Genomic DNA, 121,896 nt, shown 5'->3' with positions numbered 1-121,896 from the left:
TTTTCCCTTTCTTTTCTTTTCTCCCTCCCTTCCTTCTCTACTTCCTTCCTTCCTCGTCTCTGTCCCCTTCTTCCTTCCCTTATCTCTTCCCTACTCCTACCCTTTTTCTTCTCCTTCCTCCCTTCTCTCTCTCTTCCTCCCTCTTCTTCTTTTTCTCTCCCTTCTGCCCACCTTCCCTTACCTCTTTCTCCTCCACACTTCTTCTTCCTCTCCTACTTTCTCTCCTTCTCTTCCTCTCTCTTCTACCCTCCACTCCTTTCCTTTCCTTTGTCCCTCCATTCTCTACTTCCTTCCTCCCCTCCTTTCCTTCCTTCTTCCCTATCTTTCTTTTTCTATTGTTATAGGTGTCTCTTTCAGATCCCAGTTCATGTTTTCTTGGAGATGGTATTTCCACACACCCAACTTTGTTTCATATCCTTTCCTTTTTTCTTTAGGATTCTACAGTCTATTTTCCAGTTATCATCCTGATTTGAATTCACAAATCTTGGCCCCCTTGTTTTACTCATAATTATTATTTTTGAGTGTTATTCTATTTTTTCATTTTATTCCTTTGCTCCATCCAACTATACCAATTATCCCATATCCGATAAAATTCTGATTTTTCTTTTCCCTGTATTTCTTTCGTTAATTTATCCATTTCGGCACAGTCCATAATTTTTCTTATTATTTCATCTTCATTTGGGGTTAGTTTATTTTTCCACTTCTGGGCAAAAGCGATCCTTGCTGCTGTAAGTATATGTAATATTAGATACTGTATTTCTTTTTTGTATTTTGTTGGTATAATTCCTAATAGAAAGAGTTCAGGTTTCCAATCTAACTTAACCTTTGTTATTTCTTCCAACCAATTTTTGATCCTTTTCCAACTAAGTCTTTTTTCAATGTCTCTACATCATGTTGGATGGCAATTAATTGTTCGAATATTGCGTTTGCGTTGTGAGAAGGCATTGCTTTGCCATAAAGCAATGCCTTCTGTAGAATTTTCCCAAGGTAAATTCTCCGTACTCGGAATTATCTGGTTGTTGGTTGCCTTTTTAGCCTTTAACTCAGTCTCCAAATAGAAAGTTGTTGGACTAGTTGTTTGTGAGAAAAGCTGGCTTTCAGATCGTCCCCCCCCCCCCGCCAGATTGAGAAAGTCTAGTAAATGCTGTTTTGCCACATCTTTTTGCAAGTCCCGTTCTAATCTCTCCAGATTGTTGGAAATGGTGTGTGGAGGTTAGTTTTACTTACAGATCTCTTGCCAACAAAGTGCTCCTCAATCCTTGGTTGTTTTGCTGTTTTCACTGGAGGGAGATCCCCGGCTGGTGCTATGGCGGTTCTTTCTTTTTCCTGTGCTTTTTAAATTCTCGGCAGCAGCAAAGGTTTTTGTTTGTATTATGTTCTATGCTGTTATCGCCACCAAAAAATATTAATTAAATAAAAAAGGATCCAATGGGAATACTAAAAATTGATAAAATAAAACTGGGAGACACTACTGCAAATATGCTCCAGCTGCACCGGCTGCAGCTCCGCCCTCCGCACATCTTGTTTGCATCCTCAACATTCTTGTTGGTCAGTAAGCATATGATTGGAATTGATTCAATTTAAAATGTGCAGAAATTTAAATTACCTTTTAAATTACCATTACCATTAATCCCTTAATGGTATAGGTACAGGTTACCTGACAAACTGCCTTGCCCTACTAGGACAAGCCAATCCTACTCATGCCAGTAGAGAGGCCCTACTTCAGATTTCATCTGTTAAAATACTCCAACTATCAAGATCCAGAAAAAGAGCCTTCTCTGTGGCAGCACTCGCTTTGGAACATTTTAGCCTCTAGGTAAGATCTGTTCACTTCCTATCGTCTCATAAGTGCCTGAAGACCTGGCTCTGCTGTTGGTCTGACCAAATGCGGGATTCCACACTAGAGATGAGGTGGCTGTTAAAATGATGACAGATACCTCCCCACCTTGGCCTCTGCTCTCCATCCATCCATCTTTTTGGCTATAAACATAACCTAACTAAGCCTATGAAGCTAAAAGCTGTGACCCACACAGAAATGATTAACATATTTTTCAGACTCTAAGATGCACCTAGATTTAGAGGACGAAAACTAGAAAAAAAAGTTTTTGGCCTCTGCATGTTGCATTTTCACCCTTCCCAACCCCCAAAAGCACTTTGCAGGCCAAAATCAGGCCATTTTTAGCCTCCCGAATCCTTCGTGCATCCTGTTTTTGCCAAATATGCACTTATTTTTAGCCTGCAGTATGCTGCTGAGGGCAAAAATACGATGCATGGAAGGTTAGGGAGCCCAAAAGCAGGCCAATTTTTGGCAAGAACAGGCCCTGCGGAGCACTGCAAAGTGCTTCTGGGGACCGGCGAAGGCAAAAATGGGATGCACGGAGGTTTCAGGAGGCCAAAAACAGGCCCAATTTTGGCAAAAACAGGCCATACAGAGCACTGTAGAGTGCTTTTGGGGGCTGGGGAGAGTGAAAATGGGGTTCATGGAGGGTTTGGGAAGCCAAAAACATGCAGAGCACTGCAGAGTGCTTCTGGGGGCCAGGGAGGGTGAAAACACGTGGAAGGTTCAGGAGCCTAAAAATGGACCCATTTTTGGCAAAAACAGGCAGTGCAGAGCACTGCATAGTGCTTCTGGAGGCTAGGGAGGGCAAAATGCGCAGGTTTGGGAGGCCCAAAACAGGCCCATATTCAGTCTATAAGACACATTGAAATTTTCACCCACTTTTGGGGGGGGGTGGATAGTGTGTCTTATACTCCAAAAATATGGTAATTTATTTGGCCCTGGAGATTTCAGAGGCCATAGTCCTGGGCCTGGCATGGTGGAAAAATAGATCCCATCTGTCAATTGGGATAGAAACAAATGGCAGATGCAAAGGAAAATAGCCAACTCGTAAGAGTTAGGGAAAGTGCTAAGAAGCTGCCATGTGCCTGCAGATAAGCGAAAGCGGAATCTGACAATAAACTAGAGGGAAGTGGTATCTTAGAACCGCTGATTCCTAAAGAATATCATAATCTGGCCAAGGTCATTGGCGAGAAGGAATCCAACACTTCCACCTCACCCCATCGATTGTGATTGAGTTTGTGCCTGGGGGTAAACTGTATTTGAAGACAGCTAGGGAGATGAAAGATCTCCACATTCATAGATAAACCTGGGACTTCATTCAACTGGCTAAATTGTGGTGGCAACCCATTTTTCAAAGAAAATAGGTCCCCTAGGCTGTGCATAAACTATAGTATCCACTCCACCTGTGCCCCGGCTAAGCTCTTGGTATAGCACATTTACCAAGCATTTAGCATGGCATTTTAAAACACAAATTCAGATTGTGTGGTGCAATTCACTTCAAAATTTTGGCACAAATTCCAGAAGTTAGACTCTTCCCAGGTAGAAGCTCTGCCCATCATCTTCAGACAAATGGTGCTTGAACGTACAAATGCAGTCTTAGAACAGTATCTTCGATGCTATGTGACTTATCACCAAAACAATTGGGCTGAGTTCTTGCCTTTTGTTGAGATGGCCTAAATAACTCCGTGCACAGTAGTATCGTTTTTACTCCCTATAGAGTGGCCACTGGTGCAGAATTTGTACCAAGAGTGTCCTTCATCAACTTTATTGGCTGAGTACTCTGAAAGCCATCTGGCCGGTAGTGCGCAAAGCATTAGAAGTAGCAAGAGAAGCACAAGAAGCAGGCTCATGAGAACACCTCAGAGTGTGTTTAGGTGATGACGTATACCTGTCCATGAAGTTCTTGCAGTTGGGCCAACCCTGTAAGAAGTTGAGCTCCAGGTAAATAGGGCCTTTCGTTATCATCCAGATCAAAAATCCAGTGATGGTGGAATTAAAGTTATGCAAAAACTTTAGGCGTATTTACCCAGTGTTTCATTGTAGTTTGCTAAAGCCCTTCCTTAGCTCCCTGCCAAAGCTGGTCATTAAGCTGCTCACCCCCCCTCCCAATAGACAGAGTAAAGCACTTCAAGGTCAAGATCCTTGACTCTATACTACAAAGGGAAGTTGCAGTATTTAATCTTATGGAAGAGGTTTCCCTTGGCAGAGGCAGAGTGGGTGACAGCGAGGAATGTCTATGCCCCTAGGCTTATTCAGAGGTTCCACACCAGGTACCCAGACCGATCGCAATACTGTATTTGTGTGAAAAGAACATAGTGTAGAAATAATGTGTCTCTTTGTAGGTTTAATCATCTATCTGGAGTCAGCATGTCATGGTTGATTCATTACACAGCACTGCTGACCACCAGACAACAATAAGGGGAAGGCATTGGAATATAAGGTGTGGGCAGGAAATCTGGAATGCAAGTGTGCCCCCTAGAAGACTGGGGCAAGCCCACATCCCAAGGTCATCAGCTGGGAATGTCAGAGGCAGACAGGTCGCTTCCAAAATAAAGCAAGTGCAACTAATTGGTGAATACTTGACAATGGGAGGTACGAGGAAGTTTTCCTGTGCTGTTTGTGTATGAAAATGTCAGAGCTGGCTTTTCTATTTCTGTATCCATATTGCTTTTCAGTAAATTTACACCCTTGGAGAAAAATGTCCCAGGAATTTCTTTTGCTGTTTAATGTAGTGAGATGGTTGACAGCACCACAAAGATGACTTTGGGGGAAACTAAGTAGAAATGACAATTATATTAACAAAATCAGGCTTTAAACCCTGGAAACAGCAAGCATGAGAAAGAAGCTCAGACTGACACTATCCATCAGAATTTAAGGAGAGAAATAAAAACTTAGTGATGGATTTAAATTTCTGTTGTGTATACCAGGCCCATTTTGACCCCCTGAACCATCTGCGTGTCACGTTTTCATACTCCCCGGTCCCCAGAAGCATTCTGCAGTGCTCCACATGTCCCATTTTACCAAAACCAGGCCTGTTTTTTACCTCCTGAACCATCTGCGTGTCGCATTTTCACCCTTCCAGAAGCACTCTGCAGTGCTCCAAACATCCAATTTCTTTGCCAAAAATGGGCCTGTTTTTGGTCTGCAAAGTGCTTCTGGGGGCCAGGGAAGGGAAAATGGGATGCATGGAGGTCAAAAACTTTTTTATTGTTTTCCTCCTCTAAATCTAGGTGCATCTTATAATCTGAAAAATATGGTAATTGGTATCTATCAATCTCAAATGATTTATAAAATCATCTCTAAAACTCTACAATGCCACTGATTGAAAGTTAGATACAGGTTATTGAAATATGAGATAACGAAGAACCTTTCTAAAGCTGACTTTTCTGTTTAAAAAAATCACTCCAAAACCATAATATAATAAATGAAATAAGGCAGAAAGAATTCCAGAACAAAACACAGAGATCTGCAAGATTCTCTAACCTTACTTAAGTAATGATCCCGCCATCAGAAAAACATTAGGTAAAAATGGAAGTTATAGGAAAGAATGAAATGGAAGCTATTGGTTTCTAAAAGCAACATTGATGCTTGTCTCATGTTTGTCAAAAAGCTAGATTTTTGGAAAAATATATTTAAGAACAGATGAATTGAAAATGGAATATTTCAAACTATATGGTTGCTATGTCTGGCAGACATTAAACACACTTTGAATTCTAAAATAAGAGTATAGGAATTATTGTCAAGCAAGAAAGTAGCGTGAGATAGTCTAGGAATGCTTTGCAAGTCATTCAAAATCTGAATGATTTGCCATCACTGAAAGAAGAATGAATTCTACTTTATATTAGAGAATTTTAATCCATCCATCAACTAAAACAGGAGCACAAGCAGATTGTGCAGGAGGACAATGATTTCTAATATACAATCAAGTTTAGAAGAAAAAAGTTGGAGAATAAAATCAGTATTTTGGAATAGCTATTATTATCTCATCCCAGAAATATTGTGGCATGCCCTGAAACAAGTTTTGCTAGAAAACCCTTTGCTTTGCTGAAGCAGTTTATTATGGACAAATGGGCCAGAAATCCCATATACAACATGAGGGAGTGGTTAACTACTGCAGGAAGCATTTCTTTATTTAGTTACAGTTACTACAGCTAACACTGACACAGTTACAATAATCTAAGAGTCAATAATTTTTCACATTGGCACATCACATGCCAGATGATTTGGTTCAACAAATCAATGAGACAAGCAAAAAAACTGGAGATTGGTTCAAATTCTTATGTATCAGCAAGGGACCTGTATAAAATTCCAAAGATATTCAGTGGTGAAGATAGAATTCATAAGATCTGGAAGGAAGTAAATACTTTTTGACAACTGAGACTATATGGCATATCCCAGCACATTTTCATGTACAGTGCTGTTGGCACATCTCTTAAAATCAAAATCAAAATGTGCCTTTCTCATCAGAAAAAGATTAGCCCAAGCAAATATTTATGGACTAATTAAGAAAAGTTAGAAATAGAACAAAACTGAACAAGAACAGCTGGAAAAATAGTGGTCCCATTATTTTTAACCTATTATGTTGACTTATTAAAATCCTAACCTAAAAGTAGCAGAAAAAAAGGGAAAAACAAACATGAAAGATTGTAGAATATTTCAGCAACTGTTGAAAAATTTGAGTATTAATTTGTTTTATTCACTTTTTAAATATACTCCGGTACTTCTTTTAATAGATGAGTGAGTAAAATAGTTAAAATCAGTAATTCAGCCTGATATTGCCCAATGAATTCTGAACTCAGATTAAACATCTAAAAAATACCACAAGGGATCTTGAGGCATATTATACTGAGTAGGTAACCAGAACACTTCATTAGAGTTTTTAAATACAATACAGATAAGATAGAAGAAATCTAGTGTATATCAGTGTATCCTTTATAGGATAAAGGATAAAATTCATTAATATTAAAAGCAGATTGTAAATAGTGTAAAACATGTTCCAGTTTGTCCCAAATTATTAAATTTGTATCTAATTATAGTGTAGCATTAGCATCCTAAATTAGCTTATGTTTATGGAAGAAATTATAACAAGAGAAAATGTGTAAGCAAGTCATAATCCAACTGACAATTCTCAATGTAGAAAGGACAATATTTGCCAGAAATAGTTTTGAATGAATGGTGGTTCAGGTCCTTAACACAGCAACCTTTTGAAGCCACAAGGTAGTAAATAAAAAATAGCAGCCAGCCATTTAACACAAAAAACTTGATTTAACTTTATTTATCCCTATAGTCAACAATGGGTTTGCATTGAGTTGTAAAGCAACAAAATAATATAATCTCAGTGACAAAGGGTCAGAAATCCAGATTTTGTGAAAATGTTACTACTGCATTATTGATTATAATCTCTTTAATCCAAAAGGAAAAAAAAAATTATACATTTGTAATGTCAGCAGTAACTTTCTCACTGATCAAATGATATTTTTGGGAAGGTACATACTATTCTGCTTTACACCAACAAAGATGGCATAAGCTTTTTTATTTTATCAAAATTATATCCTGTGGCTGTCAATCAATCCTATCCCATATACATTTTTAATAAAATAACAAATAATGTTCAAGTTTGTATAGTTGGAAATTGAACATGTTCAGTCTCCATTTATGATTTAGTGCACTTGATAAAATCTTTTTCATAAACTATAAAAGATAGCGCATATGCAAAGCAGAAGTTCCATGAACTGAAGCACTAAATAAAAATATGGAGAAAAACAGTTATTTCCAGAAACCCAACCCCACGAAAAAGACAGGTAAGCAGGCAGACTTATAAACCTTTTGCCTGTAAATAGATGCAGGAAACAAGTTTGGATACTTGTCAATTTTTCTCCTATTAGGCCAAAGTATTGTATAATATAAACTTCTGGTTAAACAAGGAGGTTTTGAGAACACCAGATGCTGTGGTGCTCAATAGCATTCATTACTGTCGTGTCAGATATAAGGTTCAAATGTAGCCCTTGTATTTATCTTTTCTATGAAAGATCTACCACATACCCTTGAAGGGAAGCAAGACCACGTCTTCTCAAAATAAACAGCCTCATCCAAGCACATAATCTGTGCCATGATTAGTGAATTTGCAGTTAGATATATAGTCATGAACACAACATACTGCGACAATGACCATTGTCTCATAAAATAAATATCTCAAAGCTGTTCTATTGGCTGAAATGTCAAAATACCCACACTGTTGCAAGCATCACAATTAGGATAGCCAATTCACATTTTATCATTCCAGTTGAGATATTGCTGTTCAACAGAAGATTAAAAAAACTGACAAGTATGCATGTGCCAAGGACCGAATTAAAGGGCTCTTTGGTGCAATCGGTTTAAATTCAATTAATATGAAGGATAATATGTACCCATTATTTAAAAATCTGCTGTTAAGACCTGGACAGCAGTCCTGTCTTGCTCCACAATACAAATCTAAAACAGCTGTTCTCAATAAGCCAAAATTTAAGTCAGACATTGCCTGAAAGTTTTGTACAATAATCTGGACCAAAGATGGTTCTGTACCCTCATGTTGCTGTGAAACATGACTTGAGCTAAAGGCAAAGACTGGTTATCTCAAGGACAACTGCTTCAATATTAGCAATCAGTACATGTTTTTAAACTGTTTTCCTGTTGGGTCTCTTGCCTTTCTTTAAAATTAGTTTATTCTTAATGTAGCCACGCTTCCTTTTGGCAGTCTAAAAAGAAAAACAGAATAGTGTATTAGTTATTTATAATGCTCTAGTGACAATGCTCATGTTTTTGTATTCCTCAAGAATCCTTAATTATTATGTTTTAAGTCAAGGTTAGAAAGGTAAGAAGTAGCATATGCAGTTACTTTGGGATGTGATCTTTCCAGTTCTGACATGTAGCATGTTCCCCAAATCTATCACCATAAATTTGTGTTATTCTATGTGTGTTGTCCTTTAGTCATTGTTGCTGTTTTCAGTGAAACCCAAGCGTTTAGATTTCAGACTACACTTATTTGCAGCAAATACTATCAATTAATTTGAATGAGTTATTTAGCGTATTTCCCTGTAGCAAGGAAAAATATTTGATGCTGTTTGCTTTCTGCTAATGCCATTGTAATTTTTAGTGTTTAGAAGTATTATTCCAAAAACTGCAGTAATAAAATTCTGATTTCTTTAAAAGAGTTGTGGTATATATATATGTATATGTGTCTGTGTATACACACACACACACAAACTCAGAATTGCTGCTTGAATATTTATAGTAATTACTTTCTTATAAAAAAAATCAGGTAAAACTTTTCTGTTTGAAGAGAATTTTATTTTCATTCCTGAAGACTTGATTGTCCAATAGACTAGATGACCACACAATGGTGAAAAAATGTATTCAAATGAAATGATTTTAAAACAGGAAAAAAGCCAGACACTTGAGCTGTCAACAAGTTCAGGTTTAATTATTTTACAAAATAAGTCATTCTGAAATGTCTTAAGCATCATTTTTCAGAAAGACATTTTCACATTTATTAAGTGAACCAACAGAATAACTGGAATACTATTAATGTATTTTAGATAAGTCAATTTTATTACACTTCGCTGGGATTTTTGGGGCACAGTCTGCCTATGAGCACAAATGATAAATATAATCCTACATGCTTTATTAATCAAATGTTAACCATTATTATTCTGGCTGTTCTTTTATTAGAAACAAAAGTGTCCATTTATGTGGCTAATAGAAAGACCTAAAAGCATATCTGGTAAAACTAGCATAGTATTAAAAATTTCCTTTGAAAATTTCACTAAGAACCCACCTTTTTTGACAAATACTTCTGTTTTGGTAAAACGTTGGTTAACCTAGGCTTATGGTCCAGTGTTTCTCTGTTGTCTAACTTTTTCACTTTATATATTCTAACAAGCCAGTGCTCTGAAGTAAAGGCTTCTTCCAAATGTTTAAACTTAATGTCCTTGTTGCCAATTTCAGCATTGCGGGTTCGATCAAATCCTGGGGGAGTCCGAAAATCCAACTACAAAATTAATGCAATTCATTAGTTTGCAGGTATATTAAATTCTAGACAAACTATGAAGGTATAGACATTATCTTGAAAACATGGGTAACAGATTTGAAAATGTTATTTATAATTTGAAACAAATCATGATGAAAGAGGCCTTACTTTTACTCCACACAGTGTAGAAGTCCAGCATTAAACTATATAAATTAAATGTGAAATAAGCAAGCAGTTTCAGTACAGAAAAGAACAAAATATCAAGAATTTCAACAGAATCCCTCCCCTCTTAGAACGATCTTGATTTTCTATTTCAAATTTGGCCAAAAAACATCATAAACTAATAATCATAATATCATGCATTGCCACTAAGAATGCTTTTGAAATCAAGAAGAATGTTTTTGAAATAAAATTAAATGCTGTCCCTTTAAAAGATTCCAATGAGAGTTAAATGCCATTAGACTACCTTTTAACTAGAATCTATTTGCTATATCTTAGTTGACAAGGAAATATAAAGGCACAGTAGAATTTTGAAACTAATCTAACCTCAAATTTTGAGAGGTAAAAACCAAACTTTGAATTGCGTTCAATAACAAAATGGTAACTAGTACAGTTGGTAAAGGATATTTTGGTAGAGGTAAAGGATATGTTTGGTAAAAAAAAATATTGTGTCCCTGCTTGCTTATCCATTATTACAAGAAATAATTTCCTTTCTTTTCCTTTTTAGAATTAAAAAGAACTACCTCACTTTTATCATATTATAAGAAAGGCTTAATTCGTACCCTCACCACCGTCCAGACCTTCCGCACAGCCCTTAAGACCTGGCTAGCCCGTCAGGCCTGGGGACAAAGATAATTGCCCCCACCCGAATGATGAATGAATGTTGCTTACTATTTTACTTCTATGTATTGTTTGTGTCTATTGTCTGTATAACCCCCCCCCCCCCTCATTTTATGTAAGCCGCCCTGAGTCCCCTCAGGGAAAAGGGCGGCCTATAAGTATTAATAAATACTCAAATACTTAATAATGATGATTTTATCACAATAACTGTCAAATGTATTGTCAGGGATACACATAGAAATACAAAGAAGCATTACTACTATTAAGATGCACCAAAACACCTTAGGACTAACCTGCATTTCTCCAAATCTGTAATAAGACATTTTATACATAAGACAGTTCAGTAAGGTTGGAGATCCTGCTTTATCAACTCTAAACTCTCCTTGCGGAGTGAAATAGTCACTTTCCTTTAAGAAAAAGAAGGAAATGAAGAAGTCAGAATAGAAAAACAAGATAAAACAGAATTAAAAATACAATAATCAGTTATTGTAAACAAATAATTCCTAAAAATCCAGAGTAATTCAGAGTAGTTCTAATTTTTTTTCATAGAGATTGTATTTTTATTCTAAGAAGCATACAATGGTGAGGAATATAGAAGTAGTTTTTCCACTTAAAACCATAATGGAGCTATCCACCACAGTCCTAAGTCATGGCAATCATAAATTTAATCACTCATGTGACCAACTTGATTTTATGACTTTTTCCCCGTTAGTCATTAAATGAATGCAATGGTTGTTAAAAGAACCAATTGTTCGTTATGAACCAAAAACCAGAAGTAAATACCAATTTTTGGTAAAGATATCATAAGACATGATCATATTGCTCCTTGGACACTGCAAAGGACCATAAATGTGGCTGCTTGCTGAGCATCCAACATGTGGTCACATAAATACCCCCAGAGAAGTCTGTTGCAACTTTGAAAATTTGCTAAAATGGATTGACTATATAAAAAATAAATATGGGACCAAGAAATTCCAGTTAGCCTATGCTTAAGATCAGGAATGATTTAAATTTTTTTAAGTTAGTTCAGCAAGAAGAAGCTAAGATCAATGTAGAGATGTTATTAATTTCTTTATTTCTTTTTTCTCAATAGATTTTAGACTGTTTGTTAAAAATCTATACCGTGTACGGGTTCTGGGAAGTCGGGGGGGGAAGGAGGAGGGGGGTCGGGGGGGAGTGGAGGGAGGGAGGGATATATATTAGGCTAGACACGATGTGTTAGATCTCAATGCAATGTGACTTCACATGTATACTGTTTTTCTCTAATTTTTCTTTAAAAATAGGATAAGCCAAATACATTAACATATAGTAGGTAATACACCGAGGGGAGGAGGAGTAGAAAAGAAGAAAGATGGGTAGAGAGGGATGGGAGGGGGGGGGATGGCGAAAAGGAAGGGGGGGAGCGGATCTGGAGAGAGGAGTGGTAGAGAGCGAGGGGAAGTAGGGTAGAGGGGGATGATGGAGGGAAGATAGAAAGTTGGAGGGTGGTGGAAGAAAGAGGTATATGGAGAATGGAAGGGCTATATTGGGCTTTTATTTTCTGGGGCCTTGTCGACAATAGGAATTGATGCCATTATTGTTTAATACTGTATGGTGTATACATGTGAGTGTATGAAAATGAAAATAAAAATATAAATAAAAAAAATTGCTAAGTGACAGATTGTCAATCAAGGATGATATGTATAGTGCTTCAAGAATTCTTACAAAAAGATAGTGGGCAATTCAAGTGTAAAATGATTTGATTACTAATTCATTTTTAAATATTCATTTCATAATTCCTTGTTTTCCTTTTTGTCTTATTGCTAAGACTAAGTGACAATATGCTTTCATTTCATTGTCACTTTTGGCTATATTGTATCAAAACATCAAATGTGACAAATATACAGTAACTACTACTTAATATGCTAGTTGATTAGGACACTACGTAATTATAGCCAGTGTATATAAGTGTCCATAGAAATATCAAACAAATTTGGGATAATTTCTTTTACAGAAAGATGAAAGCATTACACACAAGATCTTGTCAGATTAAACAAAAAGCTAAGGCAGGAATACTGAATGTGCACATTTTAAAAGCTGTTTCGACTTACCCTAATATCTTTAGGATGTTCTCCTTCTGCTATCCTTACCATCCACAAAAATTTGTTGATGTCATCACCAGAATATCCAATTACACCTCCAAAGATTATTAAGACATAATCCACATCTAGACTTTTCATGATCTCATAGGCTGCTGTCTCATTTGATGACATAGCTTTTCCTACCTAGAATATTTTTTTAAAAAAAAAATATATATATTCTCCTTAAATTTACTTTAACTTTAGGTATTTTGAATTTGGTTAAGTCTGCATGTCTTTTAAATAAACCATTCTAGTATATTCAACTTTAATAGACACAGTTTAAACCTGTGAATTAGAAATTTAACAACTTGAGTTTCAATTCCAAAGTTGCATATAAATATGTACATCAGAAAAAGTACATGTATGGGTAGTTCTGGAGTTTCCACAGCAATGTGAGGCTGGATTGTCATTGCTAAGTGATGCAGTCATATCGTGCAATGTCACATGACTGCATCATTTAGCAATGGCAATCCAGTCATGGTTGTCATTGTAATTTAAGGTGTGAAGTTGAAGCAAGACTGGTGAGTTCTAGGTACGGAGTGCAGGAGTCCACATGGAGATGGAAAAGAACTAGTTCAGGTGATGCAGAAGTTGAAGGAGATAGTGCTGTGATGTGAGTGCAGGAGGCCAGGGAAGGTGTGGTGCAAATAGCATCAAGAAGAAGGCATGGCTAGCAGTTGCCTAGTATAGATTCAGGCCAAGCATGCCTTGTCAGCAGTGGGAAGAAGATAGTGAAGGTCAGCTAAAAGCAACAAGGTTTATGATGCACAGGAAGGTGCTTACAACTAGAATTTTGCACTGCAGCATTTAGCTAGCTGTACTGTGGAACTCGAAGCCACACTTCTTGACTGAGATTGCCCTGTGGCAGAAGTAGAGGACAGCCCAAATACTGCCACTTAGTGCACTGTGTAGGGTCACAAAACGGAAAGATTGGACAAGGGGGGGGGGGAGATATGTGGACCATAGGAATTGATTTGTAGCGTGGTCATAAATGCAGACAGGTTGCTAAACAGCCCAATTTTTATCACATGATCACAAGGGAGCTATTCTAGCCATAGTTTTAGGGACCAGATATAAAAGTCATTTGTTGAAGGCTACCATACTTGTGTTGTTGAATAAATGTTGTGACCTAAGGACTACATGTAAATAGAATATATGTAAAAGTGATATGAACAAGAAAATGTTTTATTTACTTCTCTTGAAAAAAAATCTTTATTATCAAAATAATATTATCAAATCACAAGATTAGCCCTGCATACCCAACAGGTTATTGATCTCTTATGAAATAAACCCAATGCAATTTAGAATCTTGTCTAACTAAAAGATAAATTCATTTAGTAGTCTTCTACGTCACATAACAATTATATCCAAATGCAAACTTTCTAAGAATCAACCCCATTCTTTTCAAAAAATACTATTTTCTATCCAATCCTCTGTTACCTGCCAAGATGACAATAGTTTGGAAAGAAGAAATTGTCACTACTCTTTAATAGATGCAAAAACTGTGGTGACTTATTTTGCAATTTATTGTTTAAAAACTACCCTTCCATAATATCCATGGCCATATTAATTCCAGAGAAATCTGTAAATAGTTCAAAGCCCATACCATGTCCTGTGCACTCCATGAAACACATTAAAACACAATCCTATATTAAAGTATTTAATATATGGGTAATCCTTGATTTATGACTATTAAAGGGGAAGCTGCCAGTGGCAAGTCACTGGGATAAGTCTTCCCCACCTTCTTTTCCAGCTCCTTCTGTGCACATACCATACCAGTCATTGGCATCACTCCCAACATGGGGTGCATTTTCTTGAATTTGTGTCACATCCCTGCATTTCTTCCCACTCATGTTGGGACTCTCATACATCTCTCCTGACCTTCATCTCTCATGCACCCTCCATGACCTGTGCCTCTTGTGCACTCCGTTATTACATTCCCAATCCTTATTGCACTTGTTGTACTCTCCCTTGCTGTATCTCCCTTGTGCCCCTCCCACTATCCTCTAACCAGTAGCAGGGACTTATCTGTCTGCTGGCCTGGAACTTACATCTTCTTGTCAGATGCAAGATTTATGTCATTGCAGTTATCAGTATAATGTAACTTCAGCATGTTTCTGAACTATTTTTTAAATTAGAGTATTCTTGTTACTAATATAAAAAAAATCTAGCAAAAGTGCAAAAATGTTATAAGATTAAAGTACCATAATAAAGCTGATATTACATTTTAAGCTAGTTCAACTAATACAATAAAGCAGGATCAGATCAGGGATTCACTTTTGGTAAGGATCATGATGATGATTTTCTTGTTAAAAACAAGAAAAAAAGTTAAGGAAACAATTGATCTATTGCTGGGGGAAAGTGTCAAGGTGGTGACAAGCAACAGGGAGAAAACAGAACTACTTAACTCATTTTTTTTGCATCTGTCTTTATACAAAGAGATAAAACAGCCCAACCTATCAAAAACAGTACCACAAAAACAGATTAGGAACACAAAATAGGGAAGAAAATGGTAAGTGAGAACCTATCTAGATGAGTCCAAATCACCAGGACCAGATGGATTACACCCCAAGGTTCTGAAGGAACTGGCAGATGTGATCAACTGAATTGTATCTTTCAAAGATCCTGGAGCACCAGGGAACTGCCAGAGAACTGAAAAATGTAGCTGATCGTTCCCATCTTCAAAAAAGGGGAAAAAATAGATCCAGGAAACTACAAACCCATCAGTCTGACCTCAATACCAGGGAAGATTCTGGAAAAGATAATCAAGCAACGAATCAGCGAACACCTAGAACAAACAAAGTAGTAACCAAAAACAAATATGGGTTTATCAAAAACAGATTGTCAACTTGCTAAGCATATCTAGTCATATCTTGACACAGATCATGCCAGACTAATCTTATTGCATTCTTTGACAAAGTGACAAAACTAGTGGACTAGAGGAATGCTATCAATATAATTTACTTGGACTTCAGTAAGGCATTTGGCAAAGTAGACCATAACTTACTACTTATAAAATAGAAAAATGTGGGTTAGACAACATCACCACCAGATGGATTCATAACTGGCTGACCAACCACACTCAACGTGTAGTTCTCAATGGAACTGCAAGTACATGGAGGAAGATATGCAGTGGGGTACCCCAGGGCTCTGTTTTAGACCCAGTACTCTTCAACATATTCATCAATGATTTGAACGAGAGGATAGATGGGGAACTCATCAAATTTGCAGACGACATCAAGCTAGCAGGAATAGCCAACACTCTAGAAGATAGGCTTAAGATACAAAAGGATCTTGACTGACTTGAACATTGGACGCTATCTAACAAAATGAAATTGAATGGTGAAAAAAGTAGGGTGCTACATTTAGGCAAGAAAAACAAAATGCACAGGTACAGTATATGTGATACTTTGCTCAATAAGGGTGACTGTGAGAGGGATCTTGGAATCCTAGTGGACAACCATTTAAATATGAACCAGCACTGCACTGCAGCTGCCAAAAAACCCAATACAATTCTAGTTTGTGTAAACAGAGGAATAGAATCAAGATCACGTGAAGTATTAATGCCACTTTATATTGCCTTGGCAATGCCACACTTGGAATACTGCATCCAATTTTGGTCACCACTATGTAAAAAAGATGTAGAGACTCTATAAAGAGTGCAGAGAAGAGCAACAAAGATGATTAGGGGACTCGAGGATAAAACATATAAAGAATGGTTGCTGGAAATGGGTATATGTAGTCCAATGAAAAGAAGGACTAGGGGTGACATGATAGCAGTGTTCTAATATCAGGGGTTGCCACAAAGAAGAGGGAGTCAAGTTATTCTCCAAAGCACCTGAGGGTAGGACAAGAAGCAATGGGTGGAAACTAATCAAGGAGAGAAGCTACTCAGAACTAAGGAGAAATTTAATGACAGTTAGAACAATTAATCAGTGGAACAACTTGCTTCCAGAAGTTGTAAATGCTCCAACACTGGAAGTTTTTAAGAAGAGATAAGATAATCATTTGTCTGAAGTGGTGTAGGGTTTCCTGCCTAAGCAGGAGGTTGGACTAGAAGACCTCCAAGGTCCCTTCCAATTCTGTTATTCTATTTTCTATTTTTTTTTTAGATGATGATGATTTACAAAATATATATATTAAGGGTATCAGCATTTTAACCCTTTCATGTTTAACCTTTGTTGCAGATTTAAAAACAAAAAGATTCTTAGGAGCTGCAAACAACACATATTGAGGACTGCAAGTGCAAATGGCTTACAGGATGTCCTCTTGGTGAATGAACAAGTTATATAACCAGTCTCATAAACATGAATTTTCTCCATCTCCTATCTAAAATTCAATTTTAATATCGGAGTATGTTATTTTATTGGGAGAAAAATAAACTCAGCTGAGATTTGTGAGGCAAAAACATTACTATTTGGATAAATAACCAGTTCTTATTATATGCTAGCTTCATTTGGGGTGCCTTGTAAAGTTCACATGCAAGAAAACATGCTGTTTAAAATAGCAATAACATTTTTTAAAATTTCAACCTTGGAAAAATAAGACACAGATACTGAAATCAGTCTACATATATCAATATATTTTCTTCATAAAACTTGAAAATTATATTAGCTGTGAACTGAATCCCATAAAAATCCTACTGTAATCTTGGCACATTCCAGTTTTATAATCTTTTTTTTTAGAATTAAGCTTTGATGATCATAACTGAATATAATGTTCAATATATTACAATGTAACCAATACGTACAGTGACAGCTGTGATCAATCACTACATACCAGAGCTATGTGGCTGTTATTCCAAGTGTTATTATCAACTAGTGTAGTTCGATTTGCCATTCCAGCAATTTGATAGCCATAATCCCACCAAGACATTACTCTTGCATGTTCATCTGTATTTTGTCTTAGCCAGTAATATGCTTCCCTAAAGTCATCCAAAATGTTCCTTGTGCTATTAGAAAAACAAGTTAAGATTGTGTCAAAATAATTGCTACATATTAGCAATATTTTAATTACAATGTATCATAAATAATGGATACATAAAAATAGTAAATCTTACCCATCATGATTGTAAGAGGCTAAGACAACACTTGGACTGGAATAGGCATTGCTGGTTACCCATGTACAGTGAACAGCAAACATCATCAATAGCATTAGCATTAACATTGTGACAATACTCTTTATATTGGGTCCAAGACCTTCTTCAATTTTCTCTTGCTCAGATATATGTTTCCTCACTTTACCTGCCTGAGCAAAGAAAACAAATCAAACCTTTCCTTTTAATCTATCAGATTTCAGAGTTTAAATATCCTGTTTTTAGTAATGAAAATCTCATCATTTCTGATTTTAAAAAGCACTTTACAAATTGAAATATTTCAGGTGAAAAGGGTTTTCAAAATGGAATGTATGAAGGGATACTAATAGTCTAAACCTACCCTCATTTAATATATTCAACCATATTTTGGATATTAAAATTATATAATAATAATAATAATAATGAAAGGAAAAAATGAAGAGTTTGATGAAGTATGCAGAGATCATAAACAATAGGAGGTCCCCAATCTACTGGGTCGTGGCCTGTTTGAAATCATGGCGCTTTATGTGCGAGCGCAAGAGCTCTGCACTCACACGAGTGCAAGGGCCTGCTGCTCCATTTCCATGAGGAAGGCACATGCATGCCCACAGTTCACACCAATGAAACTGTGTGCGCACGGGTGTCTGCCACTCCACACACACACACTTTGGCAGTGGGCTGCCAAGGTGAAAATGTTGGGGACAGCTGATAAACATTATTTCCACATATGATTTTCACCTACTTTAAATATATCTGTTTAAATTAATTTAGATTGATATCAAACTTTTTTCAAGGCTCACCTTATCATAAAGGTTTCCTGGATTTCTTTTATCATCTTCATCACTACTATCTTCTACTGGAGGATTTTCTCTCTTCATATCATCACCCAAATAATGTTCAAAAACATTTGAGAAAGCAATAGCTGACAACATACAAACCACTGGAGTCAAAGTTAGCATGAGGCGAACCATCACTCCAGCAAAATAAACAGCACTGATTGCATACAAAGCCACTGCAAAGAAAACCAGACATTCAGTTTTAAAATTAGGTTTCTCACGGATGCAATTTTTCAAGTGCACTATAAGTTTGAATTAAAGTTTGAATGTTTATTTCCCGGAAGTTTATATGAATGAAACTCTATCATCATTATCCTTAAAAAGAAGGGGCTATTTAATGATTGCTAATTTCTTGCCTCAGCTCATGCCCATCTAAAAGCCCGAAAGTATGCAAATGCAACTAAATTAATAGGTACTACTTTGGTGGGTGACAATGTTGGCTCCTTCAGCCAAGAAACTGAAACGAGCACTGTGCCTAGAGTTGGACACAACTGACAGGGAAACCTTTACCTTTTTAGTAAGTAGCTTTTGCTCTAGTAGTCAGCTTTTGTCATCATATCAGCCTCAAAATTCTCAATATGTTATGTTTTAACTGGAGTAATTTTTGCTGAATCCAGCATTACATTCAGTGAATTCAGAAAGTATTCAGACCCCTTCACTTTTGACAATTTTGTTATGCTGATCACGTTTCTAGAGTTGTTCAAAAAACTGAAATACAACATTGGCGTAAGTATTCAGACCATTTGCAACAACACTTGAAATTTAGCTCAGGTGCCTTCCATTTCTCTTGACAGCTGCTGACATGTTCCTACACCTTGATTGAGATCTACCTATGGTAAATTATATTGATTGGATGATTTGGAAATGAACACACCTCTCTATAGAAGGCCTCACAGCTGACAATGCATAATTTATTTATTTATTTGTCAAACATGTATAAGATAACAAGTATAGGTATGAACATAAACATGAACAAAGGAAGTAAATACAGATAAATGGGGACAATAAGACAGGGACAATAGGAACGTTGGTGTGCTTATGCACGCTCACTGGATAATGTGGCAGAGCAAAAGCCATGAGGTTAAAGGAACTGCCTGCAGAGCTCAGAGACAGGATTATTGCAAGCACAGATCTGGGGAAAGCTACAATAAGATTTCTGGTGCACTGAAAGTTCCTAAGAGCACAGTGGTCTCCATAATTCTCAAATGGAAGAAGTTTGGCACAACCAGGACTTGTCTAAGACCTGGATGCCCAGTCAAACTGAGCAACTGGGGGAGAAGGGCTTCAGTAAGAGAAGTGACCAAGAATCTAATGACCACTCTGACTGAACTCCAGAGATCCTATGTGGAGATGGGACAGAATTCCAGAAGAACAAACCACTGCAACCCTCCACTGATCTGGGCTTTAGGACAGAGTAGCTAGATGGAAGCTCTCCTCAGTGCAAAATACATGAAATCCCACTTGGAGTTTGCAAAAAAGCACCTGAAGGACCCTCAGGCTGTAACAAACAAGATTCTCTGGTCTGATGAAACCAAGATTGAATTGTTTGGCCTCAATTCTAAACATTATATTTGGAGGAAACCAGGCACCACTCATCATTTGCCCAATATCATCCCAACAGTGAAGCATAGGGGTTGACAACATTATGCTGTGAGGGTGTTTTCAGCAGCAGGTACTGGGAGACTGGTCAGGGTTGAGGGAAAGCTGAATGGAGCAAAGTTCAGGAATATCCTCAGTGAAAACCTGTTCCACAGTGTTCAGGACCCCCGACTGGGCTGAAGGTTAACTTTCCAACATGACAACGATCCTAAGCACACAATCAGGACAACACAGGTATGACTTAGGGACAACTCTCTGAAGGTCAAAGAGTGACCTACCCAGAGTCCTGACTTGAACTCTATTGAACATCTCTGGAGGAACCTGAAAATAGCAGTTGGTCTTACCTGAACTGCATGTTTAAGAGAAGGTGTGGGAGGAGTAACACATGGGTATTAACCCAGCCCTCTTGCCCTGGAGTCTGAGGATAATCTTTTGAGGCCACACCTCTGATCCTCCTTCTCTCCCAGATTAACCGATGGTCGTAGCAGAGCCCTGGAAGGAAAGAACAACAGAACAACGCAAGCACATATCCTTCCTATTGGCCCTGACTGACCACTGAGCTAACTCAGGCCCCTGGCGCAGGGCGCCCTAAACAAGGGAGGGAAGTGACTCCTCCCACACCTTCTCTTAAACATGCAGTTCAGGTAAGACCAACTGCCTGTTTCCAGAGTGAGGTGTGGTAGGAGTAACACATGGGACATACCAAAGCTAGATGTCCTAGGGAGGGATCAATGGGCCTGAGCCTCTTGAGAGTCTAGGACTCCCTGCAGAACCCTCCTACCAAAGGCTGCCTCTGCGGAGGCGGAGGCATCTAGACGGTAATGCCTAATGAATGGTGAAGGAGACGCCCAGGCGGCGGCCCGGCAGATCTCTTCTATGGGAGTCTGGGTGGCCCAGGCTGCTGAGGCAGCCGCACTTCTGGTGGAGTGCGCTGTGATGCCCTCTGGGACCTGAATTCCCTGTGCCTTGTAGGCCTGTGAGATGGCCGCCCTGATCCACCTGCTAATGGTGGCTGGAGAAACCTTGGCCCCTCTGGTGGACGGTTGATATGAAACGAAGAGGGCTTCTGAACGCCTGAATGGTGCCATTCGTTTCAGGTATATGCGTAAGGCTCTTCTGACATCCAACTTGTGCCACAATCTTTCCCTATCCCTGGAGGGCTGCCGACAGAAGTCCAGCAGAACAATCTCTAGAGCCCTGTGGAAGGGTAAGTTGACTTTGGGCATGAACGCGGGGTCCAATTTGAGGATGACCCGGTTCTCTAGAAAGGTGCAGAGGTCCACTCTGCTGGACAGAGTGTTGATCTTGGATACTCTCCTGGCTGAGGTGATGGAACTATACCCTTTGTCTGACATGGAAAATGACCTTAAGGGTTAGGAATTGTAGGGAAACTTCCCTCAAGGGTTCGAATGGTGCCTCCGTCAATGCTTGGAGGACCGTGGGCAGATCCTAGGTAGGGAATCGATGAACCACTGGGAGTTTCAGATTCGTTGCTCCTTTAAGGAAGCACCTGAGGACCGGATTTTGGGACAGAGGTGGTGCGTCCACCCCCAACCCCCAGGATCGTGGAGAGGGCAGAGACCTGTCTCCTAAGGGTGCTGGGGGCCAGACCTTTCTCCAGGCCTTCCTGTAGGAAGTCCAGAACTTGGGGAACAGAAGCCGAGGCTGGAACTATACCTTTGTCTGACACCAGTCAGCAAAAGCAATCCAGGAGGCGTTGTAAATGCGGGTGGTGGACTGCCTCCTGGACGCCTCGACGGTCCTAATGACCTTAGCGGAAAAATGGGCCCCTCTCAGTTGTACCCGCTCAATCGCCAGACAGTCAGATGGAGCCACTCCGGATTCGGATGCTCCAGCGATACCTGGTGAAGGGACACCTCCCCTGGGGGAATCCTCCAGTGAGGAGCCGAGGACAGCTCCACCGAGTCTGCTAGCCAGGGGTGGTGTGGCCAGAAGGGAGCCACTAGAATCATCTCTGTTCCCTCTGACACCAGCCTTCTCAGAACCCCGGGAATGAGAAGGGGGGGGGAGGTGTAGAATAGACCTGGTGGCCATCTGCAGCGAAGGGTGTCCATGTCCATGGCTCCTCTGGACGGGAACCTTGATATGAAGCTCGGCAGCTGGGCGTTTGCTGTGGTTGTGAAGAGATCCACCGTCGCGCGCCCAAACCTCTCGCAGATCCGCAGGAAGACGCTGGGATGGAGCTGCCACTCTCCGTTGTCGAACGATGTCCCTGCTGAGCCAATCCGCTTGCTGGTTCTCCGTCCCGGAGATGTGTTCTGCTCTGATGGACTGGAGATGTCTCTCTGCCCAGTTTACTAGTCGGAGGGCCTCGTCGTGGAGGGCCTTGGAGTGGGTGCCCCCCTGTCTGTTCACGTAGGCCTTGGTTGCCACGTTGTCCGTCAGGACCAGGACATGATGAAGGTCACCGTGGTCTTGAAATGGCGTAGGGCCAGGTGGATGGCCCTGAGCTCCAACCAGTTTATGTTGTTGCGCAGATCTGTCGGGGTCCAGCGGCCCTGGGCTATCTGAGACTCCAGATGTGCTCCCCAGCTCGCGTCTGTCGTGAGTATCTTCCTTGCTGGCTCCTTGAAGAAATATCCCTTGTCCAATGCTGGGGACAGCCACCAACGGAGCGAGAGCAGCACCTGGGGTGACACTCGAACCTTGAATGTGGCGTCACTCGTCCCGGCCTTCTGGTATGGAAGCAGGAACCACTGAAGCTCCCTGGTGTGTAGGCGAGCCCAAGGCATGATCCCTATACAAGAAATGAATTTCCCGAGGAGCCTGGAAAGAAGAACTACAGGAACAGAACGTAATTTGCGAACTTCATGAATCAGCTGTACAATATTGTCCTTTCAATCCTGGGGGAGGAAAACCTCCCCCGACACCGAATCTATAATAGATCCAAGATGGTGGAGCCTGGTAGATGGGACCAGGTGACTATTCTCCAGGTTGATGGAGAACCCCAGGGATCTGAGCGTGTTGATGGTCCTGCCTGTCCCTGTCTGGGGACCTGGCTAGGACGAGAATGTCATCTAGGTAACAAAAGTCTTACTGGGAAGGAGCGCAGGTGACCTGCGGCCGCAGCCAGCACCTTGGTAAAGGTCCTGGGTGCTGAAGCCAACCCGAAGGGGAGGGCCCTGTATTGGAAGTGGTTGCCTTTGTGGGAAAACCTAAGGAACCTGCGATGTTCCGGGCGATTCTGATGTGAAGGTAGGCCTCCGTGAGGTCAATGGAGGCCAAGAAGTCGCCCTGTCGGATGCCCTCTAAGATGGATTTTAGGGAAGCCATCTTAAACCTACGGTAGACCACCCTGGAATTGAGAAGTTTAAGATCCAGGATGGCTCTCCACCCCCCCTGAACTCTTGGGGACCAAGAACAGGTTAGAGTAGAACCCGGAGCCCTTCTCCCCTTCTGGGACCCTCTCAATGGCCTTGATATCTAACAGGTGTTTGATGGCCTTGGCCTTAAGGGCCCGCTTGGTGGGATCCCTGGAGGAGGTGAAGGTACGGAATCTATCAGGGGGTTGCGAGTGAAACTCCAGCTGTAACCTGAGCTTAACAGTCTGGAGAACCCACTCGTTGGAAGTGACGCGTTCCCAAGCATCCGCAAAAAGTGAGAGGTGACCGCCGATGGGGTGATTCGCGAACGAATCACTTGAATCTGCGGAAAGGACGGCGCTCCCTCCTCGAAAGGGCCGCTTGCTCTGCTGCTGGCCCCTGCACCTATCCCTAGGGAACTGCCTATCCTCTTGTCGATAGAATCTGGGGTTCTGGTACCTCTGGTTCTGGCCGTCGGACTCAGTCGGGCGGTAGAATGTTCTCCTGGGGTACGGAGCATGCCAGTGATCTGACCGTCTGGTTGGAGCCGGGAAGATCTTTCGCTTATTCTTGTCCTCCACTAGGATAGGGTCCAGCAAGGCGCCAAAAAGCTTGTCCCCGGAGTAGTCCTGCCAGGTGCCACTTAGTTCGGGATTCTGCCTGCCAGTGTCGCAACCACAGCAGGCGCCTGGATGATACAGAGGATGATAAAGCTCGAGAGGCATACTTAACTGAGTGTAAGGTGGCATCAGCTGAGAACTGTGTGGCTGCCAGCACCTTAGAGATGTCCTGCAGAAGTCGTACCTCCGTGGCCGGAGTCCTGTCTCTCAGCTGTTCTAGCCATAACACTGTAGACCTATGAAAGAAGGAAGCAGAAGCTGCTGCCCTAATGGCCCAGGTTATCGCTTTGAATGTTTTCCGCAGAACGATGTCTGCCTTCTTGTCCTCTGCTTTCAGGCAGTTGGCGATGTCTCCAGTGACCACGGCTGAAGCTGAAGCTAGGGTGGCAACCGGATTGTCCACCTCGGGGACCTGCAGAGCTTGGGCAAATGTATGATTAAGATCATAGAATCTCGGTTCATTGCCCCCCAGGTTGAGAAAGGAGCCTAGCTTAACCCACTGGGATTTAAGCACCTCCATGAACATCTCTGGAGTGGGAATCTCTTCCTTTTCCACTGGTGGCCTATGGAAAGGACCCTTCTTTTTCCTCCCGCTAGTGCTGGGTGTGGTAGTCGCAGGCCTGGGATCTGGCGGGGGATCCAGGTCTGCTGTGGCCCTGGCCTTGTGGAGTAAGGAACTAAATAAGGGGGGGGGGGAAGGCCAGCAATATTGGGGGCCTCAGTTGACTGGGCATCCTTATCTTCAGAGAGTCCCACCTCCTTCAACTCTCCCTCCTCCAATTCTGAGGCCCCACTGGCAGTGGAGGGGGAGGGAGACCTGGGTCCTCTGGTAGCAGAGGCCCTGGGGGGGATCCTGGTTACCCCTGGGCTGGTCCCGGGGAGGCCTACTCCTGGAACTCTGGGGTTGCTGATTCATTCCAGAGGTCATTATTTGGGCTATGGCCCTGGCTAACACCTCCTGGAAGCTTGCAGAAAGCTCAGGGAAGGTTGGAGTTCTGGAGGCTGTGGTGAGCCTTTGTGCTCAAGAGATTGAGGTGCCAATGGGTACCTGCCTGGACTGGGTGCCCTGCGCCCAAAGGAGCCGTTCCTCGCCTCAAATGGGAGTGCAGGCGAGAGAGGGGGCAATAATGAGCTGTGCCCTCTGCCTGAGCCCCTAGGGGACTCTGGGGACGCCCCCTGGGACTCTTACCAAGGCTGGGAGCCTGTGGGGGGAGCGAGATCTGGAAGGGGAAGGGCTGATAGTGGCCCTGAACCTTCTAGCAGAGGCCCTGGTGAACCGAACCTCCTTTCTCAAGGTTCCCTTCCTCTGGGGCCTGGGGGTGCCTCTCTTGGTAGGGGACCTCCCTCTGGTATCTGGGGATTCCTTCCTGGAGGCCCCTCGCCCGGATCCAACTCCACTTGGGCTTTGGGCCTGGCACCCCTGATCCTAGCCGCCACCGCCATTGTACTCACAGTTCTACCGTTTACCGCCTCCCCTTTCTCTGGCCAGCCTTGCTTGAGAAAAATCCCTGCCGCCGATCTGCGGCCCAGCTGCCGGCACACCGCTTGGATTGGGCCCTCCCCAGAGAACCAGCGGAGTTTGGGGCCTTGGAAGCCTCTTTCGGCTTCCGCGGTGCTGTTTTGAGCGCTCCCAGCGCCTGTAGAGGGAACGCTGGTCATGCGCTTGCCCACGTGCTCTGGTTGGAGGACCAAGATGGTGGCCGCCGAGCTGCGACCCGAATCCCTGCAGCTGGAGAGCGTTGGGGGAGGAATCCAATGGCTCCCCAGTCCTCAAATGGCCTCCTGGGTGCGTGGAGCCTCCAAACGCCCCATGCGGCCTTTCCTCCGCTTACGCTACCATCTGGTCGCTGGGAGTCGCGCTAGCCGGTGGCGCGGCTGGCTTGCGACGCTGAGCACACTAAGGAGGGGTGAGGTGCTCTTCAGTGCGCATTCTGTGAAGAAAAAGCCTTGAAGCCTGAAGAATCCGAAGGATGGTGGAAAAAGAAGTCTGGAAGAAAAAACCTGCAAAAAGAACCTCGTTTCCAAGGTGAGGGAGAGTAGGAAAAAAACACTCCTTCTGGGCTGGAGTCTGAGGTTAATCTGGGAGAGAGAAGGAGGATCAGAGGTGTGGCCTCAAAAGATTATCCTCAGACTCCAGGGCAAGAGGGCTGGATTAATACCCATGTGTTACTCCTCCCACACCTCACTCTGGAAACTGGCTGTACACTATTGATTGCCATCCAACCTGACTGAGCTCGAGAGGATTTGCAAGGAAGAATGGCAGAAATTCCCCAATCTGTGCAAAGTTTGTCCCATCATACCCTGAAAGATTTGAGGCTGTAATTGATGCCGAATGTGCTTCAACGAAGTACTGAGTGAAGGGTCTGAATACTTCTGCCAAAGTTTTAAAAATTTTTTTACAGACATTTCTAAAATTCAGTTTTCACTTTGTTACTGTAGAGTATTGAATATAGATTAATGAGAAAAAAATTAATTTCAACAACTGCAGCATACCAAAATTGACAAAAATGAAGGGGGTCTGAATACTTCCTGAATGGACTATAAATATCATAAGTAAATAAATAAAATAAACATATAATTGGGCCTAAATCAATGAAACACTGGAGACAAAAAGGGGTCTATCCTTCTTGTCCTGCATGTTCTCAATATTCTCAAGCCATTTTGAAAACGTTACAATAGGAAGATAAAACTTTGAGGAGGGGGAATAACTGAAAAATATATCAAATTTATCCCCACAATGGATTAGCCTGGATATCAGTCTAATATGCCAAACAAATTTAGGAATTTACAGGAATTATTTCTTGCCCAGCAAAAATGAAACAAGGACTGTGCCTGCTAATAGAAGATACCTGCTATAATTATTTCACTATTTACTGAATAGTATTTTGAGCATCATAAACTTCTAGGTAATGCAATAAAATACAAAAACACATTTTTTCACAACAGTGCAGAATGGAAAGAAATCAAATTAGAGGATGTGAGAGGGCAGGATGCCTAAGATTACCTAGCACTTGGGTTGATAATGGTAGGGCTGCCTGTGGGCACCAACAATGAAAGAGTGAACCCTCTTCCTCCTTAGAGAAGGCTAGGGAAATGAGGATGATTTTTTTCTCATGGTCCATAACTCCCTTGGTTTTCCCTTCTCCCCCCCCCCCCCCCCCAACAAAGTGGAAGGCAGTTCTGTGGGTCAGCCAAGGAGAAGGAGGAGGTAGCTTCATTGGGGCTTTCCTGAAGATAGCGACGAGAGGATAAACAACACAAGCCTATATGACTCAGCAGGTTATGGATTGTCTAATATAAAAATAAAAGTATAAAATGACATTAATCATAAAGAAATTAATGAACCTAATTAAAAATGCATTAAGTATCATTTTTAATTCCTCAGAGATATGTTCTAATAAACATAACAAGAATTCTAGCAATTCAAAGTAGTTTCATTTTTAAAAGTTCTTACCAAAGACTCTTTCATCATTGATATTTTTAATGCAGAACCACAGGCCTGCTGGGAAAGTACAGACGAGAATATGTAGATCAAAAAAGAAGGAAACCCAAGTTGTAGGCTGATGCTCTGATACCGAGGCAATGATCGGGATGTGAATTTTTGCATACCTTTTAAAAAAGAATCAAATTCAACAATATGTCCTACATATTTCAGTTAAATTACAGAAATTAAGAAAAAGTGGTTCTCAAACTTTCTTTGGCTCCTTGAATGATATGATCAAATGTAGCTATTTATTCAAAGAATAAAAAAATGGCATGTCATAAATATCAAAGTATTCTTTTGCATCTTAAAAATCACACTAACAAGGTAAGACATATTCATATTCTATTCAATGAAATAATGTTACCTTCTTCTTTAAAGTGTGTATATATTAATACAATGAATCACAAAAAGAAGACAATATAGAACAGTAAGTATAAATTCAATATTAATCATGAATAAATTATAGAAGATGAATCCAAAGATGAAATATAAGAAACTAAAATAAAAACCATTTTTAAAAAAGTAAAAGTTCTTGTACTGTAATATAAAAAAATTCTATTGACACTAATGGAAATTTTAAAGTATTTTAGTGTAGACAGTAAAAGCTGTTATGCTTGATTTTTTTTTTCTTGCTGGGAGAGAGATGGAGTGGTGTTTAGTGGCTAACTGTTTTCCATTAACAGGTCAAAGATTACGTAATTTTACCTTATATTCATACCTACCCAGTATCCCATAATGAGTAGAATCTGCCACTCCATGGTGCAATGTAACCTGAAAATATATATTCCGGTAACTTAGCAGCTACTGTGCAAATATATATTAATTTTCAAACCTTCAAAACAAACTGTTCTCTCAGTCTATATTAAAAAATATTTGTCTCCAACTTTACTTTTAAACTAATTTCCTTAGTCCCAACTATAAAGTAAATTGTTCCTTTTTCATGTATTGATACTTATTTTTACTGACTGTCTGTACCATTTTAGTTGTACAACAAACTACAGAGGTCTCTAACAATGAAAGATAGAACTTCCCTTAAGTTGCAGATTCTTTAATGGTCTCAAACAGGGATTAAAAAAAAAGATCAGAATGGAAACTTTAAAGTGTGCATTTCTGTTCTACTTGAACCTTTGTTTCAAATTCTTTAAAACATTTTAACATTCTACTTCTCTGCAATAAAATGTATGCTTCTTATGAAACGTCTACTAACAATTCCAAAGATACTACATTATCTGAAATTATTATTTTATGAACAGAGGTAGACATAAAATACCGTTTTGACTCCAGGCTAGATATAGTTTGGCAGAAATGAAACATTAACATTTATGTTAATTCTGAACAGAATAAAATCTTGGCAGAGTGAATAGGGCAAGGCTCATTCACACCATCCCTATCTCTCCCCGCATAAATTCCCAGTATAACATATCCACTGGCTGAACTGCTCTCCACATTCCCAGAGTCTTTCCCCCCCATCTTTCACCAACATTTCAGCACAATGTATCATAGATCTGACTGCCCTCACCTTCCCAGCACCTTCATTCCCTCCCCATGGCATAGGCTACTGGCTTGCCCAGAGCCATTTGTCATAAGCTGTTGATGTCCTTGCCTTTTCTCCTGCTACCCATAACCAATTTTACTCATCCATGTTATTCCATGCACAGAAAGAAAAAATATCCCAAAACAAATGTATTGTATCTGGGCACAGACTCCCAAGCTAGCTGCGATATGCATGGAAAAATTAATATGAGGAACATTTGCAGATCTCTACCCAATAATTATTTTGAGCTGTCAGAAAGTTTTCTATGACAACAGGAAACATTTATTGGATACCACTTACCTGTATATGTTAAGTAGATAACGCTCAGGAATACAATTCCAGCAGCCAAAGATATACCTAAGAAGAATAATGTCTGAAATTCTTGCTTTGTTAGTCTGTCCCTCATATACTGCAGGAAAGCATAGGCTTGCAGAAGAGCAAATACACCTATTAAAATGCAAAGAAACAGTTGTGTTTTGTTTAACAAACAGTCCTCGCTCTAAACAAATGCTAATCTTAAGTAATTTTGCTCACATTATGCATGTTTCTTTTACTGATTTTATGTATTTACATGGATTTCTTTATATGTTACCATATGTATGACCATTGTATTTTAAGATGTTCTTGTTTTGCTAATGTATGTTCATTACCTGTAATATTCTTTTATTTTTTTCTGCAGCTTATTCCCCCCCCCCATGTTCATTTTTTTTATTACTCACTGAAATATTTAAAATGTCAATTCATTTTTATTTTTATGCTTAATTTTATTTTTTTCAACTACTTATTTCTATGAAACAAGTTGAACTGAATCTGAAAAAGGAATTAATTAAAATGCTTTGGGACAAAATACAATCCTGAATTACAATAATGATAAAACATCAAATTGACACATTTCTATCATATTAGAACACAGGGGTTAAACTTTCAGCGGCACATTGCAGTCATGTGACATATTGCGATATTTTTCCCTTTGTGGAACTGGGGTGGGCACGGCCTATGTGTGATGCATCCAGCCTGGGGGCCACACCCCTGCATTACAACATATAACCTTTCTTGTAAAACTGCCTCTAACCTGATTGTTTTGATATTACCCCATTTTTGTATCTTTTCCAACTTTACAGTATCTTATTCAGATGTGATTATCATATCAGTACAGAATATTTCAAATAAAGCCTCATCATAGATTTATATAAATCCAGTGTACATTGACAAAGTTATTTTCAATCTCCTTAATGATCCCAATAGGCAGAAGGTATGCTTATAATAATCCTCAAGTTTACATTTTCATTCAGCTAAAATGTATCAACATTCTTTCCTGATCATTCTTGTCAGCTGAGAACCCATTAATATATATGTGAAGATTTGGGTTTTTTTTTTTTTGATCACTGCATATCATTTTATACTTACGCTGAAGTGCATTTTGTCATTTTAAGACCCACTCACCAATTTGTAGATATTCTTGTACATATTCTCCTTCATGGTTGCTTTTTGATCAGGAAATGTAATAGCTACTTGGAACATCTCTCCAAACAGAAAATTACTAATTTATTCCTACAACTGCTGTTTGTCCATTACTAATTAATAGAATATCTGCATTGTGGCACAGTAGTTAGAATGCAGTATTGCAGGCTAACTCTGCTCACTGCTAGGAGTTCAATTCCTTTGATCCTGACGAATCCTTCCATCCTTCCAAGGTCAATAAAATGGGAACCCAGATTGTTGGAAGCAATATGGTGACTGCTTAGAAAGGGCTGTAAAACACTATGAGATGGTATATAGGTCTAAGTGCTAATGGTAAACACTTTTATGCTGCTAAATTAGTTAACAAACTTTGAAGGGTGTCTTTGCATATTTTGCCATTCAAAATAACTACTGATAATCTTATATATAATTTTGCTGTCAACAAGGTTAATAAATGATGACACACATCAGCACAGGATTATTACTGGGAAAACTTGTGCAATATTTAAGAGGAATAAGGGTAAAATTAATCTGACTATAAATAAGTCTGACCATTTCTTCAGCAACTATTCAAAGCTTCAGTTGTTCTGCACTAGGGAATTTACAATCAGAATAAATAGTTCTCAACCTATGATGACAATTGCTAAGTGACAGTTGTTAAATGAGTTTTCCCCATTTTATGACCTTTCTTGCCACAGTTGTTAAATGAATCACTGCAGTTGTTAAGTTAGTAACATAGTTGTTAAGGGAATCTATTTTTTTCATTGATTTTACTTATGAGGTTGCAAAAAGTGATCACATGACCACCATAAATACGAACCAGTTACCAAGCACTCAAATTTTGATCATGTGACCATGAGGATGTTGTAATGGTCGTAAGTGTGAAAAGTGATCACATCATATTTTCAATGCCATTGTAACTTCGGTCATTAAACAAATGGTTGTAAGTCGAGTATTACCTGTACTGAAGTTCTGGCCCTTGCAGTGCCCCAGCAGTCATATAAATAAAATTTTGGTGTTTCGCAACCAGCTTTAATTGTGACCAATTTCAAGTCCCTGCTGTTATGAGATCACAATTTGCAACATTCCCTACTGGCTTTCTACAAGTAAAATCAATGGAGAAGCTGTCAAGGAAGGTTGTAAGTCAATAGGTGAGTCTTCATCCCATCTTCTCTCCACTTGCATGAACAGCACTGTCTTTCTCCTCTTCTCTCACACACCTTTTGCCCTATGATCTCCCTTATCTTACATCCTCCTTCCATGGGCTGAGGTGGATGCACCCCTTACCCTCTTTCCAAGCCTTCCTGCAATCACACACGTGAATTCTACACCCTCTTCATTGGTCTTCTTAAGCTTGTGCTCTACCACAGCACCCTTCTATTTCAATCTCAGTATGTTCTCCACTAGCCCTCCCTCACCTCAGTGCAGCACCTCCATGCTCTTTATCTGACACTCTCTCCAAATTATTTAACAAGTCTTGGGTTAGGACAATGGCCTGGATTGTAGCTAAGTGAAGCAGTCACCTGATGTTGTGCTTTATGACCAAATCATTTAGACATAGCAATCCCTGTCCCAATTACAGTTGTAGCTTGAGGACTACCTGTAAATATCTGTAATAATTAGGTAAAATTGTGCTATATAAGAACTTCCATTTTACAAGGCTTATTTTATTTTTGTTTATTTGATTTAGATTCTGCCTTTCTTTTAGAGTATTAAGGCAGCATATATACCAACCCAAATAGAAATTTCTGGATATCATGTTAGAAAATTAAAACTTCTAAACTATTTTATTCTAATCATTTTTATGCTATAACAATAGAATAAGAGATAAAATTACACAAGTATTATAACTTACTAACAAGTTATATTTTCTTTCTTCCTTTTCTACGCTTTTGGCTTTTTTTCTTTCCTCTTTTCTGTATTCTAAATATTCATTTTCATTAGTTTTTTGTTTTTTACAAAAATATTTATTAAAGAAATTAAAACTTAATTGTGTGTATTTTCAATACATTAAATTCTTTCTTACCTGCAGCTGCCATGTGCTCACTTGTCCTAATTGGCTGAAATCCAACAAAAGGTATCTGCATGGATAATATTAATCCAACAATGTAGAAAGTGCTATATGCTGTGAATAAAAAAAGTATCAGATTACTATAAAACAAAAAAGTTAATTTTTAAAATGATATATTTTTAGGATTTGTCACAATATTTGAAAGCCATTTTTGTAATATAAATTTATGTTATCAAATACTAACTGGTACACTGACATTTTGGTTCCTTAATTAATTCCATTATAGAAAAGGGATTTCTAAAAGTTTGAGGCAGCCTGAATATCATTGTAGCAACATATAGAGGTAGAAATGATTGGAGACAGAGAATTGGCAACTCTCAGGGAATGCGTCCTCAAGGTAGGTTGTTTCTGTGATGTGTTCCAGTCCCCTAATCTTAACCCAAGAGTCCCAAATAGCAAATCTTCAAGGGACCAAGCTTTTGCCTTCTGGTAGTAAATACAAAGTCTATCTGTAATATGGTCATCTTCAGCCATGAGTTGATCACTGATGAGAGGAATAAATAGGCATGTATATCTGAGTCTTGGGTTGGGATTGGGGTGGCAATGGTGCCTCTCTTGGAGATTTGTCCATTAAGATTCGGATATTTATCAGCCAAGAACCCTAAACTAGGACCAAATGGCAATGGTAGTCAGGACAAGTTAATATATGTATCAATTACAACTATTCCTAGATTGGGATGTTTTGTTTTAGTTTAGTTTAGTTTTTTTAGTTTTATTATTATTTATAGGCCGCCCTTTTCCCTGAGGGGACTCAGGGCGGCTTACAAAATATAGGGAAGGGGGTACAAAACAGTAAACATGAAACAATACATGAGTAAAAATAGTACTCAACATTCATTCATCATTCGGGTGGGGACAGATTATGATCTTTATCCCCAGGCCTGACGGGATAGCCAGGACTTGAGGGCTGTGCGGAAGGTCTGGACGGTGGTGAGGGTACGAATCTCCACGGGGAGATCGTTCCAAAGGGTCGGAGCTACTACTGAAAAGTCATAGTCAATTATGCTTTACTCATAACTGAATGGACTATAGGTAGTCTTGAACTTGATCATTATTACATTGAAGTTGAGCATTATCATATTCAAAAACAAACCTAGCCACTAATATATACAGCAAATTCAAATTCAAAATATTGATTACAGTCAAAGCCAGTACAATTAAAAATACTCTAAGTGTATCTAGTTAAAAGTTTTAGAATAAAATAATGTGAAATAGCAAATAAAATCTGTGTTAAAACATAATTTGTCAGCCTGTCAGTTGAACATAAACAAAAGCATGGCCTAAGCTATAATGTAATATTAAATTATAAAAGCCTATAATTATTATGTACTAAAATACAACAGAGCAAAAATATAAAAAGATTGCTGCATTAACTGTATAAAATGGTTATAATGGATTATTCATCAAGTTCTGCTGTGCAGTATTTGTATTTTTCGGAGTATAAGACGCTTCGAAGTAGGTTTAGGTTTATTGGACTTATATGCGGCCCCTTCTCACAAAGGACTCAGAGCGGTGTACAACATAAAACACATATTATATAAGTTAAAAGAAAGATGAAATAAAATATAAAAAAAACCCAATAGACATTTACAATGAGATTTAGAAATTAGATTAAAATTACTAATTAAAATTAATAATTTATTTTACTCAGGCCAGGCCGGCTTGCTGGAAAAGTCAACTTTTTAGGGTGTGCCAGAAGGACCAGAGGTCGGGAATTATGCGACGCTCTGGGGGCAGCTCATTCCAAAGGGAAGGCGCTCCCACAGAGAAGTCTCTCTCCCTGGGGGTCGCCAGCCGACACTGCCTGGCCAACAGCACCCTGAGGAGGCCAACTCTGTGGGATCGTACTGGACGGTGAGAGGCTACCGGTGGCAGTAGGTGGTTTCGCAAGTACCTTGGGCCTAAGCTATGGAGCGCTTTAAAGATCATAATTAACACCTTGAATCGCACCCGGAAAACAACCGGCAACCAGTGCAGGCCGCTTAAAAGGGGTGTAACATGGGAGCACCTAGGTACCCCCATGACAACCCGAGTGGCCGCATTCTGGACCAGCTGAAGCCTCCGGGTGTTCTTCAAGGGCAGCCCCATGTAGAGAGCGTTATAGTAGTCCAGGCGAGAAAGGATGAGGGCATGAGTAACTGTGCACAAGGCATCCCGATCCAGGAAGGGCACAACTGGCGTATCAGGCAAACCTGGTAAAGGGCCCCACTGGTCACGGCCGTCAGGTGTTCTTCTAAACTAAACCGCATATCCAGGAGGACACCCAGATTGCGAGCCTTCTCTGAGGGGGCTAAAATTTCTCCCCCTATCATCAAAGATGGCACAAGATGCATAAATTGGGATGATGGGAACCACAGCCACTCAGTCTTGGAGGGATTGAGCTTGAGCCTGTTCGTCCCCATCCAGATCCGTACAGCCTCCAGGCATCGGAACATCATGTTGAGAGCATCGTTTGGGTGGTTTGGGGTAGAGATGAAAAGTTGGGTGGCATCAGCGTATTGATGATACCGTACCCCAAAACTACGGATGATCTCGCCCAGCGGTTTCATATATATGTTGAACAGGAAAGGTGAGAACCGACCTCTGGGGCACCCCACAAGTGAGGCGCCTTGGGGTCGATCTCTGCCCTCCAGTCAACATGAACTGAGATTGATCCGACAGGTAGGAGAACCAACGCAAAATGGTGCCCCCACTCCCATCCCCACGAGTCGTCGCAGTAGGATACCATGGTCGATGGTATCGAAAGCCGCCGAGAGGTCTAATAGGACAGGACAGAGGAACAACCCCTCTCCCGGACCCGCCAGAGATCATCAACCAATGTGACCAATGCCGCCTCTGTGCTGTACCCGGGCCTGAAACCCGACTGAAACGGATCCAGATAGGCAGCTTCGTCCAGGTACTGGGGAAGCTGACGTGCTACCATACTCTCAACAACCTTCGCTACAAAGCAAAAAATGGAGACCGGATGATAGTTGGATAAGAGGCTGGGTCCAGGGAAGGCTTCTTAAGAAGGGGCCTCACCACCGCCTCCTTCAAGATGGTGGGAAAGAACCCCTCTCTCAATGAAACGTTGGTAATTGCCTGGAGCCAGCCTCGTGTCACCTCCCGGGAAGCTGAAACTAACCAAGAGGGACACGGGTCCAGCACACAAGTGGCAGCAGTCTCTCCATAATCCCGTCCATGCTCTCGGGAGTCACAGGGTCAAACTCATCCCAGATAGTTTTCACAAGATTCATCCCCGGCGACTCGCCCAAATCTACCGTCAGAGTCCAAGCCTGTCCGAATCTGAGCAATTTTATCCTGCACATACAGAACAAATTCCTCAGCCCTACCCTGCAAGGGGTCTTTGCCAGTTCCTTGATTAAGTAAGGAGCAGGTCACCCTAAACAGGGTGGCTGGGTAGTTTTCTGTGGATGCGATAAGAGCAGAAAAATGTTTCCGTTTTGCCAGTTTTATCACCAAGTAGGATTTAATATGAATTCTTACTAGTGTTCGGTCGGATTCAGACCGGCTGGCCCTCCAATCACTCTCTAGGCATCTTTTTTGGCGTTTCATCTTCCGGACTCCTCGGTAAACCAGGGAGCTACCCGGGATCGGCACTGGATCAGAGGCCGCAAAGACACAATGCACTCCAAGGCCCCAGTGGCCGCCCAAGCCCAGGCTTTCACTAGACCTTCGGTCGAACTGTGAACAAGGGATTCAGGAAAAGTCCCAAGCTCCATCAGGAACCTTTCAGGGTCCATCAGGCACCTGAGGCAGACCCATCTAATCAGTTCTGCCTCCATGCAGCGAGGGGTGGCAGTATGGAAGTCAAGTCTAAGGAGGAAATGATCCAACCATGACAAGGGTTGGATAGAAATATCCCCTAAATCTAGATCATTCATCCACTGTCCAGAGACGAAAATCAGGTTGAGCATGTGTCCCCTGTTATGAGTGGGGTCTTGAATTAACTGAGGTCCTTAGCTGTCATGCAAGCCATGAACTCCAGAGCTGACTCGGATGTCTTGCCAATGGAAGGCAGATTGAAATCCCCTCCAGGACTATAAACCTGGGGAAATCAACCGTCAATCCAGCTAACACATTCAGTAGCTCCGGCAGGGCTGATGAAACATAGCAGGGAGACAGGTACGTAACAAAAAGGCCCACCTGAACTCCAAGGCCCCAGTTCACAAAAAGGGACTCACAACTGCCTATCTAAGGAACAGTGACCTCCTGAGGTCCAAGACTTTCCCTAATAACCACGGCCACCTTCCCACTTCTGCCCTGGGCTCTCGGGCTGGTGAAACACCCGGAAGCCTGGTGGGCATAATTCAATGAGGGGAACACCCCCCTCATGGCCCAACCATGTCTCCGTAATGCACACCAGGTCTACTCTCCCCTCTTGTATGAGGTCGTAAATGAGGGGAGCCTTATGTACCACGGACCTGGCATTAAGCGATACCAGCCGAAGACCCGGGTCCTGTAATCCCGAGCACCATGGGGTGCGAGAGGGGCAATGAGGGTCAGAGTGCGCGATCGCTCTTAAATAGCCAACCTGCGTCCCCTGGACATAATTTGGCCCTAGGCCCTAGTATAAGATGCACCTAGATTTTGGGGAGGAAAATAATGGAAAAATATCTGTCTCTGCCTCCCAGCAATTTGCCTCCTTGCAACAAACAGTACAGACAATATACACTATTTGTGGTGTTATATTTCAGACTATACTTGTAGAGATGCAGTTAAAATTGATGTACTTTCTGGAAGAATAGTTATTCTCTGCTATTTGAAAGAATATCACTTTTTAAAACAATAGTACTGGGCCTCTTCAGATCAAGCATTTATTTTAAAAAGCTTCTTCGTTTTGTTAAGTTGTCTAGAATAATAATAAAGCAGTCTTTTAAAAATAAGTCTAATAATTTGAACATTCTATAGGCATTTATAGTTGTTGACTTACCTCCTTGCAGCAAACAGCCTGATTAGCACAAGAAGAAAAAATCTGCCTCTGCCTCGCAGCAATTTCCCTAGTAGAGCAAACTGCAAGTTTCACTTTCAATTTCTTCCGATCATCAGCTGTTTAAGGCTGCAGGGGTTGTTATATCTTATTGAAGCCTCCGCAAGCCCCCCCCCCTTGCTACAAAGAGGTAAATTGCTGGGAGGCAGAGGCCAAAGAGTTGGGGCCGGTGGAGCTAAATTCAGTGTATAAGACGCACCCACATTTTCACCCTCTTTTTTTGGGGGGGGGGGGGGAGAAAGATGCATCTTATAATCTGAAAAATACTATACCTGCACTGTGAGCATGGCCTGTTCATCTTTAAGCAACCATTGAATGGTATTGGAATGGCCACAACACCTATTAATTATCAGGAAAATGAATGTTGTTTGAATGTCTTTATAAAGAGAGCAGTGAAGAAGAACATGTCCAGAGGTTTCAATCTCTCCAGAATCACAAAAACAGAGTCTTTCAATTAATGTTATCCCTTTATATTTGCCGTCCAGGATGGCTGAGGGTTGCACATGACATCGTGGAAACAAAAAGGCTTTCTGAAGATTCACTATCTCTAATTGGCTAAGATAACTGGCACAGGTGAGAGTATATCTAATAGAATCTGGAATATATCTATTCTTATACCTACCTATTACCTAATTTTACCTAATTTCCAGTTTGAATAATGAGAATTATTTCATCTTAATTTAAAGTTTGACAATTAATGTAAAGTTTGCAATTAAAAATGCAAGAGAATATAGTAACTGCAACATTGCCATCTTGTGGTGTTTAATAGTAAAAGATTTCTATGACTACTTGAGTCCTAGTATGTATTTTAGTAATTAAAAAAACCCAAAGAATTTGCTATTTGAAAGATTAACCTTTGACTTTTACTCAAATTAGTGTTTCTTCATATTAAATACTAATAGATTTCTTGTTTCTCTAAAGGAAGTTGCAACTTATTCCATTTTATTTGTAAATAGTTCAAAATTCCCTTTAGTAATTATTTTTCATATGGTTCATTAAAAACTCCCATCATTTATAAGAAGTGATTACTTACAAAGGACATATCAAAACCTAACTTTAAAATCTGGGAAGTAAAGCAAAACCAGATTGTTTAATCACTGATCCTACTGTTACTTCTGTCTTCTAATTTGCACATACTGAGCTCTTTTTAAAACGCCCTTTTCTACTTGACCAAAATTTTGTTTCAGACATGCTAGAGGGGAAAAAAACCACAATATAAAGTGAGGAATCAACCTTTGTGGAGTCTCTGAATTTTTCTATCAAATGATAATTTAGTAATGCTGGGAAAAATATTTTTTTCAAATATGCTTAGAAGTGTACATGAAAAAAAATCAATTTTCTTAAAATAGTTTTAAGTTTTTGAAATATATGACATAGTTTTCCAAATAAATACTATTGGAAAAGTATATAGGTTATGTATGAATAAAAACAAAAACAAACACAAGAATTTTTTTAAAATTCACATAATGGAAAAAATTAGAATGTTTATCTGAAAAGCATAAATATTCATGCTAAGTTTTGCTCTAAATTCTCATAAATGGGTCTCAAACAATATCAGAAAAATTAAAAACTAAGCAAACAAATATTTCTTTTTAGGCATTTAATTAGATAAATTCTTATTTTGGTAACTCATTTAAGAAAAACATTAAACCCTTTTCATTATGTTGATATATGTAAAAATAATACTATTGTTTAGAATGAACAATGGACCGCAAGGATAGTTGACTAAACTGCAAAATGGGCAGTGAGTCTCTCTCTCAGATTTAATAATTTAAATTTTACAAAATTTTAATAGTACAAAAAGCATTTTATGAGTTACAAAGTTTAGTTAAAAATGAAAATTCCCCAGTAGAAAGTTTTGCATAATTAGCAGTACAGTCCCAAACCTTGGTTCACCAATTAATGGAGTCTTTACAGACAATACCTATATTTCTCTATGATTTTCTACACTCTATAACATGGGTATTAAACCCACAGTGTCATGTTGCCATCACATGATTTTTTTCCCATTCGCAGAGCTGAAGTGGCATGGCCTGTGTGTGACACTTCTAGCCCGAGGGCTACCAGTTTGACACCCCTGCTCTACAAGAAGGCACAGAACAAACTTCAGCTTAAAATTGTTTTGTCTGCATAACTGGAATCTCTCAATATTGAGAGCATCGAATATTATCAATTTAGTCTTTTCTGGGAGACTAGTTAAAGTGCAGGAAATTATATATTTCTCACCAAGCAGGAAAAACATGAAAAAACTGATTCCCCTAACTACGGACTAGAAGGGAAGCAAGTTTTGATGAATGGTTATAGTGGCGGGTTTAACTGTATATCAAAATCTTTAGTTTGTTTACAGTGAACCTGGTCTAAATCTTTCTGTAATGATCTTGATATTGCTGGAGAAAATGATAGACCATGATCTCTTATGTTTTTTTCTAGTGAAAGTTGCTCAAAAGAGTGTGGCAAACCAGGATCTTTTTTAAACAATTGTGGAACTTGATCTATATGCTTTGGAAATAGTAATACCTTCAGTCTTCATTAGCCTCACAATCGGTTTCTGCAGATTTCTTATACATTTCTACAAAAGTGTAATCCACCAAACAGTCTCATGATATATCCATATCCAGTAAGGAATGAGAGCTACAAGGAAAACAATGTTCTTTTTCTTGCACTTTTGTTGTGTTAATAGGTCACCATATGGTTCAATAATGTTATATATTCTCACACTTCAATATCCAAGGTTTCCCCATTTCTGTGAGTTTTTAAGTATGTAACATGGATGCATAATGATAATTGAATGTACCAAAATTATTGCCATATTGACAATGAAAGTATTGGGGCGGGGGGGGGGGTATATAAGGGCAAGCTAAAAATTAAGTCATTGGGAGTGTTCTCCTGAACTACACATACATAAAGGAAATAAAACTCATATGATTTTAATTTAACTACAACTTTCAATTTTTTCAAAAAAAAGTTAAACTATAAAGAAGTGAAAATTATAATTCCATTACAAAATGTAAGTATTTAATAGTATCTACTATTTCTTGGCAAAACTATTTCATTGTAATTACAGCCTCCTGATTTTATCTCTTCCTCAGCTCTACCTATATCCAAGTTTTATCCATCTTCTCTTTCTTTACAGTGCAGCTATCCCTTCCTTTCATCCTATTTTGAGATCGCCTGCTGCCAATTACCTCCCAAAGACCCGTCAGATCTCACAGGGTCGGTCTCCTCCGGGTTCCGTCCACCAGCCAATGCCATCTGGCTACTACCCAGGGGAGGGCCTTCTCTGTAGCAGCTCCGGCCCTTTGGAATGAACTCCCCGCAGAAATCCGGACCCTCACCTCTCTCCAGGCCTTCCGGAAAGCCGTCAAAATCTGGCTGTGCCGGCAGGCCTGGGGTTGATGAGTTCCCCTACCCTCTCGACTGGTATGGCTGTGTGATTTTCGTGTATTTTAATTATGTGTACTGTTGTTAATGTTCCCTTTCCCCTTTGAGTTGTTCGCCGCCCTGAGTCCCTCCTGGAGAAGGGCGGCATACAAATAAACCAAAACTAAACTAAACTAAACTATTTTGAAGCTGTTTTCTTTTTGGTTGTTTCTTCTATAAGGAGGAGATCATATTTAAAAGTCTTTGCCTCCATGTGCCCGTATGTTTGTTGAGAGAGCACATATTCATATATGTACTTAAGGAATTTATAAATTGAATTTTATTGGCAATTAATTTTAATCAGTAGTTACTTTTTAAAATGTTAATGCTCATTTTATTCTAACCTCTCTTTTTATTTTTAGTACGTGACTTATGACAGACACACAAACACATAACAATATTATATATACAAATTTCTATGGCATGTGTGAGTGGGAAAATTCCAGGATCAGTTTCGTCTGAGTTGGCCTTCTTAGATTGACAAAGTATGAAAGCTGGGTATTCTGCAGAAATTTTGTGTCAATTGTTTTCAATGGGTTTTGCAGGTGAATGTTTAACTTTAAATCGCCAATTATATTCCAATAGGCTAATGGAATACATCAACAATTTTTATATAAACACATTGCAAAGATTGTAGAAAAATTAGTTAGTCAGTCACTGATTCCAGCAAAACAAAGGGTACAGCCTCCTGGTTTCAATAACATAATACATATTACTGTATTATGTTACTGAATCCAATATTTAGAGTTAAATCCATGAAAATAATTGTTATATTTGGAAAAAAATAGCTAAGAAGTATAGAATAAAACAATTGTATAATTTTTCCTTTCAGTATGGAAATTTCCATGATTATATAACTAGAAAAGAATATTTCATTACTATCTGATACGACTGAATCTAAAATTATCTCTATGCGTGTAGCCCTGACAGACTATTTGCAGGATGGTATCTGTCGCTTTAGGAATCCATACTTTTTGTTATATATCTCATTTCGCTAAAAATAAGATATCCCAAAAATAAGCCCTACTTAAGAGTCTGCCCATTCTGACTTGTTGCTTGTGGTGTCATAGCTACGAGGCGAGGCAGGGGAACTATGGAGTTACCACACGTGTCCCGTATTGGCTTATCTTAGCAATAGCAGTTAGACTTATATACCGCTTCTTAGGGCTTTCAGCCCTCTCTAAGCATATTTACAGAGTCAGCATATTGCCCCCACAGTCTGGGTCCTCATTTCACCCACCTCGGAAGGATGGAAGGATGGAAGGCTGAGTCAACCTTGAGCCAGTGAGATTTGAACCGCTGAACTGCAGATAACAGTGGCCTGCAGTACTGCACCCTAACCACTGTGCCACCTCGGCTCTAGGGAACCACAGCCAGGCAGACACTTGTCTTATGGTGGCAGCACTAGCAGTCATGTGCAGGAACTCCCATGGCCGCTGACTCACTTCTTCTGCTCGCTCGGGACCACAATGGAACTGGAGGCCAAGTGGTGTGTTGGTGCTATGTCTGCAAAGTGACGCAGGTGTTGGGGTTTGGATGGCCTGGTTGTGGGGGCCCTGATGTAAGCCGGCCTGGTTGTGGGGGCCCTGATGTAAGCCGGATGTGGGACAGCTCCACTCACCGCTTCACAATAGCGGCACTGGCAAGCTGCATAGCCTCCTCCCCTGCTGTGAGCAAGCAGAAGAAGTGGGCCTCTCGTACATGGGAAGAAAAAAGGCACTCCTCAAAAATAAGCCCAAGTGCTTATTTAGGAGCTCAAAAGAAAATAAGACCCGGTCTTATTTTGGGGAAAATATGGGTACCATTAAGAAAACTTGAGCCAAATTGTAGAAATAATTGTTTAGATCTACTAGGACACTATCTGAGGTATTGATGGAATAAATTCATGTGGTATGATAAAAAAAAGTTAATGTAGATTTAAAAAAATATTATGGTATGTATGCCATATTAAGAATACGGGACAGAAATAAATCCAGACTGTGCCCCCATATATCCTTGTTGGTTCCAGCACATAAGACACTTTATAAAAAGGAAACAGGGAGCAAAGAGAAATGTTTAAAATATCAAGACCTGGTAGTAACAGAACATTGGGGATTTTAAGATGAAGTTGACTCCAAAGGGATTTAATTTTGAATGGTTTTCATATTCACAATTAAGAGAGAGAGAGTTAAGATGGATAAAAAGGTAACTGGAACAGGTAAATCAAAACTGAATCATGTACAAATGAAGAACGTGTGACTGCTAAAATGTATAAACTCTTGTTGATATTTGAAATGGGAAAGCTAAAGTTAAAAACTGCATGATAAAATGGGCTAAATGTTTTAGTTATAATATATAGGGAGACCAATCAGAGAAAATATGATTAATAGGACTAAAGTTATATTATGCTATAATTTAGGAAAGAGTTTCTATGGTATAAAATGAACTACCAATAAAATATATTGTTATATCACCAAAGATATCATTTAGGGGGTAAAAAGAAACTTTTAGTTAACTCTAAAAAGCAAAAAATACATATGATGACTTAATGAATTTGAAAAAAATAATAATATTCAGATGAAAGCAGAGATTTCTTTTATTGGGACTTATGAACAGCCAACTAGAAAAGATTTATGGAAGATTAGTTTGATATATGAAATTGTAGTGAGGTTTTATATGTAAAAAAATTGAAATATCCTCAATGGAAGAATGGCTTATAAAAATTGCAAAATTTGCAGCAATGGCAAAATATCTTCTTTTTCTAAATGGTCTTCATATATTTTTATGTTACTCTTTTATTTAATAAACATTTTATTTTAAAATATATTATCTAAAACAAAAACCAAAAGAAATTTCAAAATTGTTGTTCTGTCATTAATATATTCAAATGTGTTTAAATCATAGACATTTGAAACACTAGTAAAGCTGAAATGAAAAAGCACTTGTCACCCAATATCATATTGAAATACTTACCTATATAGACTCTCCTGCTGTATCTTTGCATTAACAATAACACAAATACATGCAGTGGAATAAGGTTGATGATGAAAACATAACCACCCCATGCAGAAACCTGTGAAAAATATAGTAAGCATTAAGATTTAGTTTATGTTTACAATGTTAGCTTGATAAACATGAGTCACTGACAATTGAGAATTCAAGCTACATATAATGAAAAGGTATTTTGAACCACAGGAAGAATTTATAAATTGAAGAACTTCCAGCAGAAAACAGATTAAGTAATATATAAAATAGGCTAGTATAAAAGTATTACATAAAATGATATATTTCAATCTTCTGCCACAGTTTTTATTCTATTCTGTGTGCAGTTTACAGCACTCTATAAATTCAAATAATACTGGTTCATCAAAAAATTCCGGATGTTATCATCTTTTATGTTTATCTTTCGTTTCCAAAATATTCTGGAATAAAATTCTCATTTTTACTACATTGCCAATTTTCTCTAAGATAGCAACAATATTATTACAACAGGATACAAAGAGATGGGATAAGCATGACTAGTTTGACTAAAGACATACCTTTTCAGACTGAGAAGTAACTCTAATTATTTATTCCAGTTCCTATAAGAACAAGTTTATACCTACTTGCTTTTATTTTATCTCTATTAGCATTCTTATGCCTTGTTACATTATATATTTCCTAGCATCTCCCATTATAGAAAAGCAGTGATCTCTTGCAACTGAAATTGCCAGCAAAGCAATTTTAAGAAAAAATAAATGCCAATATTTATTAGCATTTTTATTAAAATTATTTATTACCATAATTTTTATTTGAAATACTTCTGATGTGAAACAGTTTAACAGCAGCACGTATAACAATTCTCTGTAAGCTTGCTGTAAATCAGTGGTTCTCAACCAGTGGTCACAGTGGATCCACGAACACTTGAAGAATAGTTATCATTTAAATCTTAAGTTATATTTTAGGGGTCCATGACCATAAAAGGTATTTAAAAGGGATCTGTAGTGAAAAAAATTGATAACCACTTTTTAAAATATTTACAATGTTTCTAAAGTTCACTGAAGCTTTTTTACTATATCTTAATAGTGCAGGTTCAGTATTTCCTGTAATATAGAACAGTATGACTTTAATGAAATAGCTATGAAAAAAGAATTGAAATCTTTTTCTTTTAATAATTCAACAATAATTCAATAATTAACAAGTCAAAGGGAATGAAAGTGGTTAAAAATACTAAATTATTATCAATTCCTTGTTGACCCTTGTTTAATAATTTTCTAAAACTCCTGAAGAAAATCAGCTGTTATGAGTAAGAGCACCTCACTATTTGTTTTACTACTGGTCAACCCCACTACTGAGAGCTGTCACTAATTAATTTGTAGAGACCTTATTAAAACTTATTTCACATTTCTGCTGAGAATGCTAACTCAGATATACAAGAACAGTCACAATAACATAGAAGCATACCAATTTTCTAAACTGAAGTTTTTTAGAATGATGTGTCCATTTATGCTATCATTAGTCTACTTTATACCTTAAATACCTCTGCCCTCTACAAAGTGGAGTGGTGAAGAGGAAAAGAAGAAAATAGTATTGCTTGCTTTTTTATTTTTATCTTGCACAGAACCGTCATGCAGCTTCTAACATATGTTGGAAAGAACAAGGAAAAAAAAACCTAATCTCTGCATTATGTAGGCTTTTCTAACTTATCATAAAAAATGTTTAAAGCGGGGATGTCAAACTCAAGGCCTGCGACCCTGATCCCGCCCTCAGAGTGCTTAGATCTGGGCTGTGAGGCCAGTCTGGAAATAGCAAAGGACTGGCCTGTGGTGCCGCTGCTAGCTGCTCCCCGCTCCCCTAGTGGCCTGTTTTTTTTTACCTGGATGGCTTCCTGCAGCACTCTGCCAGCCAAAACACACTGCAGGGGCCACCTGAGATCTCCCCCGGCCCATTGCTGGCTGAAATGGAGTCTCCATAGCCTGGATCCAGCTCTTCGAGGCTCCGTTTGAGCCTCCGGAGGCCTATCCAGGCCTGCTACAGGCTGAAATGGAGCCTCCATGGGCCACATCCAGCCCTCCCCATCCTATTTCCCATGGCTTTACTATATTTACTTTTCAAAGAGCTCCAGAAGAGGCTGTCCCATGTGGCAGAGTAGCTAAAGTCTTTTATTCAGAAGCATGTGAAGCTGTAAGAACTTGAGCTGTAAGGAAAACAGCTTTCCCCATCTGAATAAAAGACCAGCTTCTCTGCCATGAGGGCCTGCAGGTTTAGTTTGGGCCCAGTCTGGCAGGCAACCAGCAGCCTCCTGCTTGCTGCTGACTGGCTAGTTCGAAAGAGCAGCTTCAGGAATTGGGGCGTAGCAACCAATCAACAAGGGGCTTGCATTTCAGCCTGACGAGACAAAGCTCCTTGTTGATTGGATGCTGTTGCTGCCTTAATCCCTGAAGCAGGAGACCTTTTCTACTGCCAGAGGCCTACTGGCCTCAACTCAAAATCTTTTACTCAGAAGCTGGCAAAAAATGTTTTCCTTAAGAGTTCATGTTCTTACAGCTTCACCATTATCTGAATAAAACAGCTTCTCTACCAGTGGGTCAGCGTCTTCTGGAGCTTTGGAGATCTTCAAAAAGTAAATAATCCGTGGGAAATGGGGTGGAGAAGAGTAAGTGGAATCTGGGACACTAGCAAAGCAGGCCCAATCTGTGAGGACTTGGAGGGGCAGGATGGGTGGGTGGGTGGGTGGAAGCTATTGTGGAGACCCCAGGAGAGCATGAGGTATCTCAGTGGATTGGGGAGGCCTTGGATGGCCTGCTGCAGCATTAGGGCCTATATGCTCTTCCCCACTCTGAGATACCTCATGTGCATTTGATTAACAAATGCATTAGGAAAAGCAGGGAGTGATCATGTTCATTTAACATGATTCAATCAAATGAATCATTGGGTTACAAATGTAATTGGCAGGCTCTATTATATTCATAAGTGGATTACCTGTATGAGAGTGATGGAAGGTCTCAGGGAAGTCCTGCCTTAGCACTTGGCCATCACAGATGCTTCCCCCCAAGTCCCGTGCTATGCCCACATCCCCTGCACATGCCCCACCCCCGGTCCTCTGAGGTCGATTGCAACCCTGATGCGGCCCTCAATTAAATCAAGTTTGACATCCCCGGTTTACAGCATTGTTTCAAATTAAATGAAATCTGAATTTTCAACAAATTAAAATACTTCTGTTAATACTTAATTTATTCATAAAAGTGTCCTAATTAAAATGTGACCATTATACAAGTGATACTCTACCACTTACCATGTAGAAGTAGGATAAACAGCAGCAAATGGTCCAGAAAACAGATCCAGTTTTCACTGACTTCACCTAAGAAAGTTGTCCGAGTTTTAATTATAACAGAAAAGACAAATCATGCAAATACAAAATATTCTATTTGAATGTTTTTTAGAATTTACCATTTTTGCTAGATCAGAAAAAGACCTTATAAAATCAACTGATCATGCAACAAAAATATTTGAACTGTATCTTAAAGATATGTATTCATTCATTTTATTTTGAAAGGAAAAGCAGTGGAATAGAAAACCTGTTATTAGCTATATTTATTTCTACTGACTATTAGAACAAATTGAAACTATTGTGCATATTCAAATTTTAAGAAGAGTAAGCAGAATGTATATAATAGTACTTACCCACAAATAATATGTGAACTGCAGTGCAAATATAGCTATCCCTTCATTGTCAAAAGATCCTGCAACTGATCGTGATATGTAACCTGGTACAATAGCAATGAAACAGGCAGCTAGAAGCCCTGCACCCTGGTTCCACAATTCTCTGGTAAGCAGGAAAGTAGAAATTGATGTAAGGCCACTAAAAACTGGTGCAAGGAACACACATACATCTCTTATGTGGACAGTTATATTCAGCATATTCAAAATCCAATGTATAAGGCCAGCTGTCACCATCAGTCCTGGGTACACCTATAAAAGGATGAAAAAACATTTAATTACTCTGTTTCCAAAAAATAAGACCTCTCCCAAAATAAGCTCTAGCACAATTTTTTGTGCCTAATATAAGTCCCACTCCCAAAATAAGCCCTACTTAAGTGCCTGCACAGCTGGCCACCTTCCCCTTCTGTCTGATTGCCGCCAACATGAGGTGAGATGAAGGGGGTGGAGCTGCCCCACATACCCCGTACTGGCTTACCTCAGGGTCCTCACATCCAGGCCATCCAAGCCCCAAAATCTGCCTTGCAGCGATACCACCCATGTGCAGTAGGAGCCCACGTGTCCACTGGCCCACTTCTGCTTGCTTGTGGCCGCAGTGGAGGGGGCTGAGTGTTTGGCTGCGGCCTTGAAGCAAGGCAGGTGTTGGGGTGTGGTTGGCCTGTCTATTGGGGCCCTGAGGTAAGCCAATGTGGGATGCGTGGGATAGCTCCACTCCTTCTGTCTTGTGGTAAAGGCACTGGCATGCTGCATGGCCTCCTGCCCCGCCATGAGCAAGCAGAAGTGGGACTGCTGTACATTGGGGGAGGGGGGAGAATAAGACAATCCCAAAAATAAGCCCTAGTGCTTATTTTGCCCCCCCAAAAAATAAGACCAGGTTTTATTTTCAGGGAAACACAGGTACATGCATAGTCACAATTGACAACAGGATTATACACATCATAAAAACATGAAACTCCTTTAAATAATTTTATCAACCCATGTATATAATTGAAATCAAACATATTGTTTAGAACTATAGCAAAATAATGTAAAGAGCATGACTCAATTTTTTTAAAGCTGTATTATTCTCAATATCAAGAACATAAGCCATGCTAACTTTATGTCTAGATTAAAGAAAATTGTCTATTAAGAAAACCTTTCCCCCAGTTTTTTCTATAAATATATTTAGAAATCCAAATGGGCATTAGCTAAATTCTAGATAAAAGTATACAGAAAAAACTTAGCTGACTCAGCAGCAAAGAAAAGGTTAAGGAACTATGGAAAGTTAGATATTTCAACTGGCTGATGAAAATATCTCTGAAGTAAGAAGAGATGAGAGGAGCGCCCATTTATGCTCTGGATAGCTGCTCCTCATAAGCAAAGTAGAGTAAATGAGCTTCTTGTGATTGAATGAGACCTGTGGAGCCATGGGAATTATCAATGTCCCCTAACTGTTGCTGTGCGGTCTTTATGGACATATGATGGCAAAAACCTTACTTTCTGAAACACATTTGCATATTTATTTTGCAATTGGAGAGAGAAATTGCAAAAGACAGAGAAGAACAAAGATTCTCAGTGAGTTGTGTTCTTTTTGAAATTAAAAAAGCTTCTTTAAACAATTTTAATTTAAAAGCAAAAAACAAGATTGTGATTCAAGAAAGTTTTAAATGAACAAGACAGTAATTTTACAAAACAAAATATTTTTTAATGAAAGTGCTTTTCAAAATCATAACATTAATCAGACAAAGAGATCAGGCCTTTATGTGAATGATTGTTTATTATTAAAGAAAGTAAATAATTGGTGGATTTCCCAAAATAAGATGACAAGGATAATAGGAGCCAAGCTGTATGAATAAAACTACAGAGAGATAACTGGGACAAAGTATTAAAAATAGAGAAAAGCAAAACGGACAAAAAGGAAAAGCCTTTCACTTTATTGTAGTAATTGACATATTTTCACTTTCTCATAATGGCAAACATAAGGAAAGCTGCAAGATTAGAAGGAGAAATTACAGGTAAGGGCATTTCACTAGATTTATTGCGGAGAATTTTTGAGGCATTTGGTTAAAAAATGACTGCACCAGTTGCCAAAAGTTTTAAAGCTTTTAAAAAGAAAGAAGGATGTGTCAGGGAAAAAAAAGAAAGGATATGAAAGAAGTGAAGACAGAAGAATCGGTAGAAAATTGGCTGAAGATCTAAAGCAAATTATTGACAAAGTACAAGTTTTGGAAAGTAAGTGAGAAGTTATAAATAGATGGAAAACAATTTAGATTACTTGGCATTACTGGAATTGAGAGAAAAAATTATTTAATATTTACAGCAATTCAGAAGTACATGGCGAATATATAAGAGAAAAGATTATTAAACTAATTTCCTAGATTGGAAAAAAATCAAGACAGAAATTGATACAGTTTATAGGATTGATACATGAGTTGCAAATTAAGAAATGTTCCAAGGAATGTTGTTGATCACTCTGTTAGGAAGAAGAGCATAGACCAAGCATTACAGCAGCATTTTAATATTAAATTTATTATTGACAATACAGACATAATTGGACTTAAAGAAATTCCAGTTCTTTGGGAAATTACTAATTTCAAAAATATAGAACAGTAGAGAAAGTAAATTTGCCGAGCTTGCAAAATTACTAAGTTTTGCAAGAAAGACCTACAATTCTCCGGGTCAACCCAAGAACAAGTGACATTTTAAGAGTTAAAACGGCTTTTTATTTCTCAATCCCTCCTCTATCATACTGACCCCCCACAGCTTTGGAATGCAAACAAATGCACCAAATATGGCAATTTAGAGAAAGAGGGAGTAGGCAGTTATGTCCATGTGCATTTTGCTTGAGACATTCGGAATGAAATTATGACATCTATATATTGTATTGTATTGTATTTCTCTCTCTTTCCCTCCCTCCGATATGTATGTATGTATGTATGTATGTATGTATGTATGTATGTATGTATGTATGTATGTATATAAAGTGCCTTTGTTGTGTGTGTGTGTGTATGTTCCAGCATAACTCTGGAGCAATTTCTACCAAACTTGATACACAGATGACTTACTCTCTGGAAAAAAATACTGCGGGGTGTCTGTTCTGTTAAGATACAGCCTGTTGTGACTTAAAATGGCTTCTACTGTACAGCAAGGTGGAATTGCCATGCTAATGGCTTTACAGTACAGGCTCACTCTGGTAAGGGGGAAAATACAACAGTAGAAATTACATTTGGTCCAGACATTTCCCTCCTATAAATAAATACTCAGGCAACGCTGGGTTATCAGCTAGTTATCAATAAAAAGCTTTTGGCAGTAAAATTGCCTTTCAACTATAAGGGCACCTGCCGGAAGCACCAGCCCATTCTAGGCAAATATGTATAGACCCATTTTTTCCTTTGCTTTGACTTTTACATCTCATATGTTCCAACCTCCCAAAATAAACTTCCATATGCCTTCTCACATAAACTGGAGAATGAGATTCCTCAGTCACATCTCCCTTCCCATCCCCATGCAACACAACTGCAGCCAAGCAACTTTGAATCCTATAAGATAAATCAATATGCCAGGCAGTGTTGGTGAACCTTTTTGGCACCAAGTGCTGAAACGGGAATGTACATGCACATGTGCGTGCAGGAAATCAGAAGAGCCGCCTGGTGTGCATGTGTGCATGGACACCAGCTGGACAATGTGCATGCACGACCGTAAATCAGAAGAGCAGCCATCCAGTGTGCATGTGTGTGCCGGAAAAACGATCTTCCGGTTTCTGGCATGTGCATGCGTATTGGCCACCTGGTCTTCTGTCTCACACGTGCATGTGAAAACCAGCTGGCTGATACACATGTGCACACAGAAACTGGAAGATCATCTTCCTGGTACACACATACTCCCCAAGTGGACTTTCAGTTTCTGGCGCTCCCACAAGTGTAAAGAAGCAGGGGAGTACAGGGGAGGTCTTGCATGGGCATGCCCAGACCCATAATGTTACGCGCGCAACCCTGCACGCATGACCAGCACCCTCCCTCCCACTTTTGGCATGCTTTTTTCGCCCTCCCCAGGCTCCAGAGGCTTTCTAGGAGCCTGGGGAGAGCGAAAACATCCCACCCGGAGGTTTAAGAATGTTTCCCTAAAGCCTCTGAAGGGTGAAAAACAGCCCTACGGGCAAACCAGAAGTTTGGGAACGGTGATGTCCAGTTTGCCCATAGTGCCGTTTTTCAACCTCCGGAGCACAAAAAAACGGCCTAATGTGCAAACCAGAAGTCCGTTCCCAAACTTCCAGTTTGTGCGTTGGGTGGTTTTTCGGCCTTCAGAGAAGCTTCCGGAGGGCGAAAAATGGGCAAAAAAAAAAAAAAGGCCGAAGTCAGCTGGCCATCGCACGCATGCACGGAGCTGACAAGGCAACTCTCCATTCCACTCCTTCCTGAGCCTACATGAAAGGGACTGCGATGACACTGAGCTGCCCACAAAGGATTCGGAACCACAAAAAGAAGCCAGTCACAGGCAGTGTGAAGAAAATGTTAAGGGGGCTTCAGCTGCACAGCTTTGTGGAGAGACTCATGTTTTCTTGGGGTGGAGAACAGGAAGCTGCCGTGGGTTGCCAATACCTGCCATATGGTAGTAGATTCATTGGCCAAACAAACCAATGCAATCCTAAACTGTATTAACAGAGGGATACAATCAAGTTTAACTGAGGTACTAATGTCACTCTACAAAGCCTTAGTAAGACCACACCTAGAATACTATATCCAGTTTTGGTCACCACACTATAAAAAAAAAGTTGAGACACTAGAAAGTGCCCGGAAGAGCAACAAAAATGATTAGGTGACTGGAGGCTGAAACATATAAAGAATGGTTACAGAAACTGGGAATGGCTAGTCCAGTAAAGAGAAGGACTAGGGGAGACATAATGGCAATGTTCCAATATTTGAGGGGCTGCCACAGAGAGGAGGGGGTCAAGCTATTTTCCAAAGCACGATAAGGCCAGACAAGGAATAATGGATGGAAATTGAACAAGGAGAGATTCCACCTAAAAATAAGGGGAAACTTTCTAACAGTGAAAGTTATCAACCAATGGAACAGCTTGCATTCAGAGATTGTGGGAACTTCATCACTGGAAGCTTTTAAGAAGAGACTGGATTGCCATCGATCAGAAATGGTGTAGGGTCTCCTGCTTGGGTGAGAGGTTGGATTAGATGACTTACAAGGTCCCTTCCAACTCTGTTAATTTGTATTTATCTGGCAAAGCTAACAATTGGTTTCTAGAAGACTCTTTTAAACTACAAAGGAACCTAGTTGTACCATAAACTTGATACCAATCATCTAAAATGCAATCATGTGACTATGGGGGATTGTAGGATGGTATTTTGTGATGGCTGTGGATATTTTATTGATTATCACTGTGAAACTGCAAATTTAGTTGATATATGAAATTCTGCTGCTTCAAAATGTCTTGTTGGCAATTAACATTAGTTCTAGTGTGAATAAAGGCTAAAATTCTAGAAAAAAAGGAAGACAATATAAATGATATGCTATAATATTGAAGAAGCAATTTGACATGAGCGAGTACTGGTATTATACAATTAATTATTCTATAAACTTGCCTCATGAAGGAAGACAGAAAGTTATAAAACTGTGTTGTCATGGCATTCTAAAACCATTGATTTGAGTCTTTGTAAAAATAAATAAATAAATCTGTAAACCTACTATTCAAGAAGCTAAAAAAAAATGACAAAACCAATTACAAACAGCAGATAATTATAAAAATTATATAGGTAGTCCTTGATTTACAACCATTCATTTAGCAACTGGTCAAAGTTATAACACATTGAAAAAAGTAACCATGATTGGTTCTCATACTTACAACTGTTGCAACATCCTCATGATCACATGATCAAAATTTGGGTGTTTGGCAAATGGCATGTTTTTATAAGAGTAGCAGAAGCCCAGGGTCATGTGATTGCCAACTGTGACCTTCCTAGCTGGCTTTTGGCAAGCAAGATCAAAGGAGAAAGCAGGATTTGCTTAATGATCACATGATTCACTTAACTACAGTGATTCATTTAACAACTATAGCAGAAAAATCAGGTTCAACTCACTTAATAACCACTTTGCTTAGCAAGGGAAACTCTGATCCCAACTGAGGTTGTAAGTTGAAGACTATCTATTGCAGTGGCAAGTGTTTTTAAAAAAAGAATAAATTTCATCACATTAATTTTCCAGAAAGAATATCCAATAATTGATTACTTTGTTCAAGGGCTTTACAGGAACTAGACTATCAAGTGCAGTAATAAACAATATTGGAGGTGAATATAATCCTGATATATTGGTAACTTGTAATTAGACAAATATATCTCCAAGAATCTTGCAAACTATTACTTCCTTGGTTACCAGAAAGCAGTCAAAGGTATGAAATGCAAGTTGACTACAGTTCCTGAAAGTTGCTTATTATAATGAGAGGTAATGGATAAAGTAGATTCTGAAGAAATGTTTCTTGACTGTAATAATAAACATCTGCTTTACGATAGCTTTTGATATGTTAAACATTAGATTGAAGTAAGCAGTTGTGGTAGTTTCTTCTACCATAGAAAAAAATATATGATGCTCTTGTTCAGAAAACATCCACTTATTATAGAAATATCAATAGCAACTAAAATAATTTTAGAAAAGGAATTATATTCCAGTGCCATCATTTCCATCCATGTTATTGTATTTTGGTAGGCACATATTCTGAAAAAGAGATGATAAAAAACCACAACTTGCTTGTATGTATGTATGTATGTATGTATGTATGTATGTATGCATGCATGCATGCATGCATGCATGTGCATATGTATATGTTTGCAGATATATCCTCTACTTCTACTGTGATTTGTACAAGAATTCTTGAATATAGGGGTTCAATGGCTGTGTTCATAAAAACTTAGAAAATCCAAGTAGTTTCAATGGTTATCTGTTCTAACCTGGACCAACGTTTGTGGTTCTGAAGCACTCTGCCCGCCAAAACAGGCCGCGAAAATTGATGTATCTTTTAATGAGTTTCTATTTAGAAAATAATTTGAAACTTGATATAGACAAGTGATGCCTTTTTGTAAACATGTGCCAAAATTGTGTGCATGAGCATGCTCCACTCAAAATTGTGTGCACGTACATGCTCCACACCCACAATGCAATGTGCCCCATCCACCTGTGCATGTGCGCATGACCCCCTCCCACATGCAGGAGGGGAGTTTTTGCCTTCCCCAGACTCTGGAGGCTTGGCTCTGTAGCCCCTCTGGAGGCCAGAAACATGCCTGTTTCCGAACTCCAGAGGCCCTCTGGAGGCCGGAAATACCTGCTGTTTTTTGCACCAGGAGGCGGAGTCCGGAGGAGGCCATTTTCCCTGTCCCAGAGGCTCAAGGAAAGCCTCTGAAGCCTGGGGAAGGCAAAAAATTGGACTTCCGGAAGTTTTGAAACTAGCATGTTTCCGGCTCCCGGAGGGCCAAGGGAGCCCTTTTTCACCGTCCCAGAAGCTCAAGGAAAGCCTCCAGAGCCTGGGGAGGGAGAAAAACAGGACTTCTGGAAGTTCGGAAAAGGGCATGTTTCTGGCCTCTGGAGCCCGGGAGGCCATTTTTGTCTTCCCAGAGGCTCAAGAAAAGCCTCCAGAGCCTGGGGAGGGTGAAAAATGGAACTTCCAGAACTCCCTTTCCAGGCTCCGGAGGCTTTCCTTGAGCCTCTGGGATGGCGAAAATGGCCTCTCCCGGGCTCCAGAGGCCCTCTTTCCTGAATCCTGGGGAGCGCAAAAAAGGCTTCTGGAAGGCCGAAAATCAGGTGGCCTACATGTGCCATCATGGATATAGACATTGTATTGGGTCCTGCTCAGTTTTGACACAACTGTATTTATGGCATTATGCTGCTGCCAAATGATTTAGACACTATCTTTGGAGAAGAAAAAAAGAACAAATGTTAAATGAATTAAATGTGAAAAATTCGGTCAGCTTCCCGAGGCAGTCTCAAGGATTAGATATAATACTTATTTCAGTAGTTCAAAGCTTAGCATCTGGTTCTCCTTATCTGGATTTAGAAGCTATGCAGAGTTAAGCCTGGTTAATATTTGGGTGGAAATATGGGGAGGGGGGGGATAACCCAATCTTGGAGGGTACCTAGTTCTGGTTGGGAGATGCTTCTAAAGAGAAGGTAAAGAAGGCAAAGTGGGTTGTGGGGCCCCCGAGTGGCCCATTTTCAGCCTCCATGGCTTCCTTCAGCACTCTGATAGCCAGAAATGGGTGGTGGGGGGCTCGCAAGGCCTGTTTTCAGCCAGCAATGCTGTAGAAGTCCATGGAGGTCGAAAATAGAACTCATGGAGGTGTACCTGGAGATCGACAGGTAGCCAGTGCAGCTCGCGGAGGATAGGTGTTATGTGGGTGAAGCAGGGTGCACCCACAATCGCTCGCGCGGCCGCATTCTGGACTAGCTGAAGTCGCCGAATACTCTTCAAGGGCAGCCCCATGTAGAGCACATTGCAGTACTCCAGCCTAGAGGTCACAAGGGCACGAGTGACTGTTGTGAGAGCCTCCCGGTTCAGGTAGGGGCGCAACTGGTGTACCAGGCGAACCTGGGCAAATGCCCCCCTGGTCACAGCTAACAAATGGTGTTCAAAAGTCAGCTGTGAGTCCAGGAGGACTCCCAAGTTGCGGACCCTGTCTGAGGGGCGTAGTGTTTGACCCCCCAGCCTGAGAGATGGAATACTTGCCGAATTAGTGGGAGGGAAACACAACAGCCACTCGGTCTTATCTGGGTTGAGCACGAGTTTGTTAGCCCTCATCCAGTCCCTAACAGCTTCAAGGCCCTGGTTCATCACGTCCATCGCTTCATTGAGTTGGCACGGGGCGGACAGATACAACTGAGTACCGTCCGCATACTGGTGGTATTTTATCCCGTGCCGCCGAATGATCTCGCCCAGCGGTTTCATGTAGATGTTGAAAAGTAGGGGGGACAAGACCGAACCCTGCGGCACCCCATATGTTAGGGGCCTAGGGGTCGATCTCTGCCCTCCAACTAACACCGTCTGCGACCTGTCCGAGAGGTAAGAGGAGAACCACCGCAAAACAGTGCCTCCCACCCCCACCTCCCGCAGTCGTCGCAGAAGGATACCATGGTCGATGGTATCGAAAGCCGCTGAGAGGTCAAGGAGAACCAGGATGGAGGCGTAGCCTCCGTCCCTGGCTCTCCAGAGGTCATAGGTCAATGCGACCAAAGCGGTTTCTGTGCTGTAGCCAGGCCTGAAGCCGGACTGGAATGGGTCAAGATAACTAGCTTCCTCCAAGGACTGTTGGAGCTGAAAGGCCACCACCTTCTCAACAACCTTCCCCACAAAGGGGAGGTTGGAGACTGGACGATAATTGTTAAGAACGGCTGGATCCAAAGATGGTTTGTTCAGGAGGGGTCTCACCACCGCCGCTTTAAGTGCGGGGGGAAAGACCCCCTCCTGAAGGGAGGCGGTAACAACCGCCTGGATCCAGCCCCGGGTCACCTCCCTGCTGTTAGCAACCAGCCAGGAGGGGCACGGGTCCAGTACACATGTGGAGGCACTCACAGCTCTCATGGCCTTGTCCATGTCCTCAGGGGCAACATCCTGAAACTCAACCCAGCGATGGTCTACCAGATTATCCCCTTGTGCCTCGGCTGGATCTACGGAATCGGAGTCCAAGTCCGACCGAAACCAAGCAACTTTGTCCGCTAGAAACTGGATGTAATCCTCAGCCCTACCCTGCAGGGGATCCCCCGTATCCCTCCTATTTAGGAGGGAACGGGTTATCCTGAACAGGGCGGCTGGGTGCGACTCAGCGGAGGCAATCAAGGTGGCAATATAAGTTCTTTTCGCCGTCCTGATTGCCCTGATGTATTCCTTGATGCAAGATGTTAGAAGTGCTCGGTTTGATTCGGATTTATTGGATCTCCATAAGTGCTCTAGGCGTCTCTTCTGGCGCTTCCTCTCCCGGAGTTCCTCAGTGAACCAAGGGGGCCTCCTGGATCCACTGCCTCGGAGCAGCCGTAGTGGCGCAATCCGGTTAAGGGACTCCGTCGCTGCCGAGTTCCAGGCAGCAACCAGAGTTCTCCATCGGACTGTGGGCGAGGGTATCAGGATTTTGGCTGGCAGAGGCACTGTGGTCCAATCCTTTGATATTTCAAGCCTGGCCCCATAGGCCAGATCTAAACAGCCTGCGGGCCTTGAGTTTCACACCGTTGACCTACATGATCTATCTACAGGTTGTCCGAGACTTACAACCAGAATTGAGCCCAAAATTTCTGCTGAGGTGGAACATGTGTTAAGTGAATTTTCCCCAATTTTACAACTTTCCTTGCCACAGTTGTTAAGTGAATCACTGAAATTGTTAAGTTGGTAACACAACTGTTAAGTGAATCTGGCTTCCCCACTGACTTTGTTTGTCAGAAGGTTGCAAAAACTATTTATGTGACTCCAGGACACTGCAACTGTCATAAATATGAGTCAATTTCCAAGCATCTGAATTTTGATCACGTGATCATGGGGATGCTGCAAGTCATAAGGATTTTCAATCTTGTTATAACATTGAACTCTCACTAAATAAACTGTTCTAAATGAAGGACTACCTGTATCCGTCAGATTATATTAAGATATTTATCTGAATTCTCTGCAAAAAAAAAATTCATAATATAAAAAATGAAGAAATTTTTGAATATCATGAAATCCATAAAAGGATTCCTTTTATAGTATTGGAATTTTGTGAAATATGTTAGTGAAGTAGTGATTACTATTAGTATATGTAGTTTTCATTTTATGAATGTTCATAGTGTGGTGATTTCTGTGCATTTCTGACCACATATCTACAGAAAACTGAAATAAGATCATAAGCGCAGTCACAATTTCACTTGGTAACCACTTTGCTTAGAGACTGAGTTGGAAATCCCAACTGTGGTTGCTAAACAAGGATTATTTCTATATTACTATTCACTCTGAAAAATAGTATATTTCTTCCATTTGATATGATTGCTCTTTTCCATAGAGTGTGCAACTTTAACAGAAATGTATACTTAGTGTAAGGGTGGAAGGAACTTTTGCCTAAGTAGCCTGATCAACCAAATTAATCAACTCTGCTGTTTAGTGAGAGATGTTATAGATTTTTATACCAATGTATGTATTTGACAGTAAATAAGAAATATCTACTATTCAAGCCTTTAAATGTTTGAAGTAATTTTATTATCCACATTGTAAGAATGTTGTACTATAAACTAATTTGATGTCTTAACAGATCTGATGGATAGTAACAAGAGAACTAGGAGGTGAGAGAATAATCTTTAACATTTTTATAATAAATTTAAAATTCATTTTAAAGGAATACTTGTTATGAAGAAATTTGAGTCCATATCTGATTTAATTTTTAAAAAAATCAAAACTGAGTATCATATAAAATTCTTGACTGCAAATTAGAAATTGAAATAGTAATATAAAAACAGTTTAAATAGAGTCCAGTTTGAAGAGATTTATGCCAAGAACTTGAATATTTTTTCTGATACTCACAGTTCCACCAACTATTCTTCCTAGTGGATACCATGCTCTTTCATCAAACCAATTTAAGAATTCATAAAATCCATGTGATGCAAGATGATGTGTTGATCTGTAGTTAAACCTAGAAAAAGTAGACCAGATGTTAAAAAACCCTACTAATTAACTGTCACTTCAGGTAAATGTTCAAATCTGTATAGTGCTTCTTTGAGGAACCAATGCTTAGAATTTCTAATATTAAAATAAAATATGGCCAGTTGCTTTTTTCCAAGACTAGAAAGCAGGCAATGGCAAACCATTTCCAAAATCTTATCAAGAAAGCTTAGAAATCTTGCTCAGGCAGTTACCAGGATCAATTCAATTCAGACCAGAATCAAAGGAAAAGAAAAGACAGTATTTATTAATATGAATCTCCCGAAACATACTCGGGCAGGATTTAACTGCCAAATTCCAAAGTGATTTCAACTGGAATTGTTCTAGAAGTTTGAAATACTGATTCTTATAGGACAAATGGACAGAAGATAATGAGCTTACAGAAATAATTTAATGGCCTGCAACTTTAATGGAACTGCAACTAGTTGTGCAAACAAGAAAGGAACATAGGTTATAACATTAATTGGGACAAAGATTTCTGTCACTAAGCAACACAATTATCATTACTTAGCAATGGCAACCCTGACAGTCCCAGTTTCTGTTCAACCCCAAAGCATATAAGTTATCTGGGAAGAGAAGAAAGTTGAAGGCAATGAAATGAGCAAGGGGTTGCCATGCAAATAAGATTTGGAGATCTTGGAAGGGCCATTGGAGGCCATATCTAGTTTGGCAGGTGGTGCTGCAAGCAGGTATGTTAGTGAAATCCTGGCCCAACAATAGCATAGTTCTGGCCTAATGACTGCAACTGAGACTACTGCAACCATCATCACTAAGTAATGCAGTCTTGTGAGGGCTCACAATGACCACTTTGCTTAGGAATAGAAATTCCAGTCCCAAGTAGGGTTGTTAAGTGAGGACCATCTATATAGCTTTTAAGAGAGAAGTGAAGACCACCTATATAGCTTTTAAGAGAGAATAAGTTCTACAACCCTGTATAAAACATCTATAACAACTTCAATATTTTTTCTCAAAATTACATCATACATGATCAAGAGGACAGTTTAATCTGGATATGGTTTTATATTATTATATCATCAAATTGGTCTTTGCATTCTTTCACTTTGAAATATATTTTATTCATTTTCACATTCCATTTGCAATCACTTATATACAGGGTATTTACTATAAAAAAAGAAAAAAAAAGAAATAAAACAAACAAAATAAAAAGGAACACAACTCATCATTCACAACCCCACCTAACACTTCCATCCTCCATACACCCCATCTACCTCCTCCAACTTTCCTTTCTCCCTCTAACACTCCCCTCCTACTTCCCTTTCCCCTCAAACCTTCCTTCTCCCCTTACTCCACACGCCCTCCTTACATTCCCCTTACTCCTTCCTTACTCCTCCCTCTTCTTTCCCTCTATCTCCCTCCTTGGTGTATGCCTTTATTCGAGTGTTGTTTAATCTGATAAAAGTAAAATAAACCAAGGAAAAAAAAAAAGAAAAAGAAAAAATATATATAAAGAAAGAAAAAAGAGAGAAAAGAAAAAAGAAAAAAAACCACCGTATATAAATACATTCTTGTTCTTATTGAGACTATTTTAACGCCCCCCCCCCACCACCACCCCACAAATCCCCATACCTAATCCTCCCGACTTCCCAGGGCCCACACCTGGCACTACCTTCTGTCTAAAATATCTTGTATACATATGGATTAAAAATAAAAGTAATATGTCAAAAGAAAGAAAAACAAGAAAACAAAGAAAGAAAAGAAAAAAGAAAAGAAAAAAAAAGAAAAAAAAAGAAACCACTCTTTGTGTTGATCTCAGCCACCCATCTTTATCTATGCTTAAATAGTATAAGTCATTCTATCTATATTTTATTCTCGTCTCTTACTTCTTTGTTATTTACCCCAACCTTCTGTAGACTCTCCCGTTCCTCTTCCTAAACCTTATATTCAGGTAAACATTTATACAAATTTGTGTAGGCATCAATATACAGTCTAACCAAAATTGATCCCTTCCGATAAAATTTAAGCAACGTGGTTCATGCCACATATTCAAATATTACTTTACAGAAGAATAATCAAACTTTCCCTTCTAATAAAATTTAAACAGCGTAAATAATCTTTCTTAACCTCCTTTTCAAACAATAATTCAAAATAATCTAACCAAGCTTCCCCTTCTTAGTAAAGTTTAAGCAGCGTAGATCAAGTATTACTTTACACAAAAATCAGTTTCTATCTTAAGATAATCCCAACCGACTTTCTCTTCTAATAGGATTTAAATAACGTAAATCATTCCACATGCATTTTACCCTCATCCTTTGCTTGTCTGATATTTACCACTATCAAATTTATGCAGACATTTGTTTAAGATCTAGCTCAAAGTAATTTCAACCAACTTTCCCTTCTAATAAGGATTAAATAGCATGGATCATTCCACATATTCAAATAATACTTTCAACAAAAGTCAGTTAACCTTCTGTTTTAAAGTAGTCCCTTCTAACAAAATTTAAGCAACATAATTCATTCCGCATTCATTTTACATCTATCTTAAGATAATCCCAACCGGCTTTTCCTCTTCTAATAAGCTTTAAACAACGTAAATCATTCCGCATATATTTTACCCTCATCCCTTGCTTGTCTGATGTTTACCACTATCAAATTTATGCTGACATTAGTTTAAGATCTAGCTCAAAGTAATTTCACCCAACTTTCCCTTCTAATAAGAATTAATCCGCTTTTTCTACCGGAGAGAGGTCGCAAACCCCCATTCGGTCCACAACTTTGGCAAATATTTTAAAATGTCTAAATTCTCGATCTCCGTTTTTCTGCTTCTCCGAGGGAGGAAAGGCTACCCCCTCCATCTTGCAGCCACGCGGCCTGCCGTTTGCCTTCTCCTTCCGCTTGTCTCTCCTCTCTTCCAAGTGAGTCAGGAAGTCCCGCCTTCAAAGTCCTACGATAGAAATCTCGGGCCTCCGAAACAGAGTTAAGACGAAATCTTTGATTCTCAAATGTGACCGTAATGCCGGCAGGGGCCTCCCATCTGTATCGAATCTGTTGACTCCTAAGCTCTTTAGTTAAAAAGGCGTAGTCCCTTCTTGCTCTCAACATCTGGAAAGGAATATCTTTGAAGACAATCAGGTCCTGGTCATCAACTCGGAGACTGTTATTATGAAACTTTTGCACAATCGCATTTCTGGATTCTTTTGTGGAGAAATATATAATTATGTCCCTCGGGAGCTGTCGCTGTTCCGCTACCAATGAGTTCTGGTGATAGATTTTCCGAATCTGCCAATCAAAGTTAAGTCCCGGGCTTCCCACCGCATGGCTGAAGGCTTCAGCAAAGGTCTGTTTCAGATTCTCTTGCTCCTTTTCACGGAATCCTCTAACTCTTATTGCAAATGCCTTCCTATTAAAATTTATCATCATGAGCTGTTCTTCAGTGTCTCTAATTTTTTGTTGTAATATTTGAATATTAGTAGTCAAATTAAAATTAGCCTTCTCCAAGCTTTCCAATTTATTCTCTATTTCAGCAGAATAATCTGACAGGGCAGACACGGCTGCGAACGTATTCGCCTTCATTTGGTTAATTTTAGACTTTAAATCATCATATAGTTCCAATACAAATTCCTTAATTTCTTTTTTAAAATCATTAAACATTTTAAAGAAATATTCCTGTGTTAAAAATTCTCCAGTAGAGGGCATAGGAGACAAAGGCTGTGGTTCCAATATAAATTCTTTAGATTCTTTAGGCACATTTGTAGCAAGACGCTTCTTTGATCTGGGTGCCATAATAAATAAACAGATAAGCAGCGCTTTTGCTCCCCTCTGTTTCCAAAGAAAAAGAGTTTATTTTGTTAAGGAGCGGTCTGCAGAAAGGTAAAACCGGCTAAGTACATCCGCTATCAATCACCAACGGGGGGAAATCGCCATTTTGAAGTCCATTTAGACAAAGAAGTCTCTAAGACGAATGGTGCTGGTATTTAAGATAGTAATAAAAGCATAAATCTCACAGGAGTGGGACCCGCCCGTATTAACCTAGCTTGAAAAAAACTTTGCTTTGTCCTGGGGGGGGGGGGCTAGCCTGTCTGGGGCTGCCAAAAAAGGCAGCTGAGAAGAACTGGCTGGAGATAAAAGCTCCGCTCCCGCTGGATCTAATCTCTGTCCACAGCCAAAAAAAAAGAAAAGGCTGTGGATTACGAATAGACCCTAGCATACAGAGCTACTCCCTGCCCCTTCCTTAGCCAAAAAGGGGTGATATCTATGATCTTATTTAGATATACAGACCAGATCCCTGAGAGGAGCTCGGTTGAGCCCTCCTCGGCAACAGGCCACGCCCCCAGGAAGTCGCATTCTTTCCCACAGCTGCCAAATTTGATGGGTGATTGGACTTCAGTTGCCAGAATCTGCTTTTGAGTCTTACTATAACACATTTAACTTGTATTTGAAGTTAAACTTCAAATTCCCAAGAAGCAACAAATTATCAATTGTAATGAGGATTCTGAAAAATGGCAATTTCCTGTTGCTGTACAAACTGACATACTCAAATCACAATAGTAAAAATATTGGAGAAACCCACAAAAGGTATTTACCATTATGACCGTTTGCAGAAATGCTAAGTGAATCCTCCAACTATTGCTCCCCCACCCTAATCCGAAAGGCACTAGGTATGCTTTGCTATCCCTCCAGTTCTACCCACTCATCTCCACCTCCAATTACCCTTTACTCGCTTTCCTTTTGAAGGACCCAGAAAGTAACAGTCTTCTCTGTTGCTGGGCCATATGAAACAATTGAGACAAAATCCTGCCAATGTCCCTTTTATTGCTAGTCTTAGCTCTCCCAGTGTTAGTTCCACTAGCTTTATGCTAGCACAGCTAATGCTAGGGGAGCTAAATCTAACGGGGAAAGGAAAACCATCAGGGTTTCTTCTCTTCAATTGTGCCACATTGCCCAGCAACAAAATGGACAGCTCACCTTATCTATCCTGACCTCTGAGTATCTTCGAAAGGTAAATATGCAGTTGTGACAGTGTGGGTATGAAGGAAGCCCAAAAGGCTCTGGGGACTTCTAGAAGCAGAGCACAGATTATCTCAGGTAATAGGGAGAGGCCTTGGAAGGTCCAATGCAGTAGGTTTGTGCCTTGATTAGGCCTCTCAGAGTCTGTCCTAACCAAGGCAACTCATGCTCCACTTAACTTGTGTGTTGGTTCAACAAATGCATTGGAGACAGCAGGAAATAGGTGGGATGGTTAATAAGCTATTCATTTAATGACTATTCTATTACAGTATTGTGCAGGCTCCGTTACTGTCATACCTCAAGGACTATCTTGCTCTTTTAACCTAATGTAATAAGCATTTAATATGCATAACTATCTATAGCATAATAATGTTAATGTAAGAGTTACCCTATTGTCTCAGAGAACATGGGTGCTGTTGACCATCTTTAAAGCCCTTCATGGTAGTGGATCTGAGTACTTGAGAGACCGCCTTCTGCCGATTACCTCCCTCCGACCGATAAGATCGCACAGACTGGGCCTCCTCCGAATCCCATCCGCCAGTCAATGTCGACTGGCGACTACACGGAGAGCCTTTTCTGTTGCAGCTCCGACCCTGTGGAACGATCTCCCCATCGAGATACGCACCCTCACCACCGTCCAGGCCTTCCGCGCAGCCCTCAAGACCTGGCTCTCCCAACAGGCCTGGGGATAAGTCTTTAATTTGCCCCACCCGAGTGTTGAATGTTGAATGCAAGTTGTGTTTTTATTACTTTATTTTGTTCACATATTGTTTATTTTGAATTGCACCCCCTCCCTAATGATTGTAAGCCGCCCTGAGTCCCCTCAGGGAAAAGGGCGGCCTATAAATCTTAATAAAATACTAATAAAAAAAACATTAACTGCCTGTAAGAACAATACATTCTACAGTACATGACCGTTAGAAGTACAGTATTCATAATAATCTCTTCTGAATGAATCCAGGTCAGTTATATTACATATAAAAAGACATTTTTCTATTCTCTATTTACAAAATATTAGTGAAATGTGGATAATGGAGTAATTAAATGTTATATTATGTTAATTCCATTAATTTTACGTTTTAGGCAATAGCTAACCAGAAAATGGTCTATCAAGGAATCAATTTTAAATAGATGCTATCATCATCATCATCATCATAGCTATTGTCTATCCACTGCAGGTTCAAGTCATTTCCGCATGTTTACAACCAATATGGTCCTGAGCTTTCTTTTGTCAATTGGGCCTGCAATATTTGCTGATGTCATCAATCCATCTTATTTTAGGTGTCTTTCGTGGATGTTTTTTTTTATCAAATGGGATCCGTTCTATCACTGCTTTGGTCAACCTGTAATCATTTCTTCATCTATGTGACCAACCTATTTCCATTTCAATTCTTTTACTCTCTTGGTGAGATTGTATACTTTTGTTTGTTCTTTAATCCATGTGCAAGTCTTTCTATCTTATCTTGTAATGCCAAGCATGTCTCTTTCCAAATGCAGCTCTTCCATGTCTTTATAGCTCTTCTGGGCCTTGTGAGAAGAGAACAACATTATCTACAAATAGGTGCCATTAATTTTTATTCCATCTTTTGCCCAGTCTAATTTTCAAAATACTTCTTCAAGGCAGGTTCAGAAAAGGATAGAAGATATTGCATTGCCTTGTCGTCCACCTCATTCTATGTTGATTTCCACTTTAAGATCATTAAGGCAAATTGTTGCCATTGTTTTTTTATATATTGATTGTAGTAAATTTATGTAAGCAGTATCTATGCCTTAGTTGAGCAATGTATTCATTATTGCTTGCTGGAATACTGAGTCAAACACTAGTTAATGAAAGCTACATACAGAGGTATGATGCACCCGTTGTGTCTTTCAGTGACTTGCTGAACAACAAATTGTACTGTAGCCACTTCTGAACCCTGCCTGCTCCTTTGGCTGTACACCATTTAATGTTCTCAATATTCTTTTTGCTATTATCTTGGTGAAAATCCTGTAGATGACTGAAAGAAGGCTTATTGGGCAATAGTTTTTAAATCATCTTGGGTACCTTTCTTGTATATAAGAATCACTTCACCATGCATTGGGTATTTTTTCTTTTCTGAGATATCTCTGTGGCCACCAACTTTCAGTATTTCAACTGTTGTTTCCTGAACCTTTGCCATTTTTCATTGATTTTATGGCAGGCTACTGCCTCTACTAGGATATTTGACATTTCCTCTTTTGTAAGTATTGTTACATTTAAGTGGTCTTGATCTCTGTATAGCTCTGAATAGTTTTCTGATTATTTCTAATATTTCCTGCCTAGTTCTACACACAAAATCATTCTCATGTTTTAATGCAAAAACCTTATTTCTTGTATTTATAAGCTTGCACTTTCTTCTACCCCTTGGTTTTACTCAATTGCCTTTTTCAAAAGCTTCATGCAAAACTGACGTGTTTCTTCTTGAATACATTTTCTTATCGTCTTGCAAAGTTCAACATACTCCAGTTTATTAGTGAATCTTATGGTATTTTTCACTGTCCATCATTTTTTAATTAAACCAATAATTTCATCAGAGATTTTTGATTGTACGTTTTTCTAGTGGTGGTGTTCTAGTGTGTTATAGATGTAGCAGATTCAAGGATGTTTTTAACTATTCATTCATTTTGGTCCATAATGTTCATCTCTTCCAAATCTTGCAATAGACTGAAGCGATTGATAGATTAATCTCAAAATTGCTGTTTTCCTCTAACAGCTTATCAGTCTGCATTTTGGTTTTTTGTGATGTCTATCATTTTCATATGTTTTTTTTATTTTTACTTTAGCTTGTACCATTCTATGGTAACTTCCAACATAAAAACAATTGATGATAGTACAATTGCAGAATATGGTTTTCTCATTTGACATGATGTAATCAATTTCGCTTTCGTAGACTTACTTACATGGAAATGCAACAATCAATAAAGTTTCCATTACTGCTAAAGGCATGGAGAATTAAAAAAAAAAAGATAAGACAATGGAACATCTTACTTTTAACAATTAACTGAATAATAGTTTTTACAAAACCAGCTACTTTCAAAATTGAATGAACTACTATTTTTAAACACGGAAGTTCATCTTCATAGGAATATGCTCCAGTTCAGGTTTAGTTTGCTCAACTACCTTAAATATATCCACGTGGCATTTAGAATTTTTTTTAATTCAATTAACCACAGATTACCTTATCTCTGAAACTGAAGTAGTTAACTTAATTTAAAAAGTCAATTTCAAAAACCATGGTTTGAAGTTATTTGCAATTTGCAAACCAGTTTAGTTCAGTTGCTGTTCAGAAAATTTATAAATCGATTAATCAAAATAGAAGATAATTCCTTTTTGTAACTATTATGTGATCATGATTTAGGACACATTCAAAAGTAACTATTATGCAATAGCAATACAAAGGAATCAATAGGCATAGACTTCATCTAAAGAGCCGTGATGGTGCAGTGGTTAGAATGCAATACTGCAGGCTACTTCTGCTGACTGCCAGTAGTTTGGCAGTTCGAATCACACCGGCTCAAGGTTGACTCAGCTTTCCATCCTCCCCAGGTTGATAAAATGAGGACCCAGATTGTTGGGGGCAATATGCTGACACTATAGACTGCTTAGAGAGGTCTATAAAGCACTGTGAACAGATATATACCATATTTTTCAGACTATAAGACTCACCAAGATTTTGAAGAAATATATTTTTTTTAAAAAATGTTTTTGCACTCTGCAGGCCTTCCAAATCCTCTGCACGCCTCATTTTTTGTGAAAAAAGGGCATGCAGAGAATTTGCGAGGCCTGCAAAATGCTCCTGGTGGCTGGGGCAAAAACTAGCTAAAAACGGGCCCCTTTTTCACAAAAATGGACCCTTTCTTTGCAAAAAACAGGACATGCATAGGCTTTGGGAGGCTTGTAGAGTGCTTCTGGGGGGCCCTGGGTTTTTGCCCTCCTCATCCTCCAGGAGCACTCTACATATTCATTTTTGCAAAAAATAGGATGCCCAGGGGTGGGGTTTTGGGAGGTAAAAAATGATGTATCCAGTGTATAAGACGTACCCAGATTTTCACCCTCTTTTTTGGGGGGGGTGTGCATCTTATACTCCGAAAAATACGGTAGGTCTAAGTGCTATTGTTATAATGCTATTTCTAAATACAAACACTTACTCAAGGATAAATAAAAGATCTAAATTATTCAGAACAACCATCATAGGCACAAAAATATAGCAAATGTAAAGAGTGAGTAAGGCCAAAATTCAAAATTAGATGTGTAGATAGAGATCCAGCTTTTTGGGGAGGGGGGTCAAAAAGAGAAGTTTATAGTTGAAAGTTTATTATATTTTCTACAACAAGTCTTAATTATAAAAATATAATTAACTTTTCAACATTTTCACTTTGAAAATAGAAGCTACCTAATACTCTCCTTGTACAAGAGTAGTGTTACTGAAAAAGATTCTATATGTATAAACTGATTTCTACAATGTAAATTACTAAGACAAACTCATCCATTTTCAGTCAAAATAATTAAACATGGAATTACTGTGATATAAATGCCATAACTTCTCATTTTGTATTATCTGGGGAGGAGAGATCTATAATGAAACTACAATTCTGTAGAATGCTTTGAATTTTTTAAATAAATTACAATTATTGTTTTCTCCAAATTGCAGCTGTGGGTAAACATATTAGTTCTTAGGAGAAACTGAGTTTGGTCAGATTTTTAAAAAAAATCTGTATCTCAGTTGGGGACGCCACTATTTTTATTCTAAATACAAACCATATTATTTAATATCAAAATTGAAACAGACAGAATTAATCCTGAGTAGGTTCCTACTTTGCTTTTTATTGGATACACAGACGTGTTAGGCCAAATGCTGTCATCAAAAATCTTGAAGTTCTAAAAAGATTCAGAAGTTTTCAACAAGTTGTCATTTTAATTTAACAATTGGCAAAAATGGTTAAATATAGAAGAAATTAAATATACTAAATCGATGTTATTAAAAATAAATGAAATTAAACTAATTTTGGATATGTTTTGGCCCATCTGTTTTTGGAATGTGGCCCTTAGCAAGTGAGGCAGTCAGTCCTTAACCTGAAAAGAATTGTGAATTGCTAACCTAAATGCTAATTATTTTATTATTGTTCCATTATTTTTCCATTGTGATTGTTTTTCCTACAGTTAATATATAAAACACTTTAAAAGATGTAAGACCAAAATATTTATGAATATGCTATTCTTTAGCTGTTGAAACAATATTGAACAACCTATTGCTTTTTCAGATACGGGTAATGGGATGAATAAGAGTTGCTCTTTTAGTACCTCTAGTATATCGGGTTTCCTGTATTAGGAAATTAGATCTTCCCATGGTTTAGTGTTCTCTCTCTACTTAAGATTGAATGGTATACTGAAAAGAAACCATTGACAGATACCTTAGCTGTTATGATTAACTATAGTTAAGTGTACACTTAACTCCCTGATGTAAACATCCCCAATACCTATGAAAGTTATGTTTTCCTTAGAAAAACTGGTCTACTGACTGCATTATGAGATGACTCCAATTAATGTCTTGAATATAATATCAAAGTTCACACAGGGTAACCAAGAAAGTACCCAATCATATGAATCAAGAGCTTGGCAATATATGGCATACCAACTCTTAAATGACTCACAGAATGTCTTCATTGGCAAGCTGCATGGATTAGTCTTTAATTAAATCTAAAACGATTACAGAGAAAAGTAGTTAAAGAAATATTTTTAAAAATCTTAAAACCTCTGTACATTAAGATTGCAGTACTGGATAACTTACACAAAATTAACGTACAGAAACATTTTGGAATCAATTTTAAATGTTTACATTGCATTTTTCTCGATGTTACAAATCAACTAGTGTGTGAACTCTTAATCTAGCTATCATTCTATGTTAGCTATGATTTATAGTTTAAGGTGCTATGTCAATCCATCAATGTCCTTTCAATAAACAATGATTTATCAAACCATTGCTGAAAATAAGAGTGTAGCTTGTTCAAAGTTGCCCAGTGAAATTAAAAGTAGCCATCCTAATTTTAAATACTTTCACATTATATCACACCAAATTTATTGTGGGCATGTCATACCAACTGATTAGCATGCCTCCTAGATTATTATTAGGATTTATTGCATAGTCAGATTGGATTTGGCTTTGCATTGCATATATTATGCAGCTTGGTGACCTAATGGTGAAGACTCTCACCTCCCATTCAGAAGATTGAGTGGTAGCAGCAGATGTTTCTCTCCTAGAGTGAAAGAAAAAAATCTGCTCCAAACGCTATGTAGGGTCAGGATTAAGGGATTACAGGGTTGTAAAAAAGGATATTATAAGAGTAGTGGTTAGAATGCAGTATTGCAGACTAATTCTGCTGATTGCCAGCTGTTCAGCAGTTTGAGTCTCACAGATAGGCTCAAGGTTGACTCAGCCTTCCATCCTTTTGAGGTTGGTAAAATAAGGACCCAGTTTGTTGGGGGCAATATGCTGACTTTGTAAACTGCTTTATAAACTGCTATTTATGATTTCTGAAATACCTTTTTTATTTATATGATGAACTTACCTAATTATTTGTCTTGTATGTGAAGAATGTTAAGACAAAAAGCAGGCAGCTTCTTTGTAACTGTTCCTGCTTTGAAATATAATTTATTTATCTCTGAACTTACGCTTAGTATCATCTTGTTTCCAACTGTTCTTGCCTATTAAATATGTCAAATATATTTATTACATAATAATGCAATGTATTAATGTTTTGTTAAAGATCATTTTTTTAAAAAAATCAATTTTTCCACATACAATTTTCATAACTAATTATTTTAGTATGTTGAGAAATAGCCCCCAAACGTTAATGCTACCAACCAAAGCAGTAGGCTGGCAGAAGATAAAAAGGCATCAAAGCATTTAGAAATAAATTAGTGGAATGATTTGTATCTTTTAATTTATCCAGTACTATCTTTCCTACCTGTGATCCTCAGTACTAAGGGAACTATTTGACATGTTTACTTTGACATGGTTACTTGAATATTACAGATTTATAGAAAGTATTTACTGAAAACTAATAAAGCAATTATACATCTGTTTAATAGTGAAACTCTGCTTAACTTCATGATGTAAGATAACTGCTTTTCAATTCAAATGCCAAATTAAACAAAGAACAGAATTGTCTACTTTATTATGCTAATAGTATAGTGATAAAATGGAAGTTTAAGTTTGCTGCAACATGATTTGTTTGAACAGAATTTTAATTTATTTAATAAATAAATGATTTCTCATCTGAGCCAACTGTTCTAACACTACACCTATTCTCAGAAATATTCTCTACAGGCCATTTTCCCCACTGATCTAACTGGAATAGTCCCAGGAGCAAAGATACAAGCATTGATTCCCAACTCAGTACAAAGTTCAAGGATTTTTGACCAAAAAAAACACAGCAGAATAGAATGGATTTAACTCCTCTATATTAGTTTTTGTAAAATGTAAGTTAAAAGTACATCTTTACATGTATGTACAATAATGCAGCAGTCTTTTCAATACTTCAAATTCAGCCTGCCCTAATGTACAATCCATATGGCAGGTAAAAATGTGATATGAAATAGATGATGCAATCTATTATAGGGGGAAGATGGGGAAAATGGGGCAACTATCTCCAATTCGGTAATTAAAGTATAAAATCAGAAACACAGAAACTTATTGATAGAAATAATTCTACAAGCTTGGAGCTCATCACAAATATTAGATTCTGTTGTGTGTCAAGAAAATGTCTAGGGCAAATAATGCAGAATAATATCTCCATATATAACAATTACTGGAGGAAGTTACATCAAATTGGTGTATTCTATTCTGGCCAAGATCTGATGTATAATGAATCAAACTTTAGTAAAGATTTTTCATTTCTTTGTGTTTCACATAAAAGTCTATAGGGTTTCCAGTTAGCCATAAAAATAGATATTGTCTTTTCTCTTATTATAGAAGTTAATTTAGCTATGTCAGCAAGTTCCATCATTTTACCTACCATTCTTCACTTGCAGATAAGATAAAATCTTTCCATCTTTGTGTATCAAAGTAATATTTTCTATAACTGCCATACAGGCATGTAAAAATCATACTTCATAAAATGGAAATTGTAATTTTAAATTCAGTTACAAAGGACCATTTTTGTGATTATAAAAATAAGTGTCAATAAATTATTCATCTACTTAAAATGAAAGTCCTACTCATTTTCTTTTTTTATTCACTGCAATGTTATTACTAATTCACAATATGGGGGTGGATGGGTGGAGGTGAAGCATAAAGTTAAAAGTCCGACTGCTTCCGTAAGAAATTTTACTGACTTCATTACTAAATTGCAGGAGAAATTTGGCTATCAAGGGAATAACTATCTCATATGTGAACCGGGTCTATTTGTACAAGTATGCCCCCCCACTGGTTACTCTGCTCACCCCGCAATAGTTCATTGCAAAAGATCCCGCTCCTTCAGCGTCCAATGCTTTTTAACTACTGCTTTCTTGCTCTATTCCGGTCTGCTTCATACAGAAACGCAAACGCACGCTCCTCTATGCCGCAGCGAGGATTACAGCAACGCTGCACAAGTTTTACCCAATGAAGAAATGAAAATGATTTGGGGCCTCTTGATCCAACAGCAGATCGCATTCAAGTCGTAAGCTTAGACAAGACTGTCTCGGGTGTTTTGGCAGAGTCACAAGATAATCTAAAATTAATACCTATCTCAACCTAACAATTGTTGGCTTTTCCACCATCCCACCTGGCACTCTCAAAAACAACTCCGGCTCATATTTTCACATGCCACCTCTCTCTCCCCAGCCCCCCTTCCATTTGTACCACCGCAGAGCACATCCACCTCTCACCAAGCACTCCCATAATTTTTCCTCATTTGTATTTAAAATTCTTATTTTATCTCTGTTTCCCCCATCTTCTCAAGGGCCACCCGCAGCTCTCCCATTAACCTACTTCCCTATTCCTCAGTTTAACTGCGGTCGCTTGGTCGTCCACCGCCGCATGGAGCAGCACCAGTCCGTTTCAGACGTCTCTAATTCTTACCAGGGATCGAACTCGTGTATGATACTCTCGAAACGGATGACTGCGAAGAGCCTGGAACTGAAACCAGCCAGCCAGGCCAGGAAAAGGATCGTGAAGGAAAGCAGCGACTGCCAGCCTGCCGGTTGCGACAGGCCCCCCGACAGGCCACTTCCTCCAGCTGAGGCGCCGGTAACCGCCAGTGAACCACTTCGACTGTTGGCCAGCGCTTGGGAATTTGAAGATGACGAGACAGCAGCACCGGACTTGTGCTTCTGGTCGGGGGCTGAGTGTTCCGCCATGTTGGTCCCCGGGCTCCTCGTTTTTTCTCCGCCTAACGCGCAGCGAAGGAGGAGCAGAAGCCACCTCGTTCCCTCAGCACGCTCCGCAAAAGAAGACGGGGGAAGCGGATGAAATCACTATCTTCTTCCGCGCCCTTTTCACTGGTGGGGGAAGCACTTCCCTGCCGCCGCTTCTTCTTGAGCGAACCAGGAACTACTGCCCGTTGCGGCGGCGGCCGCCAACATCCCAATGCGGCGCCAGAGAACGGGCGCGAGACTGAAGCAGCGCGGGCGCGCAAGAAAGAGATCCGGGGGGGGGAGGGAAATAAGGCGTGGGTATGAGAATAAGAGGAGAGACAGACAAAAGTTGCTTCCGCGTGAAAATGAATCGGCTCAAGAACGCATTCGAGAAGGTCGAGAAAAACGAAATGGGAGGAGAAATAAAGCGCGGGACCGTAGGCAGCCGTTGGGCGGCGCGTGAGAAAAGGAGGCGGGGAAGAAACTAAGACGGTTAATTGAGGCTTGAGGCCCGAGCGATCTCTGACGCTTCATTGGGAGGAGCCGGCGAGGAGCTTTCTCCTCCCGTTTTCGTCAAGATCTTCCTATTAACCTGTCAGAGAACGACAGGTACTTCAAAAGGACAAAGCGATAGCCAATTACGATCGACAACCATAGGGCGCGGCTACAGCAAGGCGGTGACTTTATCATTTTTCACAATTATAAAAAAAAAACGGTGCTAAGTGGAATCGTTTCATTGGCTGATACGTTAACCGGTGACGGAGTAAAGTCGCTTTCCCCCCATCACGTGAGAAATTAAGCGCTGACGTTTTGGGCTAGCCGTTGGAGTTGAAGGAGCTGCAGTAGATGCGTTACTGTATTCCTAGCGAGGAAGCCCGAGGCATACTGGTGTTTGTAGTTTCTAGGCATCGTTGCTTTGAATCTGTCAAACGTCTGCTCACCACCTCCTGTTGTCATGGTAAACTTTGAAGATATACCCGTCAAAATCTGTATATTTGTTTTCCGAAGCTATAAAAGAAACTGAAATACGGCACAGAAGGCTATTATGACGCTAAAAGTATTGCCATGCTTAGTACAAAATGCAACTTTGAAAAAAAAAATCACACTGAATCATATCCTTACATTTACCTTACATAGGATAAATAGAGCTAGAGGGAGAAATCTTGCGTAACCCTTATCCAGATCTTTTCCAATCCCAGCAACTTTTTGGAAGGACTGTTGCTGGGAATTCTGGAAATTGAAGTCCATATTGCACTCCAGAGATGTTAAAATGGGAAATGATGTTCTAAACAGCCAGCTCGGAGCATTAATAAGGACAAAATGAGACGCTTCACACAATAGTTGGTGCTCAGCTTCGTGTAATAATATTTAAACTGAAGTATAGGATCCTTTTCAGTGTATCAAATTCACAGAGCAGGAAGTAGTAATATACATATACTATGATAGTTTCTCATTCACCCAGTTTGTAATTGCTCATTTAATAAAACTATTCAGGTGAAAAACTTAGTATAGTATATAAATTAATTCTAATAAATGGAACATCAAGGAATATTTAAATGTGGCTGCTTGTAGTTGAATAAAAACATAGAATTGGTGAGTTTGAACTAATTAAACTTCATTGCTAGGAAGGAGGGAGGGAGGGAGGGAGGGAGGGAAGGAAGGAAGGAAGGAAGGAAGGAAGGAAGGAAGGAAGGAAGGAAGGAAGGAAGGAAGGAAAAGTACTGTCAGTGTTCCAAATATGTAGAATTAAATCAGAGTTGAAGGCATAACTATGCTTAAGGTTCCAATTTAATAAGGCAGGCATGTTGGTATCATGCTGTGGGATTCCAACTCTAGAAGTTACATCAGAATCCCACCCAGTTAAAAGTTCCCACAGTCCATCATCACATGGTCCAATTTTCTTCTTCCACGCTGGCATCTACGCCTAACTGCTTCCGGTCAGGTGTAAAGGTTTGGGAGACAAAAGATGACCTTGAGCTTCTAGGAAGGAATTTTTTATTTTGAAAACAACACATTCTACCCCTTGCTAAATCCCCCCTTAATAAGAGTGTGGCAGGCCAAAGATTCTTAAAGGAACCGCTGCAGGCCTGACAAGTACTTTGGTGCCAGGCAATTTTCTTGGGAAGATTGAGAAAAGATTCGATAACTGGGTAACACATTAGACAAAGCAATTTCTCTAGAATTTTTCTGAAATTGCCAGATCATATGCTATTTAAGGGCATATTTTTAGACAAAACTAATACTTCAAATTGTGGTTAGAATTACATAAATAGCTAAAGCAGAATGTAAAGCTCATGAAACCTTAGTGACATATGCTGCCATTAATATTTTCAAATACTTTTCAATAATAGTTGTGACTATAACTTTGTTGCTTGTATCTCTAAATAACCGAGATTTATTATCTAAATTTTGCGTATTTAGTATCCATGACTTATCACTAAGTGTTATATCTAATGTTTTATGATAAATGTATTTTTACAATGACTATGAAAATTATTTATCACTATTATATGTACACTGAGAGCTTATGCACCGGAGGAAATTCATTGTGTCACACTTGGCCAATAAAGAATTATAATTTTAATTCTAAACCAATTATAGTTGTCCCAGTGATTATTGGCATACTGTGACATATCAAAAATTTTGGATAGCATTTAGGAAATCTGCACTTTGACAATTTTTTTATCAATCATATCAACATAGAACAAGCTGCTACAGTATGTATTTAGGATCACTGGCATATTTACCATGGGATCCTTCATTAACTCTGGCAAGTCATTGATATATAAACTAAATAATAATGGGGCCAGGATACCCCTTTATTTGTGTGAATCCTGTTAGTCATAGCTCCATTAACCCCATACGGCATCCTAAAACAGGTACTTGTGTAAAGGGCTTTAATCAAAGCCAGCAGCCTAGATTATATTTTAAGATATGTCAGTTTACTCCATGGTACTTCTCTGTTTACCATATCAAACAATGCTGTGAGGTCTACAAAAGCAGCAAACAGGAGTCTCCTCTTATAGACATATTTGGCAATTAGATGGTTCAAGACAAAGCAGTTGTTGATAGTAAATTCGCTGCTTGTTCTTCTGCGAAGATATGGTTTTCCTCTACCCAAATTTCAATTCTATTCAAAAGGAACCTAGCTTATATTTTTGCTACAATGTCAATCAGACTGATGGGCCTGTAATTACTAGGATCCTTTTAATTCCCCTTTTATAGGAACAACTATTTTATTATTGTATTCACAAGTAGGATTATGTAAGCTGTTAAGAAGATTCAGTTCCTATTGCCAGGATAATTTCCTAACCATTAGCAAATCTAAATAAAAAAATCATGGAAAACATCATCAGGGACATACCAGTTGGCAATTACATGGTGAACAGGTTAACTTTGTATATTTAAGCGTAACTTTTTCCAAGACTGGATCTTGGGCTTCCATCATCAACAGAGTACACTTAGAGCAAAAGTTCATTTGAATTTACTGCTTAAATTAAATAATCATAGTTACCCAGGATCCCTAGCCCCATTAATTAAAGTACATAAAGCTATGTTTACCCCATGCTCTTGTTTGGAGCAGAGGTTTGGAGTCTATACTCAGTTACAATACTAGAACAAACACAGTCCCAGCACTTGAGATGTATTTTGGATGTAGATCTAAGAACATCTGTTGCAGCAGCTAAATTGGGAATTCATACAATTCATGCACTATCCAAAATTAGAGCATATAACTATTGGCACAAAATCAGTGAAATAGAGATTGATAGACTCCCCAAGTTATGTCTATTAGATAAAATAACAATCACAAGTTTCTTGGATCACCAAGCTAACAAATTTTGTAAGAAACTGTAGCCTTCCTGTCTCTTGTGTAAAGGAAGAATGATTTTAAAAAAAGAGCTACCCAAAAAATTAAGGATATAGAAGAACAAAATGATACAGCTATCCTTAGTAAGGTGGGTAACTTGAAATGGTTGAGCAAATAAAAATGTACTTTTCAAATAGACAGCCATTTAAAGTTACAACTGCCAAAACATCTTATGGAGATATTTACGCAAGCGATATTTGAACAGCTTCACACAATGGTCAGATATAGAAGATTCAATTCAAATCTTACAATGGACTTCTCTTCATTTGCAGAGTGGCAGAGGTAGAAGACCTGGCTCCAATCCTATTTGATTGTTGCCTGTATAAGAGGGTGAGAGACAGGTACGATTTATGATTTTTTATGATTTTATTAAAATTTATATGCCGCCCTTTTCCCTGAGGGGACTCAGGGCGGCTTACAATCATTAGGGAGGGGGTACAATACAAAATAAACAATATGTAAACAAGATAAGTAGTAAAAACACGACATGCATTCTACATTCAACACTCGGGTGGGGCAATTGAGGGCTTATCCCCAGGCCTGTTGGGAGAGCCAGGTCTTAAGGGCTGCGCGGAAGGCCTGGACGGTGGTGAGGGTGCGTATCTCGACGGGGAGATCGTTCCACAGGGTCGGAGCTGCAACAGAAAAGGCTCTCCTCCGTGTAGTCGCCAGTCGACATTGACTGGCGGATGGAATTCGGAGGAGGTCCAGTCTGTGCGATCTAATTGGTCGGAGGGAGGTAATCGGCAGAAGGCGGTCTCTCAAGTACCCAGATCCACTACCATGGAGTGCTTTAAAGGTGGTCATCAGTACTCTGAAGCGCACCCGGAGACTGACAGGTAGCCAGTGCAGCTCGCGGAGGATGGGTGTAACGTGGGCGAACCGCGGTGCGCCCACTATCACTCGCGCGGCTGCATTCTGGACTAACTTTGGTTAGTCCAAAGTTAGGTTTGGACCTAACTTGGTTTATACACTCAAACGAATAACCCATTGGGATCCCCATATCAAAACAACTTACCTTATATGCTGTCAGAATCTAAAAATAACATTTAACATAGCAATCTGAAAATAATATTTAACACAGGAAAACTTAAGCAGAATGGTTCAGTTGAGATTGGCATATGTGGGATTGATTGGGGTAAATTGTAGGGGTGACACCAAAATATAATTTTATCATATTTTATTTATTTCTATATTAAGTTGTATTTTATTCCAATTCCATTTTAAATTATTTTTATGAAAGAGTCGGATTCACCAGTTGGTGTCGCAGCAGGATGGTTATGGGATAATGGAGCTTTCGGAGCACTGCAAAACCCAGCCAATACCTGCTTGCCAAGAGACCCTATGGGGCCAAAGCCACTGTGAAGGGGTAGTGAAGAAAGGAAGAATGTTTTGTAGATCGTGAGGAAACAGTAATTTCCTTGTTTGATCCAAAGAAAACCCCCCTGACTGGCAGCAGAGACAACGGCCATTTTGGCAAGACCAAATCTATGACAATCACAACAAGAACGTGTGTTGGAGCAATATGTGGGCAGTGAATTGAAAGTGGGTGAGACAACTTTCACCTTCCCACATTACAGACTTAACCCAAATAAAAGAATTCATAAAAAAAGATTGTCCAAAATGTTAAGAAAGCGGTGATTTATTATATGGAGAAAGATTACAGACCTAAAAGTGAAACAAACTGTCAAAGGAAGACTATGAAGCTTTAAAATAGAAAAGGATTGGAGTGGAAGAGTAGCATGAAAAATGGTTTAATTTAAGGATAATATTGCTTGATTATTGGAAGAATTTGTACAAAGAAGGAGGAACTTTGCTTTTTATTCTATTCCCCCAACCCCACCCTGAGTTTTGCTGTGTTTAAAGCTGGATTTTAAAGCAGGGTGCCATCTACTGGTCAAAGATGATATTATATTAGTGCTTCGGGGGAATAATCTTGGAAACTAAGAACTACCTGATATTATTGGATAATACAAGAATAACAAAGAGGAGAAGAAAGAAAATAGTGGAAGGCAAACAATACTTGGAAGGCATTTTTATTAATATCTACTGGAGTTTTAACTGCTTGTAAGTATTAGTAAACCATTTGAAAACAACTAACAAAGTTGGGAGAGAGATGAGAGAGATAGCAATAATTTCTAACATGGAACAAATAGAATATCTTTTAAGAATTCAATATAGAAAAGAGAATGATCCCCTAAAAATAATGGGGAAACTGCAGATGGGTGCTCTAGAGATTCAACAGCAAGAGATAGATGCTGTGGCAGAAGAAATATTTAGATCAAATAAACATGATAAAAGGAGTTACAAGATACCAGAGGAGAAGCTTGAAACATTCACTAAAAAGATCAATGAGTTAAAATTCAAAAAAGTACAAGAGATGATGGATAGATATAGAATATTTTTTAACATGGTGGTTATTTCATTAAGTGTTAGAAAAAAGAAGTAGAAAGTAGAAATTGGGAAAATAGTACTATATTTACTGAAACACATTATAATTATTATGTATACACAAATGTTAGAAATGGAAAAACTACAATTATGTATTTTTAAATGGTGATATAATTTTCAGAATTGTATGCAAAGTATATTGACCCAGATAATCCACTGTTTACCAAGGATGTTATGGATGTTAAAGAAAAAATCATAAATAAAATTATATATCTATATTATTCCCCTGGCTCAGTTGATAAGGGAGGAGAGCTTGTGGCTTAGAGGTTAATATAATTGCCTAATATGTAGAAACAGCCCAGGTTTGAATCTCACCAAGAGTATGGCTAGCTGATGAGAGCTAAATATCTTGAAATAGATATATCCTAGTCTCCCTTCTTTTATTTGTCAGCAAAAATGCAACACAAAAATAGTTTTTCTGTCTGGATGGCTCCTGGAGTGGGACTGAAAGGCAAAAGGGAAGCAGTATGCTCCTTCCCATGTTTGGGCATACCAGGTGCTTTGACAAAAGAAAAAAAAACACTTAACACACACACACACATACACACACACACACACAAAGTCCCCTTTGTCCAATTTGCAAAGGACACTAATTTCTACTTTTGGATCAGTGTGCTTAATCTTGCAGAAAGTACTGTCACAATTTATTTTCATTTATTTTTTTATAAATAACAGCCCTTAACATATAGTGTGGAATGTCTTCCCTCACAAAATAAATAATATAGATTAAAAGACATCTGGTAATACTGTCCATCTATAATTGCTTAAAAATTTCTTGATATCACATTTAAAGAACTCCTTAAACAAAAGCTTTGATTAAGAAAACTAGCAAGTAATTTTCCAGTTGATGCCAAAATTTTATCTTTATTATTGTAATAATAGTTTTACGTTAGGTGTTAAAGATTATTTTAACAGAAAAAGATTTATTAAACATGCCCCTGAAACTCTAGTTTAATTTTTAATTACCCAATCCATTAAGATAGATTTGGAAGGAACTATTTATCTATCTTTCAGAAGCCAGATGCTTCACTTAGTTAAAATAATGTTTAGGTTGTTTGTATAAGCAGAATATTGTTAATTTCATTTCTAGAGTATGAGTTTATTCTGAGCCAGAGATTAAGTGGAAGAAAACAAAGTCATGTCTAAATTTGGGATTATCTTGAAGAGTAAACCCTATTAAAGGTTTACCGTGTTTCCCTGAAAATAAGACAGGATCTTATTTTCTTTTGACCCCCGAAATAAGTGCTTGACCTTATTTTCAGGAGGTCTTTATTATTTTTGAGGTGCAGGAGGTATTGAGTGTGATCACCTCATGGCTGCTGCTCTGTTGAAATATTTTTAGGGAGGGCTTATTTTTGTGGGAGGTCTTATTTTATTGCATGCACTCAAAAGCCTGGTTGGTCTTATTATCTGGGGAGGTCTTATTTTTGGGGAAACAAGGTAGTATAAATGATAATGTACCTACTTATATGCAGGTATCTCTTATTCACTGATGTTCTGCCCAAATATCTTCCTCCCTATTGCTATTATAATGAAATAGTTTGAACATTTGGCTATGATCTTCCTCATGAGATGCTCAGTTCTTAAAAATGATGTTTCATATTGGTGTTCAGTTATAGTAACTTTCTGAGTCAGAATAAAATTGCAAAGAAAAAACTCTAGTCCTTTAAAATAAAAGCAAAGTTTTTAGAGTATACATTTGTACACACAAAGACTACATACAAAGAGCCAAGAAGAAATTTTTATTAGATTAATTTGTTTTATAACCAACATAATAATTATTTTGACATTTTGAGACCTGACAAAATACAGTACTTTATTCTTGTCAATTTTGGGTGGAAATCAACTGTTATCTCTTTTACATTGCTTGGTGATCAGGATTTTGATTCTCTAAGTAATAGAATGATTTTAATTGAATTAAAATTGCATTCCTATCATAATTCTCTTTCACTCTGATCTAAAAACCAAATAACAAGCAACCTGAATTTAGCAGGTTATGTGTGTCTTTATCAGTAATCAAATAAGGATTACTACCATCTTGGAGAACTTTAAAGGAGGAGATTTTACTGCAGGCCAAAGCTATATATCTCTTAAGAAATGTCTCTCACTAGTTATTGGGGACATAATGTTTAAGGCACCAGATGATATCAAGGGCAAACGTGAGAAGAGGCATTAAGGCGTAAGAAATACAAACAAAAGTTAGAGACATATCTGGAAGATAATAACTCAAGACAGGTGTGGCAGGGGCTGCAGCACCTAACCAACTATAAGGGCAATACAAAAAAAATAGCCAATGCTAATGCCCTGCTAGTGGAGGAGCAAAATAGCTTCTTCACCTGCTTTGAGGTCAAAAGATCAGTCTCTGTGGCTCTAGCCCAAAGGCCCTCTGACCTCCAGCCACTCACCCTGGATGAACATCAAGTGAGAGCTGAACTGAAGGCTATAAATCCCAACAAAGCTGCAGGTCCAGACGAGGTGTTGTGAAAGTGGTAGAAACCTGTGCTGACCAATTAAAGGGGCCTGACAAGGATTTTTAATCTCTCCCTGCAACAGGCTAGAGTCACATCATGCTTGAAAGCAACCACAATTATCCCACTTCCGAAGAAAGCAGCCATAAAAAGCTTGAATGACTATAGACCCATTGCACTGACATCTATAGTGATGAAGTGCTTTGAAAGACTGGTCCTACAACATCTCAGGTCCTGTCTTCCACCAAATTTTGATCAACACCAGTTTGCTTATAGAAGCAACAGGTCGACAGGGGATGCCATCACCACTGCTCTGCATATTGCACTGAGCCACCTTGAGAAATCTGGGAATTATGTCAGAATGCTTTCTATAGACTATAGCTCAGTCTTTAACACCATCTTACCAGGAATTCTCATTGAAAAGTTGACTGACCTGAATTTCCCTCCCCTCACTTGTGAATGGATCAAAAACTTCCCAACAGATAATCCACAAACAATAAAGGTTGGGTCCTTTACATCTTCCACGCTGAACTCAGCACAGGCTCCCCTCAGGGTTATGTGCTCAGCCCATACCTGTACTCGCTGTATACATATGACTGCATATCCTCTGATCCATCCAACATCATAATAAAGTTTGCAGATGACACAACAGTGCTGGGTCTCATAAATGGAGGGACGAATCAGCATATGGGGAAGAAGTCCAGAAAGTATCCGCATGGTGCTCAAGAAACAACTTACATCTAAATACTAGTAAGACAAAGAAGATGGTGCTAGATTTCCGGAAGCACAGAGAGGAACCTGCCCCACTATATATCAAGGGGGGCTGTGTGGAGAGGGTTTCCTCTTTTAAATTCTTGGGAGTGCTTATAGTCAAGATCTCACCTGGAAAAACAACACGTCTCTGGTGATTGGAAAGGCCCAACAGAGACTTCATATCCTTAGAATCCTGCAAAAAAATCAGGTGTAACAACGGCTGATGACCTCTTTCTATTGGTCCACCATAAAAAGTGTCCTCACATATTGTATTACAGTCTGGTATGCTGGTTTAATAGCTGTAGACAGGAAGGCACTACAGAGAGTGATCAATTCGGCACAAGGAACCATTGGTTGCCCTCTGACACCACTGGATGACATTGCCAGATCTCGCTGCTTTAGCAGAGTAAGGAAGATACTCAGAGATGATTCACACCCTGATCAGTGTCTCTTTGCACTTCTACCATCAGGCAGAAGACATCAAAGTATAGCCAGCCGAACAAACAGGTTTAAAGATAGTTTCTATGGGCTGTGAGACTTTTAAATACAACCACAGTCACTCCATGCACATGCTAGTTTTTTTCTTTTTCTTTCTGTTATAATTTTGCACCAGTGAGGTTAAAACCAATTTCGTTGTATTTAAGTACAATGACAATAAAGATTATACTTATATAATAAAATACTTATGATACAACAGTGATGAATCTGCATAGAGATGGGAAGTTGAACAAGTAGCCTTGTGGAGTGTCCGAAACAATCTTTAACTGAACACACTCAAAACTGTAGAAATGGTAGTAGATTTTAGAAGAAGCCCTCATATTCTACCACCTGTTACAACATTAGACAGCATAGTATCAACAGTAGAGACCTTCACATCTCTAGATTCTATAATATCTCAAGAGTTAAAATTGACACATATCAAATACATAATCAAAAAGCACAACAAAGAATGTTCTTCCTGTGCCAACTCAGAAAGCTCAGACTGCTTGGAAGAAAGCAGCTGAAATCCCACTGAATTCTTCTAGCCAGGAGGCTCTCCAGACCCAAAAGCCACCCTGTAGACGAAGATAGAGCAGATGCTTCGATGGTCAGAAGGAGAGTGCAATTTGACCTGAAAAAAGCCCCTTTAACTGGCAGAAGAGAAGCCGGCCATTATGGCTGAACTGAAGCTGTGACAGCTGAAACTTAGATTCTATTCTATTCTATTCTATTCTTTAAGATGCTATTCTTGTCCTCATTGGACAGGACTTAACTAAAAGTTTATCTTTTTAGAAAGAGAATGTTGGCAAAGAAAGGTCTTTGGTTTAGTTCATACAAATCTTCTTTTACATCTTTAATATTTGCTGTAAAACCTGGTGGAATCTGTATGCTGTTCAAATTTTGTTCTGAGATAAATTATATTAGACTTAATAAAACATGCTATGGATCATGTTTTGCATCTATAGGCTGGCATATTTCTTGGGGTGTACAACTGAAAAGTACTGATTGAAACCATCTTTTAGCAAGTGAAATATAAATTTCTGCTGATAGATATGACGACAGATGAACCTGTTACTGTGTTTTTCAATTGAAAACAAAACTGGATAGGAAACCTGTGGAATTCTGAAATGTTTCTGTCAGAGTCTTTTAGATGTTTTAAATACTGCAATATATGTTAACAGATATATGTTAAAAATTATAGAAAAAGAACTGGTCTAGTATAGTAGTTAAGGTACTGAACTAGAAGGAGGAAGAAGTAGGTTCAAATCTTCCTTTATGCATGCTGGATGACTTTGGTCCAATCTCTTACTTAGCACTAGACTGGGAAACTAGAACATCAATCAGCTTGTATTGAATCAATCTACTAAATTTGGGTGTATAATCTTCAGAGCCTTTCATTCTGCAGTGCATTGATCTGAATTGGTATTAATAATACATATTTGTGGTGGGAAACTGCCTCTCAATTTTTATCATAATGTGTATCTCAAAGTTTCAGTTTTGTGTTTTTTATTACTCTCTATTTAAAAAATATAATCCTGTAATATTATGGATTTCACAAAGCCTAATCTGTATTTATTTGTTTAATAATTAATTGACTGAAATATAAAATCCATGAAGATAAAAGTAGGAAATATGCAATCACATGCAAATTATGTTCCTAATGTCTGTCTTTACATCCTAGGCAAGTTGACCAGCTCACAATAGCTGGTAGCCCCTAACCAAGCTTGGTCTAGTTTGAAAAAACTTAGCTAGATCAATCAGATATGAATAGGAGACTAAAAGAAAACCCCTGGGATTGTGAAGTATAAATAAACTCTGAAAGAAGACAGCAGCAAATCATTTTTATATTGCTGTTAAGAAAACAAGTATGAATCCATGTATTTATAAGGAGACACTATTTTGTTACATTTTGAATAGCATGGTCTGAAGGGGAATTTTATTTGGTGTATTGAACTCAGATCCTGCCTTTTTGTGATGAACTTAAGGCAGCTTATGCAGGTGTGGTCAGTTAATCGCCATTCAAAATTATGATACGTCTCCCAAAAGCTTTACACAATTCCTGTTTTGAAATTATTCCTTCTATAGTCATTTGGCCTTATGACTGACCACACACATTTGAGTTAATTACTGGTAAACAGTTAATAGTATCCCTTTCTGAATCATCTTTGTCATAAAATATTTAGACTTCAACTCTACCCAAACAAGACTTGGAAGCTGTAAATTAAGGATCTCTGAACAAAAAACATTTTAGAAATCTGTATGATTAGCCATTAGAACATGTATTCTGCCCATCCAGACAGCCATCCCATCCCATCCCATCCCATCCCATCCCATCCCATCCCATCCATCCATCCATCCATCCATCCATCCATCCATCCATCCATCCATCCATCCATCCAAAATTTAAAAAGGGCTCTGTGCAGTGTATAATAAAATATTAAACATAAAACATGTACAATTCAAAAAGAGGCAGGAATAATTAAAAATTAAAAATTAAATGTTAAAAGTTAATTAAAAGGTAGAGGAGAGTTTTCATCAGCCACATGACTGCATGCTGCTCTTTGGGTTCCAAGCAAGACAAAAGAACCATGTTTTTGAACTTTTATAAAATTCCAAGAGTGGAATTTCCCCTCTCACCTTTGGGGGAGAGATGTTTTCAAGAATGGGGCAATGGCAGAGAAGGCTCTCTTCCTGGACTCCACCAGTGGGAATTCTTTAACTGAGAGTGTCTGCAACATGCCTTTGCTCCCTGGGATGAAGAAGGTTTCATAGGTAACATTGCCTCATGCCATGTAGAGCTTTAAATGTCATAACCAACATCTTGAATTGGACCTAGAAGTAAAGTAGCATCCAAAGTAGTTTGCAGAGCAAAGGTATTACATGCACTGTGTTTTGGGCACTCAAGTTTGCTTGTGCAGCCACATCCTGTACCAGCTGAAGCTTCCAGATACTTTTCAAGGCTAGCTCTGTGTAACACATATTGCAGTAGTCCATATATGTTCTGGGATGAGCAACACCTCACCCCTTATACTGTACTTTCTCTTGTTAATTTCACTGTATGAACTACCAGTGAATTAATATCTGCTAATATACTAAACTTGAATCCAACTGATTTCAGTGAATTTAATCTAAGCATGCTTAAATCTGGAACTAAACTGATATACCTCCAGTACCTGAGTCTATTACACTGCATTGATTTTGACCTACACTGCATTGATTTTGACCTAGAATTACCTGCCAATCATGTACAATTGAGTTTTCCTGATATTTTGATTTATGAGTTAATTATTCAGACTAGGATTTATGGTAGTTGTAACTAAAAAGTTTGAAATTAGTTCAGATAGAGAACAAATTGTCATGCTAATTCTTAAATGCTCAATCCTATCAAACTTTGGAATAAGACTCAAAAATGTTAGCAGGGCAATGTAGGTGCCCTATATTTCTTTTTCTTGAACAAGTTGACTGGAAAAGGTGGTGTCTTTTCAATGATGGCACATAATGAGGGATTAGAAAAGCCTGGTTAAATCAGGATTCTGATCTACCGAATACACACTTCATAGATTGCTACAGCAATCAGATAACTTCTTAAATATATCTATAACTTGCCAAAATGTAAAACTTTTATTTGGTTGATAAATCTTGGCATGCTATCTTAGCAAAGTTTACTAGCTCATTGGCAGAATGTCTTTAGAACAGTAAGTAACCCAGAAAGGAAAAAAAAATCAGAATATCATATATAGTTAATGTTAGTAAAAAAAAATTCTTCATGTCTGAAAAACACATCTACAAGTTTTCTCCAACTCTGTCCCTAAGAAACTTGTAGGCTAAATGTTTATAGCCTTGAGCAACGGGAATTTATTGTGCCTGATATTACTTTCAAAGCATTATAGTAACTAGCAATTTAGAATAGTATGAAGTATCCTGGGATTTTGTAGCTACCCTTGACATTCCACTAATGAACTTGCTATATTAATGAATGAAAGTTATATGAAATATGACTTGCATATAAATAATTATTAAATAAAATAGAAATCTGAAGTTTAGGTGCCAAAAATATCATTTTAATTTACAATAAATGAAAATTTAAGAATTGTTTAACTACGCAGAAAATTAATTCAGATATGATTCAGCTGAAAGCTAAAACTTGATATAATATGAACTTTGAGATAACTTCTAACTTTTAACCCTAACTAAAACTCTAAAGACCGATGCAGAAAAATTGGATCAAATCAAACACAGAAATGAATAAATCTCTACCAATGATTTCTTATTGCTGAGGAGCTGACTGTTGTAGCTGTTGTAGCTATGTCCAAATATTTTGTAATGCTTATCTTTCACATTGTCCTATCTAGAACATAATACGTTATTGAGAATATGCATCTAACCCTCTAACAAAAAGTAGCAAGAAAACAGCATTAGGATTTAACAGTCACATCAATTCTGGAAGCAGAGATGTTTGTCTGGATGTTATGATTGCAGAGAATTTCTTTTACTTCCAATCAGATTCAGGGAAGAAGTAGGGGGTGTCCTTCATTTTCTCATTCTGTGATATACATAGCTTATACAATCAGATTTTTGTTCCTGTCTGGCATTGAGATTCCATTCCACATCCTTCTTCAGAATTGATGAAATCATGAAATGTTTCTTTGTAACTAATGTGACCAGAAATTTCTATATTATGTTATTTATTGTATCACATATTGATTCCCTGACTCTTTATTGATACAAACTGTTATTCAATAAACTTACATAATTCTCTGTACTACAAATATGAGGTCCAGCAGTATAAAGCTACTTGGATTTCCTTGGGAATAAAGAGAATGAGATATTAAAGAAGTCAACATGTATATGACTGAATATTAAAAACAGTATTAGGATTGTCTTGGACCAATGATGAGATCAAAGATCAAAGCAGTATAAAGGACTGTTGTTAGCATAAAACTTGTTATCCTTTTCTCTGGGACTGAAAGTTCTGGGCAGGAATTTATTTGAAGCTCAAAAAATCAACATAGGTTTGATTATGATGTTGAAGCTTTGTGGGTACTTACCACTTCCATTTTTGATGCTGCCAAATGAATAATCAATCAAGTGGAAATGAGTCAAGTGTCATAACCCAATGAAACAATAGAAAAAGTGTAGTAAATTCAAAGAATCATATACACTGATCTATTCCTACAGCATGTTCAGAAACAGCTCCAGACTTACTTCTTTTAAAAATGTTATAGAGAATGGCCCTAGCCAGGCAGATTAGGAAATAAATTCTACACTGACTTTCTTCTCAAGGCTGCATACTTGGAAAAGGCTGTGTGTGTGAGAGAGAATGTGAGTGTGTGTGAGAGAGAGAGAGAGAGTGACAGAGACAGACAGACAGACAGACATAGAGAGAGAAACACAGAGAGACAGAGACAGAAAGCTCATCTTGTGAAAGGGTAATAGAATATATGCACATTTTAAAATGTCTTTGTATTTTAAACAATAATGAGCACTCTACTAATTTATTGGCTTTTCTATGGATCAAAATTATCAACTATTGTTTAGAAAAAAGTAGATAAAATTTTAATGCAAACCGAAGTTATTCAAAATACTTTAACGGCTGAAACAATATACTGCTTTTAAAGTAGCATAAATTTAAGGTGACCAGACGTACCGATTTCAGCGTGACAAGCACGCTTTATAACAATTTTTCCCATATCCCTCTGCCTTTTAAAAAAGTCCCGATTTTCTGGCTTCATGTTGAAAGCCCAGTGGATTTGCTTAAGAAATCCTAACCGGGGCAAGACAAAAGACACCCTGTCTAATCCCTGTCTCTGTCTGTCTCAGTACTTTCATTGAAGATATTAAAACGTTAAAGCAACAAAATGGACCTCCCCCCCCCCCGCCGCGCCACATTTACCTCATTTTATAAGAAAAAAATGATCTAGTACCATAGAGCTGCAGGAAATGGCTAGAGAGGTCGTGAGTGTTACTTCCTGGATTTTCCAGAGGGGAGGGGCACGGAGGACTGCTCCAAAATGGTGGCAAAGTTTCTTTGAAAAATATTGACTTGGAGTTTCTGCCTGCTGGTAAGTGTGCTGGGTTTTTTTCTTTTATTTTTTAATGCATTTTAAAATAATGTAGGTTTTTAAAAATGTGCAGCTGCTGTTTTTTTATTCAAAACAATATGTGTAACACTATGATGTGCCATGGAAAAATCATTTTAAAAAACCCTGAAAGACAAAAGAGTTTTTTTAGGGTATTTTCCTGATCAAAACTATAATTGTTTCTGCATGACACCCTTAATCACAAATAGCCAACTACACTTCATTCTAAATAGTTTTATTTCCTTTATTGTATGTGATTACTCAAGTCCAAAAACTGAGTTAATTGGATAAACTCAGCTCCACAATTTACTAAATATACAGTTACAGGAATTTCATGTATAGTATGCTGTCTCTTAGGGTTTATTGAACATAGGAGAATAATATGAGAGGGATTTGATGTAAAATAAGCTCTTTTAATGTGAACATAATACACACTTTAACAATATTTTTTTTCTTTTAGCCATCAAATACTGCAGCAAGTGTGTCAGTAATAATAGCAAGACAGGCATAGGATTTTCCAGCCAGGTTAATTTTACTTTTTTATGGTTTTGATGTTGTATTTAATTTTATCTGTATTAGAAACTTATGAAGGCTGTGCAACATTTTGAGGTGATATAGAGTATGTAAAGGCATGAATACAGTAGAACCTCTGGTCACAACCATAATTTGTTCCATAACATTGGTCACAAACTGATTTGGTCATGAATCAAACCTAATTTTGGAAATTTGGCGCTTACAAAAAAAATGGTGCAGAAGGGGAAATAAGCAGCGGTGGGGGGGAGAATATGAATGTTTTGGTCAGAAGCGTTCATGACCAGAGGTTCTACTGTATAACATCTTCACTTAAGACTTAAGATTCACTTAAGATATAACATCTTCACTTAAGATTCACTTAAGAACTGTGGCAAGAAAGGTGGTATAGTGACCAAAGTTACAATGGCATTGAAAAAAGTGACTGATGACAATTTTTCACACTTAGCGACCATTTTCACACTTAGCGACCATTGCAGCATCCTCATGGTCACGTGATCAAAATTTGGATGTTTGGCAACAGTTACAATTTATATTTGTAAATTGTAGTTATGTTGAAATAAAAAAAAACATTACAATACTATTTTTGCGTTGTATGAAAATTTTTGTTGCTCCGTATAAAATTTTTAATCACCCCCCCACCCCCAGTCAAAGGTGTCCCTCTTTACCAATCTGAAAATCTGGTCACCTTAATAAATTAGAATTTTCCCTTTTCTAAGCAATCTATTTGCAGTATAGAATGTGAAATAAAACATATTTATTAGTATATAACTTTACAATCCCTGTGTTATCTAGAAAAAGTAAGTATATTTGAGTACTATCAAATCAAATGTATAAAATATGTGTTGCTTATGTGCTGATTAAATTTATCATATTCAGTTTGGACTACAGTACTACACAAATTAACAATATACATACATACATACATACATACATACATACATACATACATACATACATACATACATACAGTCTTTAATACATATGTAAATAGGAAGGATTCTTTGTTTAAGAATCTTGACAGAGATTTGGATCATGCCATAAATAACTCCTACTGTTTCTATTAAAACAAATTATGGTAGTGTTTATCCGAGATTATGACTGTTGCTAAGGCCTGTGATCTTTTCTTCTGAAAAAAGTTCTCTTCCTCCTAAATTAAGATCCATATGATGCACTTGCTAGATACTGTGTTTCCAGAGGTGCTATTAAATGCTTAATTGAAATTGTTTGTACAAATAATTTTGAGTTTTAGATTGTAGTTTCAATCCATGAACATACATCTGTTACAGAAGATCACTAGACCATGATCTCCATCAGAGTCCTCTTTCCACATCCTGAGATATTCATGACAATATTAGCTGTCATGGCTAGAAGGCTAGAACAAGACCACTCAGATGTTGTTATTATTTTATATATGATAAGTACATTCTAGTCAGTGAAAGATGCACTATTTTTCTTCAGGTTGGTCATTGGCTTGTATCATGGCTTCCTGTTCAGGCTGGAATTGTTCTTAAATGTTGGCAATTTTTACTGGGTTGTTTCCAATTCTGTGGCTTCCAAATGTTAGTTCCTGGAATGTGAGCAGCTAACACAGACTCAGTTTGTCCAAAAGTTATTATTATACAAAGATTCCTTTTATAAAGAAGAGTGTTGCCACCAGTTTTAAAGATGTCATTTCTAACTACTTCAGAGTTACTATCTTGATTTCATTTTGATAAGATGCTACTTAGCTATTTTAAGTTTATTAATATATCTTATCAACATGAATATTTTCTAAAATTCTCAATGGAGGTCTACAAATATCTATAGTTGAGAATAACTGCTGCAGATACCCTGGAAGATTAGGCAGTGAACCTAATCTACTAAGCCTATTGTTTACATCTTCCTCATCATGGACATTAGTATGAATTTTCAGGAACAGTACTGTGGCATCATGTCTGTCCCTTTAATACAAGGATGCAATATCATGATTTTTATATTAAAGGAGCAGAGTTTGCAACACTGCCATAGTTTATTGCTGCCGGGTTGACAATAGTTGCCCATAGATACATACTATTACTCATTGTTGAGCTGTGCTACACTTGACTTCCCAGAAGAGATCATAGGAGATGGCTGTAGCTGACTCTCACCAACCCACATAACAGTCAATGAGCGCCATTTGCTAAGGCTGCAAAAACAATTTATGACAATTTGTTGTAAGAAGCCGATGGTTGAACCCACCATCTTAATTTCCTATTGAGAAACTAAAGGAAACAAAAAGGCAGGACTACATGCCACATGTAAGAAATGTAAAGTTGGCTGATAAGTTACTCCTGAAGCCTTTACATCTGCTTCTTCCCATCAATCACAATGAAAGAAATGAATATAATAATGGTTGACAGAGTAAAGTCATACCTCTTCCTCCACTGGAAAAATGGAAACAGCTATAGTCAATAAGCATCCTTGGTAAAAGAGGAATGGGATGCTGAGCCAGCTACAACCAGATCTCACACTCCAAAAATGTTTCTTCTTTGGGTATAGAAAAGGATGAAGAATGAGCTTTTATTCATCTCTAATCAATGATCCCTTATCTCTCTAGAAGCCTATTACAGAAAGCTCAAGCTCATGACATTACTTAAATGGTTCTGCAGACTTCTATAGACTCTGATTTTGAATTTTACACCAGAACTAGACTACAGAAGCATTGTCAGAAAATAAACAGCATGCACACTTGTAAGGAAAAACTCAAACTTTTGAGGGACTTATAAATAGCATTTAGTCTTAAATCATTAAGATCGGTCTTTAAGATAAGTAGAAACTGAACATGTAAATATAAGATTTCTCCCCTGAGAAGTTCTCATTACAGCCCATTTTCATGTGATTCAAACTGATGCTGTGCAAGATTTGTCTCTTGGAAGTGATTACTATTTTACCTTGACCATATTGAATTTACAGTTGGTCATCAAGTCATCACACTAGGACAGGGGTCCTCCTTTTATCACAACCTGCTCAGCATGCAGTTTCACAGTCTATGTCCATTCTACTGCCTTAAAATACCAGTTTTGCATGCAAAATGCCTCAGATTTTATCAGCAGTTTTCATAATTAGGACAAGTTCAAGGAAATATTCAGCTATAAATAACATGAGAAAAATCCCCCCCCCATTTTCTCTTTAATGCCCCTTTCCACGAAGGACCCAATTAGGTGTACAATAAATTGAAAACATTAGCAAAGGATAGAATTGTTTTAACAGCCAAATGCAAGGCATCACTTTTATGAATGTCTACTTATGAAGGATATCATTCAAAGGCAGGATACATATTTTGCACAGTGCATCCTTTCTTTCCCTTCCTTCCCCTTCCTTTTTTTCCTTTCATTAGCAGACAAAGCTGACATGATGAAATTTAGAAGGAGAATTCTGCATAGTTAAAAATGGTTGAAGTAGTGTATCAAGTACAAAATCGTCACTGGAGAAAGTTCTCAGCTATAGATACATTGGGAAATCAGCCAATTCTAGCTAGGCTTAATGGAATTGGAAAGAAAGCAGCTAGCTCTGAGGGATGGATATCAATTTACAACTGTCACAGAGGAATACCATACATACTGAAGAAGTCAGTAAAGATAGAGTGGTATTAATTATTGCAGATGCTATAAAGATACATGGGGAGGAATCAGTACAAGATCCATAAATAGCAGTTATGTAGGAGGCAAGTTTCAGATCTCTCAGATTTTCAACAGAGCATTTCTGGGCAAAAAACTCTTAATAGAGAATCTGATTGTCTGGACCAGGTTCCTGTAATCAGAGTACTAATTACAAAATGCAATGTAACAATTGAAGTTGGAAAAGTAACAACCCCTTCTTCTCATGTAGAAAGAATCATTATGTAAACAAGAGACAAATGGCAGATACTAGTAGTCTAGAAGTCTACTATGTAAAAACACAAAGAAAGTCTTGGGACTGACACACATATCACCCATATATATTTCAGGTTTCTTGTGTGCTGTTAGAGACATAACACTGTATGCAAAGATTCATAATTATCTGCAATAAAAGTACTTATCTAATCTTGTATCTGTTTGGGAATGCAGAGCTGAAAGTTTTACAGCTCTATCTGCTATGAATCCTTGACAAGCAGACCAAGATAGAGACCAACAGAATTTTTTTGAGAGGTATGCTGAAAACAGTTGAGGATTGAAATGCAGACTTCAACACACCTGACTGCATTTTGAATTGGCATTACACTGGCCTTTTTATCTTGCTTTCTTAAAGAGGAATAGCTGAGGAAATTCTAAGACATGAAGGAAACAAGGAAAAGGTTTAAATAGTAATTATTCAGTAACAAACTAGTAGGTTATTCAATTTTTATTGATAAAGTTGATTTTAAACAGTTATGTCAGTTTCAGATCTTGATTACTTTTGTATATCCCAATGAAATTGGTACCCATTTCATTATCTAGCCAATGTTCTCTGCTTGAGATTCAATGAAGTAGAAATTATCAAGCCACCCTAATAAAAGCTACTGCTATCAGGTTGCCTGTAATGGGAAAGCATGCTGGGACCTAGCAGATGATAGATGCCGAAACCAGGCACAGAATGAAAGGAAAGGACCATTAAGCTTAGCCATATAGTTGAGGAAGGGTCCCAGCAAGGGATAAACTGGAAATAGAAACAAGAGGAATCTAGGGTCAGCTGCAACTTTCATGTCAGGATTCCAAGAAACACCCCAATGAAATAAAACTCCAAGGCCTGAAGTTCCTTAAAGGTCCAATTTATTAGAGATGCCATGTTGCACACCTGGGAAAACCCAAATCTGAAAGCTTCCAGGTTTTTCCCACCCATTGAAAGTTCACAACCCTGCTTCACACCAAGTTCCTCACATGATCCAATCCATTCTTCAGACTAGACTGAAGACAATTCCCAGTCATTGCCATCCAGATGCAGACAAATGTCTTTGACTCCCAGAGTAAGGAATGTTATTATGGCTAGGTTTCCACCATTCCAACAACAACAACAAAAAACCCCTCCCAATTTCTCAAGCAAAAATATGTGGCAGTCAGGAAGGAAAAAAGAAAAAAATGGCCTCAAAAACTGACATTTCATTTCTCAAGGCCATCTTCTTGGCTTTTCTGCCCACTCATCTGGAATTGCATAGTTGTCATTGATTTAGCTGCAAAAGAGGACAAAGGTAAACCTACAGTTAAAGAGAAGCATATTAAAAAAAAAAACCTCTGCTGATACCTACAGTTGCAATCTGGAGTTTATACATACTTTGGCACACAGTGTAAGTTGTAAGGTGTCCCATTAGAGTTATTTCTATAGGAAAGTACTTAGGGAAGAATCACAGATGTTAATCAGATTATGTACATATAACTCTTTATGTCTTTATATGAACAGTGTCTAAAGACACCTCTTAAAATGCTAAGGAACCAAACTTTTTTGAAAATCGAAAAAGATGTGCTACTAGGAGAGTGCCAGACCAATTTCTCTGACTCTTGATTCTATGAGTCATTCCAAGTTATAGAACATTTCCAGCTGATCATCACTAACCACACTCCAAAAGGAGATTAATAAATTATGCTATCCTCTACAAACTTTATTCAGGAGCTACAAGATACATTCCCATGGTTATATTTTGTATGAATGCTTTTGCAGCTTCAGAGGGTATGGAAATATCTCGGGAGGGCAAATAAGACCTAGAAATAAATGAGAACAATTATTGTATTCATCTCTATAGTGAGTCATATGAGGCAGACTATGTAATACCTAGGAATGTTAGTCAAGCTCATTGTTTGAACAACCTCTTAGATTTATGGCAGGAGGTTTCTGATTATTTATGGTCACTTAATGACATTTATTTTGCTGTTATCAGAATGACTCTTGATGTCTTACAGCCTAAATGACCAAAAACTGAAACATCCATGGTTAGTTTAATACAACTCAAAATGTAATAGCAATAATGATAAGGTCCCTGACAGCTCCCCCACCAAATATAAAGACCCAAGAAACAGAAAAAACAAAAATGCAGAAACAATATGCAGAAAAAGAGAAGACAAAAGGAAATCCTGAAGAGGTTATGACGAAAGTTCAGAGATTGGGATTTAAGATTTTTTAAAAATAAATGGAAGGGAAAATAATAAATTGGTAGATGAAAGGTGGGGGGGGTGAAAGATGAAGAATGTTTGTAAAACATATGCTATTGTGAACTTTAATTAACTATAACACTGAAATGTAATATGTGTGTATGATATAAAAAGGATTATAAGCAAAAAAGAATTAAAGGTAAATTAACTAAGGTGAATAAAGATAGTATGCCAGCTGATATGTATTAATAATGGAAGGTGAAATGATTATGCTGGGTTACAAATAAGAAAAATATTAATTTGGAAAGTTATCAGAAGAGAGGGAAAAATGAAGGAAAAATGTGGAAATACGCCTAATAATATATAGTTAAAATTGCAAGATGAGACAAAATAGGGGGCTTAATGGTGTAAAAGTATGTAACAGCATGATGAAGATAGCAGGAAATTTGAATCTGTCTTGCACTGCATCAAAAAATGAGGTGGTTATGGGGGGAGAGGAAACAAATGGAATTTGTATAAAGATATACCTTTAAAAGAAAAACTAGCAATATGGAAAATATTTTTTCTTCTTCTTTCGTTGGGAATATAATTATCAATTCCATTGATATTAAATGGGGTTTGCTAAAAGGCAGAAATACACCAAGTAAAATAGAGAATGGGAGATAAGGAGAAGGAAAAGGGAGAAAGGAGACAGGACAGAGGGAAGTAGAAGGGAGGGAAAGAGCAGGAGAGAGAGAAGGTGTGGAAAGAGAGGAGAGGAGAGGGAGAGAGCAAGGGGAAGTAGAGAACAGAGAGAGGGTAGTGGGAAGAAGAAGGTAGGGAGGAGAAGAGAAGGAGAGGAGGAGAGCTGAAGATGAAATAGACTATAATATGATATATGGAAAGCAGAAGAGCAAATAAAAATTGAAGAAGCTTAATGGCAAAAGGAATTGATATATTATCAAATATCAAAAAAATGTTTGTTAAGATGTATAGGTATACTTTAGATTATATTATATGTATGTTAAAAAAAACTTTTGACAAAAGAAAAGCAATATGGAAAAAAAATTGATAACAAGCATTCATGGGATCATGGTTCACAGCTTGCCAAAACAACAGGGCTGGCAGTGATCTGAGCCACTCACATAGTCTGGAGGTTGGTGGGCAGGGAGGAAGCTCAAGTACTATGGGGACCCCAATGGTGGGAAGCATAGCCTGTAATATTTCATTCCAGGGGAGTGGGGAGGCATTTGGAGACCCAGGCAGGCAGCCATGATCTGCACCAACCTCCAAGGATCTCTCCCCATCCCTGAGGCACCCCATGTTCCGCTTGACAAATCACAGATTTGTTTAATGTCTGCATTAGGAAGAGCAGGGGTGAGGGTTGATAAGTGAGGCTCCATTACAGTCATAGATTGAGGACTTCCTATATATGGCTCCATCATTCTTCTTTGCAATAAAGCAATTAATGTAATATTGTTACATTAATTACAAGATGCAAGATGCCCTTTTCCTGCATTGTCCATTTAACAAAGTGGAGCAAATGGCCCCCTTTTATTCTCAAAGAATTTTCTGTTCAAAATTGCATGTTTGTGTGTGTGTGTTGTCTCTTTAAACTTTTTCATTTGTTATCAGTTATAAATATAAGTATCAGTAAGTTACTGGACTTTTTCCTTTGAAAAATACTTTTACAATATCAAAATAAAAGTTTCAAACTATTGCCCAATGATACTAATAAAGGCTTTATTTATTTATCAGTTCAACCATCTGTCTTAATTTGCTGGGTTCTTGCCATTTGTTTCACATTTTACAGGCTTAACATTTCATGGAAATGCATTGCTAAACATCTTTACTAATCCAAGTCCATATTTTCCTTATATATACTCATTAATGTACGGGTAGTTCTTGACTTAAAACCATTTAGTAAGGTGACTAATGACCATTTTTAACACTTACGATTATTGCATCATTCACATGGTCACATGATCACAATTTGGATGTTTGGCAACTGGTTCATATTTATGACAGTTGCAGTGTCCCAGGATCATGTGATCCCTTTCTGCAATCTTCTGACAAACAAAGTCAATGGGGAAGCCAGATTCACTTAACAACCATGTTACTAACTTAACAACCGCCGTGGTTCACTTAACCACTATGGCAAGAAAGATCGTAAAATTGGGCAAAACTCATTTACCAAATATCTCACTTAACATAAATTTTGGGCTCAATTATGCTCGTAAATCTAGGATTAACTGTATTTATTTTTTTAAATTTCTATAATTTTATTATGCAATAGGTGTATATCATATGTGGTTATAATCCTTTCAGTTAGCCTTGGCTCCTGGTAATTATACAAACAGGTTTGTTCACTTTGAACAGCCTTCTTGGCAAATTTTTCAGAAATGATTTGACAGTTTCAGGCTTTATTTAATCTTTCCATTCTATGATTGAGAAAAAAATTCTAGGTCTTACTGGCCTAAGACACCCAAGTTTCTGTGCCCATGGGAAGGTTAATTCTCAGGTTTACTCATTCCTAGCCCATCTTTCAATATTACACTATTCTGGGTCTCTCTATATGTTGTACTGAATAACATCTCTATATGTTATGTCTATATCATATCTTTTGCAGAAGAATAAAAGGATTCTATCGGTTTCTATGCTAATTTTAGTAATCGGTGTTATTGTTTAGGTGATGATTCACTGTTAGTTAATAATTGTAGGGATTTTAGAAGATTTTTAGTGGAATGCCAACACTAACAACCTTCTTACATTTTTCAGTTGCAGTTATCTAGTACAACAGTATGCAACATCACAGGTATCCATGTTGACACATAAAGTTCAGTTGTTTTTATTTCAATGGCTAAAACAAAAAATATTTTTAGCATGTTGTAGCTTCTTCAGACATGATAAAATTCAATATGTTGTATCCTGTGTTTTTGAAATAATCCAACAGCAATAATTCACTTTAATTAAATTCCTTTATGAACCAACAATGCAATGTGTTAATTCATCAAAAGGATGAAATTCTTAACTGAAAAGTCTCGCATTCTTGGACTTATAAAATGCATAATTTAAAAGTTAATAGCAGATTAACATTGTTTTTCTACTTCTTCCCAAATAATGCATCTGATAACATAAATACTTAACTGCGTAACTCATGTTTTTACTTTGGTCAATAGTATATAACTTGATTAGGAGATGGTTTCATTAAATATTTTCTGCATTTATTTCAATTACTGCATAAAGTATCAGTACAATATTACAGTGTCTAATATATTCTGATTTCAATCTTGAAAATGGGGAATCTGTATGGCAAAGTCCTTGCATGGAATTGTTTTACAGTACTTGAACAAGGGTGTCAAGAATGCTTATTTGAAAGGAAATGAAGTCATAATCTACACCTGTATAGAAAGATAATATTACATAAAGGAAAGTAAAAAAAATAATCACTTTTCTACTTTACAAACAGAAAATACATCACAGGATGGCATGACCTTATAAAATGGCAGTAATAATGCATTTTCTTATTGTCATAAGTTTTTGTTTGTTTACAGACTATGCAAGAGTATGTCTATTATAATATCATTCTAGTTTTTCAGTTCAGTCTCCCCAGGGAAGGCTAATTTTCTTAGGAAAAAAAATTAGAACACAATCTATACAAAATGTACTTTCCACATAGGCCTTATACTCATTCCTTGCAGCAAGATGGACATGTCTAATTAATACCCATTTCATAAAGGAGCCAGAAGGATCACCAAACAGACAAACTATGCCAAATTAGCAGCCACACAAATGTGAATTCCTGGATTTTCTTTCCTGATAATTAGAGAAGGCTGGGAATTTTAGATAGAGGAGGAAAGTATACCATGTCTCTGTCTTTCCATCCAAAGAGCATGAAGCATAAGGATTGGCTTCAGCCCATGGTGTATTAACCATTAAGCAGACTAAGCACATGCTTAAGGCACCAGGCCCAAAGGAGACACCACAAATTTGAGGGGAAAAAACCCAATGAAGATTTGTACAGTATGTACAAAGGAGGAGGAGCAAGATTTGTCAGTGTTTAGTGCACCAGTGAGCCTTAATCTGTCACTGGCTTCAGCAACCCTACATTCTCACACATTTAACAAATGCACTTTCTTCTAATGCAAGAGAGGAAAATTATTATTAATCCAGTCACAGATGAGCAGCTATTTCTTTGAGCTATTGCTAGTGGTGATCAAATTCAGTATACTATGACAGCAGAATACTAAGTGATGAGAATAGGAGAGAGCTGTGAGTGTCTTTCATGTACACCCTTTTTTATTCTGGTTGAGATAGAAGTACATTACTAAAGATCAGTCAGAATCTCAGGAGTATTATAAGTACTTGTTGCCAGTTCAACACAATTACATTGTGGAGTATCAGAGGGAGTCCAAAAAAGTGTGAAAGACAAGGTCAAACCTGTGGAGCTTCCAAATATGTACTACAGAAACCCATTAATGTTTGAGGACTAGATTCGCTGCTTCCCCCCTTCGTCTCTAGCTCTTCTTTCCAATTAGTTAGAGGAGACCTAAAGACTATATCTGTTATTGAGTAAAATAATTTCAATATTTCAGTTTCTCAGCTGGCTTACTCTAATTACCATTTGATACGGTACAATAAGTGCTACTCCTTAGCAACTCTTTGCCCTTGATCTCAAAGTCAAGAGCCAACTTCTCAATGGTGCTAAAACAGCAACATCCAGCAAGCTCACATCAGAAAATATTTTTATTGCCTATGTGAGCTTGTAAACCATCAGCTCTCGTCACAGGGAATCACATTCTCAGCTTTTGTCCTACCTTGCTGTATTTTAGTAAATTCATCAGACTTATGCTTCATTTCATTGATATACTATTAGTCAAATCACATTTAGATATTGCTTAATTGGAAAAAGAAATTTTGAGGAGGTTTTTCAATATTACACTTAATGAATATTTAAATTGGCCTGAAATGCATCTTATGGTTCTTATATACCAATTAAAAATGTAAAATTTGAATCACCTTCCTCTTTGGATAGTGGATAGATTAAGGTATAGCCCCTTCCACAAAAGACGACAAAGAATGTTTTAAATTATGAATGTCCTTGAGGGACAAAACAAATAGCTATTACCAAAATAATAGTTAACATTATTTTGGTAATAGTCTCAGTAGTCTTGAGTCTGCAGCAGATATGTAAATCTCTAAGTTGGGGGTGTCAAACTTCTTTCATCATGGCAATGTCATGTGAGGTATCAGACTTCCACCTCCCCCGCTTGCTAAATTGGGTGTGGGTTTGGCCAGTGCATGATGTATGTGGCCTGCAGGCTGGGAGTTTAACAGCCCTGCTCTAAGACAAGATCCTTCCTGTTTTGGGGAAAATATATTCAGGATTCTGTTGCTATAGCTTTAGATTTGGAACAAAACTGACTCGCATGCTATTGAACTCCTAATCTGACTTAACCTTAAGAACTGACAACATACTATCTCTAAGAAGGCCAATTGGAATTATTCCTCTGAATAGTTAATAGTTTTTTTTTACTGAAATACTTCTATGGAATGTATAAGGCATTTCACCCCAGATACTAACAGCATCCAAATCCGCTTTCATAACATTTATAAGTATGTGGGAAAAGTGCAATTGTGACTGAAATAAAAGAGTCATATTTTAATATTGCATATATCTTATCTAAATCAAAGGTTTTTCTAATTCCAAAAAGATAAAAAGACTAACGTTGTGCAATTGTTGTTGCAACATCAAGACGTTACTAAATTATTTGAACAAAATTCACATGACGGAACAGGTTATGTGAAGTGGTAGATTGTATTTCTCACTATCTTGATCTTAATGAAGTTGCAGTTCTCCATCTGAATGTAGTAAACCACTTTAATTTATGAATTAACACTTGAGAAGCAGATCTAGTGCCAAAAATCTTCAACCACATTTGGAGTATTCTATTTTATTGTAAATGAAGAATGAATGTATTTAACCAACTATGTAATTTCCCAATATGTCTTTTGTATTTTTATTAAGCATTTAGCATTTTCCATATCTGGACAGAAAATAAATTATTTTGATCAAGTTTCTAGTCACTAGAAAAAAATTACTTAAAATTATATATATGCACGTTTCTGAAATACCATTTAGATTAAATTATTTTACATTTGGAATCATTACATTTCCTGTCAAATTATTATATCTAATTACTATTAATTGTAGAAATTGATTGCTTTAAAAATATTATTGAAATGAATGTGCAGTGATTTAACTTTAGATGCAACACACAATGTCACAGAGCAATATAAGTTTGATATTTTGGAAGATCATACAAGAGTTTTGTTTAGAGTTGGAAACCTGTTTACTTTTGGCTGACACATATCAAGCTCTACCAACTTGAAAAAAAAAATCAGAAGCCTTGTATATGCTTTTACAAAAGTGTGAAATGGAGGGTGTACTTTTAAAGTATACACAAAAAATACCTTTTAGATTTGTTGGATTTTTGGGTTTAACAGATAGCTCTTTTGCCTTTTGACCTGGATTTAACCTCTTTTGTTAAATCCAGGTCTTACTGTACTTTTTGTTTTTAAAATTTTTTGATTTGGTATCATATGAATCATCAGAATTTGAAAGGGAAGAATCATTAAATCTTTCAATTTATTTCAACTGCAGAATAGTTCTCATCAATATGTTTTCCTCCTCTTTTATCTGATTTAATTTAAAGTTATTTTTGTAATTGCATTTCTACTATTTGTTATGGGAAATTATTAAATTACACCCCAATTATGTTTTAGTTTATTTCTGTGCTGCTGTAGACAGTTGCATTTTTGTGTGATAAAATTCATTTGACCACTTTATTAAATATTACACCAACCAAAAGCTAGCCAACAACATTTTAGCTTAGATTGGACAGATTCAGCCAGTGTGCTTAATTGACTGAACAAGATCAGGGCACTTTGGATGCATGAAGCTTCAAGATTTAGGTCTTCATCATCTTTAGTTCTGGGCAGAGTTGCACCACCCTGTTCACAACTTTGGGGTTCTCATGGACTTGCAACTTTTGCTCAAAGATCAGGTGGTGGTTGTGTCTAGGAGAGCCTTTGCAGAGCTTTATTTAGTTAGTGCACCAGTTGCTGCTTTTCCTTGATTAGGACTTCCTGTTGCTCATTCATCCTAGTCAGGTTTCATCTGCAATGCGCTTTGCATGAAATACATTTGGAAGCTTCAACTGGTATAAAGGTGATAGCAGAAGCAGTCTTCGGGGCCCATAGACTGCGTTGTAAGCTACACTGGCTGCTTGTTTGCTTCCATGTGCAATTCAAGGTATTGTTTATGACTTTTAAAGCCTTCTGTGATGTAGATTCACAGTAGCTAATGAACCACTTCATCCCATTAAGAGACACACATCCTACGTATGCCAGTAGAAGGGACCTACTTCAAATCACATTGGTCAAGGAACTTTGACTGACAGGATCCAGTAAAAAGAGTCTTTTATATTGTAGTGCATGTCCTCTGGAATAGGGGTCACCAACCTCAGGGACCACTAAATTCATAATTTTAAATCCCATGGATCACTAATATGATCTGCCTAATGACCGGCTTGGTGGGTGTGGCAAGGTGGTTATGTTGGGCATGACCAACTTGATGTCACTCACATCCAGTGACATGCGGTGAGGTTTATGGCTGGTGAGGCAAGCCCTGCTGCTGTGTCCGACATAGAGGCGTCCCGCCTCTATGGTGGACACAGAGCCGGGGCGTCCAAAAGCCCTGCCACTGTGTCCGACATAGAGATGTCCCGCTTCTATGGTGGACACAGCGCTGGGGCATCCAAAAGCCCTGCTGCTGTGTCTGCCATAGAGGCATCCCGCTCTATGTCGGACACAGCACCGGGGCATCCAAAAGCCCTGCCGCTGTGTCCAAAAGCCCTGCCACTATGTCTGACATTAAAAAAAAGTGCCAGCCTGCAGAGGCAGGTAAAACACACACACACACACACACAAATTACTTGCAATAATACAATTACGTACAAATTACATTAATTTTGAATTCCTCCCTCCGACCCACATACCTTTTTCAGCTGTTTCATAGAGGATTTCAACACTGCTCTTGTTTGCCATGATGAAAATGTAAAAATGTAAACGGAAAAAGGCAAGAGCTGCTGAGGTCAGGCTGGGTTAGCTGCTGCCAGAGTCCCCAATGGATGACTCTGCTTAACTGTTTAAAAAAGCCTCTTAAAAAAACGCCCTCTACAGGAGGAGGCAAGGGAACCAAGTGCCTCATCTACATAAGGAATTTTTCGGCTTTTAACCCTTGCTTAACTCCACTCGAGTGATCATAAAGATAGACTAAATGAGGCACTTTGTTCTCCCGCCTCCTCCTGTAGAGGGAACTTTTTAGAGGCTTTTTTAAACAGTTAAGCACTAAGCAGAGTCATCCACTGTGACTCTTGCAGCAACTACCTCAGCCTTTTTCCTTTTACATTTTTTTATTTTCATGATGACAGTGGTGAGGCCCTGCCTCCCCTGCTTCCCCTGATTGCACGTCACTGCTCACATCAAGGGGAACCTTGCTAGCTCTACTCACCACTCCTCGCCTGCCCACCCTGGCATCTTAGGGCCCCAACAGGAAGCAGTTGCTGGAGCTAAGGAGCCACCATGAGAAAGAGTTGGCCAGACAGCTGGCACAGTTCAAATTGGATCTGAATGAGAAGGAAGCTCAGCAGAAGCACCTCACTGAGGACTACGAGCATAGGCTTTCCAAGCAGAGGGAAGACCTGCAACAGTGCAAGTCCAGGTACCAGTGACTGGAGGCTCAGCGGGCTGAGATGGTCAGCCAGTTCCAGATCATGATGCAATCTCACTGGAATGAGGCCCTCCAGTTCTTTGCCACCAGTGGCACTTTCCTCCAGCCTTTGCCCAAAGCCCCTCACCAGAAGGCTGAAGAAGACCCTAAGTTGGAATTTCTGCCCCCACTCTGACCTTCACAAAAAGACCCCAAAGGAGGAGACTCTCTGCAGCAACACAAATATTCATTGCATGTATCTGGCCCAGGGGCCATAGTGTCAGCCTCTGCTTTGCTGCTTGCTTTCGGCTGCCATTGAAATGGGGAGGGGAGGCATGGTATTTGGGTGGGAAGTATTCAGTGCAGGAGTGACTGTTAAAAGGGAGTTGTTCTCACCATCTACTGCGCATGCTGCAGATAGAAGATTTGCCGCCAAGGCCAACTGTCCGGCATACCAACCTGATGATGCTTTTTGAAAATGTCTCCCACATGACACCTTTGGGGTGTGTGGATTGGACTATGGGATGGGGTTACCAAGGGGAGGGAGTTGAGTCACATATTGATATCTATGATTACGGGCGCTTTTGCCTTAGATCTTGCTTTGCCTAGCTGCTATCTACTCATGACCAGTAAAAGTACTCTTAATTCTGCAAAATGGAGTTGAGTGGTTTCTTTCTTGGTTACTGAGGGAGGCCGCCTTGACACATAGTTTGAGAACTTCTGATTTAGTGCAATATAAAAAATGTAAATAATTTTTCTTCAGACCACCAAAATTTTCTCGCAGATCACCAGTGGTGTATGGATCACCAGTTGGTGATAGCTGCTTTGGAACGTTCTGTGCCCACTTCCCGGGGTGAGATATGCCCCCTCCCTGCTATTCTTCTGCAAGCCTTGAAGAGTTGGCTTTCCTGGTGGGCCTGTGGACCCAAAAGGAGAGTACATCACTGGAGGTGCGTGCTAGACTAACCACCCCCACCTCCCCACTGTACATCTTGCTCTCACTCTGCTCATTTTTTAATATTTCATGTTATTACACTTCCTCTGTTTATTTTTTATTGTTTTATTTCTTTATTTATTATTGTTTTGTTTATATTGTTATCATTTTTTCCTGTTTTATTATTGTAAGCTGCCCAGAGTAGTCCCATGACAAAAGGGTGGCAAATAAATGTAACAAACAAATAAATAAATAATAGAGCAGAACAGAAATACATCCAGAAGTAACATGGATTGCCTTTTAAGAAAACAAAGCATTTCCTCTTGATTAGCTATATGAGCAGACTCAAGACACCCAGACATGGGCAACATGTATAGAAACACCCTGATTAGCTTTGGAGAGAAAGTATAGAGATAAACGTATATACTACATGTACTTTGTTACATGGTAGAAAATACAGATACGTCCTATGGCCATTGCTAGTAAGGAGGTCAGAAACAATTCCAGAAACTATATACTGAATGATTTGCCTACTTCTTTCTCTCTCCAGCAGCTGTAGGAGATATTATTGTAATATAATGACATCACTAGAGGGAGAAGAGCTAAAATCTTTGGTCCTTTTATTAACTGGCTGGGTGGGGGATTTGATAGACTCCTTTGAGTAAAATAGGTATGCTGCAGTACTAGAGATTTAATGCATTTGTTTTTCTCATTATTAAAAAGCAAAAACCAGAAACTGCACTGTGTCTATTGTTTTTGAATTTTGGTGATGTAAACCTATTGCCTGCAGGAGCACCAATATTAGGTAGAAGCTATGGTTCTCTCTTCTCTAAACAAAGAAAATAGAATATAAAGGTTTTTGAATTGGAGATGGTATAGTGGGGGTAATCATCTTAATTTTCCTGCTATGTTTTGTTTACATTTTAAAGATAGTTCTGAAAAGAAGTTGCTCAGTGAAGAGATTAATAACAACAGTTAACTCTCTATGAAAATAGTTTTCTTTTCCAAATATCTCTTGATATTGGGTGAATTTTTAGGGTGCCCTCTTAGTGCATAAGAATAATACTGAAGTACCAAAAAGCTAAAAACACAAAATGGATTACCACAATGGATTACCTTTCATGGAAGCATAGCGCTCCCTTTGGTGCAAGTGCTGAGACATTTGGAAAACTCTGAAACAAAATTACAAAATTGATAGAAAATGTTTGGGTAGTAAATAATAAACACATCATGTTTTTAGTGTCTATCAGTATAGGTGCCTCATTATGAAAGGAACAATTCATAACAGAGTGAAATATGAATGAGAATTCATAACAACCAGAACATAGTAGAACATGCTGAATTCCCTACTGGAAAGCAGGGAATCTGAGTTATTAACTTCTATTGGTTTCAATAGAACAATCATGACTAACTTTAGTTGAACTGAACCTGAAGCTTGGAAGGACCAAACAATGTAATAAAATATTATTTCAGTACTTGAGAATTAGCAATTGTTGCTTTCTTTTCTCTGGGGATTCATAAATGAAAATTACCACAGCAAAGGATTTGGACAAATCAAGTTTAATGGGAAATCTTCTGGCTGTTGGGAAATCAGTCCAATATTCAGTCCATTTAACATGAAAGCAATCAAGACATACCTGTTTCAATTTTTCACATCATGCCCACCACTCTAACACTGGAGAGGCATTTATTCTCAAGATTATCAGCTTTTAACACATTTAGCATCTCTTTAGGGACTTAAGAAACCTGAAGAAACCATATTCTGTAAATTAGCAAAATGAAGCTTGATTCCAAGAGTCAAGAAACCAGAAAATAAAGATACTTGTAATGATCTTCCTTCTTCAAGCAGTGTAAAATTTGAAACAGTTACTGTAAAGTGAATTTCTTTTGGAGAACCACCATAAAGGTAAAATGAGAACCGGGTATATTTGCTTGACAGTTCAGTTCTGCTCAGCTTTACTTATGAAGAAATCCTAGAATACTGGAAGAGGGAAAGAATTATCCTGCATTCAGATTTACATCATATACTGCTGCTCTACTAATAGAAAATTGGCAGTATATCTGATTCATGCTTAGCCCAAGAGAAAGGAAAAGGGATGGGAAAAGACAGATTTTCCAACATGACATTATTGGGGGGGAAAACACCTCCAGTAGCACCCACACATCAAGGGTACTTTGGATAGAACCTCGAATGAACATAAATTGATCCATCTGAGTTAAATGTGGATCAACTAAAAACTAATAAAAGGGAAAAAATCATTCAGTACATAATTGAACTAAGAATTTGCTACAACCTAACGTGGGAATGTACAACAATTCAGAAAAGTTAGGACAAATTCATGAAGGAATTGATTAGTGACTACTAAATATTATAACTATTCATTACCTCCAAAACTTTGGAGGTAGTATATGATAAATACTGTGTGCTAGGAAATAATGGTGGAAGAGAAGTATTGTCATCCTTTTCTTGATAGGTCAATTTTTGGCTGTGACCAAAAATGTTCTTAGACAAGATGATACTATGAACAGATTTATTAAAATGGAAGAATGGATGCCTATTATAATGCTACCACCTTTACTCTATGGAGCAATGGCAGCTCCTAAAGCCAAGAATGCTCAGGTGTATATTGGTAAAATATAATACACATATTCATAGAATAAATAGATCAGATTTTCACTCAGCTTCCCCTGCTCAACAATCATCAGTAAATACATTTATAAAAAAAGCAAGGGAAATTTAAGATCTGGAAATGAACAATAAAATGAACAAAAAATGCCTACATTATCCCTCACATACCCAACCAAGAATTAACATTTATTTCTCCAGCACAATGGCAAAAGCTGAAGAACAGAAATCAAGAAAATGTCTAACTGAAAACAGGCACAAAGAGAAATCTTAAATGCTGCTTTTGCAATCTCTTTTTTGCAGTTCCCAGAATCTCACATATAATTTCTAAAAACTAATAGCATGTTTAAATCATTTTATGGCAAGGAGCACATAAAATCATGTAGAATTGTTGTAGAAACATAATAGGCATAACATTTAAAAAGGAAAACAGTGACCCAACTCCACCACAACTAGCCTCACTTCCTATTATATCATTGCTTCAATCATTTTGGAAAGGAGGCGGAGCTTATGTCACAATGATATGATGTGAGATCTTGGAGCTCCAGGGGCTTCATCAATATCTCTGTCCCTAGACAGTCCTTTTGAACTGTCCTGTAGAGATGGTGATAGAGAAGGGCACATCCTGCTGATCCCGGGGACATCACAAAGTCCCTGGTAGAGCCAGGAGAAGCCCTTTTTTCAGGTGACAAAGAAGCAGCCATTGAAGCTGCTGAAAGTTGGAACAGCTCCAGAAATGGAAGACAAGCAGGAGAGAAAGTGTGCCGAATTGGTGAGATAATTTTTTACTATTAGATGAGAGAACATCCCGAAGATTAAAAGTAAAGTTAAAATTGAAGACATAAGAGGTCAAGTGGCGAGGTCAAACTTAGTGTGTTATTTTTCTTTAATCCTTTTACTGCTGGAATTTCTACAAATGCTTATTTTTTAAACTGGACTGATTTTATTTTTCTCTTTTTTTAAGATTTTCATTCTTATTCTCTTTTCAACGCCCTATAATATTTTCTTGTTAAATTTTTTCTTTCTTTCCTGGAATATAAAGAATATAAAAAGGGAAGTGAAAGTAGATGAATAACACTGCCACTTAGAGGCTTGGAAATATTGTTTTTCTTCTCTATGTTTGAGCATTTGATAATCTTGTGCAAAGTAACAGATGGTGTTACACTTCAAGGACTTTGAGTTTGTTTATTGAAAATGATAATGGGAAGAGCACGGATGTTTATACAGGTGCTTCTCTGGGTACTATCAGAATGAAAAGCTTGGAGTGGAAAAAAAGATTGTACTGAACTGGGAAAGAGAACAGTTAATTTTGTTTGGAAAGAGTCTTGGATTTTACAGTGGCAGTGTGCACTATTGGAAGGAAAAGATAAATACAGACAATGTTGCAACAGGGAAAAGAGAAGGAAATGACATTGCAGATGATAATGCAAGAAATTCAAAAAATGTAAGTAAGAACAGAGAGCATTGAAAAGAGATTGGAGATTATTGGACAAAGAACAGAAAAAATAGATGAAAAAAATGAGAATACTCACCAAAAGATGATGAAATATGAGAACATCTCAAAAAACTGAAGAAAAAGATAAACAAAGAGATAAGAAAATTGGAGATATTGACAGCAGAATGAGTGCTATTGAAAAAGATAAGAGTGGAATATTGGAATGGGAGATTGATAGATTAGAATTTTGCTTCAGATTCCAGAAGAGAGAAGAAGAAAAGGGAGAAAATTTGGCAGAAGTAATGATAGAAATTCTGGCAGAAGCATTGGTGATAACTAAAGGGAAGATGATGGAAGGAATGGATGAGGGGTTTCGAGCCTTTACAAGATACGCAGTGAAATATAAGTTGCCAAGAGATGTCCATACAAGATTTACTAAAAAAGCAATTAGAATACAAATACTACAAATAGCAAGAAATAAAAGATTGCACTACTATTGGATGGATACAGGATGATGTAATGAAATGTTATAATAAAAATTAATTTGAATTCATTTAAAGTTAGAATATTTTGTATAAAATGAAGTAATAATAGTTATAGTCAAATAAATGATTTGACTATAATGATAAAACTGTAATACATATATATTAGATTGATAATATGAGATTTTATATAATTTGTAAGTGAGGACTATGGAGAAGATGCATAAAAGTTTGGTAACCAAAGATAAACAATTTTATAAAACATGGGACTTATCTTATTAATGGTTAGACAAAGAATTTTATAAAAATGTATTATTACTGGATGGAGTTAGGATGATGTAATGAAATGTCATAATATAAATTTACCTAAAACATAGAATATCTCACATAAAATGAAGTAATGATAAGTATAGTCAAATAAATGTATGATAATAATTGTATAATATATATCAGATTGATAATACGAGATTCTATATAAAGTGTAAGTGAAGACTATGATGAGAATGTACAAAAAAGTTTTGTAACCAATTGACACACTGTACAGAATTGCAAGATGTTTTTATGTTTTATGTCTGTCTGTACTTGTTTGTTTAAAAACAAAAAAATGTTTTTTTTTAAATCATTATGGAAAAAAGAAGTCAACATGAAAGGCTTATGGCATTAAATGATTATCCATTCCTGTCTGGTGGTAGATCCATTTTTGGTATACCATCACAGTATGACATTGAACAGATACAAATAGGAACACTTTGCAGCATCTCGTACCAACTTTCTTTGCTCTCTGTTATCTCTCATCTGCAATCTGCTCAAGAATGACTGACAATTAAAGGTGATGACAAGCTTGTGATACAAGGTTGCTCAGGGATGTTTTTAGTAAAGGGGAGTGTTAATTAATAAGACAATAGTGTTAACCTACCCTGTAATCTCTGGCTAAACTATGTTCTATAGCCATTAAAGATGTATGCACAATGTTGCTCTTAATGATTGGTTTTTAATGCAAGTTTCCACAATTGACTCATGACAATGTATGCTTTTCAAAACTGTATAAAAAAGGGTCCACTCCAAGATGGGGGAGGGATGCCCATTTGGAACTTGCTTCCAGATAATCCTTTTATTTGCAAATAAAAGTTTTCTTTTATTTTCCATCTATCTGGTGTGGTTCATTGGGCCTGCATGTCAAGTATAAGGATCCAAGCTTTCTGTGACGACAATTGTGCAATTCCATCAAGAATATTTTTGAGGGGTGGGGGGTATGCCTGCATCAATTGTATTCATTTAATTCTCTAGAAATAATTTGTTATTATTGTAGGCACACATACTTTTCATCCCTTCCTACTTCAGTAAAGTATTGCTTCTTTGATCAAGAATTGTAATTATAAAATTGTATATGTATTAAATATTCATAACATAAACATAAAAATGTACCACAAATCCTGGTAATTCAAAACATGCAATATCCATCTCTTGAGAGCCCCCCTCGCCCCCAAAATCCAAAATTCATAGCTGATTTCCCAGGAACAAAGAAACGGTACAAAGAAGTCTACTGAACTTTTCATTCAAAAATAGATTATAAAAAGCAGGAATTGTGAACTTCCATCATGAAGTTTAAAGTACAGAATCAATACCAAGATGAATAGTGTGAAATGAATAAATCATCATGAGTCATTAGTTTTAGAATACACAAAGTACTGGAAGCTACTTCTGCTGACTGCTGGCTGCAGTCCAGCAGTTCAATTCGCACCAGCTCAAGGTTGACTCAGCCTTCCAACCTTCTGAGGTGGGTAAAATGAGAACCCAGATTGTTGGGGGCAACACGTTGATACTGTAAACTGCTTAGAAAGAGCTGTAGAACACTAAGTGATATTTCTATTGCTACCTGGCTATTCTAAACATACATGGAAAATGGTTTTTCTTGAAACAAAAAACAAAACCCAACAACCCATAACCATAAGAAATATTTTAATCCCAGCCAATTATATGAGAAAATTAACTGTTATGCCAAAGATCTCTCCTAATGCCAAAGATCTCTCCTAACTAATTTGTCATAATTTTCTTTTTCTGAAAAAGCACTCCAGGTGCTTTCAAAATGAGATCACTAACAGAACATGTGTGGCTCCTAGTTGAATGGAAGTATTCATGTACTTGATAGAATTTATATTAGAACTTTTTCTGTGTATGGAACATTGTAGTAGAAGCTTTTACAAAATGTAATAGCTGCTGAGTAGACAATAGCTGCTGCGTGGCGCCGTTGGGCCTCTGAACTGGACGCCCCCCCCTTTCCACCCTCCATCGTGGATGCAGCGCTCAGCTTGGACCCAGATTGTCATGGTCCTATTTTGTTCATGCTGCTGAGACGCTGGGTGTGCTGTCCTCAGGGGGGTTGGTGAGTTTGTTCCTGAGAACGGTTAGGCTCATTGCTGTTATTGCTGCCGACCCAAACGCACCCTCCCTTCCATCTCTTTGAACTTCTGACTATCATGGCCTGCCTTTCGGCTCATGTTGCTGTTGCCGCTGTTATCCGTGGCTGCTTTAGGAGCCCCCATTTTAGACGCTTGACTGTCCTCGCCTTTCGACCGGCTTTACCCCCACCTTTACCTCCAAGACCAACATTTTGGAATAAGCTGGGATATTTGAATCCACCTCCGGCCTTGCTGAGACTCCCAGCCATTTTCCTGTATACCATCCTGCACTTTAAATTTGCAGAAAGAAGAAGGCAAGGGACGAATAGGACATGGGCAGGGGGCTTGCTTGGCACCTTCTCTCAACTTACACTAATCCTCCAACTATTTTAAACTTTTTAAACTCTTGGGCTTTGCCCCTTTGCTGGACTCCACAGAGGAGAAGTTCAGAAACATTAAGTTTCTCCTCTCTTGCGCAATTTTTTAATTTGGTATGGTGAGTGCATGGGATTGTATGTGATTGAGTGAATGGTCCCACTTTTACCATTTTATTACCATTGTATTTTATATGTTTTAACTTCTATGTGGGGACTGCTTGGGTGAGTGAATGAGTATGACTGATTCGGAGGACCTGGCGGGGTATGCGGGGGTCACTGGGGTGGTTGGGGGAACTACGTCCACGGGAGAGGGTCGGGGCATTGCGGTCATAACAGGGAGAGGCAGATACGGTGGGGACTTTAGGGCAGGCCATTACTGGGGAAGGAGGGCTCGCTATATCACAGAGATCCCTCCTTCCGGCCCTAGGAGTCCCACTCCTAGGTCAGATGGTGCGAGTAATCGGGACCCTGGTCTCAGGCTGCTGTCGCTAAATGCCAGGTCTGTTGTTCATAAGGCTCCCCTCGTCCGGGACTTGATTTTAGACGAGGGGGCAGACCTGGCATGTATTACTGAGACATGGCTGGGCACGGAGGGAGGAGTCCCCCTCGTAGAGATGTGCCCAGACGGGTTTCAGGTGCTTCATCAGCCGAGAGCCCAGGGAAGGGGTGGCGGTGTGGCTATTGTAGTCCGGGAGTCTTTAGCTCCTCGTAGGATCCCTGCTCCGGAGCTTGTCGGGTGTGAGTCCCTACTGTTGAAGCTGGACCTCAAGGGCCAAGTGGGTCTGCTGCTAACGGACCTGCCTCCCAACTGCATTGCAGCAGCCCTCCCCTCGCTCCTCGAGTCAGTAGCCGAGCTAGCAGTTGAGTTCCCTAGGCTTATGGTTCTGGGGGACTTCAATTTGCCTTCGCTCGGTGAACACTCTGACGGAGCGCAGGAGTTCATGGCTTCCATGACAGCCAAGGGCTTGACCCAGGTAATTCGAGGTCCAACCCATTCAGCGGGTCACACACTCGACCTCGTATTCCTCTCGGAGCAGTGGAGTTATGATCTTGGTCTGAGGGGTAGTGAGACCATACCCCTGTCGTGGTCAGACCACTGCCTACTGAGGCTAGACTTCCGGAGGCCAAACCCCCACTGTAGGGAGGAGGAACCGACCAGGTGGTTCCGCCCCAGGCGACTTATGGACCCTGTAAGGTTCCAGACGGAGCTTGGGGTTATTCCTGATACTCTCGCCCACAGTTCGGCGGAGACTCTTGCTGCTGCCTGGCACTCGGCAGCGTCAGAGTCTCTGGACCGGATTGCGCCACTACGGCCACTCCGGGTCAGCGGCTCCCGGAGGCCTCCTTGGTTCACCGAGGAGCTCCGGGAGATAAAGCGCCGGAGGAGACGCCTAGAGCACCAGTGGAGGTCCGCTAGGTCCGAACCGAACCGGGCACTTTTGACAGCATGCACCAAGGAATACATCCGGGCTTTAAGAACAGCTAAAAGAACACACATTGCCACCTTGGTAGCGTCCGCCGAGTCCCGCCCAGCCGCCCTGTTTAGGATAACCCGCTCCCTCCTAAATAGGAGGGAGACGGGGGACCCCTTACAGGGTAGGGCTGAGGAGTATGTTCAGTTCTTGGCGGACAAAGTTGCTCGGTTTCGGTCGGACCTGGACTCCACTCCCGCAGATCCAGCCGAGACACAAGGGAATGACTTGGCAGACCATCTCTGGGTTGAGTTTCAGGATGTTGCCTCCGGGGATGTGGACAAGGCTATGTGAGCTGTGAGTGCCTCCACCTGCATACTGGACCCGTGTCCCTCCTGGCTGGTTGCCAACAGCAGTGAGGTGACACGAGGCTGGATCCAGGCGGTTGTTACCGCCTCTCTTCGGGAGGGGCACTTCCTCACCGCGCTCAAGGCGGCGGTGGTGAGACCCCTCCTGAAGAAACCGTCCTTGGATCCAGCCGTTCTTAATAACTACCATCCAGTCTCCAACCTCCCCTTCATGGGGAAGGTTGTTGAGAAGGTGGTGGCCTTCCAGCTTCAGCGTACCTTGGAGGAAGCTAACTACCTTGACCCCTTCCAGTCCGGCTTCAGGCCCGGTTACAGCACAGAAACCGCTTTGGTCGCATTGACCGATGATCTCTGGAGAGCCAGAGATGGAGGCCATGCGTCCATCCTGGTTCTCCTTGACCTCTCAGCGGCTTTCGATACCATCAACCATGGTATCCTTCTGCGACGACTGCGGGAGGTGGGGGTGGGCGGCACTGTTCTGCAGTGGTTCTCCTCCTACCTCTCGGACAGGTCGCAGTCGGTGTTGGTGGGGGGGCAGAGATCGTCCCTGAGGCCCCTAACTTATGGGGTGCTGCAGGGTTCGGTCTTATCCCCCCTACTATTTAACATATACATGAAACCGCTGGGCGAGATCATTCGGAGGCACGGGATAAAATACCACCAATACGCGGATGATACACAGTTGTATCTGTCCGCCCCGTGCCAACTCAATGAAGCGGTGGACGTGATGAACCGGGGTCTTGAGGCTGTTAAAGACTGGATGAGAGCTAACAAACTGGTACTCAACCCGGACAAGACCGAGTGGCTGTTGTGTTTTCCTCCCAACAATTTGGCCGACGTTCCATCACTCAGGCTGGGGGGTCAAAATTTATACCCCTCAGACAGGGTCCGCAACTTGGGAGTCCTCCTGGACCCACAGCTGAGTTTCGACCATCACTTGTCAGCTGTGACCAGGGGGGCATTTGCCCAGGTTCGCCTGGTGCGCCAGTTGCGGCCCTACCTGAACCGGGAGGCCCTCACAACAGTCACTCGAGCCCTTGTGATCTCTAGGCTAGAATACTGCAATGTGCTCTACATGGGGCTGCCCTTGAAGAGCATCTGGCGACTACAGCTAGTCCAGAACGCAGCCGCGCGAGTGATTGTGGGCGCACCACGGTTCGCCCACATAACACCGATCCTCCGTGGGCTGCGCTGGCTACCTGTTGGTCTCCGGGTGCACTTCAAGGTCCTACTTACCATTCATAAAGCGCTCCATGGTAGTGGATCTGGCTATTTGAGAGACCGCCTTCTGCCAATTACCTCCCTCCGTTCCATCAGATCGCATAGAGTAGGCCTCCTCCGAATTCCATCCGCCAGTCAGTGCCGACTGGCGACTACGCGGAGGAGAGCCTTCTCAGTTGCAGCTCCAACACTATGGAACAATCTCCCCGTGGAGATTCGCACCCTCACCACCGTCCAGGCCTTCCGCACAGCCCTCAAGATCTGGCTATCCCGTCAGGCCTGGGGATAAGACTTTACTCTCGCCCCTCCCGAATGTTGAATGAATGTTGTGTTTTTACTGTTAATTATTTTTACTCACATTTTCTTTTTGTGTTTTGTTCTGCACTCCCCTCCCCTATTATTGTAAGCCGCCCTGAGTCCCCTCAGGGAAAAGGGCGGCCTATAAATGTTTAATAAAAAAAACCATATGAAAACAAAACAGGAAAATATCTACATGCAGAATCCAGGAAAAGAACATTCCGATCTGCAAGTGTTAGCAAAACCATTACCATGGTCAACAATAGAAGAGACACAATGGAATTGATTGCAAAGTCTTAGTCCAAATGTAAGCTTTAAAATACACAAAGTTCTTTACTAGTAGTGAACATTCAATAGACAGAACAGGTAGCATTGTCAATTCAAGGTTTCTAAATAAGCTTAGCAATATTTTTTTTTAAAAAATTGAGATATTTCATACCTGGGTGGTATTGTAGGAGAACTGTGGGTTTATGGTTCCAAAAGGTTTGGTAGCCTCCTTTTCAATTTATTTATTTTGTATTCTTTTAACTTAGATAGATATAGATATATAGATGATGTAAATATTTCTGTATTTTCCTATTCTCTCTCTCTATTTCTCTCTCCCTGCACTTTATCTCATTTTGTCAGTTAAGTGTTTTTTATAGGGCCTAATATTTAGGTTATATTTAATATATTTAATCTATATATTTGTTGGCTTATTTTGGTATAGGGATTAACTGGGAGTCAACTGGTGCTAACTAAACTGGAAAATTATTGGAAAATCACCTCAGTAATTTTACAACATGCTTAATGTAATATATGCAGAGAAATGCAATTCAATTCATCTGATTTCTGAGTGATTCTTTACTACCAAGAAGCCCATCCCTTGCTCTTCTTTGCCATTCTTTATGTTACCATTCTGGCAGCATGGTGATACAGAAAATCAAGTGTCCATGGTGCAGATTCAGAAGAACTATTTTTCTCCTTGAACTCAATCAAATCCAAGATTTAAGGGAAATTAAGGAAATTCTCAGATACCAAAAAATAATACCTGAAGGTATTATAATGGGGGTGTCAAAATACTTAACATGATGTCTGCTGAGATTTGTAGCACTGCATTCCAAGGATCATGAGAATCTCATTTTCTCTTATGATAGTGGTACACACACACACACACACACACACACACACACACACACACACAACACAAACAAAAATTCTCCTTTGGGGAAAACAGAGTAAACCCCCACCACCACTCCACTCTTTCCTTATTGTTCTGTAGTGAACTTCAAAAACTAGTTTTATTAGTGAAGTGACTTGTAAGCCTTTCTTGTCAGTTCCATAATGCCTAAAGAAAACATTAGGTATTTTTTCTTTTAAGATACATCTTTTCTGGGGACTATCCCACAGGACAAGCTGATAGCCTTGAAATACATAATATAGTCAATAATATAAGTACCACGTGTTACAAGAATGAAGTAGCCAGGATACTGATAGAATATAGGACCTCTGTAGATCTGACCACTGTTAAGATTGAGAAAACTAAAAATAAATTGCAATAAACAGAAGCCTAGTCTACAGAGGATAGCAAATTGTAATTAAGAAGCATCAACATTAGGAGGCTCCAAATTGTTAATCAATTTTGATCCAATGAAAACAGCAAACCAATCGGCCATCAGGTGTAAATTAGTACCTGTTTAATGACATATCAATAGTTACATTTAAAATAACCCTGGAAAATGAAATGATAATTAAAACTTGATAAAGTGTGGACTGTGGAAATAATCAGTGATGCTTCCAAATTTGAATAATATTGAAATTATTAGGAATGTTATTCCTTAATATGGATAACGGGTACCCTAACTACTGCTCCATAAATGATTTTGCCTAATAGTTAGAACTACTCATTGAACTGTGATAATTTAATGGTGAAATCCAACCAAATCAAAATCAATTAGACTTAAATCCTATTTATTTTAGTACTGCTAACTGTAGGAAGTTAGCACCCACCCCTCTCCTAGGAAAATGAAATATTCTAGCAAATATTAAAAAGGCAGAATAGTATACCTCCCTGGATGAGAAATAGAGAAACATGTTTTTTGTAGGCAGGAATCAGACTCACTCTTAATAGCACCCCCCTTACTCAATAGCCCACAGCAGATGTCAGCACTTAAGAGATAAAGAGCTAGCTAGGTCTATTCATAAGCAAATACCCTCACCCAAGATCCAACAAATGTAAGATTAGCCTTCACCCACAATAGGAATTGCCCAAAGCCCTTTAATTACATCATCACTCAGCAAGATTCAACCAAACTTTGGACTCAAGATGCTCTAAAGTTACCCTACATGGCCCCATAGGAGTCCAACAACCAATCAGAATACATTTCTTACATAGGAACAGGAAGCTCCAAGGCAGGGCCCAAAAGAGTAAAAATCTCTCTCACACCCATGTGCTTTTTTAAACCATTAAACCATCTTTCCAAACATGTTTCCAACGTCTATCTTCCCACTTGGAACTGAAACCAGATCGACATTTCTTCCAACATAACAAAACATGCTTTGCCTTGTACACTGCCAATGTTATTGTTTAACCAATGAGGTTATACAGACTCTCACCATGACTAAAGATATTCAAAGAAGAGTACTTTATGGCTTCTCAAAGATCTACAACACTGTGATTTGCTTGAGCAAAATGATGCATTTGTTCTAAATAGCTAGATGATTTCTATCTAGTAACCAAGCTAATGTTTTCTAGCACCAACTGCATTTCAAGTTTGAGTAGTGAATGGGAAATGCTTTCTTGATTTGAAACACCTGTTGATTGAACACTTTACAATTAATTTAAAAGTCAAGGCTAAACCACCCCTTCAGATAAGGATTGCTGTGCTTTTAAAAAATCTTCTCCTCTAATTTAATGCCCTTGTGCATTCAAACATTTTTCATAAAGGACTGCATAAGCTTGAGGGGATAAAATAAGACTTGTTATTTGGGAAATCAATTTGATTCATTTTATTAAGGTGACTAGGTGCAGTTTCTTTCTAAGGAATAACAATAATCTAATTCAAAACTTTAGCAATGATTAATAAAAATACTTCCATTTTAATTTATTAACAAACAAAAATAAGATCAAGGAATAAAGTACCATGATTTCATTATGTTTGTCATTTTCTTGTTTGCTTAACAACTACCGAACTTAACTATTGTTGAAGAATTTTTGAGCCATGTCTCTTATACAGTGTTTCTCTATTTTGGCAGGTTTAAGATGCTTTGCTGGCTTGGGAATTCTGGGAGTTGAAGCCCACACATTTTAAAGTGCTGAAGCTGAGAAAAGCTGCCACAGAGATAGCATTTTGTTTTCATATGCTGCAGATAAAATACCCACAGAAATGCTAATTGCCACAAATTGAACCATTGCTAACTAAAGGTTATCCTTTACCAGTTCTCATGCAGTCAAACTGCATCATCTGGTTCAAGAGGACGCTATCACTAGACATCTCTCTCTATTGTATGCATGTGTGTGTAAACATGCCCTTCATCTCAGGCAAAGGTGCATAGAAACTAAGGGAAATTGAAAAAAGAGGAAAAACTCATAGCCCGACTGATTAAGGGCTGAATATCTTCATGAACATGGAATGTTAATTGTTACTGGAAATTTGGGAAGGGAGCAGAATAGAACAGAGGGTTCAATCCCTTCCAGATGACGATTCTAATACAGGAGACAAGAACTAAGAAACAAGAAATGGAGCAGGGACGTGCAGTCACTAGAGGCAAGGGAGGCGGAGCCTCACCAGTCTCCTCAGGAAAAAGAAAGAAATTTAAATATTTTTTTTAAATAATTAAAGCCAAGATAGCTGCTACCAGATTCCAGGTCACAGTGGCTTGGTGTCTGCTTAGTGTTAACCAAAGCAGGAGGCGAGAGAACTCGGGACCTCTTTTCCATAAGGAATTTTTCGCCTTCTAAAAGTTAATAAAGAGTTAAAAGGCAAAGAAGTTCAGATGGAAAAGAGGCACTAATTCTCCCGCCTCCTAATTTGGAAGCAGCCAATCGTGTCTTCTTGAGCACGCTTACGTTGGGCGGGGCGTGCTTCAGAGGAGAGAGGAGTGGGCGAGAAGGAGGAGGCTGCCTCTTTGCTGCAGACCTGGGCGCTTGGCGGCTCCCGCAATGCAAAGTAAGTGCCCCACCATCCCCGATGCTGCTGCCCGCTGCCCCGGCCTGCTTCTCCAAGCTCCGCCGCTGGAAGTCCCGGATCGCTTCTGGGGGAAGGCTGGGTGAGAAGCGGAGCGAAGCTTCTCTGCGGCCTCCCGGCGCTGCCCAGAGGCTCTTGCAGGAGCACGTGTCAGCGGCTGGCGGCCTGGAGTGGCCCCGGCTGTGAGACAAGGGAGACTTAAAGCAGCTGCTGCCGCTGTCGCCCCTCCTTCACCCGGCGGGGCGGTGGTGGCGGCAGTGGCAGCAGCTACTTTAAGTCTCCCTTGTCTCACAGCTGGGGCCGCTCCAGGCCGCCGGCCGCTGACACGTGCTCCTGCAAGAGCCTCTGGGCAGCGCCGGGAGGCCGCAGAGAAGCTTCGCTCCGTTTTTCACTCAGCCTTCCCCCAGAGGCGATCCAGGACTTCCAGCGGCGGAGCTTGGAGAAGCAGCGGACGCAGACTGGGACAGCGGGGGGGGGCAGCGGGGCACTTTGCATCGCGGGAGCCACCAAGCGCCTTTGCTGCAGACCCGGGCGCTTGGTTGCTCCCGCGATGCAAATTCCCCCCCCCCCTGCCGAGGCCGACCACTGCCCTGCTGAGCCTCACCAGGTATCAACCTCACCGCACGTCACTGAAATGGAGTGTTGTATTGTAGGTCAGTGGGGTTCTAATTTAGAGACTTGTCAAGATAACTAGATTCAAGAATAGTAGAACAGATAGTATCTCTTCCACCAGAGTTCACAACTGTCCATCTATTAATCTTCATATATTAAGCAGGCAAATTCTAGAGCAGACTGAAATCTAGTCCTATTGTAATCAAAATAAAGCAGATTTACTGGAAGACAGATTTCTGAGTATTAGTCAATCTGCCCTTTGT

The 121,896-nt window shown here is 38.9% G+C and overlaps 1 protein-coding gene across 1 annotated transcript; it reads right to left on the bottom strand.

Annotated features, from left to right (window-relative positions):
- Positions 1 to 7,085: 7,085 nt before the first annotated feature.
- STT3B (STT3 oligosaccharyltransferase complex catalytic subunit B) lies at positions 7,086 to 74,312 on the bottom strand. The gene is made up of 16 exons (XM_087712898.1): positions 73,588 to 74,312; positions 59,405 to 59,513; positions 47,860 to 48,147; positions 47,471 to 47,536; positions 44,170 to 44,269; positions 32,763 to 32,861; positions 29,576 to 29,722; positions 28,464 to 28,512; positions 27,712 to 27,866; positions 18,680 to 18,891; positions 17,865 to 18,052; positions 17,585 to 17,756; positions 12,776 to 12,949; positions 10,979 to 11,092; positions 9,654 to 9,866; positions 7,086 to 8,574 (listed from the first exon to the last, which is right to left on the bottom strand). The coding sequence occupies exons 1-16, from the start codon at positions 73,863 to 73,865 to the stop codon at positions 8,494 to 8,496; spliced, it is 2,445 nt and encodes an 814-aa protein (XP_087569024.1). The 5' UTR covers positions 73,866 to 74,312; the 3' UTR covers positions 7,086 to 8,493.
- Positions 74,313 to 121,896: the final 47,584 nt, after the last annotated feature.

Source organism: Thamnophis sirtalis, unplaced genomic scaffold (genome assembly GCF_051295495.1).
Source record: "Thamnophis sirtalis isolate CommonGarterSnake01/CBP01778 unplaced genomic scaffold, rThaSir2_p1.2 scaffold_4, whole genome shotgun sequence".
Lineage (NCBI taxonomy): Eukaryota > Metazoa > Chordata > Lepidosauria > Squamata > Natricidae > Thamnophis > Thamnophis sirtalis.
The sequence above is the reverse complement of the archived record's forward strand: the minus strand, read 5'-3'. Positions and strand labels throughout refer to the sequence as shown.

Bases quoted from the DNA above. Each gene is read 5' to 3' on its own strand.
- STT3B (XM_087712898.1), bottom strand. From the start codon at position 73,865: ATGGCGGAACACTCAGCCCCCGACCAGAAGCACAAGTCCGGTGCTGCT. The intron at 27,867-28,463 runs GTAGGTATGAAT...CTTTTTTAAAAG, and splicing joins TACTCATTATGGGATACTGG to GTATGCAAAAATTCACATCC. The intron at 18,053-18,679 runs GTGAGCCTTGAA...TTCTTTGCTCAG, and splicing joins CAGGAAACCTTTATGATAAG to GCAGGTAAAGTGAGGAAACA.